The following is a 144,179-nucleotide window of genomic DNA, read 5'->3' as shown; positions in this document are numbered from 1 at the left end:
CACCCGCTGGCCCTCTCCACGCCTGCACCTAGCTCTTAAATGCTGGGAAACCACTGGCATCCCAATGCTGCCCTCTGATCCTGGCGTATTTACCCAGCTTTCTCTCCCATTGTCTACATTGATCATTATTCATTCTCCATTCTCTCAAACCTCTAAGCCCTTTATTTGTCCCCTTGTTTCCAGCAAATGGCTAAGCCACACTACAGAGAAAAGGGAAGCCAGCGAACAAGAACTCCGAATTCCTCCCAGCACGAATCCCTTCTGCATTTCAGAATGGAAGAGGAAACCCTCGCCCTGTCTAAGGCCACCCCCTTCCAGCTGTCTTCCAGATCTCAATTTCTCCTGCCTTTCTCATAGTCAGTTATCTATTTCCTGCACTTCACTTTTTCCTTCTCTATTGGCACAAATGATCATCACTTACATATGTTCAAGACTCTGCAACCTTAAAGGAAAAATTCATTACTCTGTGCTGGGTATCATGCTAAGTACCAATTACAGCAGGACAATAAAACGTTTCTCTACTCGGCCTCCATTTCCTCACCTCCAGTTCTCTTTGCAGCTGCCCAACAACTGGGAGTCCATCCTTAATGCTCCACTGAAAAATCCCGAGGTCTTAACTAACTTCCAAGGTGCAAAACTAAAGGATCTTCAAGTCAACTGCTAATTCCCTCCTTCTTCAATTGCTTTCTTCTCTTGGCTGTCAGACAACTTTGTTTCTTCCTTACCTACTGGTTTGTTCAGATTTTCTATTTCTTGTTTTCTTTTGTCACTTATTTCACTTTGATTTTCCAACTTATTAGAACATATTAATGCATTATTTGCCCTAATTATTGTTTTATTATTTACTGTTTTCCAGTAACTTTCATATTGGTTACTATAGTTCTTTCCTTTATTGTTTCAATTTCAGGGTTTCCTCAGTTTCTGTTAAAGGAGGTGTTTTCTTTTAAATTAAGTGGTTTCTATATTTTTATAAATGAAAAAAGCAAATGCAGAAGAGTGAATCTAGTATGCTACTGTTTGTATTCAAAAAGGAGAAAAGACATTTGCTTCTTCACATTTGCTTTTATATGCATGAAATAACTCTAGGAGACCCCAAAATTGATAATGTTAGCTGCTTTGGAGGAGGCGAACTGTACAGCTGCGGGACATGGGTAAAAAGGAAACTTTTTATTGTACACCCTTTAGTATGTTTTGAATTTTGAATCATTTGAATGCATTACCTATTAACAATAAATTTAATTTTTGAAAATTAATTTGCTTTTCATTTTAAAGAGTCCTAGTGAGAAAAATATAAACATTTTGCTTCATACTACGTGACCCCTCACTTCAGAGCAACAAAACGCTGTCAAAAACAAAAGGTTCCCTACCATGTTTCAGATGTCACTCTGCACACTTTTTGTTTAGAAACAAGAGCAGTTTATATAAGAAAAGCAAGTTAAGCAGTGACTTCTAATTATAAAACATTATTTTATAAACCACATTGAAAACATACTTTGAAATACAAAGTATGGTGGATACATTTATGACAGAATTGAAATTGTAGGATGTAAGCATTAATAATACACCCCCCTTTATAGGTAAGTCAGGGAGGGTAGAGAACTTGCCCAAAGTTAAAGAGCTCTCTAGTAATGGAGCCCCAATGAGACTTCAGGACTTGTTTACTCATTTCACAAATTTAGTTTCCTTTCTGGCCATATTCAAAAAATCTGAACTCTAAGTTTGCTGAATTAACGACAGAATATACAACAGAACCCCCCAAACACAAGTCTGAAAGCGGCTGGTAAGGATTTTAAGACAGCACGTGAGCTGACAGTACATTTATTCGGGTCTCTCCTAAAGCACCGGGCCTTTCCGTTGGGCCTCTCACTCCTGCAGATTTTAGAAACGAGTTGAGAAGGGTATACATAAAGAGCACTTCTCCTTTTAAAGACAGAACCTAATTCCTGTGTGGTGCTTTGTACATGTTATTCTTGGACTTTGTCCAAGCTGTACTGTCTGGATTATAAACCTGAGATTCATGGGTCTAAAGAGTACAAGTCTTTCTACCACATCACCGGAAACGTCGGCCCACACCAATGAGGGAGAGTCAAAATTTTAAAACCACAGGCAACATGATTGTCACCATTTCATTAATTAGAATCGACATTACTTCAATCAGATGAAGGTTTTCAGTGTTTATATAAATGAAACACGAGTTCTACAAAAAGACACTGGAGAGCTAACAAATACACAGCCTGGACATCCAAAGCAGAGCAATATGTGTGAGATCACGAACCACACGGCAGGGTCAGTTTCTGGCTGAAGAATGAAAGTAAGCCTTCAAGACTCTGAGGGGGGGCTTCCCTGGTGGCGCAGTGGTTGAGAATCTGCCTGCCGATGCAGGGGACACGGGTTCGAGCCCTGGTCTGGGAGGATCCCACATGCCGCGGAGCAACTAGGCCCGTGCGCCACAACTACTGAGCCTGCGCGTCTGGAGCCTGCGCTCCGCAGCAGAAGAGGCCGCGATAGTGAGAGGCCCGCGCACCGCGATGAAGAGCGGCCCCCGCACCTCTATGAAGAGCAGCCCCCGCTTGCCACAACTAGAGAAAGCCCTCGCACAGAAGCGAAGACCCAACACAGCCATAAATAAGTAAATTTTTTTAAAAAATAAATAAAAATTAAAAAACTTTTTAAAAAAGAGTCTGAGGTAAGAAACCTAATGGCTGGGCACTCAAACACAATGTAAAGAGACGCAATGATTTTCAAAGTGAAAGAACTGTCAACTGTCAAGGGATCCTGTTAGCTAGGCAGTATGTTCTCTCAATGACGCCATCCAAAACAGAAAACTATGCCAAAATCTACCCTGCACAGGTGAATTCTATGTATTTCATAGTATATATATTTACATCATTACATATAAATTTATGTAAAAATGTATGCAAGAAATAACACCAATCTTACAAAGTCTTTCAGAAAATAAAGTTAAACAGACACTTACTGTATGCTCCAACCACTCCACTCCTAGGCATTCACCCAAGAGAATGAAAGTGTATGTCCACACAGAAACCTGCACACCAATGCTCACTGCAGCTTTATCACAATAGCCAAAAAAATGGAAATCATCTGAATGCCCATCGACAGGCTAAGGAATAAACAAACTGAGGTTTATCCATACAACGGTGGAGTACTGCTCCGTAACAAACATAATGAAGTCTTGATACAGAAAAATGCATAAATGAATCTCAAAATTATTAGGCTGATTGAAAGAAGGCGCTGATTGAAAGAAGGCAGATAACAGAGGAACATACTGAAAAATTCTGTTTACATAAAACTCTACAAAATGCAAACTGATGTAAAGTAACAGAAGGCAGACCGGAGGTAGCCTGTGGACAGGGTGGGTAGGGCACAGGTGGGGCAGGAAAGCAGGACCACAAAGGGGCACAAGGAAACTCTGGGGTGAGATGAACACATCCACTCCCTTCATGGTGGTGACAGCGTCCAGGTGTAAACATGGCAAAACTCACCAAGTGTACACTTTAAATATGTGCCGTTTGCTGGGGGTCAATTATACCTCAATAAAGTGGCTTAAAAAATAAACAGCACACTATGGAAGCAACCAGAGTATCCGTCAACAAATGAACAGATAAAGAAGATGTGGCACATATACACAATGAAATACTACTCAGCCATAAAAAGGAATAAAATTTTGCCATCTGCAGCAACATGGATGGACTTGGAGGGCATTTGCTAAGCGAAACAGACAGAGAAAGACAACTACTGTATGATATCACTCATATGTGGAATCTAAAAAGTACAACAAACTAGTGAATATTTTTAAAAAAACAGACTCACAGATACAATAGAGAACAAACTAGTGGTTACCAGTGGAGAGAGGAGAAGGGGGAGGGCAATATAGTGAGAGGGGAGTAAGAGATACAAATTATTAGGTATAAAATAAGCTACAAGGATGTACTGTACAACACAGGGAATAGAGCCATTACTTTACAATAACTATAAATGCAATACAGCCTTTAAAAATTGTGAATCACTGTATCGTATACCTGTAACTTATATAATATTGTACAGCAACTATACTTCAATAAAAATAAGATTAGATTAAACACAGGGGTAGCATTTACACTGCCTGACATTACAGCTCACCAGAATGCGACAGCAACCAAGTGAGCGTGGCACGGACATAAGGATCAACAAACAGGTTAGGACAAGGGAGCAGAGCAGCCAGAACGGAGCCACAGTGAAACTACTACTGATTTTTGATGATGCCAAAAGCAACCAAAGGGAAAAGAAAAATATTTTCAATAAATGGTGCTGAACAAATGGATAATCACATGGAAAACAATAAACCACACCCCTACCTCCCATCATACAAAGAAACTGATTCAAAAAAAACTTTTAACTGTTTTTTATAAAAGATGAAACCATAAAGCTTTTAGCTCTTATAATAAGACTATCTTGGGCTTCTCTGGTCGTGCAGTTGTTAAGAATCCTCCTACCAATGCAGGAGACATGGGTTCGATCCCTGGTCCAGGAAGATCTCACGTACCACGGAGCAACTAAGCCCGTGCGCCACAACTACTGAGCCTGCACTCTAGAGCTCATGAGCCACAACTACTGAAGCCCACGTGCCACAACTACTGAAGCCCGCACACCTAGAGCCCACGCTCCGCAACGAGAAGCCACCACTATGAGAGGCCCAAGCACCGCAACAAAGAGTAGCCCCCGCTCACCACAACTAGAGAAAAGCCTGCGCGCAGCAACGAAGACCCAATGCAGCCAAGAATTAATTAATTAATTTTTTTTTAAAAAAAGAATATCTTACTCTCCTGAGTAAATGTCTAGGAGTGGAACAGCTCGATAACGTAGCAGGCCTATGTTTTCTTTTTAAGACGTGACCAAACTGTTTTCCAACAGGTTATACTATTTTATATTTCTAGATAGGATACGGTCAACAATCACCATGAAAAATTGGTAAGTCGGCTTATTACATACACCAGAATGGCTGAAATTAAAGACCGACAACACGAACTGTTGACACAATGTAAAGATCTGAACGCTTTTACTTTGCTAGTGGAGGTGTGACACGGTCCAACCACTTTGGAAATGGTCTGGTGGATTTCTATAAAACTAAAAGCATAACGTGCACCATGACATAGCAATTCCACTCCCTAGCATTTTCCTAAGAGAGATGTAACCATGAGACTTGCACAAGAGGGTCCGCAGCAGATTTATTCATAATTGCTAAATCCTGGAGACAGCCCAGCTGCCCATTATCAGAAGAACAGATTAACAAATTGGGTCTATCTGTATAGCGGAATGCTTCTCGGCGATAAAAGGAGGAAACAACTGATACATGCGGCAACATGAATAAAATCCAAAACATTATTCTGATTAAACAAAGTGGGTCATATAAGAGGACACAGCATGATCCCATTTATGTGAAGTTATAGGGCTGGCAAAACCAAGGGACAGTGGAAAGAAATCAGCACAGCAGTTTCTTTGGGGGGGAGGGGCTGACTGGAAGGTGGAATGAGGGTAATATTCTGTATCCTGATAGAGACTGGGATACACAGGCATATGCATTTGTCAAAATTCACTGAATGGTAGGTACACTTATGATTTGTGTATTTCTTCACACATAAAATTTTGCTGACATACCAAAAAAAGTATAAACAAACACTAACACTAGTCAATGATATACATGCCAAATTATATGTTGGCAACTATGTTACATTACATTTTAGGGGTAAAGTGTATTAATGTCTGTAAATTAATCTGAAATGCATAAAAGTCAGTACATTGCCCTCATGACCCTGTGTCTGCAGCTAGAAAACACCTGTCTATGGATTTGCTGTTCCAGAAGAGCCACCTCACCTTTGGCCATTTCAAGTGGTTTCCCAGCCTTTTACGGTTCATCTGTGATAGGCGAAATAGTAATGACTTCGCTTGTGGAGAAGCAGCCTTCTACTATCCTAAAATGTTCTGCCTGTCTTACTATTCTGAGGTAAAAGTAGTTTCTGCATTGCTAGATGGACTGATGAATGGATATACAATGATGGAGAGATGGAAAGTTACATGATAAAACAAAAATATATTAAAATATTAATCGCAGGTTTAATTGCAATATCTAGATGGTAGGCGTATGGGTGTTCACTGTACAATTCTTTTGAGTTTTCGGTACATTTAGAACTTTTCACAGTGAAATGCTGAGGAAAATAAATCTTCTTTGCAGATGTCAAAACATGGTATCAACATGACAAACTCGCTAGCACACTGTTTTCTGACTATACCAAAAAAACCATGAAAGGCTCCTAAATGACCACTAAAGAAAGAGGCACTGGAGAGGATTACAGAAGACCATGCAAGCAAAGTGAGGAACAAGTGTGATGAAAGGCAAGTTCAAAGACCTGAATAAATGAAACAGGTTTAGAACTGGAACTGCTGATTGGTGATAGGGATAAATGGGCACAGAGATTTTCACCAGCCCAGAAATGACTGGTTCTTGACCTTTTTGTCAAAGATCCCTTTATTTTTTTAAAATAAATTTATGTATTTATTTTTGGCTGTGTTGGGTCTGTTGCTGCACACGGGCTTCTCTCTAGTTGCAGCGAGAGGGGGCTACTCATCATTGCGGTGCACAGGCTTCTCATTGCAGAGGCTTGTCTTGTTGCGGAGCACGGGCTCCAGACACGTGGGCTTCAGTAGTTGTGGCACGCGGGCTCAGTAGTTGTGGTGCGCAGGCTCTAGAGCACAGGCTCAGTAGCTGCAGCACACGGGCTTAGTTGCTCCGCGGCATGTGGGATCTTCCCGGACCAGGGCTCCAACCCATGTCCCCTTCATTGGCAGGCGGATTCTTAACCACTGTGCCACCAGGGAAGCCCCAAATATCCCTTTAATAATATCATCAACAGGAGGAGGGGAAGAGGGGTCACATGTATACATACATGCTAATTTTTTTATATTTCAAGGAACTGATGGATACTCTGAAGTCCATCCAAAGGCTCCACTTAAGAACCCCTGTTACAGGTAGCAACTGAAATCTAGAGGTGAATATGAAATTAATATAAGAGAATTTTCAGTGTGAAGAGAAAGAAGCATAGGCCTGAACTTTAAGGAAAACCAACATTTAAGGGATAAAAACTAAACAATAAAAAGGCAAAAAAAGAAGCCTGTAAAGGAGATCAGGAATAAGCAGCCTGAGAAGAAGGGAAAACAGGACACTGTGGGGTAAGAGATGTCAAGGGAAGACTGAAGAAAGTGGACCAGCCAAGTGCAAATGCTGCTGAGGTTAAGAAAGCATGGAGGTCACTGCGGCCCCTGATTAGGATGGATTCAGTGCACCTGTCAGGGCAGAAATCAGGTTAAGGAGTGAGTACGAAATAATAAGAAGCTTGGCTGTAAAGAAAAAGGACGGCTGTGTTTAAAAAAAAAAAAAAAAAAAAGATGGGAGAGATGTGTATGTTTCAGTGCTGCTGGAGATGAGCCAGTAGAGACTGAAGACACAGAAAGAAAGGAGACAAGTGCCATTCAGATTCTGATGATGCTACGAAAGATGAGAGCTGGGCTCCAACATCAAAGCGGAAGGTTTGACCCAACATACAGCCAATACCTCATCCACTTTAACAGGGGAAAGGTGAGGAATTTCTTGCCTGATGGCTTCTCTTTTCTCTGTAAGACTGAAAGCAGGTTCCTTAAAGAAAAGGATCAAGCATTTCTTTAAAAAATCCTCTGTGGCACACAGTGTAGTATCTTGAATATAGGAAATATTCAAAAAATACTGGAGAAAAAAACAAAGCTAAAATTCTACACAAAGTCCATGCTCAAAACTGCAACTAATAAAACTGCTAATTAAGCCCCGCTGAGCCTGCAGGAGCCTGGCTTTCCACATAAATAAGGCTTTGCAGTTAAATGAAGACTCACCAATACCGGGCTCCAAAGCACTGGCATTCTAGCAATACAGACACCACATTTACCTCCAAGTAGTTACACCAGGTAGAGCATTTAGCACAGGTGACAGGAGGCTGCTTTAGGAGCTCCTCCAGTTTTAACAAAGGGGCTCTCACAAGCTAAGTGTTTACTATCCAACTCTCAGACTAACAGTAAAAAGCTGGGACACCATGCTATCTACAGGATGGATCAACAACAAGGCCCTACCGTAGAGCACAGGGAACTACATTCAACACCCTGTGATAAACCATAATGAAAAAGAATATACATGTATAACGGAATCACTTTGCTGTAGAAATCACAGCAGAAATTAAACACTACATTGCAAATCAACTATAGTTCAATAAAGCTTAAAAAAAAAAAAAAAAAAAAAAAAAAAAGCTGGAACATCACTCAAAATGGCCAAAGAGGAGGCAGCACTTCTGGAAAAACAATACAACAGAAACAGGCGTTTCCCAGACACAGAAAGGGTAATGAAAAGGATTCACTGACCCCCAACCAGAATTGTTTTTAAAAATGAAACAGGATGGATTAAAACAGTGAAACATACGACAGAATCACGTGTAGTTAAGACAAGAAACGTTGCATGAAACATTTTTCATACGTATCTGATGAAAATACAGATTTATTTCTTACTGTGGCTAGGGCAGTGGAAAAAAGTTTGGAAGTTACTGACAGACACTATGATACAGAAAGATAAAGGATATAAAGCAAATGATTCTGTGTAAAATTATACAGCTGCAAAGCAAATGACTGTCTCCCCAGGCCTAAAAAAGAAAAGTTGTCCAGTTACACGAGCGGCCCTGTTATGCAGGAGCACTCACCCGCGAGGTGGGGACCTGAGATCCACCCGGCCCCGCCACAGGGCTAAGAGAAAATGATGCAACCCTCGTGGGCACGATGAAGTCTCGGCCTCATCATCCATGGAAAGCGCATCCTAACTGCCCTATGCACCAAGCAGAGCTGTTGTAAAGCTCAAATGAGAAAGCGTACTAGGGTGCTTTTCACATATATTAATTTAATTTTAAGTAATTTAATTCTTAGATCAACCCTATCAAAACTAGTTCTATGTTCACAGGGTGGAGATAAATAAACAGCCTGTCTGTAGTGGTGAAGAGAGCAAGCTTTAGAGTGGGAGAGATGGATTCAAATTCAGGCTCTACCTCTTGCTAGCTGTGCGATTCTGTAAATCAATCTAACTTCTTTTAGCTTCAATTTCCTCATCTATAAATGGGAGTAGCAGTAATTTTATGGGACTGCTGTACAAATTATATGAGGTATGAGATATGAAGCATCCTGCATAATGCTTTGCAAATTACTATTAATATTACCAGAACTATGACTTTCAGTATTTTAATCCCCACTTCATGTATTTCCTTTGCTGGTATTAATTGGGAAATCAATCTTACCCTCTGGGCAGGGTTATCTGAGCAATTAAATCAACTATCAAATTACAAGATGAAAGCCATCCCAGAAAAACAGTTTATATGTGATGATAAATTAAGAACAGTTATGTAGAATCAGTGTTTCTGTAATTGATCATTTTTAAAGGCTGGTCTATTTCCATGACAAAGAACCTAATTATGCAAACAGCACTGTAAGCCCTGAGAGTGAGCTGAGCTTTTCTTGATTCAATTTTCCCTCTAAAGCACTTTAAATTTCAACACCTGGCTCTAATACCCACTATGCATTTCAACATCTAAATTAGCTCTTTCAAATACTCCGAAACCACTCATCAAAAGGAAACGGCCCCTGAGTTACGGATGAAAATATCAAGTTACAACTATGGACAAGCTCTCTCCCCGCTCCCCGCGCATTTGCTAGATAACCTTCTATTTAATTAGCTCCACTTTGTTAATTGTTTTTAAAGTTTCAATGATCATGAAAGCTGCCATCTGCCAAGCTAACAATCCCAACTTACCTGCACTACATCATAAACATCAACCATACACTACATCCAAAGCCCTAAGTCAGACTGTTCTCAAAGTCTGGTCCACAAGACCTCTGGAGTCCTTGAGACTCTTTGAGAGGGTCCGTGAGGTCAGAACTATTTTCAGTACTAAGGTATTATCTGCCTGTTCACTCTGTTCCCATTTATACGAAGGGTGAAAAGCAATGATAAGTTCTCCTGAAGGCTTCACAAGAATCAAGACAATGGCACTAAACTACCAGCTGTCACTGATTCTTCAATGCTTAGCACTAATGGAGGAGTGGGGGCAGTTTCACTTAACTATCTCCCTGATGAAGTAGTAAAATTATTAAGTTTATTAAGTCTTGGTCCTGGACCTCATCTTTGTAATATCCTGTGTGACAAAACAGGAAATGTATATATAAAGCACAAACCCTTCCTAAAACGACAGAAGTGGACGGCCAGAAAAACTGGGGCACGTCCGACGAATACGGGCAGATGGGGACGGGGATGGGGACAGGTGGGGCGGCAGGTAGGAGAAATCGCCAAAATCTCGGGTTTTCCTGCAATTCCTACACCTCCATCCCAAAGGCTCCCAAGTGACTGCCAAGGGCACAGCGGTCTAGAGGGAACCGCTCCAGGGTAGCGGCGGAGCTCTGGCTAAACCCCACCCGGCAAGGACCCTTTCAGTACCGTTCCCCTCCCCCAGACTCCCCTCCCCCACGCAAACGCTCAACTCCTCCGTCGCCAACGCCCCACGACGCCAAGGGGCCTCACCACCAACAGGTTCCTGTCCTCCACCAGCTGCCGCTTCCGGAGGATCTCCGATTTCAGAACGTCCATCTCGCTGCCCGGGTTGAAGCTCGAGTTTTCTTCTTCTCTCTCCGGCTCCCCGGACCAAGCCTTTTCATCCAGCCAGCCGCCGCGAACCCACTACACATAGCGAGCCCAAAAACAGAACGGCAACAACTGACAGAGCCGCTTCCGGCGGAAGCTGAGGTGAGCGAGAGGAAAGAGCGCTCCCGGGCGCCTGTTGTTGACGAAGCCTCTGAGGGTTAGCGCCCCTGGCGGCGCCCTCCGGCAGCGCACTTGTAGTTTTCCACCCATGGATTCATGAACAAACGTGGGCTGAAACACGAGTCTTCTAAATCGATGCTGCATTGTTTAATAAGTTATATACCTATGTCAACTGTACTTCAATTTTAAAAGGAGAAAAAAGTTATTATACCTGCTTGTACCTGCTAGGTCAGGTGCAAAATCTTCTTAGCAAAACACCTCAATTATTTCATTAACGCCAGATCTTTACTTATTATACGAGAAGTTCACGTCGGAGTTCCTGAAGTTACCTGCTTGCCAAAATCAATGTGCTGGAGTGAGAAAACCCTGGACAATAATACTAGCTCAAAAGTATAGTGTTCATGGCTAGCCTGTGAAATTTCCCATAAACTTAGGCAATTACATCCATTTAAGTCATTTCAGAAGCAGAGTTGTCTCTCCTCCCTGAGTTCTAGATTGCTTACATGTCTTGGTGATAATTGAACATTTACCCCAGGAAACTGAGATAATCTCTTTGGTCACGGGTTCAGAAATCAAGATTTTCAGTGAGATGATTGGAGATGTAATCAGAGATTTTCATTTTTTAAGTCCAACCCAATAAGAAAAATTAAATTGGTGAAAAAATTATATCAGAGATTTTAATTTTTAAAAGACCTAAAAACTGGGGCTTCCCTGGTGGCGCAGAGGTTAAGAATCCGCCTGCCAGTGCAGGGGACACCAGTTCAAGCCCTGGCCCAGGAAGATCACACATGCTGCGGAGCAACAAACCCTGTGCGCCACAACTACTGAGCCTGTGCTCTAGAGACCATGAGGCACAACTACTGAAGCCCATGGGCCTAGAGCCTGTGCCCCGCAACGAGAAGCCACTGCAATGAGAAGCCCGCGCACCGCAATGCAGAGTAGCTCCCACTAGCCGCAGCTAGAGAAAGCCCGCGCGCAGCAGCTAAGACAACGCAGCCCAAAATAAATATATAAATTTATTTTTTAAAAAGATCTAAAAACTGTTTACAATGCATTTATTTTTGGTTCTATGCCATTGAAGCTGTTTTTAAATTTCGAGTTCAGTCATTACTGAACAATATTTGACACATTACTTTTCCCCACCCAAAAAGGAAAGAAATATTATTCAGTTCAGTCGGTTCATAATGGGTGACATGGTTTTAGCAAAATAAAAGAGAATTGTTTGTTTCGATTTACAAAGTATTTTTATTGTATACGTGTGTGTTGGGTTATATTTCATCTGAAAGATATCTGACTTTTGCCAGAAATAAATTAATGTAGGAAGTTAATTCATTCTTTGAGCTAAGAAGCTTTGCTAATTTTTAGGGCTTTTAAAAGCTTTTACCAAAAAAAAAAAAAAAAAAAAAACCATTCAACTAATAAACATGGTAACATTCTTACATGGATTTCTGTTTCCTGAGTCACCTATAATTCAATAAGCAAATAATAATTTATTAGCTTTTTCCTGATTTAGGGTTTAGAAATTATGACACAAAAACCTGAAGAGTTGATGCAGGTGATTGTAACAGTAATGGAAGTTTACAGAGAAGAAGGAACAGCTGGCCAGATGGGAGATAATTCCTGTAAACCAGGGAAGATAGTCACTTCTGTAAAAAGGCTCCTTTTAAATTTCAGACGTTCATTGATTTTGATGTTTGTGTAAACATGCGCATTAAATCCTGATAAGGGCCTGAAATGGAAGAATAGGAGAGATGTGTGCTTGAACAAGCAAACTGATAAGGAAGCTTTTCAGTATAAAAGGGGAAAAAAGATGACCAGGTGAGCTTAGAAACACTCAATCCAGATTCTAAGGACTTGTATTTGTTTTTCAAATACACAACCCCTTCCATCACAACAGTTATGTAAAAAGGGATATGCTGGAAACAATCCAAATGTCGTAAATGGGGGAATGGTTAGATAAGTCATAGTTCAGACGTACAATTGAATAATATGTTCCAAAAAAATTCAGTGATATGAGAATGCTCATGATATAATGTTTAATTAAAAAGTAGGATAACGAAACTAGAAAAAGAGCATATAGTCTCCATTTGGTAAGAAAAGCATATAAACCTAGAAAAATAATTGGAAGGAAACATATCCAAATATCAGATTGTTACATGTCAATGGAACCCCTGGTGATTCTTCTTCTTTATACTATAATTGTACAAATTCCATAATTTGGAAAAATAAATCCAGAGAGCAGTCATTTTCTGTTTTATTTAATTATTATTGAAATTCTTTATAAAATTTCAGCACTACTAATTTAGAAATCATGTATGATAAATTTTAAATAACGCCAGTAAAAGAAAACAAAGGATCAGATCAAAAAAAGAGAATTTTTTTTTAACCTTCATACTTATTCAATCAATATTTAAATGTCTTCTATGAGCTCTGTAGTATATTAAGTTCTGTGGCTTAAACCAAATACGATACATAATCCCTACCCTTGAGGATGTTACCAGATAAAAGTTAAATTATAAAAGATAAATACAATTTAGTAGCATGTATGGGGCTATTTAAAGTATTCACAGGAATTAAAAGAAGAAATAGTAAAAATCAATATATATATGATTGATGAGATTATTCTTCTGTTGAAGTAACCCATCCTAAGAGAGTATCTGTCATTTCTGGAGAATGGAGGAAATACCAAATTTACTCAGGACCATCTGGGTTTGTTTTGTTGCTGTCCTAAAGGATAGAATGTAACTCCTTTTTTGAAAGCTATACAATCTCATATAGGGAGTGCCCTGGTAGTCCAGTGGTTAGGACTCGGCACTTTCACTGCCAGGGCCAGGGTTCAACCCCTGGTCATGGAACTAAGATCCTGCAAGCCAAGCGGTGTGGCCAGAAACAAATGAAAAAAAAAAAATTTTTTTTAAATCTCATACAGTAACCCTCCATCTTCAACATGTCTCCAAATAACCCAGAGGAGTTTTTGAAACCCGGTCTAGGTGTCTCCATCCCCCAGAAAAGGTCTGTGGAGGAGCCCAAGAATTTGCTTTTTGAACAAGTTCCCAAGTGAGCCGTTTGCTGTGGATCCAGGGACCACACTTTGAGAACCACTGATCTAATACATTATTTTGGAATCTCGGGGGGCAGATGAGTCAGAACATCAGTTTGCACGAAGTCCTGATAAACAGGACCGGGGAGGAAGCTGTGTCAGTGTCTGCAGCACTGTTATGGGGCCTTGCAGGGCGCCTGCCCACTCACAGTGGTGCTTCTACAAATTTCCTAAATAGAAGATGCAGGCTCCGTTTGGGTCCAGCCATATTCACAGGCCTGCTTTTGTGTGGTCACACCGTGGGCTGGTAGCTGACCTCATCTGGGCCAGAGTCTGTGCCCTAGAAAATTGACATTGGAACTGAGTCAGTCTTTGCAAGTGCAAAAGCTGTGACCTGGAGAGTGGTGGAAACCGTTCCACTGGCATGTTTGAGCCAGACCAGTCCATTCTGACCACTGCTCTATTTTTAAGAATTTTGGAGTCAGCTGTTAAGCATAGCCATGCTTAAAAGTTAAATGTGGGCTTCCCTGGTGGTGCAGTGGTGGAGAGGCCGCCTGCCGATGCAGGGGACGTGGGTTCGTGCCCCGGTCCGGGGAGATCCCACGTGCCGCGGAGTGGCTGGGCCCGTGAGCCGTGGCCGCTGCGCCTGCGCGTCCGGAGCCTGTGCTCCGCAGCGGGAGAGGCCACAGCAGTGAGAGGCCCGCGTACCGCAAAAAAAAAAAAAGAGTATAGTATCATTCATTACTGCCTATAAATAGTCCTCCATATCCTTTATATCAGTAAAAATTATACGAGTATCTGTGCACACTTCTTTTCCTTCAGGGGCCAGTTTTTAAACATTTACCAGCACAGCACTGGCCATTACCCACTTCCCCTGTGGGCTTTGCTAAACTATTCAGCAGAGAAAGTTTGAATATCAAGGAAAAACAGTAAAACAGGTTTGCAAGAAGAATCATGACTGACAGACAATGGAGAGGCTTCGGGCCTGGGATTTCCAATTGTCTACTTTGGTCTTCCAGGAGTCTAGCTTCCACCTCCATACCAAAAACACGATTGAATTTACCTTTTTAAGGTACACTTTTTTTCACATTTTACTGTCTCTGAATTCGGGATGCATTTCACAACAAACGTGTTTGTAGTGAGTGCTGTGGGACTCTGCACAGACACTCTCTGCTCAGGGCCAAGGCACCCATCCCCCATCCGCCAGGAGCTGGGGACACACAGCTGCCTCCCTCACGGGTACAGACCCAGGGTGCAGGGGCCTGCCTCAGCCAAGGTTACAGCCCCTTCCAGGAGGGTACCCATCCCCAGTGCCCGACGGGAGATTTCAAGGCCCAGCCCCATTGCCTCAACTTAGGGCAACTCTAAAGGGTCATTTTAGCTCCCAGCTCCCTGGGGACCACAGCAGATCTCAGCTGACACTTCCTTGCAGTCCAGCTTCTCCTTCTGCGAAATCCTGCCTTCCTCACCTCCTTACAAATGCATCTCCAAGAGCAGTCTCTAGGAAACCACAAACGCGCCTGCAAAGGGAAGAAATGCTTTGACTGGTAGACACAGGTACTGTGGTTCAGTGGTTAGGAGACTATTAAATTGGCAGGCTAGTTGTTACATCAGTCATTTCTGTGAGTAACGTTAGCCAGTTACCCCAGAGCTGGTGACATTAGCGAAACCGAATTTAAGGATGCTCAAAGTTGGGAAGCAGAGCTTGGATCCTGGTAGGTTTGTAAACAGCAGTGACCCTGGTTGAGAGGCCAGCGGACAGTCCCCAGTGACATCTCTTTCTCTTGGACTTTCCCAGTGATGAGAGGGACAGACCATATACCACACCAGTCCCCTTTCCTTCTTCCTTGTCATTTCTTGTCTACTCTGGTCATCCCTTTTATTCTCTTTGTCCCAAAGCTTTCATACAGTTTTATTAGTGGGGTATGTAAAATGAATGAAACAAAGAGTGAGTCCAGTGCCATTTGCAACAGCATGGATGGACATAAAGGGTATTGTGCTTAATGAAATAAGACAGAGAAAGACAAACACTGTATGTTTTCACTTATATGTGGAATCTGAAAAATAAAACAAACAAATGAATATAACAAAACAGGAACAGACTCACAGACACAGAGAACAAACCAGTGGAGAGAGGGAAAGGGGGAGGGGCAAGATGGGGAAGGAGATTAAGAGGTACAAACTAAAGGGTATAAAATAGAAAAGTTACAAGGATATATTGTACAGCATAGGGAATAGAGCTGATATTTTATAATAACTTTAAATGGAGTACAATCTATAAAAATATTGAATCACTATGTTGGATGCCTGAAACTAACATATTATTGTAAACCAATTATACTTCAATTTTTTTAAATAAATAATACATTGATTAAAATTTTTAAAATAATTAATTAATTAAAAGAGTGAGTCAGGAGAAAAAAAATCAAGGTTAGGAATAAGAATGGAAAAATAACCAAGGATACAAAAAGCATTTAAGGAAATGTGAGAAATCCTACCTGCAACTCAATGGAAATAAATTTGAAAACCCAAAACATATGAATGATTTCCTAACAAAAATTTAAGCTACCAAAATTGTTCAACAAAAGGTAGAAAACTGAAATAAGCAATAACAGCAGCAAGAAAGAAAAGGTGATTGTAGATCTCCCATTTTAAAAGGCACCAGATTCAGATGTTTTCACTGCTGAGATCCACATAATCTTTAAAGAACAGATAACCCAAACTTTCTGTGCTCAGAACCTCTTTCTATTCATAAAAATTCTTAGAGATTTCAGAAAGGCTTTGTTTATGTGAATTATAACCATCAATATTTGTCATACTAAAAATTAAAACAAAATATCTTAAAATATTAATTCATTTTAAAATAACAACAGCAAACACATTACAACTTAATAGAAATAAAATATTTTTGTGGAGGGCTTCCCTGGTGGCGCAGTGGTTGAGAATCCGCCTGCCAATGCAGGGGACACGGGTTCGTGCCCTGGTCCGGGAAGATCCCACATGCTGCGGAGCGGCTGGGCCCGTGAGCCGTGGCCGCTGAGCCTGCGCGTCCGGAGCCTGTGCTTCGCAACGGGAGAGGCCACAACAGTGAGAGGCCCACATATCACAAAAAAAAAAAAAAAAAATTTTTTGTGGAAACATGACCTTTTCAAAAAATTTAGAGAGAAGAGTGGTATTCATTTACATTATTAAAAATCTATTTAATGTCTAGCCTAAATAAAAGAAATCCAGATTCTAACATCTGCTTCTGCATTCAGTCTGCTGTAGTATGTTATTTTGTTTAAAGTATGTGAAAAAGGGAATTCCCTGGCGGTCCAGTGGTTAGGATTCTGCACTTCTACTGCAGGGGGCACGGGTTCAAACCCTAGTCGGGGAACTAAGATCCCACAAGCCTCATGGCACGGCAAAAAAAAAAAAAAAAGTTTGAAGTATGTGAAAATATCTAGCTTCACACAGCTATGTAGCTGGAAAAGAGGAGTATCTTAATCAGATAATTGTGGGCTTTCTTCTTTGATACTATACCCAAACATGACAAATGGTAGTTTGGTAAAAGTTAGTTGCAGTGTGGAATCTGAAATCATATCAATAAACTTTTCCTACTCTGTTACATTAAAATCCATCAGTCTATCTTGAACTTTATTTATTATTTTAAAAAAATCTTTATTGGAGTATAGTTGACTTACAATGTTGTGTTAATTTCAGGTGTATCTGGAACTTTAAATGTACCTTTTACTTGTGCATGATTTTGTAACATCATGCATTGGTCATTCAGAAAATATTAGTTCATTGATTTATGAAGGTCTTCTAAACATTGACATACTATATTACATAATATTTATTAATATCACCCCTTCCATCTCCTTAGAAAAGCCTTTTATTGTTGGTGGGAATGTAAATTGGTGCAGTCACTATGGAACAGAATGGAGGTTCCTCAAAAAAATAAAAATAGAGTTGCCATATGATCCAGCAATCCCACTCCTGGGCATATATCCAGACAAAACTATAATTCAAAAAGATACATGCACCCCAGTGTTCATAGCAGCACTATTCACAAGAGCCAAGACATAGAGAAAACCTAAATTTCCATCGACAGATGAATGGATAAAGAAGATGTGGTATAGATATAGACATAGACATAGATTGATACACACACACACACACACACACACACACACAATGGAATACTACTTAGCCATTAAAAAGAATGAAATAATGCCATTTGCAGCACCATGGATGGACCTAGATAATCTAGAGATTATCATACTAAATGAGGTAAGTCAGTAAAAGAAAGACAAATACAATATGATATCACTTATATGTGGAATCTAAAATACGACACAGATGAATGTATCCATGAAACAGAAACAGACTCACAGCCATAGAAAACAGACTTGTGATTGCCGAGGGCTGGGGGAGGGAAGGGTTGGGAGTTTGGGATTAGTAGATGCAAACTATTATATGTAGGATGGATAAACAACAAGGTCCTACTGTATAGCACAGGGAACACTATTCAATATCCTGTGATAAACCGTAATGGAAAAGAATATGAAAAAGAATACATATATGTATAACTGAGTCACTTTGCTGTAACAGCAAAAATTAACACAACATTGTAAATCAACTATACTTTAATAAAAAAATTTTGAAAGCCTTTTAATTATAGGGGAGATATTAAGCTCATGGTGTCAGATACAATTTGCTAATTGTAAAATGCTAGTTTTTACTGAAATCTCATATTTTATCACTTGCAACAAATATTGTCAGTTGTTTCCTTTAAGTGGCAGGCTCACTTTGTTCTTTTGCAAGAAAATGTCTCCCAATACCCAAGTCTGAATAACCATATTCTGTCTATTGGTTATTCTTTTAAGTAAAAGTAATATCCCACAAAAAAGAAGAAGAAGAAGAAGAAGCTAGTTCAGCTTGCAGTTCAAACATCACACATGCTTTTCCTAAAGCTGACCATCAGATTTTGGGAAACCAATGAGGTGAGCCCGAGCCCTGGACTACCGCCTGGAGGTAGTTTCCAGGATACAGCACAAAGGCCAGCAGAACCCAGCTGTCTCACGGACTTGAGGAAAAGAGTTCTGGGAGTCTAAGGAAGCTACATTTGTGGGGCAGAATCCCAGGGAGAAGAAAAGCATTGAGGGGGAGATCTCAAGAGCTCTGCAGAGGGGGGGGCCCTTCAAATCATTGGCTGAATCCTGATCTGCATATGTTTAGATGAAACTCCCAAGGCTGCTGAAGAACCACCATAAAGCAGAGGCCACACTATGTGCAGAACTCACACAGGGATAGGCATACACATGGCATAGAGTCTTCAGAAGGGACTTACCTATGTAGTGATGATCTAAATGATCTTAGATTTCAGGCTGCTCTGACTCACCCTATAAAGCAGAAAAACCAGCCTCAAAAGGGTCAATCTGATTCCAACTAACTGAACTGTGTGTTAGGTCAAAGGCCAATGTTTCTGAAGGAGTACAACAAAATCCAGCCCCTAACAATGTAAAAATCCAGTGTCCTGAAATGCAAACAAAATTTTCAGGCATGCAGTAGATATAATCCACGAGCAAGAGGAAAATCCATCAATAGAAATAAACCTAGAAATGACAGAGATGAAATAGGAAAGCTTCTAAACCAGCTATTATAAATATGCCTCAGATGCTCAAAAATGTAGAGGAAAACAAACATAATGGAGAGAGAAATGGAAGAAAAGTCATTATATAAAGAGGAGCAAAGAAAAGATTGACTACAGACTTCCTATTAGAAATGATGCAAGCCAGGAGACTTTTTTTAAGTACTGAAAGAAAAAACCATCAATCTAGAATTCTACACTCAATAAATTGATATATTAAAAATGAAGGTTGGGCTTCCCTGGTGGCGCAGTGGTTGAGAGTCCACCTGTTGATGCAGGAGTCACGGGTTCGTGCCCGGGTCCGGGAGGATCCCACATGCCGCGGAGCGGCTGGGCCCGTGAGCCACGGCCGCTGAGCCTGCGCGTCCGGAGCCTGTGTCCCGCAATGGGAGAGGCCGCAGCAGTGAGAGGCCCGTGCAACGCAAATAAATAAATAAAAATTTTTTAAAAAGAGAAGGTTAACTAAAGATTTTTTTCATGCAAATAAAATTGAGAGGGTAAATCAGCAAACTGCACTATAAGAAATGTTAAAGAAAGTTCTTCAGATGGAAGAAAAATGATACAAAAAGAAAAAGAAGAGTGTAGAAATGCTAAACATGTATACAATATATAAAAGATTTTTTCTACTTTTTAGTCTCTTAAAAGAAAAGTAATTAACTATGTTTTTAAGAAAGGTAATTTACTATTTAATTAATAATTGCATTAAATGTAAATTGCCTAAATAGCACAATTGAAAAGCAGAGATTATCAGACTAGATTTTTTTTTTTTTTTTTTGGTGGTACACGGGCCTCTCACTGCCGTGTCCTCTCCCTTTGCGGAGCACAGACTCCGGACGCGCAGGCGCAGCGGCCATGGCTCACGGGCCCAGCCACTCCGCGGCATGTGGGATCTTCCCGGACAGGGACACGAACCCGTGTCCCCTGCATCCGCAGGCGGATTCTCAACCACTGCACCACCAGGGAAGCCCCCAGACTAGATTTTTTTAAAAACTGTATATGTCCACAAGAATCCCACTTTAAATTTAAAAAACACAAATAAGTTAAAAGTAAAAGGATGGGAAATGATATATGCATGCAGCCATTCATAAAAAGAAATTGGGAGCAGCTCTATTAATATCAAAGAAAGTAAATTTCAGAATAAGGAATATTACAAGGGAAAAAGAGGCATATTTCAAAATGATAAAGTTGTCAATGTATCAAGAGACATAACTGTCCTAAATGTGTATGGACCTAATAACACAGCATCAAAATATATGAAGCAAAAACTGTTAGAACTGAAAGGAGAAGTAAACAAGTCACAATTATAGGTAGAGATTTCCACACACCACTGTCAGTAAATTGATGGAATAAGTAGACAGAAAATCAATAAGGATAGATCACTCTCATCTAACCTGACTTAATTAAAATTTATATAACACTCCACCCAAACTTCAGAATGCACACACGCTGTTTTAAAGTGCATTTGGAACATGCACTAAGACAGATCACATTCTGGGACATTAAACAAGTCCCAATAAATTTAAAAGAATTAAAACCATACAATGTATATTCTCCGAAAACAAATAAACTGAACTACAAATCCATAACAGAAAAATATCTAGAAAAATCCTCAAATATTGGAAACTAAACAACACACTTAAAAATAACCCATAGGATCAAAGAATAAATCACAAGGGAAATTAGAAAGTATTTTGAACTGAATGAAAATGAAAACGCAGGGTATAAAAATTTGTGGGATTGGGCTTCCCTGGTGGCACAGTGGTTGAGAGTCCGCCTGCCGATGCAGGGGACAGGGGTTCGTGCCCCGGTCCGGGAAGATCCCACATGCCGCGGAGATGCTGGGCCCGTGAGCCATGGCCACTGAGCCTGCGCGTCCGGAGCCTGTGCTCCGCAACGGGAGAGGCCACAGCGGTGAGAGGCCCACGTACAAAAAAAAAAAAAAAAATTTGTGGGATGGAAACAGAACTGTCCAGGCCCTGATAGAGTCATTGAAGAAATTACCAAATATTTAAAGTAGCATTAACACATCTTTTGGACAATTTCTTCCAGAAAATGGAAAAGGAGGGAATACCTCCCAACTTATTTTATGAGGCCAGCGTTCCCCTGATACCAAAACCAGACAAAGACAATACAGAAAAAGAAAACTACTAACCAATACCTCTTATGAACTTAGACACAAAATTCCTTAATATTTAGCAAATTGAATCCAGCAATCTATAAAAAGAACTATATACCGTAATAAAGTGGAATGCAAGGATCCTTCAACATCTAAAAATCAATGAATGCAATCTACCATATTAATAGGCTAAAGAAGAAAAAGCGTATGGCTATCTTCATTGACAGAGAAAAAACATTTGACAAAATCCAACACCCACAGCAAGACAACAAACTAGGAAAAAGCATTTACAGAAGACCTACAGCTAATATCATATTGAACGTTTCCCCATTGGCTTGGATAAACAACCCAAATGTATATCAACTAATAAATGAATAAACAAATTGTGGTATAATCTTTTCAAAGGAATAATAACTATTCTGCAATAAAAAAGAATGAACAGCTGAGACATGCAACAACATGAAAAAGTCTCAAAACATTGTGCTAAGTGAAATATTCCAAACACAAAATACAATATACTGCATGATTCCATTTTTATGAATTCTTTAAAAATTAAAACTATAGTGATCGAAGGCAGATTAGTGATTGCCCGAAGTAGAGGTTGGGCTGGCAATTGACTCCAAAGGGGCAGGAAGGAGCTTTTGTGAGGGGGCAGGGAATGGAACTATTTCTATATTACGAAGTGGTTCAATATATCATGAAGTGGTTACAAAAAAAAAGACACTTCTAGACACTCCCTAAACTTCCTATCGTCTCATATATTCCATGTTCCTTATCACCCTTACCAGTCTCTTCTTCATGCTAACCACCACACCCAACATATACACACTCCATTAGTTTCAGGGGGAGGGCACCATTTCTGACTGCAGCTGCTACAGTTCATAGCACCCAAAAGGAGGGACAAAACATTGCAAGTTGGCAGTAGCAATGATCATGAGAAAGCTGGCTATGAACAGCCCCCAAGTGTTAGAAAAATCTATCAAAACACTATTATATGCTCTATTTCATCCATCTTGAGATGCTCTTTTTTTTCCACATTTTAACTTCTCTGAAACAGGGATGCATCTTCAGTTGATGACATCATACAATTGTAATTGGCTATGTTTCTTTTCCTTAGCGATACATGGTGCACCTTAGAACTGACGGCATCCCCGGAGTCAATAAACTGCAGGATGGCTGGACAGAGGATACACAGGCTATTGCTGGGGCTTTCAAGGGTAAGACAGCAGAGATGGGAGCAAAGTCTGAATCCAGAGGAATGGAACCCATGCTCTGGGCCAGAGTCTCCCTGTTATGTTTGAAATTAACAGCCCTGTGCCCACCTATTCCTGTCCCTTGTTAAAGCTGAGGAGGTACCCTGGCAAGTGGTGCCAACAGACTCTGGAACAAGAAGTCACTAAGAGGAATTGCTGGAAGAGATAGTGCCAGGGAAAGGTAACATGAACAGGCTCCATCTCCAGCAGATGGCGCCACAGAGGAGACAAATAGATGGGTTTGGGCCTGGCTGGCTAGAGTTAGAGCATGGCTGACCAACTGTACTATGAAATTAGGTAACTAAGGAACGGGCCACGGTGCTACCGGTGGACTAGAGGACAGGACCTCTCCACTATAATGACTTATCTTTCTGAACGTCAGTTTCTTTAACTGTAAAATAATGGGGTAATAATAGTACCAACCTAATAGAATGAGTACATTGATTAAAAAGACATATAAAGGGACTTCCCTGGTGGCGCAGTAGTTAAGAATCCGCCTGCCAATGCAGGGGACACGGGTTCGAGCCCTGGTCAGGGAAGATCCCACATGCCACAGAGTAACTAAGCCCGTGCGCCACAACTACTGAGCCTGTGCTCCAGAGCCTGCAGGCCACAACTACTGAGCCCACGTGCCACAACTACTGAGCCTGTGCTCCAGAGCCTGCAGGCCACAACTACTGAGCCCACGTGCCACAACTACTGAGCCTGTGCTCCAGAGCCTGCAGGCCACAACTACTGAGCCCACGTGCCACAACTACTGAAGCCCCGGCACCTAGAGCCCGTGCTCTGCAACGAGAAGCCACCGCAATGAGAAGCCCACGCACCGCAATGAAGGGTAGCCCCCGCTCACCGCAACTAGAGAAAACCCACACGCAGCAACAAAGACCCAAAGCAGCCAAAAATTAATTAATTAATTAACTAATTTTGAAAAAAGACATATAAAAAACATATGTGAGGACTAAAAACAGTGCCTGCCATATGGTAAGTATTCAATAATTTTATGTATCATCATAGTCATTTCCATAAATATTTTAAAATACATCCATTCATTCATTTACTCATTCTTTCAACAAACATACTTAGCAATTATGATGCTAGGAGCTGAACAGTTTACTGTATGTTGTTACTGTTCTTTACGTCTTTTTAATCTGCTTAGAAATAGCCAGTAGCAAATGCCAATTCCTCATAAGTCTTACTTACCCTCCTCAATATATTTTATTTCTGTTCCATCATCCTGCCAGTTAAGCAATTAGTTGAAAATACAGCCAGAGGTTTTACTCTTTATATTAAAACCAATACTATTGACTCATCACAGGATGTCCCAGCTGTTAGCATGCCAACAATGATATAGAAAAACACAGAAGGCTGAAAAAAAGAGAAATAGAAAGTGGCTTTGTCACTTAAGGAGCCGTGATCGTAAGATAGTCATTTGCAAACTAAAGATACTACTACACTGGCACAGATTTTTGAGAGAAACAAATGAAATTTTGGACTTCCCTGGTGGTGCAGTGGTTAAGAATCTGCCTGCCAATGCAGGGGACACGGGTTTGATCCCTGGTCCAGGAAGATCCCACATTCCGCAGAGCAACTAAGCCCATGTGCCACAATTACTGAGCCTGTGCTCTAGAGCTGGCGTGCCGCAACTACTGAACCCACGTGCTGCAACTACCGAAGCCCGTGCACCTAGAGCCCGTGCTCCACAACAAGAGAAGCCCCTGCAATGACAAGCCCGTGCATGGCAAGGAAGGGTAGCCCCCGCTCTCCACAGCTAGAGAAAGTCCACACGCAGCAACGAAGACCCAATGCAGCCAAAAATATATATATATATATATATATAATATATATAAAGTTTCTGGACTTACAATAAATTGTTTTAAATCTGCTTTAAAAAAAAGAAACAAATGAAATTTTATATGTGAAAATGCATAAATTTATTATTATGAGTAGACCCTAATCATGATAGGTTTTGTTATCAAAAATAACATACTACTCCAAAGCTAATATATGTCAATTACACCTCAATTTTTTAAAATTAAAAAGTATTTTCTTTTGATTGATAAATATTTTTAGCAATAAATATATTTATATAGTAATTTCCTACTGAAGAATTCATGAATTTAGGTCTCAGAATTCCTAAGAGAGCTAAGAGACAGAAAGTAATATGTTACTCTGAGTTTATATACCATTTTTTATTGTATTGAAAAAAGGAAATTATCCAAGATTTATTAATGGGCACTAGTGCCAGATCTATAATTTGTACTTCCTACTTCCCAAATTTGCATTTCTCCCCTTGATTCTAAGCCCCTTAGCCTTTCAAAAGGAAAAACATACTTTTAGACCAGAGGTTTCTCAACCCTGGCTGCTCAGTAGAATCATCTGGGAGCTTTTGAAAAATACTAATGCCCAGGCCTTATCCCAGACCAATTACATCAGAATCTCTGAGTGCGGAGTCTGGACATTTGTCATTCTAAAAGCTTCCCAGGTGATTCTAATGTGAGCCAATGTTGAGAATCACTAGTAGTGAATTAAGTATCAGTTCTGCAATTTAAAAATCACACACATGCAACAATACACCATCTGATGTCAACTTCTCACCTGACATGTTTTTTTTTTTTTTTTTTCCGGTACGCGGGCCTCTCACCATTGTGGCCTCTCCCGTTGCGGAGCACAGGCTCCGGACGCGCAGGCTCAGCGGCCACGGCTCACGGGCCCAGCCGCTCCGCGGCACGTGGGATCCTCCCGGACCGGGGCACGAACCCACGCCCCCTGCATCGGCAGGCGGACTCTCAACCACTGCGCCACCAGGGAAGCCCCTGACATGGTTTTGTTAATCACGACCTGCACACAAGGCACAGCACTGAGTGTTGACTGTCATGGCTTCCCCATCACCCTTTTTGTGTATCCCCATCACCCTTGACTTATACTTTTCTTGTTGTGGTTAATAGTCCACCTTATTGTATAGATATTCGTGTACGTATTTAAGCCAACTTTTAGAATATATCTTTCTTGAAGACAAGAACTATGGCAGTGCCCTTTAATGGCAGAACTTCACTAATCGTTTTAGTTGCCCACCTTATAATTTCTCTGTAGAATGGCCCTGTAGCCCATCTCCCCAGCTTTCACTCCCACCTTGCACCTCCCCTCTGACTAATACACCTATTTTCTTTTCCTGTTTTCAGCTTTCACACCCACACCCTTAATTTTGTTTTCATAGAATTCCATTCACCATTCATACTCATTCTTGCAAACATTTCCCCCCACCCCGAAATCCCCAGAATGGCTTTACAGTTCCTCCTCTCCCTCCATGGTTCTTCCCTTACAGTTTCACCCTTTTCCACTTCCTGCTAACTCTTTGCCTCATTCCGGCTCCCTATCACCTAACCGCCTTTCTTCTAAGTTCCCCACAAGGGGTATCAGCCCTATTCGAAAGGATTAGTTGCCTGAGGGACAGAGCTGGGGTGTCCGGGGGCATCACTTCTGGCCAGCGTTGGCGAGGTTCTCCATGAGAGCTAGACCTTGAAACAAAAGAAAGGGTAGCAGTGGGGAAGCCCAGATCACCCATATTCGTGCATACTGGATACACAAGCTGGGGGACAAGCAGTGGGCGAGGGCATGGGCCGCTGTTGAAACGCCAAGTGGAAGAGGTAAGCCAAGAAGAATAGCCAGCAAGTTCCTGGATCCAGCCAAGAGGAGACAGGTTAGAGTCAGGGACAGATAGGGAGGAAACATAGGTAACCAAGTGCAGAGATCAGAGTCCATGAGCCAGTTAATGAATGGACTATTTACAGCTTCGAGTTTGAACAGCACGCCACACCTCTTTTTGCTGTACCCTGTCGGTCTTACAGCACTTAGATGCTTTCTCACCCCGCTCCTTATAGACCTTTCTCCTGAGTTACCACATTGGGACTTGGCGGCATAAGAGGTGAAAATTGCTATGAAGCTATAGTCCTTAGACGGTAGACAGAAAAATTATTCTTATATGTGGTTCCTATTAACAGGGGGGATAAGGAGGTAATGTCAGGAATTATGGGGGCTGGGCTGGACCAGGCAGAAGTGCTGACCCGGAGAGGTGGAAGCAGAGGTAATCTTAGGGGTAAATGCAAGTTACCGGTGTGAAGAGAAATCCAAAGTCCATGCTGAAAGGACGGCGTCAAGCATGAGATTGGAGGGACAAGTATAAAGCCGTAAATAGGAGGGCACGTGAGGGATCAAGAGACAAAGGGATCAGAAATATTTTCATGAAGCAGAGTGCAACCCTGAAATAAACATTAATCGCCCAGCCTGTGCACAGTGTATCAGAGCAGCCATTCATGAGGCCTGGACTCCTGTACCAGGGGTAGCTGGCCACTTTAAGGACACAGGGTCAGATGAATTTCCTCCCATAGGTCCATCCTATCAGGCAGGATAGGCCCAGAGTTGCCCATCTGGGTTTTCTTTTTGTTTGTTTGTTTTTTCGCGGTACGCGGGCCTCTCACCGCTGTGGCCTCTCCCGTTGCGGAGCACGGGCTCCGGACGCGTAGGCGCAGCGGCCACAGCTCACGGGCCCAGCCGCTCCGCGGCACGTGGGATCCTCCCGGACCGGGGCTCGAACCCGCGTCCCCCGCATCCGCAGGCGGACTCTCAACCACTGCGCCACCAGGGAAGCCCGCATCTGGGTTTTCTTGATGGAGGATGGAGCCGCTCTCGGGTGTGTACGAGTAGCCCGTGGCCATCCTTCAGCGTGCCCCTCCCACCGGACCAGCGTTGGAACAGGTCTTGAAGGCTGTGGCTACATCAGCCTCACTAATCATTCATCTGGGCCTCATGTAAGGTTGCTGGGGTGAGTCTTCAGAGTGTGTAATAGAGGACAGGTGCTAAAATATGTGGAAAAGCATGTACTGGGGGAACTGAAAATGGAAGGCAATCAGAGCTATGAACTCTGTAATTCCAAACTTTGTAACAGACTCCCTGGCAAGTACAGATGGGGAGGGTGGTGGAAGGAGAGCCAGGAGATCGCCCATCTGAATCATTCCCCTTGCTATCTGGTGCTTATTGACCATGGCCTTGGATTGTAATGTCCCTTGTAATGCTGAGGGAGTCCTACTGGCGTTTCTGAGCAGCCTTAGCTCCTGTACAGAATCGACCAGGAGCTGGGCTCACAGAGGTTCTGGATGATACCAGGAAGGGGTGGTAGTAAAACCATAAATACCACAAAAGGGAGTATTCAGGGGACATGAGTTCAGAGAGCCGTTGTTGCTGGGACTACTCGCTTATCTTGTTCATCTTTGCCATCATTAAGGCACACAAAGGGTGCCACTTCCCAAGCCTGCTCTGAAAATTGTTGTCCACGATAAATTCTGTAGCTGCATAAGACTATCTGGGTGCCGATGATGGTGAGTTCCAAACTGTCCCGGGAGAGTCATTAATGCAGACGATGTTTCCGACTAAATCACAAGACGTAGGGTCCTTGAGCACAGTCCTGCCCTGACCTCCCCCAAATGGGGGGGTAGAGGATCCACTTGGGGGTCCTCTACCCTCAGCATAACTTGGTCACAGTAAGTGACAGCTCTATTAGTAGCTCTTCCTTGGCCTTGTTACAACCATCCTCCAATCCCATAAGGTGAATGACATCACCACCTGGACAGAGACACGGCATGATCATGTGACTTGCTCAGTCACATGGCTCTGAGCAGAGGACCCAGAACGTGAACCCAGGTTGGCCTTGTTTCAAAGTCCATGATCTTACAAACTAAGTTAGCACTGCCTCAAGGTAGAGGACAGTACTGGGGGACAAAAAAGCACAGCTGAAGGCCACGGCAGTCAGATGACGGCCAGGGCTTGTTGATTTCAACATTAGCTCCCATCACAGCCAAAAGGGAAGGGAAAGTGGGTACAAATTATGGGCACCTGGTGTTCTGGAAAGGCACTGGAGCCCAGCTATGCTAGAAGCCAACTACATCCAATGTGGAGGTTTTCAGTGAGTCTTTGCTGGGCTGCCTAGAAAAAGATGTTTTTGCTGTTGCTGCTTGTTCGTTTTTATTTCTTTTTATCAAGGGCCAAACCTGCTTCAGATGGTTAAATTATGACTTTCTCAAAATGGCTATGTTTATACTCACTCAAGGCTCATTCTAGGACCTAGGAAACATCGGGACAGCAATAAATTAATCAAAAGAATCATTTAAATCAAAGAAAGAGTCTAAATAGGAAGTAAGAAGTACAGTATCTTTAAAACAAATACAACCATATTATAGAAATTTGGAAAAATAGAGAAAATAAAATCACCTGTAATTCCAACTCTATTACACAATCACTGTTACCATGTGATACAATTCATATACATATTTTATATGCATATTTATAGACTTGTAATAATTCTGTGCATATTATTTCATATCTTTTAAAAACAATATTATATCATATGCACTTTTCCACCTAGAGTAATAATCTTCATAAGTTTATCTAGTTATATAATATTTCATTAAGTGGGCTGTAACTAAAATTAATTTAAATCATTCCTCTGCTGTTGGATATTTAGGTCATTGCAAGCTTTTGCTATTATAAATTATTCTGCAGTGAACATCTTTATGCAAATGGCATTTTATTTGCATAAAATATTTTAGATTCATTACTTCTTATATTTACTACCACTCTAGGCCAGATCTTAAGCACCACACAGCTCCATTAATGAATTCACGTGCTAGTCACTGTCCCCAGCTTCCGATCTACCCTGCATAACACTAAGAGATTAATCATCCTAAAATGCCACTTTCATCATGTCACTTTCTTACTTAAGATATCCTTCTCTGCCTGCCTTCCACCACGTGGTCTAATTTGACTCTTCTATTATAACCTTTATAGACCAAATTGGAGGTATATTGGGGCCCCAGAGGCTAATCAGCAGGACCCAGGAAATAAACTGGAGCCAGTGGGACTAGATTTAGAATACACCAAGCCAGGAACAGTGCTGGGTCACAAGATGCATGTCACAGTGTCTCTGGAGCAAGAAATTCTTGGGTCCAGTTCAAGTTGGATCCACCCAGGAGGGCTCATCCGGTAAGGAAGGGCCCAGCCTTAATGCTTACTGAGCAGTGGTAATGCACACGGTCAGGATGAACCGGAAATCAGAGTCCACGGGACGTTGATCCAGGTTGAATGAGACTTAGAGTGGATGGAGCAGTGTCACACACACTGGGCACAGAAGCCAGCAAAAGCTAGACAGGGGATCAGAGCCCAGCGGGTCTAGGTTTGTACCATGGCTCCAGAACTACCAATTACTAGAGTGCAAACAAGGAACAGGACAGAAGCCCAGCAGCGTAACCTAGGATTTCGTGGGGAGCAACAGGAAGGGCTGTACCTACAAGCAGCAGGCAGCCTTGTAAGCAATCAGGTTTTCAGGGAGTCACTACGTTAGATGTGTGGTTGACAGCAGCAGACTCCACCTGGAACTAGTGGACCCCGGTTCTTAATCTATTACCCATAGACAGAGAAATTCTATGACTCAGAGACTGTGAAGACTTAGCCTGGGGATGTGAGCACCCACTATCTGTAGGTGGCAGAGACTGACATCCAGAAAGATCCTCCACCAAAGACAAAATAAGGAAAACACACATCTGTGTGTGTATAATAAAATGCACGTCTGCAGCAGCCCACCAGCCTCTCAGCACTCCTTTTCCTTTTTGGTTAGAAGACATTATTTGGTTAAAAAGATATCTAATGCCCTATCAATTTCACATAAACAACACTCTAGTGTAAATTATCTATTTCTCCACAAAGTAAGAATTAGCCGAAAGCTGATTTAGGTTGAGGGCAGAAAGAAGGCAAGAGAAATTCAGAGCAGGTAGCGCACGATTAGCCATTGTATTAGTCAGGGTTCTCCAGAGAAACAGAACCAACAAGCCATATATGGAGGGAGAGAGAGAGAGAGAGAGAGAGAGAGAGAGAAATTTATTTTAAGGAATTGGCGCATACATTTGTGGGAGCCGGCACTCCAAAGTCTGCAGGTGGGCTAGCAGGCTGGACCCAGGGAAGAGGTGATGCTGCAGTCTTGTGTCCCAAGAAATCCTGGAGAGAGAATTCCTCCCTCTTTGGGGAACCTCAGTCATTTTCTCTTAAGGCCTTCATCTGATTGGATGACCCCCCTCAAACCCCATTATGGAGGGTAATCCGCATTACTCAAAGTCTACTGATTTAAATGTTGGTCATATTGAAAAAGCAACACCTAAACTGGTTTTTGACCAAACAACTGGGTACCGCAGCCTAGCCAAGTTGACACACAAAAATAACCATCACAGCCATGAAACAAACCGAGGTCGCTGAACGCCTGAGCTTGGGAGAGAGATAAAGACAAAATGTATCTTCTCCCAACTCTTCCTCGATGGTGTGAGCAAACCCAGATTTCTCATTCTTATGTTTAAGGACTTAGTCCTCGCGGCGCCTGAACACAAGCCTTCACTCGAGTCAGGCCAGCTCTGCCTCTTTCCCATTCACTAGCGTTCACTCGTGGCCACCCCTGATGCTGTGACTCTCAAACCTCTCTGCCTGTCCAGTCCTCCCAACTCCCTCAAGAACAAGCTCCCAACAATGCTTCTCTACCGAGATCTCTCTCGCATGTGGGCTCACACCTGCGGTGGCACTTTCCTTCTGACCAGCTCTCTTAAAGGAAAGATACAACGCGGCATCAAAAAAAGCCACCGTTAGGGCTTCCCTGGCGGCGCAGTGGTTGAGAGTCCGCCTGCCGATGCGGGGGACGCGGGTTCGTGCCCTGGTCCGGGAAGATCCCACGTGCCGCGGAGCGGCTGGGCCCGTGAGCCGTGGCCGCTGCGCCTGCGCGTCCGGAGCCTGTGCTCCGCAACGGGAGAGGCCGCAGCAGTGAGAGGCCCGCGTACCGCGAAAAAAAAAAAAAAAAAAAAAAAAAGCCACCATTAGAGAAATGAAACCTGGAACTAGGATTCTTCCCTCTGCATCGTAGTCAACCTGAAAGACCAGCCGTACAAAGGAACGCGTTTGAGAGCCCTTCTCCACCTACTCATGAAGCTCAAGAACACGGCGGGGACCCTTCAAGGTCAGCAACACTTTTTCATAGCTGAGTCCTGGTTCCTTTCAACTTTCCTGTATTGCATCATGTATTTGGTTGACTGTAGCCAAATTAAGCACAGATGATAATACAGAGTTGATTTTTTATTTTTGAGATAAAATTTACATGCAGTTAAATGTATAGATTTTAAGTGTACAATTAAATGAGATTTGATTAAAGTGTACACGTGTGTAAACTCCACCCTGGTCAAGATGAAGACATTTCACTACAATGCTTTCCTCATGGAACTGACTTTTAACATTTCTCCTATTTTTCTTTAGTTTTTAAATTAATAGAATTTATTCTTTAAGAGCGGTTTTAGGTTACAGAAAAATGAGCAGACAGTGCAGAGTTCCCATGTACCCCCTCCATCCTCCCACCAAGTTTTCCTTACCAACAGCATCTTGCATTAGTGTGGCACGTATGTTACAATCCATGAGCCTATATTGATCCATTATGATTAACTAAAGTTAACCTTCTGGGGAGCTCTTTGTGTTGTACATTCTGTGGGTTTTGACAAATGTATAACGACGTGTATACACAATTACAGTATCATACAAAATAATTTCACTGCCCTAAAAATCCCTTGGACTTCACCGATTCATCCTTCTCTCCCTCCCCTAACCCCTGGAAACCACTGATCTTATTATTGTTTCCATAATTTTGCCTTTTCCAGAATGTCATACTGTTGAAATCATACAGGGCGCAGTTTTCTGATTGGCTTCTTTCACTTAGCAATATGAAGTTTCCTCTATGCTTTTTCATTGGCTTAATAGCTCATTTCTTTTCATCACTGAATAATATTCCGTACTATGAATGTAGCACAGCCTGTTTATCCATTCACTGACCGAAGAGCTTCCAGGTTTTGACAATTATGAATAAAGCTGCTGGAAACATTTGTGGGCAGGTTTTCATGAGGACGTTAAGTTTTCAACTCATTTGGGTAAATACCAAGGAGCATGACTGCTGGATCATATGGTAAGATTATGTTTGGTTTTATAAAAACAAACAGGGCTTCCCTGGCGGCGCAGTGGTTGAGAGTCCGCCTGCCGATGCGGGGGACGCGGGTTCGTGCCCCGGTCCGGGAAGATCCCACGTGCCGCGGAGCGGCTGGGCCCGTGAGCCGTGACCGCTGAGCCTGCGCGTCCGGAGCCTGTGCTCCGCAACTGGAGAGGCCTGCGTACCGCAAAAAAAAAAAAAAAAAAAAACCCAAAACAAATAAAAACCACTACTAAAGTGTCTTCCAAAGTGGCTGCGTTCTCTTGCATTCTCACCAACAGTGAATTCGTTCCTTTTGCGCCACACCCTCACTAGCATCTGGTGTGTCAGTGTTTGGGATTTTAGCCATTCTAATAGGTACGTAGTGATATTTTATTGTTGTTTTAATCTGCGATTCCTTAATAACATATGATGTTGAGCACCTTTTCATATAATTATTTGCCACTTGTATATCTTCTCTGGTGAGGTGTCTGTTCAGATCTTTTTCCCATTAAAACAAATTGAATTGTTTTCTCATGGTTGAGTTTTAAAAGTTCTTTGTATCTTGTGACTATCAGTCCTTTAACAGATATGTGTTTTGCAAAGATGTTCTCCAATTTGTGGCCATTTCTTTCTCTGAACAGTGTCCCCTGCAGAAGTTTTTAAAATTTTAATGAAGTCCAACTTATCAATTTTTTTCTTTCATGGATCACGTTTCAGTGTTTTTTTTTTTTTGGCCACACCACGTGGCATGAGGGATTTTAGTTCCCTGTTCATCTGTCGATGGACACTTAGGTTGCTTGCATGACCTGGCTATCGTAAATAGAGCTGCAATGAACACTGGGGTGCATGTGTCTTTTTGAATTATGGTTTTCTCAGGGTATATGCCCAATAGTTGGATTGCTGGGTCATTTGGTTAAATATCTTACTTTTATTTTTATTTATTTATTTATTTATTTAGCAGTACGCAGGCCTCTCACTGTTGTGGCCTCTCCCGTTGCGGAGCCCAGGCTCCGGACGCGCAGGCGCAGCGGCCACGGCTCACGGGCCCAGCCGCTCCGCGGCACGTGGGATCCTCCCGGACCGGGGCATGACCCCGCGTCCCCTGCATCGGCAGGCGGACTCGCAACCACTGCGCCACCAGGGAAGCCCCCTTACTTTTAAATGCAAAAGGACAGCCCATGATCACGAGGCAATTGAGGAACACCTCCAGTGTTGTTCTTTTTGAAGATTGCTTTGGATATTTTAGGTCTTTTGCCCTTCTACATAACTGTTCTGATTTTTTCCGCCATAGATTTGTTTTGTCTGTTCCAAAACCTCATATAAATGGAATCAAATCATGTATTCCAGCTTCGTTCACTCAGCATAAGGCCTGTGCAATTCACCCATAATGCCGCATGTACAAATAGTACATTCCTTTTGATCACTGAGCAGTATTACACTGTATGAGTATAGCACAATTTTTAACACATTTTCCTACAGATAGATATTTTTTCTCCAGATTTGTACTATTATGAAGAGAGCTGCCACAAATATTCACGTGCAGGTCTGTGAGTGGATATACAGTTTCGTTTCTCTTGGGTATATGCGTAAGAGAGAAATTCTCAAACCTTTTCCAAAGTGATTTTATAATTTTACATTTTACTCTCAGCAGTTTCTGAGAGCTCTGGTTGCTTCACACCCTCCTCTCAACACTTTCCGTCATCAATTTTTTAAAATATATTTTAGCCATTAGAATGGTATCTCACAGGTTTTGTTTTCAGAAGTGGGTATTTATTTATTTTGGAAACAATCTCAAACTTAAGAAAAGTTGCAGGTAAAGTACAAAGTACATTCCCCTGCTTGAAGTTGTTGCCAATATCATGTTCTTTGCTCCCAGACAGTATTCTCTACAGAAAAGGATATCCTCCTGCATAATCACAGCACCTTCGTCAAAATCAGCAAGTTCGCATTATTACGTTACTACTATTTAACCCTTTTACCCCATTTAATTTTTACCAATTGTCCCAATAACATCCTTTAGAGCAAAAGGAGCCAGTCCAGAATCACATACGTACAGTGCATTTGTTTGTCACATCGCTTTAGTGTCCTTCGGTCTAGAACAGTTCCTCAGTCTTTCCTTGATTTTCATGACCTTGACGATTCTGAAGATTACAGAATAGTTATTTTGCAGAACGTCCCTCGGTTGGATTCAGCTAATGAATCCTTGACAGGAGGGCTGCAGAAGTGCTGTTGTGTGTGTTTTTCTCATTGCATCCCGCCAGGTGGCTTTGACTTCCATTTGTCCCATCATTAGTCATGCTATCTCTGCTCATCTGATTAAGATGATGTCTGCCACGCTTCTCCACTGTAAAGTTACTTTTCCCCTTTGTAATTAATAAGTGTTTTATGAGTAGGTAATTTCAGACTATGTAAATATCTGTTCCTCATGTAACTTTCAACTCATTCACATATTTATGTATTTCAAATGTGGATTTATGGATTCTTGTTTTATTCAACGGCTTCTAATTCATTACTATTATTTATTTTGGTGTCATACTGTCCTGTCCCAGATTTTGCCGGTGGGAGACTATCCAAGCTGAATTCTCTGTCCTTTGATGGGTCCCCACCATTCTTTGGAGATTTACTTATTTTCTGGCACAAAATGTTCCAGGCTCATTTTGTACATTCCCTACCCAAGTCCTCAGATCATTCATGTATTCAAAAAGCCTTGATTCTTTGGGTTGAGAATCATTTTCAGAAGTCAAGATTAGGCCTTTATATGTGCTCCTTGCCATCAGGATGTTGATGTTTTTGAGCCTTGTCTGTGATCAGAGCTAGAAATTATATGGGTGCGTGTGTCTATGGATATATATATCCACACATACACGTGTATTCATGGACATATTTACATGTATATATGTACATACATACACATATTATATTTATGTGTTTACTTCTGTATATTGAAAGCCATCGATTCACATGAATTCCAGTGCTACTGGTTCATTCTAGTTTCCTGCTTTCATATTTGTAAACTCCCTCTTCTGACCAGGAGAAACATAATACCCACTATCATTAATACACTTTCTGCTATTTGTTTTCTATTTGTCATATTGTTCCTCTGTGCCTCTTTTCCTGCCTTCTTTTGGGTTATTTGAACATTTTATAGTATTCTACTTTGATTTCTCTGATGGCTTTTTAGCTATATAGCTTACATTATTTCTAGTACTTGCTCTGAAGTTTTCAGTACATGTCTTCAACTTGTCACAATCTACTTAGGGTTTATATTGTACTACTTTACGTAAATTATAGCAACCTTCTTTTACTATAATTTTATTTACTACTCCCCCAAACCTTGTAACATTTTTCTCATATTTATTACACCTACTTACATTATACACCCAACAACACAGTTATAATTTGCAGTATGCAGTCATATGACTTTTCAAGTAGTTAAGAAAACAAAAGAAAATATGCACATACCCTTATGTTTACCCCAATACTTACCATTTCCTGTGCTCTTTATTGCATCCACTGAATCCAAGTTACCATCTGGTGTCATTCCCCTTCCACTTGAAAAATTCCCTTTAGTACTTCTATAAGAAATACTAAATATATACGTCTGCTGGTGATACATAGTCTCAACTTTTATCGGAAAATATCTTTTTATTGGCTGCGTCGCGCGGCACGTGGGATCTTAGTTCCCCAACCAGGGATCGAACCCACTCCCCCTGCATTAGAAGTTCAGAGTCTTAATGACTGGACCGCCAGGGAAGTCCCAATCTGAAAATATCCTTATTTGCCTTCATTTTTTGAAAGATAACTTTGCTACATACAAAATTCTGGGTTAACAGTTTTATTTATTTCAGTACTTAAGGACATTATTCAATTGCTGTCAAGCGTTGGGCTCCCTGGGAGACAGACTCTGAAATGGAGTTTATCCAGCAGTTTGTTTACTAAGGAGTTTCCTTGGTATCAAAAGCTTGGAAAGGGGAAGGAAGCAAGAGTAGCGAAAAGGAAAAGTTGGGCTGTGATGCACTCCCTAGAACAGCCTCAGCTGACTCTCTGTGGGAGACCTGGAGCAGGGACGGCTCTTTGGATTGTCTTGTATTGTGCCAAGACGGTCAGTTCTTTATACTCCTGCGTTGATCAGTCACTGGCTGTAGGCATTCCAGGAAGGGACATGACCTTGAGCGAGGCAGCTCTCTAACAGCTGAGGCAAAGCCTGAAAGAGGCTGACAACTGAAGGCTGTCTGCTAACAGCGCTCCGGGCAGCTGGGGCAACAAGTTTTTCACTGAGGGAATCTGGGTGTGCATCACATTCTTCTGGCCTCCATCGTTTCAGATGAGAAGTCTGCCATCATCTGTGTTATGGTTGCTCTGTATGTAATGTATAGATTTTATTTTCTCCTGGCTCCTTCCTTTTCAGATTTCAGCAGTGTGTCGTGGGCCTAGTGTAGTTTTGTTTGTATTTCTTCTGCTTGTGGTTCACTGATCTCCTTGGATCCATAAATTAGTGTTTCTAATAAAGTCGGAGGTTTTCAGCCATTATTTCTTTCAATATTTTTTCTTCCCTCTTCTCTCTCTTTACTCCACCTGGCACTCTAGTTACATGGAGTAGACTGCTTGGTATTGTCCTACAGCTCTCTGAGGATCTATTTATTTTTCTTCTATATTTCTTCTCCTTTTTCTTGAATTTGGACAATTAGTCTTCAGAGAGTTCATTTTTAATATTTTTCACCCAGATTTTATCATTGTCACCTGTGGGAAGGTTAGTGCAACCAAGCTAATCCACCACTACCAGGAGCTGAATTTCCCAGTACTACTATTTGGCTCCATGCTGGAATCACAGGCCCTTCCCCATTCCGGTTTTCTTTGTTAGTAGAATAGGAATTTTATTAAAATGTCCACCCTCCTCCCATGTATCTCTGGGGGTAAATCCTGATTTGTCTATGTCAGTGTAATTCATTTCCCCTGCTTCAATGATTTGTTTAGGAAGGGTCATGTCTCAGTCAGGAAACTAGGAGCTACTCTTTTTTTGTTTGTTCGTTTGTTTTTTGTGTGGTACGCGGGCCTCTCACTGCTGCGGCCTCTCCCGTTGCGGAGCACAGGCTCCGGACGCGCAGGCTCAGCGGCCACGGTTCACGGGCCCAGCCGCTCCGCGGCATGTGGGATCCTCCCGGACCGGGGCACGAACCCGCGTCCCCTGCGTCGGCAGGCGGACTCGCAACCACTGCGCCACCAGGGAAGCCCGAAGCTACTCTTTGCAGGCGAGATATAAAGGGTTCTAATAAGGGAACTGGTGGTTTACCCCGAAAAAAGGCCTAAGGGGGCAGTGGTCAGATAAATCACACCTTCTCAACTTGAAGCACAAAAGCAGAGCGCTCTCAAAACTCACCTTGAAGTTCCTCTGAGTATCACATCCACTCACAGTTCTGGCTAAAACAGACGGAGAATAACGGCCTCTCCATCACTCTGACTCAAGGGCGCCTCCTGTCCACATGCTCTAGTCTGGAACCGTACGCTAAAGGGGATTCTAGCAAATGTAGCTCCTGCCTTCTCCTCTTCAGAGCAAAGGAGACCTGAGAAGGGTGGTGACAAGGCCAAGTCAACAACGGGTAATCCAGCACGTGTGCCAAATCAGCCGAAGGAGCGGGAGGTGAAGGGAGCTGGAGAGCTTTCGATAAAGATTCATTTGCTGATAAACTAAAGAAAACAAAAACTCACAGTAAGAACAGTCTCTCGGGCTTCCCTGGTGGCGCAGTGGTTGGGAGTCCGCCTGCCGATGCAGGGGACACGGGTTCGTGCCCCGGTCCGGGAGGATCCCGCGTGCCGCGGAGCGGCTGGGCCCGTGAGCCGTGTCCGGAGCCTGTGCTCCGCAACGGGAGAGGCCACGGCAGTGAGAGGCCCGCGTACCACAAAAAAAAAAAAAGAACAGTCTCTCTTCGTTTTCCACTGGATTTTTTTTTTCCATGTGACTCTTGGAACCAACGACTTGATCTTATGATCGTGAGAGGAGCCAGTTGAGATGTAGGCAGACAGCATCTGTGTGAAGCTTGTCCAATCTGAATTTCTTGTTATGTGAGAATAAATGTTATTATTTAAGTCATTTTCAATTGTTTTTTTTTTTTCTGTTACTTGTAATGGATGTAACACATTACTTAGATCATGGAGGTAAATCCCAGAAGAAACCGTTTACAGGAGTGAACATGCGAGCTAGATGGAACAAGACCAGGGGTAATGGATGGGGTACAGAGCACATTGGTTTTTATTCTATGCCTTAAGCTATTTCACATCACAAAGAAGATATATGCACTACTTGGACACAAAACTGAATTAGAAAAGGGACAGTCTGACATCTCACGTCCATCTCCACATTGTGCTTTTCTCGATTTACTCTGATCAGTAGAACAAAAAGAAACGGCAGCTAAATGCAACAGTTCGTCCTTGCTCTGATTTCAGGCGATCATCAATTCCAGCTGCCTGCTGAAGAGCTTCCTAAGTGAATTCCATTCTCATCCCCCTTGATCTACTCTATCTGTCACCAAAATAATCATTCCTCAGGGCAAATATGATCACATCCCTCTTCTGCTTAAAATCCTTAATCGAGGGACTTCCTTGGTGGTCCAGTGGGTAAGACTCTGCGCTCCCAATGCAGGGGGCGGGGGTTCGATCCCTGGTCAGGGAACTAGATCCCGCATGCACGCCACAACTAAGAGTCTGCATGCCACAACTAAGAGCCCGCATGCCGCAACTAAGAAGTCTGCATGCCACAACAAAGACCCGGTGCAGCCTAAATAAATAAATTAAGAATAAATAAATATTTTTAAAAATCCTGCTCTCGCTAAGGTTGTCGTGAGTGGCTCTAGGAAGGCCAGTTTGGGGGGCGTCTTGCGCTCGCTGGGGGGGCACCTCGGGAACGATGGCGGAAGGAGATAATCACAGCACCAACCTGCTGGGGCCCCAGGGACTGCAGGTCTGGAAGAGCAGCTGCAAGGATGGGGAGAAGTGACGCTGATGGCAGATGAAGTCCTCCGATGGGAAAGAGCCTGGTTTCCACCTGCCATCACGGGTGTGGTTTCTTTGGAGTTTCTGACTATCTACTCTCTAGATCCATCCGTTCTGTCAGATGTTTCCTGTTTTGTTATGTCTCTGTGCTTGGCTGACCACCTCCTTCTCATTCTAGCGCCTAGAATTTTTGGCTCCGATACACGGACCACTGAGCAGCAGCAGAGATTCCACGAAATTTGCAGCGATCTAGTAAAAACGCGACGCAGAGCTGTGGGCTGGTGGAAACGCCTCTTTACGCTAAAGGAAGAAAAGCCTAAAATGGACTTCATGACCTTGATCATTTCTCTTGCTGCGGTTGCTTGGGTGGGGCAGCAAGTCCACAACCTCCTTCTCTCCTGCCTGACAGTGACTTTCTTACTCTCGCTTCCTGGGCTGAACCAACATGGAATCATTTTGAAGTACATTGGAACGGCCAAAAGAGAGATAAACAAGCTTCTCAGGCAAAAAGAAAAGAAAAATGAATAATGCATCTGCTTTATTCAGTGTGATTAACGGCGTATACGCTGTCCTTGGGGACAGTGTCTGTTACGCTGTCTGGATACTAAAACGTTACAGAAGTAGCTCTTGGCTGTCCCTCTTTCTGCCCTTAGTTAGTAGAAATTCTGACTTGCCAAGTAAGGCTTTATGCCCAGTGTCTGCATGGGTGTGTTCTCATCAGCTGGCCTTATTTGGACAACTCATTCATCGTTACCACCTGTCTTGGTTTTTCTCACCCAGGGTTAATTGAACTCTTACTTTTAAAATAATATAGTGGTGAACTTCATCCGTTGGTACAGTTAACGGTGGCTTGGATAACTGTTCAAGTTGATCTTTGCTTTAGCTGGATACAAGTCAGTGGTCTGTGATACAGGAAGCTGGTTCTACTGTCTGCGTCCACACTCTGCTTAAACAACTGTCTGGCTTCATGAATATACAAACCAAGTTTACCACTTCTGATGAAAAGACCAATTAAGATTCATTCCTCATTCTGTCTTGATACTGTGGGAGAAGAATCCTCGTGGAAGAAAATGAAACGAATTCCATGGCCTAGTATGTGTTGGCTTCTCCCTTGTGCAGAATTTAGCAATTTGTTGGAAACGTTGATCCTTCCTCCTAAATGGGGAATCTGACAGGCTTAGAACTCTTGTTCCCTTGTACTTAAACTTGAACTTAGTATATCCTTAAAGGCTTTTTAGTAGCAGGCTTACGCAAGACGGTATTTAGGATTTTTAGCATACTTTTAATTTCAGATTTTCAGCTAACTGCAACTAAAGTACATAATAAGTTAAGAGTCATGTCTATGGCCTTCACTCCAAGAGCAGCCAATAAAGAACAAAACTCATCCTGTGTTTAGTAAGATTCATTTCAGTAGAAAATCCTACTAGTTTTTCAAGACCAGAATAAGCCTTTAAAGTAAGCCTCAAGATTCTCATTTTACGGTAACACTGGCTGCTTTTTGTCCCCATAGATGGAGTGGTGGAAATCTGTAAGGACCTTGTGGTATATCTGTTCCTAAATAAGTGTTTTTTCTCCCCTTCAATATTGCTGTAAACAGTGGCACCCATGGAGCATATGTCTGACTTTTCTTTTTTAATGTTCCGTATACAAACTACCATAATTTACACGTGTTTCCTCATTGTAAATAAGCTTGTCTTCCTATGTGGATTTTTGTGTGTATGTGTGCTCTACCAATTAACTACTTTTACAGTTTTAATCCTGTATTATTTTTTCTACTTTGTTTTGTGTAAAAGGAGAAAAATAAAAAAGCTGGAATCCCCCCACCCCCCAAAAAAAATCCTTAATCGGGATAACCAGCAAGGACCTACTGTGCAGCACAGGGGACTCTGCTCAATGTCATGTGGCAGCCTGGATGGGAGGGGAGTCTGGGAGAGAACGGATACATGTATACGTCTGGCTGAGTCGCTTTGCTGCGCACCTGAAACTATCACAACATTGTTAATCGGCTATACTCCAATATAAAGTTAAAAGTTACAAAAACTCCTTAATCGGATTCACATTGTCTCTACCAGATAAAATCCAAATTCTGTAATATGGCATCCAAGACTCTTCATGATTTGGCCCCTAACGCTCTCGTGTACATATTTCAGCTATTCTGAAAATTTTACTTTTCTTCAGACACGCCACGTTCTCTCAGACTTCCATTCCTTTGCATACACTGGTTCTCTAGTTTGGAAGGTCCTTCCTAAATAACTCCTTTTACAGCTACCTCTTCTGTGAAGATTTCTTACCACTGCCCTCCCCCCAGTCCTTCTGCAATCTTTTCTTCCCAGTGTGTCATGAATACCTATAGCCTCCATCAGCACAAATTAGATTACAGATCAAAAGTCACTTACTGGGAAGTCTGAAATCCAGAAAAATCTATGAAAATGAAAACATTTTTTGGTAACTCATTGGATGGCAAAAACTGAACTATTTGTGTTTATAACCTCAATTGATTCTGCTTTGTGTGAATATTCACTAATTTTGTTGCAGAAATATTATTAATGAGTTTCATTAGAGTGAAGCCTCAGACCCTACCGGTGTTCTTATGTAACATGTAGCATATGCACCTGAGGCCCATTCCAAAAATGGCTACTGCAATATTTCTCATCCCACAAGTTCTAGAACTTCCACTGAGCATTAAGAGGTGAGGTCTATTTCCTCTCCCCTTGAAAATGAGAGTAATAGGGCTTCCCTGGCGGCACAGTGGTTGAGAGTCCGCCTGCCGACGCAGGGGATACGGGTTCGTGCCCCGGTCCGGGAGGATCCCACGTGCCGCAGAGCGGCTGGGCCCGTGAGCCATGGCCGCTGGGCCTGCGCGTCCGGAGCCTGTGCTCCGCAACAGGAGAGGCCACAACAGTGCGAGGCCCACGTACTGCTGCAACAACAACAACACAAAGAGTAATATTAATATGGCCTTGATGAGTAAAAGCAGTGAATGACACCCATTGACTTCCAAGGCAAAGTCATAAAAGGTGATATGCCTTTGCCAGTTCTCCTCTCTCTCAGAATCCCTTGGAACCCAGCCGCCATATTGTGAGGAAGCCCAGCCACATGGTAAGACCACTTGTGGGTGTTCTTGCCCACAACCCCAGCTAAGGTCTCAACCACCAGCCAGCATCAACCTCCAGATATGTGAGTGAGTGATGCCTTCAGATGTTGCCTGCCCTTGGCATTCAGGTGCCCCAACTGTTGGCCGAATGGAACAAAGACAAGGTGGTGCCACCACGCCCTGCACAAGATGCAGACATATGAGAAAAATAAACATTTTTGTTGCTTTAGGGCACTAAGTTTTGGGGTAATTGTTCCACAGCCATAGTAACTGAAATCCCATCTTTGCAAAAGTGTGAAATATTCTGAATTCCAAAACCCATCAAAGGTTTCAGATATGTATACTCTAATTGTGCATTTATATATCAATTTTCCAATGGAATTAGAAGTTTCTAAGAACAAGAACTAGTCTTTTCATCTTGGTATTCTCAAAACCAATATCTAACATTGAGTAGGTCCACGAGGCATGTTTATTGAACGAATTTTGAATGCATGGGTCAATAAACAAATGAATAAACACAGTTCCAAACAAACGGCTATTTTTAAATAGTTTTGTGGGGGAATATACTTTCATTTAACTCCACCCATTGCTCAAAAATAATTTAGAATGACTTATTTTTATAATTATTTTCAGTTGAGGAGCTATACAAAAAGCGTCATTAATTTTGCTACTTTGTTTTTATCCAAAAGTGTTACTTGGTATGATTATATACTTTACCCATCAAAGTATGTTCCAAATTGTCTTTGGCTGTTTCCAAAAGTCAAATGCATCTTTAAGGATGAAGATTTTCCATTACTGAGAACAATCAAAACAATTTGACCTGGACTTCCCTGGTGGCACAGTGGTTAAGAGTCTGCCTGCCAATGCAGGGGACATGAGTTCGAGCCCTGGTCCGGGAAGATCCCACGTGCCGCGGAGCAACTAAGCCCGTGCGCCACAGCTACTGAGCCTGTGCTCTAGAGCCCGCGAGCCACAGCTACTGAGCCTGTGAACCACAGCTACTGTAGCCAACACGCCTAGAGCCGGTGCCGCACAACAAGAGAAGCCACTGCAATGAGAAGGCCGCACACCACAACGAAGAGTTGTTCCCACTCGCTGCAACTAGAGAAAGCCCACGTGTAACAAAGACCCAACACAGCCAAAAATAAATAATAAATAAATAAATTTTAAAAACAACAACAATTTGACTTAAACTCTGAAGGTTAATTCCAAAACAGAGATCCCAGTGTTTTTGAACAAGGCAATTTTCAAATGCAATGCAATGCAATAATGCATAAATGCAAAGATTTCAACATCCACGTCGTTGACAACTGCGGGGGGGAAAAAATTCCATTCATTTGGAGTGTAAGTTCTACTTTGCATGACAAAAATATGTTTGTCTCATGGTCACACATCATGTCACACACATATTTATCTATATGAGGGGAAAGGGAGGAAAGGAGGTAAAGAGGAAATCCACAGTGTCATGAAGACATGAAAAGATGATGTCCATTTATTTTTTGATGTTCCTGTTGAGAATAACTGTTTTAGTGCTCCCAGGGAATCTTATAAAGATGGAATAAACGAGGCACTAGTTTTAGTTTTGCTGCCCAACATTTGTTTGATCAGAATTTGGTGGATCCTTTAATGCCCTGCTTTTCTCCCTCTTCACTTTGTATGAGTAGCATAAGCTAGGCTGTACGTAGGTGTACCCTAGGATAATTCACATCCCAAGGAAACATCACTGTGACGGCAAAAGGTCATTAGGTAAATATAAATATTAACCACAGTGTCTCAGAAAATGCCAAAAGGGGGACAGATCTTACCGACCCCAGCAAAACTTCTTGAAAATCCTCTCTTTCTTTCTCCTCTCTGAAATCTTCACAGGAACAGTGCCTCCAGACTCCCTTCTTTCTCTACATTTCCCCTCCAAACTCCCCTCTCCCCCTCTGTCTCATATCCCCCCCTTCCACACACACACACACATCGCCTTCTTCCTTTTCTACCTTACCGCTCTCATCTTCTGAACCTGTTCCCTTCTCCTCTGGTCACTTTCTGAGATCAGTGGAACTGTCCTCAGCTGCCGTTAATTTCCTCCCTCTCCCATTAACCTGGTGCAGGGCAACCTGGGACCAGAGACACAGTGCCGGTGAAGACAGGATTCTGCTTGCTGAGGTGAGAAGCCGGCGAGGCTGTGAATCCTTAAGTATTTTTTTCTCTTGTCATACCGACAACTTACAGGCGGAGTTACGTTTCACTGCACAGCATGATGGGTAACCTTAACCAGATATACTGTTAGGACGTCATCAGGTACAACACGGCCTGGCCACAGCGCCCAGGGGGACGGTTCAGGGAACAGACTCACGGATAAATATTGCTGCAGCCCTGCTGGAAGCTGGCTAAATTGGTTTTGATTTCAGTGGATGGGTAAGCAGTCCTAGGAGGAGCTATCTCACGTCTGGGGCTACCTCATTCCTGAAGCCCTCTTCCTTCTACCGCATATCTGAGCACCACTTTTCTAGGCCTAAGATGGTGTTTAAAACTCCAGAAAGTGCCAAGAACCCTCCTACATCCCCATCCCCTCCCCTTCTCTCTGGCCTCTGAACCCTGGGTGAAGTTCTGGAGATTGAAGGGTAGGGAAGCTGCCAGAACGGAAATTCCTGTTAATGATAGGGTTGCCAAATAAAATATAGGCCACCCAGTTAAATTTGGACTTCACGTAAAGAATGAATGATTTTTTAAATAAACTATAAGTATATCCGGTCAATATTGGGGACATACTAAGAAATTATTCATTCTTTATGTGAAATTCAAATGTAACTGGGTGCTTCTGTTTGATTGTTTGCCGCTACCTAGATCTGGTAACCCTAATTTATGATAATCAACCAAGAGTGAAAACCTTAGGCTTAAAAGTGGGAATTCCTAGGTATATACTGCCTCTTGAGCTGCCCACAAGAAAATATACCTGAAGCATCAAAATATCAAAAAAGCAGTCTCTGAAAATGTCAAGATCAGACAGAGGGAGTCTGCGGCATTAAGATGCTTAAGTAGCTGGGAATGTTTTATTGGTGTCCTACAGACAGAGACCAAGTCAGCTTGTCCTCAGAATATATGGTGTGGTAGCCACATGAAAATGTACTTGTCAGCAAGCATAGATGAGCTCAAAGTCTCTTGTCAGTTCCAGGAAAGGGAGCTGGGAATTTCAAAGCAAAGAGCTTATAGGAATGTTTAAAAATCGGAAGGAAATCTACATTGCCAGACTGACAGATGATGCACATCAAAGATACTACAATGAAATATAACTGCACTGACCCGGAAGACCTACGAGGGGTGAGGGTGGTCATCAGCCAGGGTTCAAAAAACCCATGATTTTTTTTTTCCTTGAAAAGCACTAATACAATTGAGTAGAAAAATGAACATTTGGAGTGATAAATACAGTCTAATCTAATGCTCACTTTCTTATCTTCAATCCTGATCATTCTCATAAAAGAAGGAAAAAAAAAGAAATTTCACCCTAATTCTTCAGAAAATGAAACTATTGCAGTGTCACTTCATAGGGCTAAATCATTATTTTAGAAGCACATACGGAATATATTTTTACATAGTTATACACTATTTCAGTTAAATTAGTAAAAGTTATTAGAATTGTATAGATGTATCTATATAGATTTTTGATGACTAATAATCAAATTATAAAACCAGAAGAATCACCAAATTACCCAAGTTTCATAGCAGATATACAATGTATTTGTTTTGCTTTGCTGTTTTAAAAACCACTGCTACATTACCTCCACTAGATACAGATCTCATCAAAGCATTCTTGAGCAAAGGTTTTAACTACAAAGGATTTCACAGGTGAAATGAGCCCGTTTGGTCCCCCAGCAAAGGATGGAACAGAGTCCGTACAAGTCTAGGGGCAGCAGTAGCTATGGAAAGTAATGAGTACGAAGCAGCTTCCTGCGCGTACAACTATCCCCTGTTGCCTGAGTAGGATGGGGGCTCCCAGGTGAGTTTGAGTCAATGATAAGATTCAGGCCGAGCAAAAGCAGAGCTTCTCTGAGAACAGATCAGGGAAATAGGAAGAGGCATTCGGAGCATGTTAAGAGGAGCGGAACAGGGAAGCGGCTTCGGAGTGAAGGCACAGGCAGTAACAGATGACAGTGCTGTTTATGTCTCCTCCGAAGAAGTCCAAAAACGACTTCGCACGTTCAGCGCTCCGTTTGAAAGGATGCTATTCTGCTGAAATATGACTTCAGAGTCATGATGGTTAATTTTATGCGTCAACTTGACTAGGCCATCGGGTCCCCAGATTGAACGTTATTTCTGGGTACATCTGTGGGGGTGTTTCTGGATGAGATTAGCAGCTGAATCAGTGGACTCAGTAAAGTAGATCCCCCTCCCCAATGTGGCTGAGCATCATCCAGTCCATTGAGGGCTTCAATAGAACCTTGAATAGAAAAAGGCAGAGGAGGGAGAAATTTGCCCCTTTTGCTTCCTACCTGCCTTCTTGAGATGGGACACTGACCTTCTCCTGGCCTTGGACTGGGATTTGCACCATCAGTTCCTTTGGCTCTCAGGCCTTCAGACTCAGACTGGAATTACACTACCAATTTTCCCGGGTCTCCAGTTTGCAGATGCATTTCGTGGGACTTCTCAGCCTTTGTTAATCACACGTGCCAATTCCTCATATAAATCTCTTTATCTGTATGTCTACTGTTAACCTAAAACAATAAAGCAGCCAATTATTTTACCAGGAAAATGGGTTTATACTGGAGCATCAGAGAATTGGCATTCAGGGTACACAACAACGGTGAACCACCAGCAAGTCTGGTAAAATAAAGGAGAGGAAACTTTTTATAGCGGAGAAGGGAGCGTTGGGAGGGGCTGTTACAAGCAAAGAGTCCATTGGAGGAAACTGGGAGTTGGAAGTATAGTGGCTTTTCATTGGCTGAGTTGTAACAGTCTCTGATTGGCTGAGCTGTTGCCAGACAGAGAGAAAATTTTTCTTCCTCCTACTGGCCGTATTAAAGTAGTGTCACTTCGTGCTGGAGAAACAAAGTAGGTCTCTTACTGTTGACATCTGTATTGACCTCAAGCGGTATGTGTGTGATCACTGTTCCGCCTCCCAACTCCATTTCAGTGAAGTTCCCTTCATTAATCTTCACAGTACGTATATGTATTCTATATGTATATGTACATATATAGCTATATATCTATAGCGCTTCTATTGGCTCTGTTTCTCCAGAGAAGCCTATAACAAGTCCATTAAGCATCATAGAGGGAAATGTACCCATACTCACCAACCTGGAGGCCTCCTCCGGCACTTCCTCTCTCCCCGCCCCCAATCACTCACCATCTGAATTCCATTTCCTATGTCTCATTCAGCGTTTTAGAAGTGACAGCCCTGTAAAAACAGCAGCTCTTTCTCATTTTAGCAGCTAACCAAACTGTAAACTCACCGAAGGCAGGAGAAGTCTCTCAGATCTGTATTTCCTGGGGGCCTAAAACCTAGAAGCAAGTGCTTTGTGCATAGATAGGGGTTTCAGCGAATTAATGAGTGTAATCTCCAAATTGCTAACATTTACAAACAGTAATTAGCATTGTATTATTTAATCTCCAAAATCAAACAAGACTGAGTCACAGAGACCATTCTGCCTTCACAGTTCTCACCCAGACTCCTTCAGAAAAAGACCGAAGCACTCTTGTCAGGGGAGTGGAGAACAGACTGCAGACTGCAGAGGTATGGCTGTGGCTTTACCAAACTTTGACCAGCCAACAGAACATGAATGAAAGTCCCGTCAGCATGTTACACACATTGGGGAAAAGAATATAAGAAATCGGATTAACAAAAGACGCCTCTCTTTCTACGGAATTTGTTCATTTGATCTTTATCCCAAACCTTCTTTGACATGATTAAATAAAGACTGAAAACCAAAGATGTGAAACTCACAAAAGCCCATTAGATTACATAGCCCACGTTATTGGGCCCCATGTACAATTAAGTGTTCTTTGTAGAAATATTTTCTAGAACTTTGTCTAATCCATTTCCAGTAGACTTGCTCTAAATGTTTCAAAGTCTTCTTCTGAAGGACTTATTCCAGTTAGGCACATCTTTGATACCTGACAGTTATTCTGAGATTTCTATTTCAATCTGTCTTATTTCAATTGTGCCCCATTACTCCTCCTTAGACCCTTTCCCCGTCACCATATTGTAGATCGTTTTCATCTTCCCTTTTAGGCATAATTTAACCATGCTTCACACATTAACTTGAGTAGACAGTATATGGTATAAATTACAGAGAACAGCGATGTGTGAAGACATTCTGTGAATAAATTAAAGCATTAATTTCAGACATATCAAACTAACACTTTTCAAATTTGTGGTTCCTATAATTTTCAGACCTGTTTCTGAGGTCTCCGGAATGGGGGAATTGAATGGAAAATTAGTCTAAAACTTCTACTTTTATTTCATAGGATGGAGACCGGCCATTCCCATGAATATTTAATAGAGGAAGAATTTTAAAAGGTGAATTTAACACAGAGGACCTACTCAGATGTAAGGAGATGTTGACATTCAGACATACAGGTGAGAAAGATTGTGTTTAGCGACTCACCAGACGTAATCACCACCAACCTAGCAGTGAAGAGAATTAAGGCTATTGCCAATCAGGAGAGGACTTTATGGCCCTCTGAATATCTGTGCAACGTGGTACAATGAGTCTGAGTTGACTGAAGAAGCGAACGTGTTTATAATATGAAGGGAAGATTTAAAAATGAGAACTTAACTCAAATTTAACCGAAATCTCTAGACACACACACACACACACACACACTTACTTCTTTTTAGGTAGTGAGGCTTGAGAAAAAGAGGACAGAAATTTTGTTTTCTTTTGTCTTGTTCACTTCTGTGTCCCTGGGGCCCAGACACTGCCTGACACATAGTAGAAGTTAATAAATATTGGTTGAACAAATTCATTTATTTGGCACTGACTTCTCTAGTTAAGGAATCACATAGAAAGATACCATGCGTACTTCTCTGCTAAAAAGAGCTAACCCTCCCCTGCAAACCAATATAGAATGGGAAAAAGTTCTTTAATTTCCTAAAGGTAGGCTTTGAGATAGTATTAGTCCTCAAAATATAACTGGGAAGCATCTAACATCTGACCATCTAATGAAGGTCCTAAAGATGACCCTCATGAAGGCAAAGGCAGTGTCCCATTTTTCTCTTGATATCAGCTCATGACATGGTCCTGGGATGAGGTAATAAATAAGAGCCAGTTGGAACAGCTGACCTAGACTGTGTTAGCCCCCTATCTGAGCGCTTACATGCTTTTTTTTTTTTTTTTTTGGCTGCACTGGGTCTTAGTTGCGGCATGCAGGATCTTCACTGTGGCATGCGGGATTTTTAGTTGCGGCATGTGGATTCTTAGTTGCAGCATGCGGACTCTTAGTTGCGGCATGCATGCGGGATCTAGTTCCCCGACGAGGGATCAAACCCAGGCCCCCTGCATTGGGAGCACGGATTCTTACCCACTGGACCACTAGGGAAGTGCCCGTGAGCACTTACATGCTTTAATTCGTTTACTTTTTACAATAATTCTGTGTGTGGGGTGTAGCTCTTACCCTTAGTTTCCAGTTCTTACCATAAGGCATTCTAAGAGGATCAGTATCAATCAGCGACTGTCAGTCTCTCAGCTCCAAACCCACCCTTCTGTGAGCGGGAGGCTGGCGGAAGGTGAGGCTGTCAACAGAGGGCGCCAGAGAGACACTGCAAGGCCACAGCCCCAGGAAGACCCTCCATGGCAGGTATTCAGGTGGGAGCCCAGTGGCTAGCTTGGAGGAGTCCAGCTGCACTTCGGGCCACGGTGTCCTCACTGGGAGCTGTTTCCGCAGACCAGCTCTGGTCCCACCTTTGGGAACGTCTCTCCCCACTAGCAGGCTACATGTTCACGAGGTAGCCACAGCTTCTCGGAAGGGGAGTGCCTCCCAGCCTTGGGGGTGGGGGTGGGTTAGGGGGATGGAGGTGGAGGTGGTGCCCCTCCCTTCATCCTAAGTCCCTTTATTGTCCCCTCTCCTTCAGCCAAGAGGCAGTGGCTGCAACCTCTGTACACCCCTTGGATGCTTTTTACCCCGTTTAGGAGCTAAGCTCCTTCTACTAGTTCGGAGTTCTTCGCATTAAGTTGTCCTGATATGGTGCTGGGAGGATGCTATATCACATCAGACCCCGAACTGGCCAAGGTGGTGCCACTAGGAAGCAGTCAAGCTGGGCTCCAAAGCCACGAGGTCCGATGCCAGAGGACACACTCCAAACTTCAGTGCTCTGTTGTCCCAAACATTTGGGAGAAAAATCTAGGTTAACTTGCCCTATGGCCTGGGCGCCACTAATGCCACAGGAAGAATTTACTTACCTAGTAATTTCATTCAATGGCAACGATGAGAACTGTGATACAGAAGTAAGGTACTCAATTGCACCTCAAGTATGGCGCAGACTAAAACCATGACCACAGATTTTAATATTTTAAATCACTTTCACATGCAGGATTTTACCCAAACAACTTTGTAGAGGGAATAAGCCATGTGTTATTATTCCTGTAGATATAGAAACTGAGGCCTGGAGACATTAAAAATTTACACGGGTAGTTGTACTAAGGTCTCCCAACTGCCAGCCAGAACTCTGTCTATAATACCACCGTCTTGTCTTGAAGTTTAGTTGCTCTGGCGTCAGTCTAACAAGGAGACCAAAAAGACCCATGTCCTAATTCTTGGAGCCTGTGCGTATGACCTTATACGGACAAAGGGTCTTTGCAGTTGTGGTTAAGTTGAGGATCCTGAGGCACAGAGACTATCCTGGAGAATCAGGGCGGCTCTAAATGCCATCATAAGAGTCCTTATAAGAGACAGGCAGAGGGCTTCCCTGGTGGCGCAGCGGCTGAGAGTCCGCCTGCCGATGCAGGGGACACGGGTTCGAGCCCTGGTCCGGGAAGATCGCACGTGCCGTGGAGCAACTAAGCCCGTGCGCCACAGCTACTGAGCCTGCGCTCCAGAGCCCGCGAGCCACGACTACTGAGCCCATGTGCCGCAACTACTGAAGCCCACGCGCCTAGATCCCGTGCTCTGCACCAAGAGAAGCCACTGCAATGAGAAGCCAGCGCACCACAACGAAGAGTAGCCCCCCAATCGCCACAACTAGAGAAAGCCCATGTGCAGCAACGAAGACCCAATGCCGCCAAAAATAAAATAAAGTAATAAATTAATTTTTTTAAAAAAGAGAGAGACAGGCAGGGTGAGACTTCACACAGAGAAGGTGTCACGAAGACAGAGGCAGAGACTGCAGGGATGCGGCCACAAGTGAAGGAATGCCTGCAGCCTCCAGAAGCTAGGGAGGCAGAGCCCAGAAAGAGGCCAAGAAAAGTTCCCCTCCAGAGCCTCTGGAGGGAGCACCGCCCTGCTGCCACCTGAATTTGGGCCCAGTGGGATGGATTTCTGACTCGTGGCCCCCAGAACTGTGAGAGCACAAATTACCACAATTTTAAGCCACCAAGTTTGTGGTAATTTGTTACAGAAGCCTCAGGAAACTAATACATTGACAAATTCAAGTTTAAAAGAAAAGCATGCATATAAAAAATAATTTCTTTTTCTTTTTTTTTTTTGGCCGTGCCACGCAGCTTGCAGGATCTTAGTTCCCCAACCTGGGATCGAACCCACACCCTCAGCAGTGAAAGTACGCAGTCCTTACCACTGGACCACCGGGGAATTCCCTAGAAAATAATTTCTTAATGTGATATAAAAAGATCTATACAGTTGATCCTTGAGCAACACTGATTTTAACAGCACGGCTCCACTTATACTGTACTTGGATTTTTTCCAGTAGTAGGTGTTACCGTACTGCATGGCCCACAGTTGGTTAAAGACTCGGTTGCAGAACCTCTGATGTAGAGGAACCACAGATAAGGAGGAACTGCATATACAGAAAGCGGACTATAAATTACATTCAGATTTTTGGCTGCGCCGAGGGTCAGCGCCCCTAACCCCTGAGTTGTTCAAGGGTCAACTGTAAACCCACTTTCATTAAATTTCAGAATGTTAAGAACATTCAGAATGAAAATACAAGCTACAGATTAGAAGACATTTGTAATATAAATATTCACAAAGGATTTATATCCAGAATATAGAAAGAACTCCTTCAGATTAATGAAAAAGACCAACAACTCAAAATGTTTTAAATGGCCAAAAGTCTTGAACAGGCCCATCACAGAGGAGGATGTCCAAATGACCGAAAAGCACGTGAAAATGTGCTAAATGTCACTGCAAGTTAAAATCCCAATGAGACAATAGTATACCACTACACCCTGATAATTCCAAGTGTTGGTGAAGATAAGAGACAGCTAAGCACTCTCATACACTGCTGGTGAGAGTGCAAATTGGTACAACTACGTAGGAAAACTATTTTATAGCACCTACTAAAGCCAAACATATACATATATATATATATATATATATATACTATAATTCAGAAATTCCACTCATGAACATATACACAAGATAACATGTGCTTATGTCCACCAAAAGACACAAACTGAAATGTACAAGAATATCCGTCAAGAGTAGAATGGATAAAGATTTGCGGTATGTTTATATAATGAACTAATATAGAGCAAAGAAAAAGAATGAACTCCTACTGCACCCAACAACAGAAATGAACCTCACAGACCTAATGTTGAACAAAAGAAGCCTGACACAAAATGGTACACACTGTACGGTGCCATTTTTATGAAGTTCAAGAACACGTGAAACCAAGCTATAGTGGTAGAGGTTAGACTTGTGGCGTCCTTGTAAGGGTTATCTGCTGGGAGGGGAGCAGCTCCCACAGGGGAGCTGACTGGTGTGCTGGAAGTGTTCTAGATCTTAACCTGGAGGGAGGGTGGTTATACGGATGTAGATGGAAGCAAAAGAAATTGATTGAGGTGTACACTTAAGAGGCATGTTCTTTACTGTATATAAGTTAGATCTTAATAAAAAAAGAACATTAAATTTTTCTCTTAAAGAAATGGCAGAAAGGTAGTAAGGTTAACGTATCACATTTAAGAGTCAGGAAACCGGTACGGCATTTGAGTTTCACTAAAAATTGGTCTTATGAAAACTGATTTTCCTCATTTGCAAAATTGGAATATTAATATCTACCAACCTCTTATAGCAATTAAGAGCATTAGATAATGTGTAAGTATTCTTGAGTTCCTATAAGAGAAGCCTCATATAAATATAAGGTAACATTTTGGGTGACACATTCCAAGATCTCATTTTCACTTCAGTAATCTCTTACAAGATACTACCTCCTGTCTTTTAAGTTACAGTCGCTAAACCCATAAAGTAAATGAAAGTGGAAACTTGAGTTATGCCAGCAACAAATTGATAAACTGAGGCTCAAGGAGGGCCGCCTCTTATCCTTTCTATGACCCTTCTGAAGGGCGATCATCATAAAATGAAAAGTTAATGCTTATTAAATCTTCCTGAAGGATTCAGAATCGACCTACATGATTTTCCACTCCAGAGACTCCAATCAAAGATTTATAAACAGCCTCAAGCCCTAATACCATCCTGCTTATCTGCTTCTTTTGGAGGGCTAAACAATAACCAGGTGTAGTCATCTCTATGTACACAGCATGGTTGAAATCATATAATTCCTCTAAATCTGAGCCGCCTAATGTGGTACCACTGGCCGTATGTAGCTATTAAATACTTGAATTTGGCCAATCTGAATTGGTTTGTCCTCTAAGTGTAAAATACACAACATTTTCAAGACAGTGCACACAGAAAAAGAATGTGAACTATCTCATGCATATTTTTATATTGATTATATGTCAAAATGATATTATGTCTAATATACTGGCTTAAATAAAATATTATTCAAATAAATTTAACCTGTTTACTTTTTAAAAATGTGGCTACTACAAAACTTTAAATTCCATTTATGGCTTGCATTATATTGCTATTGGACAGCAGGGCTGTAAATAAAGATGGAGATCTTCATAATGCTATTCCTCTCAGGACAGAGTTTTCAGAAATGGAGTTTTAAAAATTAGGGTTAAGATTGCTTAAATGTTCTCTGGCCAAATTACCTGTCTTATGTCAGAGATTAAAACCTACATTTAATCTTTATAATCAACTGAGTTTTAGAATGGTCATATGGTAAGATATTTGGCCTACGTGAAGTCATGGAATATTTGACCAGTTTTCCCTGAGCTTTAATAATATGTAAACCTGCAGTTCTAAAACCTCTGGGGAAACTTGGACTATTGAAACAGAGACATGACCTTAGTACATCTCCTACAGGACTATCCAGAACACCTCAACACAAAAAGTATATTCAATTAACCAAAAACAATACTGCTACAAACTGAACTGTGTCCCCTGTCCCCGAACTCTTATGTTGAAGCCCTAGCCCCCAAATGTGATGGTATAGAGTGGTGGGGCCTTTGGGAGGTCATTAGATTTAGATGAGGTCATGAGGGTGGGGCACTGATGATGGGATTACTGTTCTTAAAAGGAAAGGAAGAGATGAGTGCTGTCTTTCTCTCCACCGTGTGAGGTCACTGCAAGAAGGCGGCCATCTCCACGCCAGGAAGAGAGCCCTCACTAGGAACTGACCCTGCCAGACCTCCTTGATCTGGGACTTCTAGCCTTCAGAACTAGGAGAAAGTAAATTTCAATTCTTGAAACCACCCCATCTATTGTATTTTGTTATGGCAGCCCAAGCAACTATCACCTACCACTTGAAGCAATCTCTTTCTAGTTAAACGTTGTAATTGATCTTTACTTAATGCTAATTATGAATATATACCTTTTTTTAATATAAAGGCATGGTGGAGAATAAACAAATATTTGTTGATTTTCTCTACATGTTAATAGGACAGGCCTGACCTATGGCCTCTGGAGACCAACTTGCTCACAGACCATTTTTGTTGAGCCAGGAAAAAAGGTCAAGGAGAATGATCATTATTTTAAAACATTATCACAATGAAACACTTTTTCCTAGCTGTATCAAAATTATTTTCTTAAGCAAATGGAATTCATATTCCCACTTGAACTGAAAATGCTAAGTCGTTAATATCCCCCTTCCTGGCATGTCACCTTCAATGATTTTATCATAGCTTAAGCATAATGAAAATCTCATTGTATGCTCCAAGGCATGAACGATCCTAAATGTTCCTCAATCAGTAGAGTGCTCAGCCTTGTGGTTTCTGGAATAACATTTTTGTTTGTTTGTTTGTTTTTATTTTATTTGTTTATCTTTGGCTGCGTTGGGTCTTTGTTGCCGCGCGCGGGCTTTCCCTAGTTGCAGCGAGAGGCGGCTACTCCTCGTTGCTGCGCGTGGGCTTCTCATTGCAGTGGCTTCTCTTGTTGCGGAGCACGAGCTCTAGGCATGTGGGCTTCAGTAGTTGTGTCATGTGGGCTCAGTAGTTGTGGCTCGCGGGCTCTAGAGCGCAGGCTCTGTAGCTGTGGCGCACGGGCTTAGTTGCTCCGTGGCATGTGGGATCTTCCCAGACCGGGGCTCGAACCCGTGTCCCCTGCCTTGGCAGGTGGATTATTAACCAGGGAATTCCTGGAATAACATTTTTAAAGGCATTACAAAGAAAGAAAGGGCCCCAGCCCAGGGAGCAGCCTCATAGGCTTTGTTTCTTTAGAAATCTTCAAAACCTCTTTAGGTGTTTGGTTTTAAAGAAAGAGGGGGAAAAAAATCGTAGAGAACCAAATAGGCTAGTTGATCAACCCTTGTTATCACGTTAATCCCTTCTGCCACCTTTTAGAACTCCAAAAAAAATCTATACAAAATTTTGTCCTGCACATATTTTCTTGGAAAAGGCCCTGAGCTCTGAACATCATCTCCAAGGAGACAGTGATCACAAAAGTAAAGAACCTCTTGTTTAAGGGTTTGCTTTAGCGAACTCAGTGAACGGTCCTCTTTCTCGCCTCCAAGCCAGGTATAACCAGCCTCCCCACTTGCCACATACAGGCCACCTAACATAAGACCTCAGAAGGCATACCAGGCTCTGCTTCCACTCGTTGCTGGGTTACCTTGTTCCTTGATTTAATTTCCTGGTGTGTATATGTTTACTCAGGTTGCTGTCTCCTCATTTGAGCGAGACTCGCAGTGGAACCTGTTACCGCACTTATCAACATACCCTTTCCCCTTATTCCTCTCTCTCTTTTGAGGCCGCCTGAGCTTGTCCCGGTGCTGGATGGGTTGTCCGTATCTCTACTCTCTTTGTGTTCTGGTCTAGAGATGATCAGTTTGGTGGCGGTACTTTTAAGCTTGTCAGATCACATTTCTGTCCCGCCAGTCCCAGGTGGTATAGAATTCTCTTCCATTCCCACGATAAAGTTGTTGTGAGAAAGCAATGGTGTGCTCTTAGCTCCCTAGAAAAGAATATTGTATAAAACTAATACAAGCTTTCGGTTTCCGCCAATTATTCTGGCATTGTCACATCAAAAGGCAGAGCTCCCTGCACCTGCCTTGGCCATTTCTTCCCTAAGGGTCAGCAGAGCGCTCGGGCACCCCCTGACGTCGCACCGCTCACCCCTTCCACCCTCCCCAAAGCCCCCATTTCAACTTCTCTCCTTGAACATAACTCCCGATCTTCCTACATCCCTCCTCGTATTGGGGCGAAGAACTGAAGCTCACCCTTTTCCATACTCGGCTCATCAGTCAATTCTAAAATCTCTCTTCCTTGCAGAGCGCAGATGGGTAAGTTTTTGGGTTTCGGTTGATTTTTTTTTTTTTTTTTTCCCCTAAAACTTGCCTGAAACCAGTGAGTCCGGCCCTCGCACACCCGGAATCCCAAGGCGAGGAGTGGGCTGGTCAGGAGGGTCCCCGACACCCAGGGCTGTTGAAAACGAGATCGGCCCCGGGGAGCGGCGAGGAGACGCAGGCGAGCTCGGGGGGGCCCCGGAGCCTGGCCCCCCGGGCAGCCGCGCCCCGACTCGCCGACCCCCGCGGCGCCGGCGTCCGGACCCCCGCGCCGGGCAGGGTCCTCGGTCCTGGGGGGACGGGAGGGCCGGCCGGCCGGGCCGAAAGCGCCGCGCCGCGGCCTCCGGCTCCTCCTCGAGGCCAGGCCGGTGGGTGGCGGCGGCCCGGGTCCCCAGGGATGGCGGCAGCCGCGCTCCGCCAGCAGGTGGCCCTGGGGTCCCGGCGGCGCCGCCTCCTCCCGGCGCCCCTCCTCCCGCGGGGGCGGTCAGCGCCCCGACCCGGCTGGCACCCCGCCGCCGCCGCCACCGCCCTCGGCCCGCCCGCCGCGTCCCCGGGGCCGCGCTCGCCGCCGCCGCCGCCGCCGCCGCCGCCGCCGCCGCGTCCTGAGCTGCGCCCAGGCCGGCCCGCGGCGAGCGCCCAGGGCGCCGGCAGCCCCGGCCCGCCCTCCCCGCCCCCAGCTACTCGCTCCCCAACGGAAAGTTCGGCTCCGGCGGCGTCTCGCCCGGCAGCCGGGGATGAGCCGGGGTCGGGGGGCGCGCTGAGCGGCGGCCAGGAGGGGGCAACTTCTCCCGGGAGAGCGCCTCCCACCGGGCCCCGCCGGCCGCAGCCCCCGGCGGGTTCGAGTGGTTTTTCCCGTGCCTGTGCCTCCCCCCTGCGGATCCAAGAGACGGACCTAGGTCTCCGCGCTCCCGCTGCCGGGTGACAGGAGCCAGCGCCGCCGCCGCCGCCTCGGCCGCCGCTCCCTCCGTCCCTCCGCCCGGCCGGCCGGCCGCTCCCGGCCGCAGCCCCTGCCCTGCCCGCCCGCCTGCGCGCCGCACCATGGAGTTCTCGGAGAGGAAGCGGAGCAGGAAATCCCAGAGCTTCAAACTGGTGAGCCGAGGTAAGCGGCGGGCCGGGCCGGGCCGGGCGGGGGGCGTGCGGGCGGCGGAGCGAGGATCTCGGCGCCGCGTAAACCGCCCCCGGCCCCTTGCCCGTCGCCCGGGCCGTGCAGCCAACCCCCCGGGAGCCGGGGCTCCCGGGACCCCCCGGCCCCCTCCCGAGGGGGGGGGGGCTGCGGCCGCCCACTCCGGGCGGCGAGGAAAGTTGTGCGGGGGGGAGGCAGGATGTGATTCCGCGTAAACAAGTCGGAGGGCACATCAGGAAATTAGCAAACAATGACACTTGGGGCGCGGAGAGCCTTCTTTGGTATTCCACTCCTGTGGCTCGGCGGCGGGGTGGGGGAGGACGCTTCTCCATAAGGCCGTGCGGACACCAACCCGGACCAGGGCTTGGGGTGGGTTGGGGGTCGGTGTGTTTTCCAACCCCCAAAGAGGAGGAAGAAAGGTGCTGGTGGCGTTTGGAAGATGGAGAAAAACGCTCATTAGGTGTCCAAGCCCAAATAAGAATTGTTGACATTCAGCATCTTTTCTGGCTACGTTATTTGGCCTGGAAAGGTGTTTTCGAATAGATCACTTACCCGTCAGGTAAGTATCATTAAAAAAAAAAAAAAAAAAATCCAGCCGACCCCTGACGATTTAACAGGTGTGCACCGCAGTCTCTGGGCTTGGGTTTATTTCATCAGGCGAGGCGAGAGTTGAATAATCCTGCCTGTGGTCAGTGACTTGTTAAAGAGTCCCTGTTTTTCCTGATGTGACTTCGAAAAACGATGAGAACTTCCGGGCAGACGTAAAAATGTGTCTATCCAAATGCATCGTGTCACCTTAAATTAGAGGCAGGTGACTTTTTTCTCCCCATCATGTCACAAGTCCCGATACTGACTTTAGAATGATCCTGTTTAAGTATCGCTTTTGAATCAGCTTGAAGTCAGAACCAAACCAGAGAACCTCTCCACTTTGGTCCTCTGTTGTTTTATCTAGCATGGGCATCAGAGCAGAGAGCGAAGCGATTTGTGTTAACCTGGAGAAGTCCCATGTAAGCTGGTGAAAAACTGGAGGGCGATTGCAATTTCCAGCTAAGCTGAGCTAACTATGATGCAGATTCAGTAAAGCCTGCTTTGGGTCACTCTGAAAATGGTTTGATTATAGACATTTTGGAGATCTACTCCTGTTTCCTCCTGTTGAGCTCGGATACTGTTTAATGAAAAAAGCCTGAAGTAGTTTTACGTATTCAAAATATTTGGCTTTTCCTTGTCTCTACGTACATTTTTTTCCCCTAGCAGTGTTGATTGCTCAGTCATTTGTACTTTAAAAGTCCCTCCATATTTGACTGGCCTCTTGGTCTATCTGATTCATTCTGGAATGTAGGCTGCTTTCTTATTTATGACCGCAGGGAACCTACTACTTTATCTTAGAAGTGAGAGGAGTTTTGTAGACCTTGTCCTGGGAGGTCTAAGGCCCCAGAAAGGGCATCGCTGTTAACAAGGGACCCAGTCTAGTTTCTCACCTAAGCGATCCTACTTTTTGGAAACAGACAACTGCCAAAGCACAGTAGCCTCTATAGAGAAGCTTGTAAAATACTGTGTCTTAAAGTTTGACTGACATAGCGAGTTTGTTTTTTTCCTTTTTTTAAAAAAATGATGGGTCTGATTTTTCTCTCTGCTCTGCAGGTGCATTTTTAGAACATAAACGGTTGCATATTAAAGTGCAGTAGCTGAATGCAAGACTCACTTTCTTATCCAAATTATACTATACTCGAAATAACAAATCAGTATTTTCCATGTACAGTGCTTGCCTGTAATCTGCTCAAAGGCTGGGGTTTTTCTGGGTAAGCGGAGAGTACCAGGTAACTCTAAAGCATACTATTCATCTACTCATGAAAATGGGTTGTAGAGAGAAATTTGGCATCTTCCCCTGGCCTGTGATTGGGCAAGGTTCTTTCTATTCCTTGTAAACATACTTGTCATTTGGAAGAAAAGAAGCCTCGTATGTCACGGGCATCTGTGGGCCAAATTTCCTGCGAAAACCGTGTGATCAAGCAGAGCCGTTTTCTAAAGTCAAAGTCATAATTTCAAGTCTGTGTACTTCTCCGGAGCCAGCAAAGCTGTATGGATGGCCGGGGACTACAAATTCTGTGATTAACTGAGTTCTCGAAAATTATATTTACAAATTAAAGTATAGCTTATACCTACTCTATACAACGAGATGCTAGCCTTTCTTGCTTATTCATATCTTGAAGGTCATTAGAATTCTAATTTTTCGTTGTTTTCTTACCCCAGATTATCACCAGGAGGTCTATAAAATCTCAGAATTCAGCACCGATGTTAATGGGGAGGCCAAAGAGACACAACCCATTTTTTTAGGTAGGTTCTTATGTCAGTTAATTTCTCAGCAAAACAGCATGGCCATTTGCAATTAGAGAGAAGGAAAAAAAAAAAGATTGTGCCAGAATGGGAAACGTCTGCCATTGCTTAATGTATGACATTCTTTTCAAGACCTTTTATTTTACAGATTGCCAATATATCCCTTATTAACATTGCTAAAAGTTGTAATTTCAGACATAAATGTTTATTAGTGTCTACGCACAGTGCTAATTATCACTCACACCCGGAGCCAGATGCTGACCGTGCAGTCGTGTGGCTCTGCATTCACCCCATTTACATTGCGTATCCACTGGCACGCTCCACTGGCAAGTTTGCGTAATTGGGGTATTGCATCTTTGACATCTGGGTAACAGAAATTCAATTTCCAAGAAGCTGCTATTTGTTTGGTTTTGCCTCTGCCTTGGGTGGGATAGAGGATTAATATGCTGTCTGATGATAATGTCCCTTCACCTCTGTGGCCCGGTTGCTAATCCTGCCATGACAAAATTAAATTAACTCTCCAGCCAAAAAGCGGAAGGAAAAGAAAAGTGTGATTGTCCGGCCGAACCACCTCTTGATAGGACTCGCGGTCACGGAGCCACTCCTCATCTGTCTGGCTTTGTGTTCGTTTCACACCAGCATCAGGGGTCGGAGAGAAGAGCCAGGCTTTGCTCTCCCACCCTCCTTCCCAGCTCGCCCCGGGGCCAAGCAGAGCAAAGCAGCATCTTGGAGGCCATGTGACAGGCGTAGCTGCGTGATGGATGAGTAGGTCCCCCAAGATGATGCCCCGCTTTCCAAGGGTGGGTTTTGGTGCACATCCTGTGCCTGAGGGGCCCTGCCTGTGCAGTTTGTTATTTGCAGACCATGAGCCAAAAGTTAAACGACTTAGGATTTTGCCACGAAGAATGAAGTACCCGTGAGGTTGGAAGGGAGGGTACATCATGGCGCTTGGCCTTCACCTGGCCCGTCCCCGATACCTCCTCGAGCCCCAGGGGCAGGGTGAGAACTGGGTGCCGCACACGAGGAGACAGAACACGGGAGACGGTCCTGGCAAGAGCCACTGAGAGCAAGGGCCAGGACGGCCGTATCTCTGGGGAGAGTTGATGGGTCTTAAGGAAGCAGGATGTGTGCTCAGATCCAGTGTACTGCCAACTAGAACAACGAGGAAGCCAGGCAGTGGGGGGTTCTCACTCTTTTGCTTCGTGGAAGAGAAAGGGTGGGTTGCAAAGGACCAAGAAGTCAAACAGAGAATGAGTAGAGGTAAGAGAGGAGAGAAATAATGGCATTTCTTCCACAAGTGAGCACCAAAGGCACGTGAATCCTTCCATCCAGGCAGAGAGCATGACTGAGGCCAGCACTGTTCCTAGCACCTGTTTACTGTTCAGAGGTCTAGAACCCAAAACGTTCACAGTCAAGCGAAACGCTAAGACCCAGCAGAAGGATATTCCTGGATAGTACTCTCCTTAGTTCCTTCAACTTACTCAGAATCCTGTATTTTCAGTTCCCTAAACTTGATCGGTTGGAATTCTATATATCAAAGCACCACTCGATCTAACCATTTGAAATGAAGAACTCGCCTAGTAGTAGAAAAACGTACATGTATCATGAAAAAGAACATCACATCCTTGGTTTCGTTCATCTCCAACAAATCAGGCTTTCCCCCCCCTTTCTGCTCCCTGCTTGGAAAAGGGTGAGGGCGCTATACAGGAGGTGGATTCTGGGTACGAGAGTGAAGGACGCAGAGCGGGAAGATGCTAGCGCTCGGAATTCGGTCAAAGGTAAACTCAACACTGGGCAGGCCTGGCTTTGTGTTTCCTAGCTCGAGTCCAGTAAGATAAGAGAACATCAGTGAAAGGCCAGGCTTGGGATAAGTTTCTCAGTTGTTGGTCAGGGAGGCCTTTGACATCAAGAGACGAAAGATGGACCAGCATGAAAATGCCTGGGTTATTCTCAGTCTTCCGCTCATTCTGGGAAAAGTGTGATATGGTTCCCAAAGAACATTTCTCTTTTGTGATCTTCAGGTCAATTTGGGAAAAAAAAAAAAAAAAAGTGGAAGAGCAAATGATGATGCAAACCTGATTTCTAGAGTAATTGAGAATAGTTACTGATCGCATATGAGAATCAGAATTCTGTTGTTGACAGTGTAATAAAGTGGACTTTTATTTAGCTAATAGTTCTTATTCACAAATGTAAATCACCTTTGTGTCGTAAATGGCTTGAGGCTACTCATAATGTTACTCATTATGGCGTAGAATTCTGCCTGAGGTCTGTGACGTCCAAAGGAGTTTGTTAGCAAAATAGCAGAACTGTTTCACCTGGAACGCATTCCTCAAACATGGCCCTCGGGATGCTGTATGGGATTTTCTGTGTTCAAACGTACATATGTGTCATCTTTGATACTATCTGCGCCTATAAGATTACAGCTCATGTCTCAGGGAAAGAGAACGCTCCAGAATCTGGCAGAGGTTCCCACCTCAAATCAATTTCCTCGGACTATTTTCAGGCTGTTGATTCATGCAGCATATCCAGCGAGGTAGGATAGCTCAATGGTGTGAATGGCTTGGCTGAGCGCTTTGGGCGTTCCTCGCACTTTTTTTTTTTTTTTTTTTTTTTTTTTGCGGTACGCGGGCCTCTCGCCGTTGTGGCCTCTCCCGTTGCGGAGCACAGGCTCCGGACGCGCAGGCTCAGCGGCCATGGCTCACGGGCCCAGCCGCTCCGCGGCACGTGGGATCTTCCTGGACCGGGGCTCGAACCCGCGTCCCCTGCGTCGGCAGGCGGACTCTCAACCACTGCGCCACCAGGGAAGCCCCCTCACACGTTTGTAACTTGATAACAGGATCCGAAGAGGTTACTTTACCCTGTGGACATTGGCTTTGTCAAGTTGGCCGTGATGGGCCACTATAAAGATTGGGTCACTATTTTGGAGAAAAACAACTTAATTCGTTTTGATCAATTCAACAGTTTTTTTGAGAATAGGTGGCGAACTCAGCACTTTCCTAGAGTGGCAGTGGGGTCCGGGGAAAGATAGGACAGGGACCCTGCTCTCAAGAATTGAAATCCAGCTGGGGTGATCGGGCACATTCAGGACCCTGGGAAGGAGCAGAGTTCAGTCAGCCGTAAGGGCTGCGGCGCTCTGTGCCCGGCATTGAGTCGCGTACTTGACGTGAAGGGTCTCAGTTACTCCTCGGAGCAAATCTGCGAGGCTTATCATCATCCCTGTTTTGTAGATGAGACTTAGAGGTGTCAGGTGGGCTGCCACAGGTCTCCCAAGGGACAAGCGCCGTAGCCGGGACCCCACGCAGGTCCACCTGAGCTGGAAACACCCCATAGCATGCACAGCGTGCGTGCGTGATACATCACAAATGTGAACCTTCAGGGCAATGAGCAGAAGCAGAGCTGGGAGGGAAGGATCACGTTCCGGGTCGGGTGGAAAGTTCTGGAAGGGGGAGATCTTGACCTAGGGGAGGGTTGGGGGTGGGCAGAGGGGAGTCGGAGAAGATCCAGGGGGGAGGGGTGATGTGGGTCTCGGCAGAGGGCGGAGCATCACTGTCATTGGACTTTAAGTGCCAGCCGCACTTGGTAGTTTGGACGGCGCTGGCGCATCTGTCATCCCGTGACTTTCACAGCGGACCCGTGCGGTAGCCTGGGCGGTGTTGTTATACCCATTCCCCAGAGGAAGAAACTGAAGCTCAAGAGTTGAGTGACTTGCTCGTAAGTAGCAGAACGTGGAGGAAACCCAGGTCTCCCGTCCAAAGATCTTTTGCCTCCGCCTGGTTTAGCCAGGCAAATCCCAAGGATCATTGGAGAGACCTCAGCTGGCAGCAGGGCACTTGTAGGAAAAATTTTAATGAGACGGTGAACTTACTATTCATAACTATAATACAAACGTTCCATAAAATCTTTTATATTTGGCTTTTGTTCTAGATTTACTGTTATAATAGATAAATATGAAACACGTCTATTTTTCAGGTGTCTGGTCCATTTATTCATTCAGATATTTATTGCACTCCAATTATGTGTCGGGCCCTGGTCTAGCTAGTTGTTCTTTTTAATATTCAGTCTGTGGCACAACTTTCAGAAGGTGAGGCTCAGGGTGCGGTAGCCAAGCCAAGTGGGCAGGGTCTAGATCGCTGATATTTTGAATCTCCTGTCAATGGCTTTCTTGATGACAGCGGCCTCTACCAGGGTCCCCAGAGCCTCGAAATTCTCTTTGGGTTAGCAATGCAGCCAACAAGAGTAGGTGTCATTCATCGAGTTTGCTGCGTGGCAGGTACCACGCTAAGAACTTTGTTTTTTGGGTTTCTTTGGCCGCACTGCACGGCTTGCGGGATCTTAGCTCCCTGGTCAGGGACTGAACCCGGGGCCAGGCGGCAGTGAAAGCACCGAGTCCTAACCACTGGACCTCCCCGGGAGTCCCCACGCTAAGAACTTTGTTATCCCAGGATAACAAAGTTGTTCTAACCAGGATACAAACCAGGGTCTGTCTGTCTCCAAAACCATGCCCTTAACCACAGGTAAAGGCTCGTTCAAATGAACTCCTGGCTGGGACTCCAATATGTACAGAAGTGGAAGCGGAGTGGGGCAGCCAGGAGCAGGCAGGAGAAGCCCAGAGCACCTTGCCCCACGTCCCACCCTCCTCTGCCGGCCTCTGCAGAACTGTCAGGGTGCCCTCATCACCGTGTAAAAGCCTCTTGTCCAGATGGTTTCCGAGAATTCCTGCGGCACTGAAAGTATACCTGGTTCTACCGTGGGTCCAAAAATGGCTTCAAAAACCAGAGCAAGCAATGTCAAATTTGAGAGCCTCTTGAGGAGACCTAAACACTGAGGGCTTCTTTCTTTTTTTTTTTTTTTTTTTTTGCGGTACGCGGGCCTCTCACTGTTGTGTCCTCTCCCGTAGCGGAGCACAGGCTCTGGACGCGCAGGCTCAGCGGCCATGGCTCACGGGCCGGCTTCTTTCAATATAAGTGCACATAAGTACATGTGCTGCTGTAGCCGTGGGTGCAGACTTCGTTGTCCTTGGAGAGCACTTACTTTAGTGCCTGAAGTTCTGGAGCTTTTGCTGCTATAGGCCTGTCTCATCCTTGCATCAATCACCGAGTTAATATCATAACCACGCCATGAGGTAGGTGTTGGTGTCCCTTAGACAAATGGGAAGCTGAGCTCAGAGATGCCAGTGACTTGCCCGAGGTCACACAGGAATTAGTAGCTGGCCCCGCTTCAAATCGGGTGCTTTGACATCTAGTTCTGTCCTCTTTTCCTTAAGCCAGAGCGGCCTGTCCTCCCCGTCCCCTCCGTCCCCTCCTGCCCACACGAGCTGATGATCTTAGTATGTAATTCACTATTCTCGCCCCTGCTCAGAGACTTAACTGCCCTCTCATGGATTGTAGGGCCAAGGTGAAATCCCTTAACTGAGTCTTGAGTATCCACAGTCTGCCCCTAATCTGCATCACCATCTTCGACTTTGATGGAACTTACCTCCCTGGAACTCAATTGCCACCACCACCCCCCCAGCAAAGCAGGACTTCCAGGTGAGAAAGGGGGCCCCACCACAGGTAGAAGGAAAGGGGGCAGCCAGAGGCTTGGGCCCAGGGAAGCCTGGGACCCATTTAGGAAGAAAGGAACTAAGGTTTGTTTAACATCCACCAAGGTCGGAAAACCCCAGCTTGAATCTCGGGTTAACAGTTCAGCACACCTCGGACAAGACTCTTGAGGGTGGCCTTTAGCTTCCGTAACGCGGCGCTCGTGGTGGTCCTGAGCCCCTCATCATATGCCCCGACAGCACGCAGGACGTCCTATACGGTGAAACACTTTTTCAAACTAGAAAATGCTGTATTCTTATTTTTATCCCCTTCTCCCTTCTCCTCTGACTTAGAGGTTATGCTTTCTTCTTGGACACCTCAGCACTAAATAGGAACACCGCTCTCCTATGGCACTTACGTGGACTGCCTAGTGGTTCCTCATTTTTGTATGTGCCTCTGCTGTGCTCCAGGTCACCCCAAACACTTCCCACGCTGAACTGTGGTCGTTTTTGCCCCATCTCTCCTCATATACAATGGAGGATCACAGAGCAAGTGGGACCTGGATTCTGTCTTGAATCCTTTAGACCACTTAGCACAGCATTTTGTTTGATCACAGTAGGTACCCATATTATCGGTACTCAAAGCTGCGTTATCTCATTGCATGAGTATACTGGATACGGTTGCGTAGGACTCTGAAGGTTTGCTTTAAAATATACTACCGTCTTGAGATTTTAGACAGTTAGCGAGCCAAAGATATGCCTCATTTAACCGAAGAAGCTTTGGTCATGTACTAAACTAGCGTAGAAGTTGGGGATTTCTGATGTTGATGGGTGAGAGACAGCTCGAAATACAGTTTTCTTTTCAAATCTAGAAAAGACCAAAAAGGAGAGGAGCTCGCATATGAAAGCAGCGACATGTTGCAAACCCAAACTGAAAAAGAACCTATGTTCTGCTGGCTCCGTACTCCGCTGTGATCTTGGCACACCTTTACAAAAGGGGCTGAAGACTGTCCTGTCCTGTTTGTAAGCCCATGTTTAGAACTGACTGTCTGGTTCTCGGGTTCCACCTGCAGCAAGTTTTCCTACCTGGATTTAAGAAAATCCATGCATTAGGCAGCAGCAGACTTTGGTGAATGGCCCCTTTGGGTACCCTGCCCCGACCCCATCGCACAACTGCACGCACCTGTCTTTCTGTTTGTCGTAAGAGCTCGGTGTGGTTCAGCAACCGCAGTATAAGTGAAACGTGTGATGGGTTGTGAGAGTTGGCTTTTCCAGTAACGATCACGACCGCATCACTAAAACAAAGAAGTCTTCATGAGGGACAGAATCTAAGAAGATGTCTTAACAATTTAGCCTCCCTGGTTCCCACAGGAATATGGATGTTTCCTGTTGGAGGAAAAGAGCCCGGCCATCCATAAGGTGAAAGAAAGACTCCGGAACAGTGTGTCTTGCATCTCAAAGTTGAAAATAGATCTAGGACGTTTATGCAACAAGTCTATTATTCTTGAAAGTAACAGATTATTGGAGAGAACACTCCCTGGGAAGGAATGTTAGCGCAATAGCAGGATGCATGCTGGGACCTACGGTGACTGAGGCGGGGGGCGCGTGGAAGGCCCCTGGAGAATCAGCTTAGGACCCAGATGACAGACAAGACCCTGCACGAACCGCCACCTGCCTGCCTCAAGCTTATTCCTGACACTGCCCTTCGCACCAAACCACTGCCCATTCCTGCAGCAGCTTCACTTCCCCTCTTTACCTCTTCGCCTTGGCGGCTGCACGGACCACCTCCTCTGCTGGCACAGCCCCGCACCTGCATCATGCCCCCTTTGCTTGGCTTGGCTCTCTCATCCCTAAAGGCTCCACGTTGACCTCCTCCAGGCAGTCTTCTCTGATTCCCCCTCCCCTCTCCTTCCACAGCATCTCTACCAAAGCGAAGGCACTGTCAGTCTACTTCTGTCTCGCCGCCCGCCCCTCCCCCCCCCAGTTGGAAACTCCCTCACGGTCATCTCTGCGTCCCCACCGCCCAGCACCACGCTGGTCACATCACAAACATCCAAGGATGCTTGGCGAATGTGCTAGGAGCCCGATTTCAAATTAAAAATAAAGTAGCGAGATCAGCCATCTTGAAGCTCTGTCATTCACCTCTTTTACCTCCCAGCTCCCGTCCTGGCTGCACCAGGTGAAAATCCACACATCCTCCTCAGTAGCGACCTGGACCTCACACGGCAGGAGTAACATACACTAACACTGACAATGGAACAGTTACTTTGCATTACACATTTTTTTCCCTGTCTTACTAGGTTAACAGCAGGCCCCCTTTTATTTCTTTCTTTATTTTTGGCCGAGCCACACGACTAGCGGGATCTTAGTTCCCGGACCGGGGATCGAACCTGCGCCCCCTGCAGTGAAAGCGCGGAGTCTTAAGCACTGGACCGCCAGGGAAGCCCCCAGGCCCCCTTTTAAAGTTTAACTTGGGAATAGGACGCCCTTGTGTGTATCCCCGCCCCCGCCCCCAGGGGCCTCGCAGGCTTAAGCTGCGTGGTGTGAAGGTGCCCCTGGAATATTGCAATGCCGTGGGCTTGGCATCTGCTCTGCTGGTCACCTGCCTACAATCACTTCTACTAACTGCCTTGCCCGTGAGATCCTCTGTTGGCCGCTTGAGTCTCAGCTTGAATTCCTGCAGGGCGAGACTTCAAGCTTCCTGTGTTCCCAGTGCACAATACCTGGCACCAAGTAGCCTCTCGATCGCTCATTTTGGATAAATGAATGGGGACCACGTTAAGACATGTTAAAATGTAGTTTGCCGCCAGTTATTAGCTGATCCGAGTGGGACAGTTTGTTGAGCCGAGACGGTTTTCTTGGGCAGGACTGTCCTGTGCGTGGAAGGAGGTCTAGATCTCACCCTCTGAATGTCGGGAGCATAAATACACACTCAGGTCGGGAGGATGGCACCCAGTCAGTGTGACGATCAGAACTGCCCCCAGCACACGGGAGCCAGAGCGCGGTCCTTAGCAGCCCAGGCACGTGGGGCCCTTCAGCTTTGAGTGGAGAGAAACTATCGCATCGCCGTAGACTGGGTGCCCTTCCCTCGCCGTTCTCTCTCAGATGCCCCTGTGAAGGGGCATAACACGTGACAGAGGCTGTGATGGACCAATTCAGCTGCAGCACCGTCCCGAGAAGAGCAAGATCAAGGGGCACATTCCATTCAAGGTCAGCTTACTGTGCCTCCTTTCCGCACAGAGGACAGCTTATTGCCTGCATATTTGATCATATATTTTAAAACCATTAAGAAGTTGAGACTGATTTTCTTTCGAGATTCCAGACAATCAGTATCCTTGTAAATAAGAATCCATAAAATTGTTTTCTTAGGATTGCATTTTTTTCCCCAGCACGTACAAATAGATACTGTGTTATTTGAATTCCAAGGGTTTTACAATGTGTTTTTTTTTTTTTTAAACTTGGAAATCAAATTTTATATCTGAAAGGTTAATGGAGAAAACTCATTATGCTATCTGGTAACCAAATGTGTGATGAGACGTTTGTCTCTGTAATTAACAGCAAGGAACTTTTATAGTTTCATAAAATTGAATGCTACATAGAGTATTCTGTGAGCATTTGTTTGGACGAAGTGTCCAAAACAGAGATGTTTATGGATGATATAAAGTTGAACTGAAATGTAATGCAGGTGTCTGCTGTGCATCTCCCAGAATCTCTCATTGTTGAAATGGAAGCCAGAAGATTAATAACTTGACTTTGTCATGATAAAATAAGGAATGCGTTCTTGGAACAGTGGTATGGCACATAAGTTACTCAGTAATTCCAAGAATTTATTCTGTTCCAGGAATAATATCCTGAACAATTTATTTTTACAGAAAAAGTTGATGCAGCATAATAGCCTACGAAGTTGCTTGTATGGCTAAAGGAATCGTATCTCAAACGTGACTTTACACCCACACGTAAAGTGTAAAGAACCCCACGGAAACGCGAGGTTAAGGCACATCTTAGGAAGGACGAAATCAGGAGGTGCAAAAATAAAGGTTCTTCTGTGAACATTAACTCGTTCTCCTCCCACATGTATAATTTGTTCCGTTGCTAGCAAGACTTTAGTGGGCACCTTAATAAGCATCGTGTGAAATATGGTGGGGCAGCAGCTGCTGCAGGAGTGGAAGCTCTAGCCGTCCCTGTGAGCTGTTTAACTCCGCCCCGAAGGAGGGGCCAGTGCAGCCCGGAGGAGCCCAGGCCTGATCCGTCTCCCTCTGGTTCCCTCTGGTCGTTTTGCGCAACTCAGGCTTATCCTTTGTGAGATGGGGGAAGCGGTGCCCTGTCTGTCGTCTCCGATGAACTCGGAAGGCGCTGAGGACGAGACGCGTTCCCTTGGGAGAGCTTGCGTAAAAGACGCGATTGACTCTAGGCACCGAGTGGCCTCATATGTTGCAAACCCCACGCCCCACGGAAGCCGGGAGAACTTCCGTCACACGTGCCACAGGTGCTGGTCTACGCCTTGTACATCAGTAGTGTTTTGGGGGTTTCTTTCTCCCCAGCTTTCCTCAACAGTAGCGTCCCAGCCCAGCATACCTGATACTAGAATTAACCCATTCCTGTATCCAATGGTAGGTCTTCATTGAGCAACCCCTGGTGCCAGGCTAGGAGATTTGACAGCCCACTAGGGTGTGACAGGAACACAGAACCAGGGGCCCTCCCCTGGGGAGTTAAGGGATGTGACCCTTGAGAAGAGGACATTTAAGCAGAGAAAGACCTGAACAGTAAGCGTGGGGATGGGGCCGAGGCTGTGAGCCGGCCAGGAAGTGACAGGGCCCCAAGAGCCGAAGACCTTCCTTAGAGCTGATGCAGGGATCCCTCTGGCAGCCCAGGACAGTCGCTAATGGGACTCGGATTTAACTGTGCTGCAGTGAGGCCTGGGCGCTGGCATTTTGTCACAGTTGTCCAGGTGATTCTCTGTGTGTCAGACCCCAGAGCCGCCCTCTAGGACAAGGCGAGACGTGGCCGGAGCCGAGGCTGGAGGAGCGCCCGGCGCAAGCGCTGGCCCCCATCCCCAGGCGGCCGGCGCCCCACCGAGGCAGCCCACGACGTGGTGCGGTTTGCATCTCTGGGAGATCACCCTGGCCTCGGCATGGACGTGGCTGGGCGGGGAGCAGCGCCGAAGGCTCTGGCCGCAGCCCCATCAGGTGGTGATGGGAGAAGGGTGGAGGGACTGAAGAGCAATCTAGAAGTCATAATAAGCGGGACTCGGTGATTAATTGGCTGTGAGACGGGAGGGATGGGAAATGAGGCCCAGGTTTCTGGCTTGGACGGCGGGTTGGTGCTATTTATTAAGACTCGGGGACAGTCATCGTAAAATACATTTTTGGATGTGATTTTAAGGTGGCTCTTGAAATGTGCAAGTGGAGCCGTCCAGCGGGCAATTGGACACGTGGGCCTGGAGCCCGGAAGTGGGGTCGGGGCTCCCACAGACAGATGGTTGCTGGAACCAGAGAGAGGCTGGGGGATCCGGGAAGTGTGCGGAGAGCCCCGGGGAAACTTGGCACTTAGGGCCATGGCCGTGACCTGTAAGTGCGTGGTGAAGTCAACTTAGCGGATTGTCACCAACAGGAACAAGAAGAGGAAGAAGAGGAAGAAGAGAAATAGAAAATATCAGAGTGTCTTGCATGCAGGAAGGATAAATTCGTGAAACTTTGGTTTTCTTGCTGTGAATCACAATCAAAGAAGTTTGGGAGCCTCTGATTTAAGCTGTGGTTGCCTCACCCCTGGAGATTTCCCCTTGGCCTCACTCGGGGAAGGTGACCGCCGCCAACCTCCAAGGTGCCTTTGGGCCCCAAGTCTTCAGAGTCTCTTGAGATTCTTTTTTTTTTTTTTTTTTTTTTTAATTTTTGTGGTACGTGGGCCTCTCACTGTTGTGGCCTCTCCCGTTGCAGAGCACAGGCTCCGGACGCGCAGGCTCAGCGGCCATGGCTCACGGGCCCAGCCGCTGCGCGGCATGTGGGATCTTCCCGGACCGGGGCACGAACCCGTGTCCCCTGCATCAGCAGGCGGACTCTCAACCACTGCGCCACCAGGGAAGCCCTCTTGAGATTCTTGGAAGAGAAAAGGTGCTGTGAATGTGATCCGCTTTCATCATCATTCACCTGATTTACATTGAAGATGAAACTGTACGACAGCATGTATATTTAAGTTGGAATATTTTTTAAAATTTAAATGACTGAAGAAATATAATACCGCCAGTCCTTAATCCTGTTCATCCTTAACTGACCCACGGTGTAAATTAACATCTCAGTCGGGGGCGGGGGGGTGTTACTTCTGTACTAGCATTCTTTTTGAGTTTTCTGTGCAGTAGAGCAGAGGGTCAAGATTTCAGATTATATTGAAAAGGACTGTCTCTTCCCAGACAGTAAATTATGAACATTTTCTCTCAGATTGAATGAAGGCAAGGTTTTGGTCATGCTACTCTAGGAAAATGGAAGCAGCCCTTGATCTACAATCTTGTTATATTTTTCCTGTGTGTCCTGTCAGCCTTCGAAGACTTTGGCTTTATGTTTCACAGAACCATGAACACACAAAAATTCTTACTCTGCTTTTTCCAAGTTAAAATATTTGGCTTTTGTAGAACCAACAGGACTCCCGTGAACCATGTTTTGAATTTATAGGACACGTCTGAGCCTTCGTCTTTTACTTTGAAACAGTACAACTAAGTTGGACTCCATAAACATAGCTTGGTCCAAAGGTTTCATTGTTTCCACCATGTGTATTAAGATACGTAGGGGGTTAAGGTGCTGACCAGCTCAAACAGCGCCCAGCGCAGGTCACGACAGCTTCCTGGATGCCACGCAGAGGGACTGTTTTGTGGGTGCAGCCCTTCCTGCCATGCAGCCGGTTAGTTTCCCGAGCGTCTTAGTAGAGCAGTGAGGCTCATGGACCCTGGAGTGTGGTGGGTCTCTTAATTTCTAAACTCAAAGCCTCTGTTTTCTCCTGGGTAAGATGTATTCATAACATCTGAACCTCTTAGCTTGTGATCAGGATTAAGTGCAGGCAGCATGCTCGCCAGAGGGCCTGGTTCATAGTAAGTGCTCCATAAATGGTAGCTTTAACACTTTTCCCCCTAAGTACGTCCAAATTCCTTTGAAAAATACGTGGCTTGTAATGAGCTTGAAAAGAAAGTCATCTTAGGCCTGTATCCCAGGGGCTGCAAAATGGGCCCCCCCCCAGACCCCTCCTGCCTGGACTTTCTTTTGCTGCCGTCCGTCTCTGGCCACCTACTTCCCCTTCCTGTCCAGCTTCATCTTTCCTGGGTGACTTAGAGAAGATTTCTTACGTCCAAAGCTGCCTCCCCCAGTTGCCTTATACCCAGCTTTACATTCCCACAGGGAGAAGACGGTACATAATTCTTCCAGATTATTTTTTTCTTACAAAAAAGTAATACATATTCATTCCAAAACCACTTTGAAAGTTTTAACGTATAAAGTTGAAAACAAGGTACAAAGTAAAAAAATCCTGTCCCAGTTGTACTCTCCAGCGATAACCACTGTTCGGTGTTTGTTTGTTTGTTTGTTTGCACCAGGTCTTAGTTGCAGCAGTAGGCGGGCTCCTTAGTTGCGGCTCGCCAGCTCCTTAGTTGTGGCATGCGGGCTTCTTAGTTGTGGCCTGTGAACTCTTAGTTGCGGCATGCGGGTGGGATTTAGTTCCCTGACCAGGGATCAAACCCTGCATTGGGAGCGCAGAGTGCTATCCACTGCGCCACCAGGGAAGTCCCGATAACCACTGTTAATAACAGCGTGTGTGTAAAAAGTACACGTGTGTGTGTTATAAAAAGGAAAATTGAATCATCCTGTATAACGTTTTGTAACTTTGTTTTTTTTTTTTTTTTTTACTTAACCGAATCTCCGTCTGTTCCACACAGGTTGAGTGTCTAGTTTGAGCCAAGTAGTTAGACCCTGATTATCCAGCGGTGAAGGAAGTAATCATGGTCTCAGACGTTGTGGAGTTTCTAGTTTATCCTTCACTTACTTCCAAACGACTATGAAAGGTCCACTTCATTCTTTACAGACATGTAAAGATATACCGTAATCTCATTGTACTGATATGCCATAATTCACTTATCTAATGCTCCCTGATCGATGTCTGGGTGGTTCCCAGTGTCTCCCTAGCAAAATGATGCTGCCGTGAATGTCCTTGTACTTGTGTCATGGGTACTTGTCTGAACGTTTCTGTAGGATAAATGCCTGTGGATGGAATTGCCGAATTCCCTCCAAAAAGATCCCCCAACCACAGCCTATGAGAGGGGACCGTAACCCTACACCTTCACCCAAAATGGGCTTTATGAATCTATAGTTTTTGCCAAATTAATAGATAAAGAATTTCACATTATTTAATTTTCATTACATTAATAATTAGGGACACTAAGAGATTTGAACTACTTATTTCTCGCGTGAATTGCATGTTCACATCCTGTGCCCATTTTCCATTGTTAGTACGTGTCTTTTTTTCCATTGGCTTATAAGACCTCTCCCGCGTACTGGGGATTTCAGCTCTTTGGCTTGATTATTCCTGAACATTACTTGAAGTGGTGGCTTCTGACCTACCCACTCTATGCGGCTGGAACTACAGTCCATGCCTGATGAAGGAACGTTGTATTGGGAGGCCATGTTGTATTTATTGTAAAATCAAAGTTTTCCATGTTACAAGAACACCTGGGGGAGAGGAAAGTAGATAAAACGCTCTGAACTGGTTGGGTAGCCCTAGTGGTATCATAGCGCTCTCTTCTTCTCATGGAAGTTGATTCTCCTCTGCAGATGTCCTCTGAGGGACACGTTTGAGAAGCAGTGCGTCAGCCCATTCTGATTCATCGCCTGGCATTTCTCTGCTGCCCTGGCCCTTCTTACCTGTCTCAAGCCCTTCTTGCCCTTTCTGCTTTGAGGGCCCGTTTTCCAGCCTGGACCCGCGGCATTCTGTCTTGCCACCTGTCCCGGCATCCCCTCCTCAGCCTTGATCCAAAAGAGCTCCGGCCTCCCGCCCTGGCTGTGGGGAGCCCTTGCTGGGTGCGCCTGCCCACAGGTTAGGAGAGGCCCTGGGTCCTTAGACTCAGTGTGCACCCAGCTGGGTCCCATGCTAGGCTGTAAACTCCTGCAGGGGAGAGACCGTATCTTGTATTTCCTTTCTTTTTCTTTCTTTGCTGCCGCAGTATCTCATATTTAGTAGTAGTACAGTAAATGTTTGTTGAATGGATGAATGAAGCCGGTATGATCTAAATAGATTGGAAAGGAACCTCGTTGCCCTTTCAGTGAAAACGCCATGTGCGAGTTGAGCTGCTTAATTATTTTCCACCTAAAACTTCAGCCGAACGGGAGGGCCCTCCAGCACGTGGCGGCACGCATGCGGGTTAACGCCTCCTGTTCAAAGCCTCTCTCGGTGGCGTTTAGACCCCGCTGTGTCCTTGAATGGACTCCAAGGGCTGTTTCAGGACTGCGGGTTCTGGCACGTTCTCTTCAGTAGAGCTCGGTTCCTCTTTATCTTGGGGGGGGGGGGGTTCCACTTCAGATTGCTGGGGAGGGAAGGGCTCATTTGGCCACCACCGCTCTGTCCTGTAGGGCTTTGCAGACCGTTCTTGCTGAGTTAGAACCCCGGGCTGGCGTGTCGCTGGTAGACATGGCTGTGGTCCCCGGGGACGGCCAGCTGCGACCCCGAGAGCATCTGCGAGCCAACACGGGTTTTGCGTGAGGATGCCAGGCCCGCTTTGCTCAGAGTGCAGAGCGCGCCCCAGACGCCTGGCTCTTTGGCCCACCCGTCAAGCCAGGTGGTGAGGAGAGCCGTGGCCCGGGCCTCCTTTTTCCTGCTCTTTCTCTCCCTGCTGTCGTTTGACAAGTTGTGGTCCAGCCTTTTCTGCAACATGGCTCCATGCCAACTTCGACTCGTGTTTGAGGAGTAATTTGCAGCGTTCATCTTAGCATTTCTCACTGGTAAACTCAGCTCTTTTCTATTTAACATGTCATTACCTGGACAACGCAAGGAGTTTTAAAGCTTTTTTTTTTTTGGTTTTTAAACGTATATTCACAGTGACACGCAGCCATCACCCCTGTTTGCAGAACTTCTTCAACATCCCAGACAGAAAGCGTTCTCACTGTCACCGCTCCTGCACACCTTCTCAGATGTCCCTCCTCGGCTTCTAGAACCGGAAGCGCAGCTCTTTAGACCATAATGTGGCCTAGCCTCCTCCCTGGAAGCTACACTTTGAGTCTGCGTCTTCCTCGTGGATAAAGAACAATGTCAGCAATAACTCGTAGTGTATCTGAAGATGATTAAGTCACTCAGTAGCCATTTCTCTCTCAGAGAAATGACCCGACTTCTTTAACCTTTCCTTGTTCCTTTCATCTTTTTTGTTGACTTTTGCCTGCTCTCCTCAAGTTTCTCAACAGGCTCTTTAAAAGAGCGCAAAACCTGGACGTGGTGAGAGCTCCCCGGTGGCCTAGTGGTTAGGTTTCCAGGCTTTCACTGCCGCGGCCCGGATTCAGCCCCTGGTCAGGGAACTGAGATCCCACAAGCCCCGAGGCCGCAAAAAACCAACCAACCAACCAACCAACCAAGCAACCCCAAACTGGACATGATACCATAGTAAGAGTCGACCCATACTGGATGCAGTGGTGGCTGTCCCTCCGGGCTTTGAGTGTCTGTCGGTGCTTTGGTAGAGGTGAGTCACCGAGTGGCGCCCTGGGGGTGGACTTGACGGCGGGTCAGGGCACGTGACGAGCTGGAGACGACGCGGTTCTGACCGCCGTGACTGCCGCCTGCCACGGGGACGGGGAGTCCGGGAGGAATAGGTGGACTCCCTTCCCCAGCTTGGGCTCAAGTGAGGCGACGGCTCTTTTAACGTCGAAATGAGGGTGCTGAGCTCTCTACGCTGTTAGATTACTAGGAAACCTGGTATCTCCGGATACGATGACCTTCCACGCCCTGAGCTGTTGGTGAGCCCCAGGGGCTGGCTCGGTCCAGAAGGCCAGCTACCACCGGTGGTAACAGTAGCTACGGCTACTACGGGAATAGTTCAGGAGCATTGCTTCCTCGTCAGCTTTATGTACATTTCCAACTGCCTGCCGATTATCTAAGTTGCCTTTGTCGAAACTAGCCTCATTGTATCGCCACTTCCCTGCACCCTCCTAATTCTGACTGGTGTTAGCCTCCATCCGGCCCCCCAAACTAGAAACCTTGGAGTTGCACCTTTAATTGATTCTCCTTCACATCCCACCCCCATCCCCACATCCAGTGAATCACCAAGTCTCTCTGGTGAACCCTCTTAAATGTCTCCCTTTCCGTCTTCTCTCTCCAGTCCCATCGGCCAGTACTGGTACAGACTGGCACGGCCACTCACATAGCCTTTAGCAGCAACCCGCTGGCCGGTTTCCTCTGCCCTCACCACCTTCGCCGTCGTCGTTTTGCCAGATTTGTTTTTCTAAAGGAAAGGTCTGACTATTTACCATCCTTATGTTAAAAGAGATAATGAATGTCAAAGTACCCAGAGCACTAACCCAGTTATCTCCAGCGCCAAATTCTTCTTCCTTAACGTGGTACCTTAACTGGGATGACCTCACTGTACATTTCCACTTCATCACCTGCCACTTCTCTTTATGAGCCTTAAACTCCCGGCACACGGACTGCTGTTCGGGAAGAAGGGTGGGAGGTGATGCAGCTGTGGCATCAACTCAAACAACAGTGAGCTTCTGCCTGGGGCCAGAAGAGTGAAGTTTGCAGGGGCCGAGGGAATGGGAGGTGAATAATTTTCATGAGGGGCTGCAGGGAGGCGGGGTCCTCAGAGAAGAGCTGGTTTTTTATCTCTAGCAAGGAAGCAGAGGCATCTACAGATGGTGGGGCGATCTGCTACCTGGAGTTCCGGGGGGCACGGAGTTAAAAGAGGTGTAGGGCCAACGGGATGGGGAGAATCAGGACCATTTCTTAGAACAACACGCCAGTATAAAGGGATTTGGGTAGAAGGTGTTGAGAGATTTGGAGGGGGAGTACCTTTCCATTTGAACAAGCTGACTTTTGTATCTCTGGGGCCCAGGAGATGCTTGATAAATGTTTACTGAATGATTTATTTCTGGTACTTTTTCAGTCCATCCTATTAATATATTGTTTGTTTATAACCTTAGGATCACATTTAATTCTACTGGACTTCACTCTGCTTTTGATAGGACATTTCTTTCATTTACTTAAGAAAGGTATATGGAATGCCTACTGCATGTCAACACCAGTTAATTTTTAGGGCAAAGATATGGTGACTGTTCTTTGTGAAAAGAAGGCATATGGAAACGGACATCCAGTGTTTATGTACGTCATCTCACTCTGTTGGGGCATTACCGTCTTTTTTCTTTTATTACCCCAAACCATGAATAATCGTGCTCTGCGTAGTATATCTTTCTCTCCTGGCCACGTTAAAGGAGATCCTGTGTGGTGACTTGTGTGTCACAAGACTCTGTATGTATTATATAAATTCTCTACGTAAAGGAAAGTGATCTAGTAGAGTCTTGAGGTTTAGCAAAGGGTAGAATCCAGCCTATTATCTTCTGTAGGCCTTGTCCAAAGGAGTCTAGTCAGTAAACGCTCAAAACATTTTTCATTTAAGGCCGTTTTACCTATAAGGCACCCCCATAGCATGGTTCCATGTTAGTAAGATTTCTTACTGTTTTGTCTTTTCTAAAAAGATCCAGCCCCTTGTGGTTAAACATAAGTAAAGGCATAGTTAGGTTTGGAAAGGAGTCAGGAAAGCGCACAGGTTTCCTTAGGGAATCATGCTTCTTTAGAGCTTCCTTTTCCTGACATTTATACGTGGAGAAGACATTGCCTTAAAACTGGAAAGACAGAGAGGTCAACGAGTGAGTGCTTCGAATCTCAATCTCTTAATACTTCCTGCCCTTTTTTGTTTTTTTGTTTTTTGAATCAGAGAACTTGGCTTCACTGTGACAGTCAGAATAAGCCCACTTTTTCTGAGAAGGACTTTTAGAGGCATTCGGTGCCCTGTAAACATCTTGGTAACATTTGTTACCAATCTCTCAACATCTTCTGCCCAAATCCCTTTATACTGGTTTGTTGTTCTAAGAAATGGTCCTGATTCTCCCCATCCTGTTGGCCCTACACCTCTTTTAACTCCGTGCCCCCCGGAACTCCAGGTAGCAGATCGCCCCCACCATCTGTAGATGCCTCTGCTTCCTTGCTAGAGATAAAAAACCAGCTCTTCTCTGAGGACCCCGCCTCCCTGCAGCCCCTCATGAAAATTATTCTAGACTGCCCTGTGCCCCGCTAGGCTATATGCCCAGCAAGGTCTGGCTCAGAATTCATTTTACGGTTCAGAAAGCTGAAGTCAGAGAACGACAGGCGGCTTGTCTCGTATCAAGTAGCAAGTCAGCACAGTTGGGAAGCGACTGACAGGTCTGGGGAGCGCCAGCCCCGGCCTGTCCCCTGACCCCCACACCCGCATCCGTGGTCTGAGCCTCTGCGGTGCCCCTGCTTGCCCGCGATCCGCGCCCACTCCCTCCCAGTGCGTGCAGGCTGCTCAGCTTTCTCTGTCGTCCCCACTTTTAGTCTTCAAGTCCCCCCCGCCGCCCCGCCCCGCCCCGGCCCTCTGCTCCATCCCTCCCAAATGTGCTTGTGCGAGGACGCTCTCCCCCTCTCTGCAGAGCGCTTCCTCGCCGGCCCGCCAGCCAGCCAGCCAGCCAGCGTGCGATCCGGTTCCAGCAGCTCTTCCCCCAGGCGGTATGGTCTGGGCAGCTCCCGCCTGCTCTGGCTAAAGGAAGGACAATTCCGTTACCCATTGTCCCCTGGGGACGCCCAGCGTGTGTCCTCTAAGAAGCTCCCGCAACCAGCCCGTTTCCAGCCTTCCCCGCGTCTCTCAACTTCCCTCTCCTTGACCTGGGCGCTGGTTGCACTTTGCTGCGTTCCATCCTTTCAGATGTCCCGAAGCCAGACGACTGTGAGCTCTCTTCTCAGGAAGTCGGCCGGCCCTGCTGCCCTCCTTCACAGACCCCTGTTTGCTTCCTCCTCGGGCCCAGGTCCTGATCTGTTGTTGCGTTTGGTTTTTGTTTTGATTTTAGAAGCAATGTTTCTAAACGTCAGCCCACAGCCAGGAGCCCCCTCGATGCTCGCGCCTTCTTTCCTCTACCGAGGAGCCTGGACTTCCACACGAAAACACCAAGTATGCAGGATTCACACTGTAGTTTCAGTCTTGTACTTTTCAGAGCGACAACTTCTAGGGCTGTGAAACTAAGGTCATGACAAAGCAGATTTGCTCTTAGAAAGTTCCAGGATCCTCATGACTTCTTTCCCCGCCCAAGACAGCATCTTACCATAGAATTCAGTCCCCGGAGCAGAGGTGGAGCCTTTGAAAAGAGAATATCCCTTTTGCCGTGATGCGTCAGGGTTCACGTGGAGCTGGCACTGGCCCAAGAGCCAGGCATGGTGTCTGCCTTCACCTGGCTTGGCTGGTGCAGCTCTCGCCAGGGAGCCAGGAGGGAGGGCGGCGCAGCCACCAGCAGCGTGCCGCGGGTGGGTGTGTGGGCAGCGTCCTTGATCTAGAAGATCAAGAATGAAACCCCTGCAGGAAAGAAGCTCCTTCTTGCCGAAACTGTGCTGCTAATCCAGCCAGGAAGGCTTAGGTTTGGATGCTGAAACTAACACCAACCACCTTGGCATATGGATGCATCTTTCAGAATTCCTCTGGGACCTCTTCCAGACACGCCCTGTTCCCCAGACATCTTTAGAAACTTGTAAATTTTGCTGACCCTTCACTACTTAAATTGTGCTTGGTCATTCATTCTCATAAAATCTGGAACATGATTTACGGTTTCTATATTGTCATTGTCACAGGTGTTTGAAGTCAAAAGAGTTTTATTACAAATGAAAATATTTCTCCCCTCAAGCATATGCCCACACAGAGCAGAACTGTAAATTTGGAAATCTGTGTTATTTCTGTGTTCGCTCATGTTCGATGTTAGGCAGTTAATATTTTTATTATTTTAAAAATTGAAGATACTTATTTGAAAACAGTATATAAAAGTTCCCTTATATTCAGTAATGTATTCATATATTAATTAGCTGAATATCTAACTAGACAACACAAAATACCCACATTCATTGCGCAGTTAGTGCTACAGAGAAATCTGGCTAATATGATGCTGACTGCATTAAAACATGATTGTATTAAATGTGCTAGATTTATCTGCAAGAGCTGTGTTTTTCCTAATAGATACTTCCTGTGGGCCTTTTCCTTTTCTTGTCGTTGAAATTGCAGGCATCTAGTAGAGTGACTGGATGAGTGTGTATACATGCCCTGGCATTAGACTTTTATTTTAACACCCGGATTAGAGAAAACAAACTCCTTCTCTTAATCTTTGTAAAGATACTGGCTGATGACAATTTAATAAGATAGATCTAGGCATCCTCTAATGTCAGTATTTATAGAAAATATTCTATAGCTGTATAATCTGGGTCATGTTGAACTAATATTTATTAAGTACCCTCAGTGCAATACAGATACCTTGGTTCAAAGAAGAAAAGAAAATCCTCTGAGGAAAGAAGATTCTTAAAAGAGAGGCTTGTGTCTGGAGTCAGTAATCATTCCCATTTCCAAAGAAGGAAGAAGGGGTGGCCTTTTTTGTCTGTTTGTTTGTTTGTCTGGTGGTGGATTATTTTTTCTTTCACTAATTTACAGTGATATCTCTGGCCCCATTTCCATTAGGAGATGAAAGCATGGAAATTAAAAAACAAATTACAGGAATGAGAAGATTACTTAATGACAGTGCTGGGAGGGTCTACCAGCGTGTGGGCAAGGACGGGGAGAAACTGAAAGAAGAACCCCAGGATTTGGATTCCATCTGGCCTCAGCGTTCGAACTCTGTGGAGGCCCCACCGAGCCTCCACCCGTCTTCCCGTGGTGCGTGGAGTGAGTTACCAGCCCAGAGTGGGCAGTTCTCAGGGCAGTATGGCACCCGCTCCAGAACCTTCCAGAGCCAGTCCCACCCCGCCGGGAGCGCCAATGGTATGGCTGTCATCAGACGCTCACAACGCTTTCGGGGCTGCTGCCCCAATATGCTTTCTGTCTCGATAGTCAGTATGTTCTTTGAGTTCAACATATTAAGCCCTCCCTTAATCACCCACCCGCCTTAGCTGAGTTATTTCAAAAGACCGGGAAGACATAAAGGAAAAAGTTGAAGCGCATCAAAACCCAGAATTGAGACGCAGGAAAACCTGGGGGTTCTCCATTAGAAGGGATAGTTGCTTGGTAGAGATTTCAGCCCTTAAAAAAGAAGTTTAAAGCCATCATTTGCAGAGAGAATGATACTATTGTCACAGAAGACTGAACAGTTAGGACAGAAAGAGCCCCGCTCTGTCATTAAGAGAAGCCTCCTGGTCACGCGGTGTGTTAATACATCCCCTTGCCTAGGCTTGCCCTTTCTTCATTAGCGGAAGAGTCAGTTAAAGGCAGCACTGGGGCTTCCCTGGTGGCGCAGTGGTTGAGAATCCGCCTGCCGATGCAGGGGACACGGGTTCGTGCCCCGGTCCGGGAAGATCCCACATGCCGCGGAGCGGCTAAGCCCGTGAGCCATGGCCGCCGGGCCTGCGCGTCCGGAGCCTGTGCTCCGCAACGGGAGAGGCCACGGCGGTGAGAGGCCCGCATACCGCAAAAAAAAAAATAATAAATAAATAAATAAAGGCAGGACTGATGACCCCGCCCCCAGGTGACACCTTCACTTTAACCTCACGTTCAAGCTACTTACTGAACCTGATGACCCATATTGTACAACCTGCTTCTTTCAGGTTGAAAATCATTCCTTTAAAGTAAAATTTCCTTAATTTAAATTCCTAATTTTTTTTAGTAATTTTTATTGGAGTACAGTTGATCTACAATGTGGTGTTAGTTTCAGGTGTGCAGCAAAGCGAATCAGCTGTACACATACATGTATCCCCTCTGTTTCAGTTTCTTTTCCCATATAGGTCACCACAGAGGACTGAGTTCCCTGTGCTCTACAGCAGGTTCTCATTAGTTATCTATTCTAAATTCCTAATTGTTAAGAAAAAAAAAATCAAATGGCAAATTTTTTTTCAAGGCGTAAGGGAAAACTTGATGATTTCTCCATTCACGTTCATTTTCCCTCCAGTGACATGGGACGTTGCTCGTTCTATAAATTATGAACAGATGTGCAGAACTGTAGTTTTCACAAAGAGAACAAGAAGAAAGGAAGAATGCGTTTTCAGTTTCCTTGAAAAGTTAGGTTTTTTTCCCCCATACACCATCCTTCAAGAAAAAGAGAACTACTGTGATTTTCTTTTTCTTTTATTATTATTATTTTTTTTTTGCGGTACGCGGGCCTCTCACTGTTGTGGCCTCTCCCGTTGCGGAGCACAGGCTCCGGACGCGCAGGCGCAGCGGCCACGGCTCACGGGCCCAGCCGCTCCGCGGCACGTGGGATCTTCCCGGACCGGGGCACGAACCCGCGTCCCCTGCATCGGCAGGCGGACTCTCAACCACTGCGCCACCAGGGAAGCCCCTTTATTTTTTTTTTAAACACAATTTGCAAGAACCAGTTCAGAGGTAGGAAGAGCCGTCTTGAGCCACTGCTGATGAGACAGGGAGGGACCCCAAGAGATGTATGGGTGTCTTCTCTCTCCCTTAATTTTACATAAGCCAATATCAGATTCACACGCTGGCATGCTTCCAGGTTAGAAGGAGATGGCTCTTTAAAGACTCCTCCATAAAAATAAAAGGGCAGTTCTCTTTAAAATTAGAAAATGATTTATAACAAGCTGAAAAGGGTTGGTTTTGTCCTCTAAAAATGATAAAGATAGACTTGGGAGAGCGACTGGGAATCTTCTGCAACGTCCTCCTAACTCTGCTGCCATGGGAGAAATGACTAGAGAAATAAAATAGCCTTAGGTATGTCCGAAGTTAGTAAGCCCCACATCAATAAGTGTTGGGTGAACAGTGTTCTGTTTGCCAGGATGCAACAAGGATAGTGGACTTACTTTGGAAAATATTAGTAATGGTAAAAGTTGAAAACCCGAATTCCCCCATATTCGTTTAAAAATCGATCTTTTTGTGTTGATTGCTTGCATATTTTCGAGAGGAATGCATTTGGTGTCTCATTGGAATTATCTGCAGTTTTAAAGTTGTTAACATCTCAATTCGCTACAACTTTGAATGTAAATATAATTACGCTGCTCCAAACATTAAGTATATCCACAAATAATGCCTATTGCAGGATGTAAATTATATTTAATGTATACTAAAAGATATCACTGGGCCAAAACCTTAGAATTTCCCTCTTACACCGGTGAAAAAACCGAAGTGATAGCAGTCTCTTATCCTGATCCACTTAAAGGTAGCAGGGCTGGATACTGAGACTTGGGAGAACGGCACTGAAAGCGTGTTTTCCCAAATGTCCCGTTTTATTACAGGGATAACAGGAAGATGTTTGTTTGCATGTAAGGGAAACAGAATAGGATAGTTTTATGAAGGAAAAGACACTAAATTTAAACAGTGGAAAAGAGACTAAAGTGAAATTAAAGAAATGGGAATGGAAAAAAGATGTAGAAGGATCTCCTTTATGAAGCTGGAGAACATCCAACACCCCGGCACCCTCGAAACCCTCAAGTTCAAATAGCTCCTCCCAGACCCTCCTGCCCCCGCTTTCTCCATCTCAGACATACCACCCCCCCCCCGAGTGAAAGTTTAATGTGTTGACTGTTCTTAATTTTTGAAATAACATGATTAATGATAAAACTATTTTTTAAACAGACACATTTAATTCTTAATATGAACCTTCAGGACATATCCAGCGACCAGGTTTTTTGCTTTTTTTCTTTTTTTTTGGTAACACTGCTCTCAGAGCTAGTTTTTTGTGCAATAGCGTGAGTGTGTCTCTAGTGAATTTTTCTGTAACTGTTACCTGAGATGAACTGGGGTGACAGTAGGGGAGGCCTGCTGTGACAGTGAATCGTGTGTGTCCGTTCACGCAGCCTCTGCCACCCCGAGACACAGCACAGACCTGACAATAGAGAAGCCTGGCTACCTAGGTGACGTCAGACCCCCAAGTTTAGGTTGTGTCCAAATTACTGGGTACATTTTCCTCAGGCACGATTTCATACGGTACCTTCCTTTTTTTTTTTTTTTTTTTTTTTTTTTTGGCTCTTTATAATCTTGCTGCTGCTTGGCGGCCGTCATTCTTTTCTTTCGTGCTCAGGAGAACTTCCAGTGGTGAATCCGTCGTCAGCTGGATCAAACTGCTGTACCTGTAACTGCCAGTCAACGTTGCAGGCCATCCTCCAAGAACTCAAGACCATGCGGAAATTGATGCAGATTCAGGCAGGTACGAAGGTCGGGCCTCGGGTGGAGGCCTCGGGTTTTGAATGCATATGTGACATCTCCACAGGATGTTCATGGTGCTTTGATTACTCTCTGCTTCCCTCCTTGCTATCTTTTTTTTAGTTTTTTTTTTTAAAAATTTTTTACTGGAGTATTCTGGATGACATGCTTCTTCCATTAGCCATTTTCTCCACTTTTTCTACAACCCATCTTCCCATTAGCAACTCTAACAAACGCCTTATGGCTGGTACATGTGCCCCGGATACTTCACCCCGACTTCACCCCGACTCCCCACACACTTCACAAATGTCAGCTAATTAAACTTTGAAACAATGATACCCGAAAGGGGGCAGAGCTCTCCGGCTCATATTCCTAATGAGAATCAACAAGGAGGTTTGCGTCAGGGAAGGAGGTGAGAACGGCTCATCTTCCCGCCTGAGGGGCTCGGTTTGGGGGCTGCGTGCATCTCACACACTCCCACTCCTGCACAAGATCCCCCCCGCCCCCCCCCCCACACGTGCACATACACACGTACACCCCGCGCTGGGCTCCGTGTGACAGGTGGGGAGCCACGCATTTTTGTGCACACGCAGGAGCCCTTGGGAAGCATGGGCTCCGCTGCTGAAGATTCCAGAGCATCAGCTGACAAGAAACGTTGGCCCTCGGGGCCCTGCTTGTGGCTTTTCTCCTTAACATTCAGGTCAGAGAAGCTCAGAGACACCTCCTGTTTTGTCTGTTTATTTACACGACGCTTCTTTTGTTCTCCCCCCTGTTGGACAAGTTGAAGAACAGAAGAGCAGTGAACTTGCAGCTTGGGGTCAGAGTCCCAGTTTCTCCTGTCCTAGCTTGTTTAACTTCTTTGAACCTCAGATTTCTCATCTGTAACTGGAGTATTAATATCTAACTCACAGGGTTGTTGTGAAAATGGAATGAGATAGTGAATGGAAGTGGACTCTGTAAAGCATGGTCCGAGCCTCAGCTATTTCGTTAGCATTGTTATGAAGACCTGCAGCATCTCACAGACGTCTACAAGTCTAGGTCCTTATTATAGTGGATGTGTTTTCTAGGCTCCACAATTAGGGGAGAAAAAAAGGACATTTTTGTGACAGGTACAGAAAGTAACAAATCATTTTATTAAGCCCTCCCCCTCGTCAGGGAAAGCTGCTCCTTGAGCAGGAAAATAGCACCCGTCTTTTATGACTATCATCGCTACCCCCCTTCTCTCTGTAAAGGTCAGAAAGGTCACTATTCAGAAATCGTACTTGGTGCCGCTTAGTGAATTCTAGTTAAATTTTAATAGTCAATGATGTGGTTTGATGTAAAAAGCTTCATACTAAAACATATCAGTCACCCAAGATCACGTGAAAGTAAAACGGGCAAAAAGGCTTTCCGAGAAGCCACATCTGATTTTCTGGGCTGGATGTGGTCTTATCCCAAAGGGAAAAAAAAAAATAAGCGTTTTGGTCAGGCCAGTAAGCATTTAACTCACCTTGTTCCACCAGGATAATCTGTGTTCTTATTAACCTGGTGAAGGTTAACATCTGCTAAATAAGGAGCTCAGAAAGAAAGGTTACTTCATTCGGTACAGATTCTTTCCTCAGTGGAAGAATTTGTTAGCACTTGAGAAAATGTGCATATGAAATTGTAATGATTTATTTTGTTACTTAAGCTCCTTACTCCTGAAATGGCAAACTAAAAAGTGCACCCATTTAAATCCTTGACTGAAGCCTTTTTAGGATCTGTTAAGTAAATGCCGCTATGTCACCCTGTTGTTTTTTTTTTTTCTGAACCTCTGCAGACTAGGGCGGTAAATGACTCCAAAGCTGTAGGAGAACCCAAAGGATGAGCTGAATAAATGACTCTCCTTTTCTTAAACTTAAGAATCTGTGTTGAATGCGTAGATTTACTTAAGGTTTATTGCCTATACAATGTAGATTTAAACTCTATTTAGAAAGTTTCACCTTTGCTTCAGGGAGAAAGCCAGGACGAAGATCAAGCGATAAGATCTGGATACAAAAGACTACTGCTCACTGTATCCAGACTTGCGGAAGGAGAAAAACTTAGACAGTACCTGTGTTCTTTAAACTTAAATCATTTTGCTTTTAATTTTAGAAAGTGAGGCTGGAGTCCTAGACCGTAGATAATTGCTTGGATTGTCCATCTGACTTTCGGGATGGAGACCCAGCCGCCTCGGGTGAAAATTTGGACCAAACAGAGAGACGTTCCTGTCTGGCTTGCATATTAGGATCACTTGAGGAGCTTTAAAAAAATCCTGATGCCCAGGCATCACCCCTGGAAATTCCAATTCAAATTAATCTGGGGCGAGGCTGAGGCACTGGCTTTTTTTTTTTTTTTTTTTTAAAGCTCCAGGGTGATTCTAATGTGTAGCCGAGGTCGAGAACCGGTGAGCTAGACTAATTACTGCTTGGGCGGTCAAAAAACTTCTCTGCTTATTTTGTAGTGCAAGTAGTTTGTTTCTAATACTTTATTTATAAATTTCTGTCCAGCCTAGAGATGCATATATCAAGTTCAGAGTACAAATATTCTTTATTTGCAACCTGATAGGAAATGATCCATATTACGTGCATGTAAAGATCTTTAGATTTTCATTTGGCTTATTTTTAGAGGTGTACTTCTGTAAAAAAAAAAAAAAAAAAAAAAAAGCAGCTATGTCCAGTGGTTGTATTTATCAAACCATATTAACACATGAAGATTTAAGTAATAATGCCGTATTTTCCTACGAAACTTTGCATCAGAGTATTTTTATTTATTTATTTATTTCATTTATGTATTTGGCTGCGGTGGGTCTTCGTTGCTGCACGCAAGCTTTCTCTAATTGCGGCGAGCGGGGGCTTCTCTTCGTTGTGGTGCGTGTGCTTCTCATTGTGGTGGCTTCTCTTGTTGCGGAGCACAGGCTCTAGGCGCGCGGGCTTCAGCAGTTGCGGCACGCAGGCCCTGGAGCTCGAGGCCTTCAGTAGTTGCGGCACGTGGGCTTCAGCAGTTGTGGCTCGCGGGCTGTAGAGCGCAGGCTCAGTAGTTGTGGCGCACGGGCTTACTTGCTCCGTGGCATGGGGGATCCTCCCGGACCAGGGCGCGGACCTGTGTCCCCTGCACTGGCAGGCGGATTCCTGTCCACTGTGCCACCAGGGAAGTCCCCAGAGTATTTTTAAACGGTTAATAAACGTCACTTCTCAAAGGGCACCTATGAGAACTGTAATTAGCATCCTTGGTTCCCTTAAGTACATACCTAGGCAGCATCAGCACCCAGCTCTTGACGGGTGCTTTTTGTCTTTGGAACTCAAACTGCTTCTGGGTCTTACTGATTTGCTCTCCTTGTACAGAATTATAGCCTTCCTCTTTCTCAGCTACATGAAACCGAGGCACAGAGAAGCAGCCTGGTCAGAACCCAGCAGAGTAGTGTGTGGAGACAGTCGACGTGTGGAACAGCAGTGGTTTGTGAGACCGGAGTAGCTGGGCCCGAAACTGACCGGCGGGCCTGGCCCACATGCTTACTGGTCATTCCTGAATGACGCTTTTGCTCAGCTTTGCCCCAGTGACCGTCCTTGCTCGGCCTTTGTCAATTTTGGCACCTGTAGGTTGCTGGCTACTAATCAGTTTAACCTCAAGTGACAGCCGGACTATTCCTGAGGCGGGCTTGCCAGAAAGCACGGGCATCCACACCGCAATTTAATTTCCGGAGTTCTCAGTCATACACGAGTGTGATGGGATGCGTAAAGCCACGCCTCCGTGTTTTTTCATAGCCCATCATCCTTGCCTCCTGTTGATTTTACCCACCAGCATCTGGGGCCCAGTTTTCTCTTGGGTTTTCCTGCCTGTAGACCTTGGAGGCTGCATTTGGGTATGTTCAGGTCCAGCGTGAGGTTGATTTCAGCGTGCCTTGCCCTTGAGTGAACCCACCTCCGCCTCAGTTTATGAAGCCAGTACGTACTCCTGAGTTGGAGACAAGTGCCTGTACCATATTTTTGTCTGTCGTCCACAGTCGGAACCCAGAACAGACAACAACCCCCAATCTCCCTCATCTGCTCCCAGCGCACTGCCGTCTCGCGCAAGAGAAATAAAAAGAAAAAAGTGCCCCTGAAGACTGCGGAACCTCTCACTGTGAAACAGAAGCCCAGCGCGTTAGAAGCCGAGAAGAAGGAGGTGGCGGCCCCCGAGAGTCCCAGCCTCCCCTCGGCCGAGCACACCTCCCCCAGGGAGAACCACGTCCTAGGATTCGGCATCGTACTCGGATCACCAGCCTCTGATGTAAGTTGATGTTTTCTGGCTGCTGACGCTAATGTGTAACTTCGCCCTTAACTAGTTCTGCCCGAGAAAACCAGGGAAACTTGCAGAATACACGTGGGAAAGAGGGAAGGAAAACTCTTAATAATTTCCTTGCCCAGGACTTTCTCTTCTGAAATAATCCTGGGCCTTATTTCCATGAACATGTTTGCATTCTCTCCGAAAGAAGAAGGATGATGGAGTTCTGCTCGCTGGTTTCGTTAACATTTTTAATTTCGAAGCAGCCGTTTTCAATGTCCTCAGCGTAGTGAGCTAAAAGAACATAATTAAAGCCTTGGTAGACGGGCATAAATGAACAGAACACTACAGATAAGGTCACACCTTTCTAGAAACACAAACTAATAATCAAAAAGAGAGCGGTGGTGCTACTTCTATTTTATAGATGCAAGCCACACGGCTAATTAAGTTGCAGCGCCGTGTCACTGAGTCTGTGTAATGACAGGTGAACAGCCTGCAAAGGTTTTTCCGTTTAAATATCATCGCTAGAAGGTCGTCGCAGCCCAAGGTGCTGAGTGACGTCTAAGGCGTTCGTCTGACTGACCATTTTACAGTCACACGGCCACAAACGAACTTCTTCAGTAATGTGCGCTGTTGTCCGCGGCGTGCTCTCCTTGCAGTGCCTTGATCTGAGTACACCGATGCCGCGAACCCCAGCTCATGGGGGGGGTTCCTAAAATAAACAAGGATGGCTGAGCTATTATTACCAGATGGCATAGGATGAGAATCCCGCTGAGAACTGCCACAGGCCTATATAGGAGGCGAGTTTGGCCCTACCTCTTCAACTTTAAATTTTTTTTTTTTTTTTTGGTGGTACGCGGGCCTCTCACTGCTGTGGCCTCTCCCGTTGCAGAGCACAGGCTCCGGACGCGCAGGCTCAGCGGCCACGGCTCACGGGCCCAGCCGCTCCACGGCACGTGGGATCTTCCCGGACCCGGGCACGAACCCGCGTCCCCTGCATCCGCAGGCGGATTCTCAACCACTGCGCCACCAGGGAAGCCCTCAATTGCTATTTTAAATAAGTTGTTCCTTTCAAGTTGCAGCAAGACGGTCTGCTAGCACGGGTCTTTAAAAAAGGGAGGCAACAGAAAGAATCATCTCGTGACTTGGTTAGACTAGAAAATCATTTGACCTTTGATCCAGTCCTTGGCGTGAGGGGTTCCCGTTGACTTGTTTCTTTACCCACGAACACACACACGATTGTTAAGAAGTTCTTCTAGACTAAAAACTTAGTTTTAAAAAATCATTAACGACCACAGCATTCTGCCCTGGACCAGCTGGCTCATTTGATCCTACCCCACTGTTATTGCAGCTGAGGCCCTGGTTTCAAAGCCCACATGGATCACACATTTGGAAGCAGAGGGAAATGATTCCACAACACAAAGTACCTTCAGTCTGAAGCAGTTTTCATAATACTTTTCCATTTTTCTTGAATGTTTTAGGCCTTCTTTTCTGTGATAGGCATTAAGGTGTCAGGAGCAGTCTTGTGCAAATCATCTCCTGCATGAGTCAATCTAATGCTAATAACTGAACTTGCCCCTCTTTAAAAAATTTATAAGGTCTAAATGTACTTCAGAGATAAGTTGAGAAAGATCTGTTAAAGGCTTCATGTACATTAGTGAAATAGAATAGGATTTTTATCTGTACCAATATCAGTACTGTAATTTAAATACCAGAAAAATAATCTGCTTTTTATTTATGATGATTTTTGCTAACAAGAGGTATTACATTTAATAAAGCACGTTCAGAATTGTCCACGTAAACTCAGTGAGGTGCTGACTGTCTTTGACCGAAGAATAACACGCTTCTAAAGGAAAGCAAAAGCATACATAGATATTATCTTTATACATTATCCAACTGATATGCCCTTTGATTCTTCTGTTCCACGGAAATTGTCACTGCACCTAGAGGACCACGCAGTGAGTCCCGTCATTAGAACTTTTGTCCCCGGATAGTCTTGCTGGCGTGAATGAGGCTGGCCCTTTAGGTGATGAGACCATCAGTGCTAAGGCATCTAAATTTAGGTGCCCTTCTAGCCTTTTATTATTTCGTAGCCGTGAGCCTTTTAAACTTCGGTGGAAGTCCAGAGGAGAAAGCGGAAAATCGATCATAATCTTGTGGGAATTACTCTATAAAATCAATCGGAGAAAAGGTAATATAACTGGATTATATATAAGAAGACGGGCATTGTGTATCTGAAGATGGGCTCTGAAAAGTACCCAGTGTTGGGACGATTAAGTCTAAAGTTACAGGATTGGGCGTGTGGTCCTTTGTAGTTAGAGCAGCTGCGTGGCCTGCACTGATAGCAGATGATGATATAAACATGGGATCGAGGCAGACAGTGAAAGCCCTGACGTGTCCTGCCGAGGCCCTTGGGCCTTTTTTTATCTTGTGGGCACTAGGGAGCCATTGCAGATTTCAAGTAGAGGAATAATCATACCTGTGTTTAGAATGGAACCTGGAACAGCACTGTGGATGATTGATAAATATAGAAGAGAGACCAGAGGCAGAGAGACCGGGAGGAGGATAATTCCAGGCAGCCAGGCAAGAGACGGGGAGGGTCTGTACGTGAGCAGTGAGCCTGCAGGGACAGAGAAATGAGAGGCACCCGGGGGTACCCACACAGAGGACTTGGTGACTCAGGAGAAGGAAGCCCCACATTTCTATCCTGGAAAACAAGGCTGGTTCCTAGATGGTACTGATTTCCTTAACTGAGACAGGGGGCACAGAGCAGAAGCAGAGGCCTTCAGTGCCGGATGGGAAGTAAAAAGAAGCCGAGTGTCCTCAAAAGGTCATTAGAAGCTTCCCTGGTGACGCAGTGGTTGAGAATCCGCCTGCCGATGCAGGGGACGCGGGTTCGTGCCCCGGTCCGGGAAGATCCCACGTGCCGCGGAGCGGCTGGGCCCGGGAGCCGTGGCCGCTGCGCCTGCGCGTCCGGAGCCCGTGCTCCGCAACGGGAGAGGCCGCGACAGTGAGAGGCCCGCGTACCGCAAAAAAAAAAAAAGGTCATTAGATGTTTGGAGCACAGGAGAAAGATTAGAGTGGGAAGCAATGAAAAAAGGACACATAAAACCTGTGCTTTACTGCTTTTTAAATGTAAAAAAAAAAAAATTACTGTAAATTATTTAAAGTTCACAATGCATTATCTTTTCTTATGCTGTGACTTTGAGAGTCACCCAAATACAAATTTGTGTATCCAGGCACAAGCACGACCTGAGGGGCTGTAGATCACTGCAGGTGGGCCGCCGACCCCCAGAGCCCTGACGGGTATCCCTGCTCAGTGCAGAGAAACAGGGAGCCCTAATCAAAACCAACCACAGTCCAGCACCTCGGGGTGCTGTGGGCACTAAATGGCCTAGAGCACGTGGGGAAACCCTCCTGCGGTGCCTGGCACGTCAAGGGCACTCAGCAGACGGCTCAACATCTCCATCTGTGTTGAGCGCAGTATATGCCAAACCACCTTTTAAAACTTTGGGTCTAGGACTTGGCGTTAGTCGGAACCCTCCCCTCAGTTTAACTCCTATTTTCTCGTTCTTTCCCTGTTATTCCTCACTGCGCACACAGCCCCCCCTCCCAAAGCACCAAGATGGTGTCCACGATCCTTTACAGAACTTGCTATACCAGTCTGTAATTACTGACGTGATTTCCTCTCCTTCCCCCTTGGCTTCTCAAGGGCAGGGAATAAATTTTAAAAAATAATAATATTAATAGCATTAATAGTAGTAGTAGTCGTAGTAGTGTTTGTGTGCTATCCTTTGCCAAATAATTTTTCCAATCTCATCCTTACTCTTTGAGGTGTTATTATTATCCTCAATTTATAGATGAGGAGACGGTGGCATAAGGGGCTTAAGTAGCCTCTGCTCGAGCCCACAAAGCCAGGAAGGTGGAGCGGGTTCCCAGGCCAGGGCTGAGCGTGCCCTTACCCACCGGGCGCCAGACTTGGGCCCCTGCTCTAGCCCTGTTCTTGAACGTGACCACCGCTCACTAACTGTTCCTGAGAGTCGATGAGTTCACATTCAGTGAGTTCAGCGAGTCACATGATATGTTCAGAGAGACTTAGGGGAAAATCTTTTAGTCTACCAGGTGTCATGGGATCCCCCCCAGCCAAACTTGATCTTGACCCCAGCTACGTCTAAGCAAAGGGAGACCACAGTTGAAATGCAGAGAGAAACAGGATGGTTCTCGGACCCACAGGCCTGGGTCCGAGGACATTTTCAAGAGTCCTCATGACTACATGCAGTTTCTGCCTCCCGAACTGCGCTGGGTGTAAGATGTAACACCACTGGATAGGAAAATTCAACATTTGACGCGTAACTGTGCCAGGTGGCTGAGGTGCTGAAACTCGGCAAGACATGCATGGGAATCCAAATTTATAGTGAGAATTCAGACTCTTAACTCTTAAAATGGTGACTCCAGGTGTCGTAAATCCTGCCCCATACTTTGGATGTCATCATTTAAAGATCTTATTACTTCAGTAATCCATAGACTCTTTAAATTAGTGTATTTGCTGTCTGTCCTCACTCGAGTATCACGTAGTAATTCTGTCAAAGGAAGTGTAGCTTTCAAAATGATATTCATTTGGAATCGTGGTGGTTTCTATCATAGCCATGGTCAGTAAGCAGAGAGATCTCGCTTCGACTAGACGGTAAACAAAAAGAAGAGATTCAAGCATACAATTAAAGCGTTTTAACCTGTTTTTAAATATAAGTGCAAAGTTGTGGGTCATTACACGGCTGTAATCCACCTGTCACTATATTTCTAAAGTGGAAGAAATAAAAAGGTTTCAGAGTAAAAATTTGAGATTAATCAACCCTGTATCTTTTCTTCATGTCTCAGGACGTAAAGCTCCCCTCCTTTTTTTTTTTTTTTTCAAAGGAATTGGTTCGTTGGTTTGTGGCCCCTTAGTGCTTGCTGACAACCAGCTAAGAAACTTGCATGAAAGAAAGGATGCGAGGGGCAGGGAGGGGCAGAGACCAGTCACCTTGGCCGCTGCCGCTGGCCTCCACCTAACAAAACTGACTCCTTTGTAAGGGACGCATAACTGGGCCACCTCACGTTCCTTGATCTGGAAGGAGAGCTCCAAAATAACAAGGACCGTCTGGCAGCAGAAAGTAGAACACGAAGCATCGACAGCTTCTGGATCGGGGCGGGGTGGGGGGGGAAATCTCAGAAATCGAAATGCTACTCTGACCCCATAGGCAGTCTCTCGGCTCCACAGAAACCTCCGGAGACTTAGTTTTAGGGGTTGCAGCAGGTGCCAGCAACAGCAAGTGCATCTCTCTCCTAAATCCTACCACCAGGGCCCTGATATAATGCTATCCTGGCCCCCTAACCTAAACCCCTTCCCCCCCTCACCAGCCAAATGCTGCCTAATGGTCTGTACCCCTCTTGTAGCTCTTATCGTTCTCCACTTTGTACGCTGGGGGTTTACGAACGTGTCTCGTCTAGTGAGCCCGACCTTAAACTCCTTCCACACGGAGGGCGCTGAGTAAATACCGATGGATTGACCCAGGGCAGGGTTTGGTAGGTAGCCTGCTCCCTGAGCTAGCACGGGCCCTGCGGGGAGAACACTGGCCTGCTGGACCCGGGCAGGGCAGACTCCACACATGCTTCCTTTATGTGGGGATAAAAGACCTCGAAATCAAGACGAGTCATTCCGAATGAGTCCTTACATAGTGTTTTGTTGCTTCTGAGAAAAATCTATCAGGCGCTAGTTGGGTGTTTGGCGCTCTGGATGCAAAAGGCAGTGCACGTTCTGATGAGAAACGCAAACTCCCGACCGAATAAATGCAGTGTGAAGAGTGCAGAAACATAGTTCATAGAAAATACTCTGCATGTGTGAAGAAAGAAGTGGCTAGTTCTGCCTGGTGGCTAGTTTAGGTCAGAGTCTCTCAAATCAGGTCCAAGTCCTACAAGATGGCTGAATTTGAAACACCTGCTTGGTGGTACCAGAATCCAGCAGAGACACCTGAACGAGAGAAGACGGTACGGTACCTTTCCCTTTTCTCTCTTGCAGATTTAAGGGGCTACCGTACCCCCCAGCCCGGGTCCTCAAATAGCTGTGAGTTGCTGTTTCTATAAAGTAGACTGCGGTCCTTTTTTTTTGTTGCTGTTAATGGCATCCAAATGATACAGGAGCGCTTAGCAAAAATCTGTGGTCAGTTCATTTAGCATAAAAGGTCTGAAGTCAGCCATAGGATGTGCAAAATCAAATTCTGAGTATAAATCAAACCTCATCTTCGATTTTGGTGGTGGAATTCTCTCAATCCTAACATTGCTACATCGAATCGTTCAACCAACGTGCACTGAGTGCCGCGTGTACAGCTTCTGTCCCAGGAGTCGGGGGCCCAGAAGGTCAGCCTCTGCAGACCTTCACCAGCACTGAGGTGCAAAAGGCAGGAAACCGTCCGGCGGCGCTGTGTTCACAGCGATATTTACCAAGCATTCAGAGACCAAAAGCCAAATGGCCAAGTGGAGCGGAGAAGTGAGACGACTTTCTGGAAAATCCAGTTGCGAATTCCCTTTGGGAGCAACAGGGCCCCAAGTCGCCCCCACGTCATCTGATTCATTTAAGCCCTTCTCTGAGCCTTTACTCTGACCGCAGGACAAACAAAAATAATCCCTACCCTCCGGGAGAAAAACTAGTCCCAGATCCTCACATTTCTAATGTGACTCAGAAAATCTAAAGGAGTATCAGGTTTGCAAAGTTTTAAATATGGTATCTAAGAAAAAGCTTTTATGATACATCCTAAGTGACGTTTCCTTCTGACTTTTTTTCTAACGAAAGTTTACCAACTGCGTTTCTTCACCGTAAAGTCATTATTTTAAAGTCGTCCTGTTATAGTCAACAGTAAATGACTTAGTAGTTTAGATGACTAATGAACTTTTATCTATTTAACAAGAATTTACTGAGCGCCTCCAACGTGCCAGGCCCCAGAGATAACAAAGCCTGAGTTCCAGGCAGCAGGAAGGGCCGTGATCTAATCAATAATTATAATACGGTATAATAAGCACAGTCAGATAAGTATGTCAAATAAATAGCAGTGACAAAGCACGCATAGCTGCCTCCTCGGGAAAGAAACAGTTAGGAAAGGCTTTGAAAAGGAAATGGCGTGAGCTGGGCTGAAAGATGGAAAGGTGGGTTGTAAACGTCCATGGCGTGTACACAGAGAATGTATTATCAGTGTCTGAGCTTAGGTGGTAGAGTCCAAGTTGAAAGGGCCCTTATCAGCCTTCTGATCCAGTATGCCAGCCAGGAAACCCCCAGCAGGGAAGCACTGGGACCAGCACACTGGTTTTCCATTGGTGCTCTGGGATGGGGCTTCCGATCTTCCTCCCCAAAGCAGGGATCAGGGCACCTGCTCAGCACTTTTGTTTATTTTATGTATCAGTTGACATACGTTTTCACTGGAGGAATAAAAAACACAGCTCCACAGCTTAAAACCACGGGGCCAGCGCCAAGAGCATGGGACCTAGAGGGTAGCCTCTTGTTCGTGTCCTTAGGTAAATGAGGTCAAATTATTTAACGCAGGAGAAAGTGATCTGTAAACAGTAATGCACGGAGTGCGTCTACATTATTTTTAGGTCATTTTTGGTACGGTCTCTTCGGGCCTGTGTTCCTTCCTTTACAAAATGAAGACGCTTCACCCAGAAGTCTCAAGTCCCCTGGGTAGCTCTAGAATTAAATGCTTTGGTACTTATCCAGCTTTCTCTTAACTTTTTCTGAGGACGAGGATGCTTTTGCAGCGTACTCCTTTCTGCTGCTTTGGGCGAGACTTAACACTGGAATTAGAGCATCTCATTTGGTGAAACTGGTTTTGTAAATCGCAAACACTGGCACACAAAGCTGAGGCTGTGTGCTTTGCAGAGCCTATGGCCATTGCAAGAGCTAGTGATGTTTTTTTGTTGCACATATGCCCAAATTTGGTTGCTTCAAATCTTGCTTTTAATGACATATTTATGTTCTTTTGGTAGCCAGAAGTGCAACTTGCCGAAGGCTTTGATGTGTTTATGCCTAAATCTCAGCTGGACTCTATACTGTCAAACTACACTCGCTCAGGAAGCCTTCTGTTTAGAAAACTGGTGTGTGCATTTTTTGATGACAAGACTTTGGCTAACTCCTTACCCAATGGGAAGAGGAAAAGAGGACTCAATGACAACCGGAAAGGACTAGACCAAAATATTGTAGGTGCAATAAAAGGTTGGTCTGCGTCATTTCATTTTACGGGATCTTTGTTAAGCTTTGCCTTCATTCCATAAAGGTGCAGCTGAAAGTGTAGTAAATGAACCAGAGGCGAATTTAACTCTGCCGCTGGCCATCCGCCCACCGGCCTGGCTTCTGGGTGTGAGCTCCCTCACTCTCCGCCCCAAATACCACTAGACTTTGCTATTTCAAGGTGATGTTAATGTGTTAAAATCAGATCTGCTGCAGAACCGAAAAGTTGTTCCTTCACTAACTTTGAAAATGAAAGTCTTTTTTCCTTTCAGTCATTTCTAACTAAGAACTTCATCCAAACAGGATTTCTGCTTAGATTTTTAGTTGTAAGTAAGAATAAAGCTGTGATGCTCTTTTGAAAAGAAGGTAAAAGAGTTCTCTCCAAAGTTCAGAAGTTGCTTTACCAGGTCACTGCTTCTAAATATACTTTGAATGGAAGGGATCCCACTGTGAAGCCAGACCCTACTCTGCTCCTTCTGGTTTTGTGACATGGAATTGTGCCAGGTACATGCAGACCAGTCCCCGGGTCTCCCCGTTAACACCTGTGGAGGTGTGTCTGAATCCCACCGCGTTACGATAGCCACGCAGGCACACGTATGTGTGGATCCTCATTTGCACCCAGGTCCACATCCTAGATGTGCTGCACGTTTTAAATTTCATTTTCCTCCTTATTTATCTCTTACTTTTAAAATGTCCTTGGGACTTCCCTGGTGGTCCAGTTGGTAAGACTCCGCGCTCCCAACGCAGGGGGCCCAGGTTCGATCCCTGGTCGGGGAACTAGATCCCACATAACGCAACTAAAAAAAAAAAAAGATCCTGCATGCCGCAACTAAGACCTGGCACGCGGCAAAAATAAATAAATATTTTTAAAAAGAAATAAATAAAATAAAATGTCCTTACTTAGGACTCTGATAAACGTAATTTTAGGTAACAGAAGTACTGAGATGTGACTTTCAGAAAGAATGTCAATGAATTTGCAAATATAAACACAACTGCCACGGAAATGAAATTTCGGATTAGGCCCCAGTTACCCCAGAATCACTGCTTGCGAGGTCTCTCCCCGCCCGGGTTGCCGTGTTGTCTGGCTGTGGACTGGGACTGACACCCAGAGAGCGCTGCCCCCCAAACCCTGGCCCCCCCGCCGTGCAAAATGAGTAAATGAATTCAATAGCACTTAGCGGGGGCCTTGGAATCCCACCATTTACTTCGCAAAATAATACGATTTTTAAATGGAGTTAGCAAGTACCAGGCAGCCTTTGTTCACTGGCCAGAAGGACAGGAGCCTTCATTAACAGCAAACTTCTCATTCTCCAACAGAGTTTTTTCACTTAAAGTGACAGTTGAGTTGTATTAAGTAAGCTACAGAGATATCACAATCTGTGCCATTTCTGAAAAGAATGATTCAGCCTGAAGCGACACTTACAACAAGATTACAGAATCTGACAAATAGTCGGTGATGTAACTAGGACTTGCTGAAGTGCAGAAGGGTCCCATTTGGGTTTAATAGGGCTGGGCCTTCTGGAGACATGAAGGGCAAGGCTGCGGATGCTTTTCATGCTGGAGCTTTTAAACGTGCTGAAGTGTAGCCAGGGATTGTTTTAACTTTCTTTGTTTCCAGGGCAGTGTGTTAACAATATGGAAGTGTTTGGAAATTAGGGAATCATAAATGACTGTGTTCCATTATAATGACAGAAGAGTTACCCTAATCATAGATGGTAATGAAGTATATCATTACAAGTAGACTGATACGGCTTTTATGCTACCATTTTCAATCTGGACTGGACATCATACAATAGTTTGAGCAAGTATATTAGAAACAGAAATAGAAAACGTCCCTTAGCTAGAAATAAACATGGCAGTTGAGGGCCCTTCTACCCCTAAATGCATAATAAAGCAGATTATTCAAACCAAAGAACTTACACTTTCCATACTCTTCTTTTATTGTTGAATTAAACCTGGCATTAAAAAATTCTTCTAGAACAACAAAATAACTTTAAAACAGACAGAAGTCCACCCATAAGGCCCCAGCAGCCTAAGGCCACAGATATTGTATCTTCACTTGTTTGCTTGCCCTGTTGATTCATAGAAAAATTTCAATTTTGACTTTTTTTTTCCTCGATTACAAAAATAACACATGCTTGTAAAAAAAAATCCAAACCATAAAAAGGCATAGGCGGCGGCCAGGCCTCCCACTCTTCAGAGGGTACCGTGCACGTTCCTACAATCCTCATTCAAAGTATGAGTGTGGCGTCAGGTTTGTCTCTCTTACGAAAACGTCCCGTTTACAATGATCAGCCACCGTCCTTACCCACTTATTCTGACGACCTCTCACAAGCACCTTGAGAAGAAGCTTTGTCTTCCTTTTTTTTTTTTTATTACCTGTTGCACTTCGCTGAGGGCTCTACACACAGTCTGGTGTCCATAAATACACGTTGGGTGAGTGAATGGACATAGGTTTTTCTCTTTCATCTTGACTTTGCCCTTAGTCTATTGACATAATGGGCCTAGTACTCAACATCCATCCTCAGGTCTTCTCACACCTAGTTTGCAAGGATTGATGTCAAAATGTTGCTGTAAATTTCTACCACTTAATAAAGTGCCAATGAAACAAACAAACAAAAAAATGGAAACCAAAACTGAATATAAATTTGAATACAATTCTCTTAGTTCCCTAATATTTTTTTTCTTTTCATGCCGTACTTTGACTCGCTAAAAGTTTATGAACCCACATACTATACTATAAAGCGATTTTTGGAAGTAGCTGTTAATTGAAGGCCTTTTTTTTTTTTCTTTAACAAGAGAAAAATCACGCAAAATTTAATACCATGTATACGTGGGAGAGACCCGGGAAATCTGAGCAACTCCTAATTGACGGTCTTATTGAATAATTATACCCAGTTTTTCATGCTATCATTAGAGTTAACAAAAAGAAATGTATTTCCCTAAGCAAGTCTTTCGCGTCTGAGTGATCTGGCAAAGCGATAAAATGTCTTTCTACATAATAGTGGCAAGAAAACTGCTCATGTTACTGCTGCTGTCTACCACATATTTTGAAAATATTTTGCAAATACTAAATATTCAGTCTTTCTTCCTCCATCCTTTATGGGACAGTGCACCAATACTGTGTTAATTTGAAAAGTTCTACAACCTAGGAATATACATAGACTGGTTGATTTTATAAAACCTTCAGTGAAAACAACAGTGGAGGCTGGATTTTGTTTCAAACAAAATGATGAGGTTGGTTAAGACAAGAACGGGAAACAAGATAAGGAAAACCTGTAAAATGCTCATAAATAGGAACAGAAACGGACTGAAAAGGCAGAGTTTATCGTGGGATTGTTAACATAGCTCTTCATGGTTATAATTAATATTCCCCATAGTACAGTATCTTGAAAAATCTGTTTAAGCCTCTTGGTAGAGATCATGCTTTTCACAGTCTCATGTTTTATGGTAGGTGCCCCTTACTGGTAACTCACTAAAAATTCATTTATAGGGATGACCCAAGGTGTTGATGATGAAAGGATCCTCCTTAATTAGAAACATTCACCCGAGCGCTTTGAATTTAACTCTGCGAAGAAGCAACCTAGGATCTTATTAAGTGGAGTCTGAGGTTTTGGTGCTAAGGATAGTTTAGTATCCTAGATTTAATTTGGAAATGATTTTACAGCCAGGATGCAGAATGGAGGTCAGGACCCAGGTGTACTTCCCTCCCTTCATGCTTTACCTGCCAAAGACCACCTAGTTCTTGGTGTCCTATGCCCAGGAGACCACACGGGGTGACCTAGTGAGAGTTATCAGATATTGATATAATCATTGCACCTCTGAATGCTCTTCAGAGAGTGCAGCTGCAGTAAAGCCATTTTTAGACCTGGGTTATGCTTTTTAGTTCAGCTTCATAGTGAGTAGCTGAGAAAGTTTTATTACTATCAAACTACACCAGGTTTTTGAATCCTCTTGCATTCAAAGGAAATGACGTCTCCTTATCAAGGGCAAGGGCCATTCTACTGCCCTTGGTTCACGCCACGTGGCACAAACTGCACCGCGGCTCTCGGGGAGCATCAGTGCTGCTGACCGGCCGGGTGGCCCGCGGGGGTCAGAGCATCCCTGGGCTTGGGGGGTGGTGCTCCAGACATTCGACTATGCTTCTGACACTTCACGTGACCTCACCCTTTCATAGGCTCTGCCAGACGGACCACCAAAACCTCTCCTTTTATTCCAGCAACTCTAGAGACACGTAGGGTCTATATTTGCCATTTTGGAACTCCTTTATTTTCCATTTTTATTGTATATCGTCACTCATGTCCTTGGATTTATTCCCAAAAAGTGAATAGCTGTTTTCTATCTGATCTCAAATAGACTTCAATATGTTTGGGAGCGGAACCTACATCTGATTTCTTATTTGTTGATAGTAACTTCTGGGTGTTCTGAGAACTCCCTGTAAGAACAAGGCTGAAACATCAGCTTGGGTTCGAATACCCCTACGATGTGGATGATTTTAGTTCCATTTATGGGAGAGGAAAAACTGAGGCTATGAGAAGTTAAGTAAACTTAAAGGAAACAACTAGTAAGTGGGAGAGCCAAGATTTAACCCCAGGCCTCTCTCACTCCAGAGCCATTCCTTCATACCTTCTGTGAGGACCATATGAAAAGAAAGAAAGGGGTCTCCGCCTTAAACTTCTATCTTAAAATTTAGCACTTTGGATCCTTTATAAATTCCACTGGGAAGGTGGCCATACTCGTGATTTTAAATGACCGCTCAGTTGTTGTGTCGTATTCAGAATGAATTTCTAGGTAAGGCTTAGCTGTCCTTGAGTTTATTTACTAGCTTCAAGGGCAGGTCTTCCTTTGAAGACAGTGAGAAGCAGTCCCGTCATGGTAGAGAGAAAAAGAGAAGTGTGGTCCCTTCTCTAGGGAAAGAGACTCTTCCAGTGCACAGAACCACAGAGAAAGAGTGTGCAAGCTGACCTGTGTGGAAGTAGTCTGCCAGCGTTGTATGTAAATTCGATTCTAGCTGAAGTGTTTGGCCATTGGAACCGGTTGATAAATGCTTTCATTCAAGAATCCTTCCGGAAAACGAATATTCATTTGGGAACTAATCTGTTCAGATTTTTACACATCACATCAGCTTAAAACAGGATAGACCTGCATAAGATATGACAACGAAGTAACCTCTAAGGACTATTTAATGACATCAGATTCAGAGCTTGTCTGTGACTGTCACCTAGTTGCTGTCTGCATTCGCCCTCTCTTTATGGAGGCCCGGTGGCAGGTGGGCGATGGTGAACCGTGGTCCTTCCATACGCAGAGCCCCTTCCTTAGCTGCTCTCATGTCTCAACGTGCACCAGAGCTACCCGAGGTATCGGTTCAGAATTCCCAGATTTCTGGGTCCCATCCTCGGAGATTGACTCAAGAGGGGTAGGGCAGTCCCAGGAATCTGGATTTTGAACAAGCACCCGCAGGTGACTGGGGCAGGCTGCTTCCCGACCACCCCGGGAACAGCGGCGCCATCCCAGCCCCGATGCTGACCGCTGGCTCTGTCAGCCGCCATCTGCACTGGCCGCACTGCCCTCCTGCACACGTTCGTCCTCCTCCGCTGCTGAGGGCACCCCTTTTCTGTAGGCCGCCCGACGTCTCCCCTGGAGCGAATGAGAAGAAAGCGTGTGTCACTGGCTCTCATCCGCTGACTCCCCGGGGCTTAAACTGATTCTCCCCTGTTGCGCGCTACACAAGGGCCCTGGTTGCACACGAGCCTGCAGTGCCTCCCAGGACTCGAGCGTTTAACGGCCTCGCTTGCCAAAGCGGAAGAGGACCGTGGCCAGACTCCAGCAATAAACAAATGTGTGGTCTTCCGTGAAGCTGTACCATCACGACAGGAAAGGTCACCTCCGTTCTTGGCAAAGCACTCGGCCAGCCCCCCCGAGGGCGTATTTGAAGCACTGGGCCAGCCAACGTGCGCACCAGACAGCGCGAGACAGGAGACCCCCCCACCGGTCTTTGCTGCTTTTCCGATGCTGGATAAGTCACGAGAGCACCAAAACGCTGGCAGTATTTCCACTGACCTCGCCAACGTAGACGTCACCAGCGCTTATCAGGCACCCACCGTGAGGCGGGAACGGGTGACAAAGACTAGTGAGCTGTGGCCCCTGACCTTCGGGATCGTGCAGTCCGGCGGAGTGACAGACGTGTAACCGGTGAGCCAGGACCTAGAACCATCTCAAAGCCAGGACAGAATCAACGTCAAGTGCCCATCGTGCGTGGAGGGAGAAAGCACAGGGGGCTGAACTCCCAGTTAAGAGAAGGGCTCACGGAACGGGTGACATCAGAACCAGACCTTGAAGGATACGAGCGGTGTCCCGGATGCAAAGAGAATGGAAGAGGTTAAAAAGTACAGAATAATTTCAACGCAGCTTCAGTGAAGTAAGACATCGGGTGAAGGCCTTTCGCCTCCGGAACTGTTTCAAGTCTTTTCTGAGCGCGTTGGGCCTTGAGCTCTCAGCAACCCGTTCACCGTTAAGCGCTGAGCTTCCTGTGTATAAATGCCGTCGCAATGGACTCAAAGCCAGTTCGCCCCTTTCAACCGGGGCTGTGCTTCCTACAGCTGCCTCGGCCCCATCCCAGACTTAACGAACCAGAATCCTTCGGGTTGGGGCCAGAGACAGTGGCGGGACCAGGGCCGCTTTGGCACTAGTCTAACGTAAGCTCAGAAAAGGAACCCCCCCCCCCTTCCTCAGAATGACAACTCTATCCGCATAAGGAGCAAAGGGAAACGTGGAGACACTTGTTAAGAAGGAGTCTGTGGCTTCTGTTGATCTGTCTTCAGCCCAGCACCACAGCACAGGTGGCAACCCATTGCGGATTAACGCGCAGGGACTCGGTTCTAAGTCCGGGTTACTGAATTCTCACCCGGCCTGCATCGCATTCCATAAACGGCCTCCTGTCAAAAGAGATGAGTCTCTGTCGCACGAGCAGGGCCACTATAGCATGACTGTGTGTCTGGCGGTGTTGTGGGCACCGCTTCCCCTGGTGGACGGTGTCGGCTTGTTTATTTATCATGACAGTTTTCTGGCAGAGGCAAGTGCAATGGCCCAAGGAAGGGGCAACTTTCTCGTTTGCCTCATGGCACGACGTGGGCCAGCTGCAGCCCTGACCCCAGCAAACAGTGTTTTCTGTGTAGCCCATCGCTTTTTCCTTTCCATCCCTGCATTGTGTGGCTGATCTGAAACGCTCACCGGCATCTTCAGGTAATGCCCCATCTCTCCTATCTATTCTCCTTCCCGCTGCTGGGAAGCAGAATTGGATACTGAGTCCAGAATTGGTCAAACTGCATTCCTCGTCGCTTTTCTCCCGGACCTATCGTTGGTGCTAGGGATCTGGCAATTGCTTTAATTCATTTCCACGAAGGGTTATTGACTCTCTCATACAAGGTATGCATGCTGCAGAAATCTGAGAGACTCGGGAATGGACATTTGCTTGGCTCGCTGCCCTAGAGGGGTTTATGCAGCTGATCATAGAATAGCCGCCGTCAGTGTAGTACTAGGGACTGACGGTAAGCCCACAAAAAAAACCAAGTATCTATGTCAGCTTCCATTAAGAAAATGCCTCAAAATCCATAGACCTTTATTTAAAATTGAACTGAAAGCTGTCATCTATTGTGGCCGCCTTGAAGACATCTTTGTATAAGAGCAAGCCTGGCTGCATCTGTCTGGTTAAAAGCATCCTTTGAAGAGAGAGAGACGCTGCCTCTTGGAATTAGTCGGGTTTTCTCACTGACTGCTACTCAGGGTCAAGTCTTCTGTTACGCTGACTGTGTTTCCAGGTTCTTCTTTCTGGTGCTCCTGGCTCTTGGTTAGATTTTGACACTTCTCCATCATCAGCTCCTGGGATTTCTCTGAACCCTGGTGCCCCTGCATCCACCCTGTCCCTTTGATCACAGAGCACATCCAGTGTTGGTTATGTTATGTACATGTCTCCCCCAACCTCTTCATCTCCACCCGTGTGGAGGCAGCTTAGCCATCTACAACTAAGTGCGGGCAAACCCTAATTAGAAATGTGGACAGAAGCCAGGAGCAAGGGAGACAGTTGACAGCAGGGACCAAGGCACGCAGGACATCCAGCCTAACCACCGGGCATGGGGGCCTGTCCTGGCCTCTTTCTAGAGTCAGGGGTGGTCTTTCTTTCTTTTTTTTTTTTTTTTTTTTTTTGTGGTACGCGGGCCTCTCACTGCTGCGGCCTCTCCCGTTGCGGAGCACAGGCTCCGGACGCGCAGGCCCAGCGGCCACGGCTCACGGGCCCAGCCGCTCCGCGGCACGTGGGATCTTCCCGGATCGGGGCACGAACCCGCGTCCCCTGCATCGGCAGGCGGACCCTCAACCGCTGCGCCCCCAGGGAAGCCCTGGGTGGTCTTTCTTAACCACACGTGCATCACCTGAAAGGTGGCCTGGGGCTTCTAACACTAACACCCCCCAGCAGACACATTTTTTTATACAAGCTATTTATTCATTCATTCATTCATTTATTCATTAATTCCTTTACTGAGTGCCTCCGTTATATACGAGGCTCTGGGTAGGATCCACTCCCTGTCCTCAGTGAGCTGAAGGTGTTAGTATGGGGAGTAACCGGTACGAGTAGAGAACAGAGGTCGGGGCGGTGGATACGTAAGTAGGTTACTGAGGCAGCAGACACATTATTTTTGACAGAGGCGTCAACCTTCTCCTACTTTTCAACTTTGAAAGTTCAGAATCACCATCAATGCCTTTTCTGTGTCGTTCTGCTGCTAATCCCACTTCACGACCCGGCCCCGCCAGCCCTTCCTGTCCTTCCCCTCCCATCCACCGGCCTCTGGCTTCTCTGACACCGTCCTGGTCCAGCTGTCCCACACCTTGTCCCTGACGTTCGGCAAACACACTCTTTAAATATCCTCCCTGCCCCTCATTGCTTCTTCTGTAAGACAAGAGATCGTGACGTTCTTCCTACCGCTTCTTTGCCCGTGAAAGCAAGTGCAAACCCTGGCCTTTCCCGGGCTTCCCGTAACTCGATCTCCCTCTCCTTCCAACCACATCTCCCTGGGCTCCCACCTGGCGGCCCAGCCCAGCACTGACACTGTCCCCCAAGCACCACATACGCATTGTGGACTTTGAGCTGTGCTGTGTTCCCCGGGGCTACAATGCTCTTCCTCTCTTTGTAGACAAATCCAGCTCATTCTCCTCGGTCCGGCCCAAGTTTCATCATCTCTCCCATGAGACTCTGTCCTGATGCCCGAGCCTCCATTGATTTCTCCCTTCTCTAAATTCCGATGGCACATGTTACTTTTAGACCGCTTAGCAATACATCCTGACCCTGAGCTTTGCTACTCATGGTTTATGTGCAGGATGACTGTATCATTTATTGCCCAAACTGGGACTCTGTTGAGAGTGAAAATGACGCTGTTAATCATTTCACCAGGAAAACAGACATTTGGAACTATTCTGGGCAAATCAGGGTCTGTGGTCATCCTACTTGGGTTTAGACATCTTATCTTTCCAACAAGACTGTAAGTTCCTAGGGAGAAAATCTTACATGGGGAATGTTTGCTTAGCATGTTCCTTGGCATGTGAAACATAATTAATGATCAATAAATGCAGGAAGGAAAGAAAGAGGGATGGAGGGAATCAGGCAGTCAATTCATCCTCACTGTAAAAGGTGGTTTCTTAAAAATCAGAACACAACTCCAGGACTTCCCTGGTGGTGCAGTGGTTAAGAATCCGCCTGCCAATGCAGGGGACACGGGTTCGAGCCCTGGTCCGGGAAGATCCCACATGCCGCGGAGCAGCTAAGCCCGTGCGCCACAACTGCTGAGCCTGCGCCCTAGAGCCCGCGAGCCACAACTAGTGAGCCCGCACGCCTAGAGCCCGTGCTCCGCAACAAGAGAAGCCACCGCAGTGAGAAGCCCGCGCACCGCAAGGAAGAGCAGCTCCCGCTCGCCGCAACTAGAGAAAGCCCGCGTGTAGCAACGAAGACCCAACGCAGCCAAAAGAATAAATTACATAAATAAATAAATTTATTTTTTAAATCAACACAACTCCACCCCATTGGTTGTATGCAAGGCATGAATAACAGGATAAGCACACAACTTCTCCAGGACCAATTGGAAGAAGGCAGCTGAAATTCGAGAAGGCAGAATATAAGTTTGAAGACAGAAGAAAAACAGCAACAGACAAGTGGTGCAGAGCACTCAGGAAGGGTATAAATCGTGTCAATCAAAACCATCGAGGCGATCCTGAATATAAAACCTAATTTGTATTCCATGGCGGCTCTGAAAGCGTGGATTATTGTCAAAGGTCGAAGAGCAGCCTCCACAACGCGCAATATAGGAAGTGTAGTTTCTCGCACTTTCATTCACGCCAGAGAGTAACCATCTCCAAGAGGTAAAGTATAATGATTTTCTTGTGGGATTTTGATTTTAAATAAATCCCCAAATGGAATCCCTAAGCAGGCTAAATGTGCCATTTTCTGTCTTTACAAATCTCAAGACTTCTTGATATATCTGTATACTTATCCATCCCTGTGTTTTTTTAGCATCCATCCCGATGGCACCTTGGTGCCTCAAAGAGAGTATCAAGGAAAAGTGTGAGAACTTGTCTATTGTCCGCCTCAACATAAGCCCCAAGTTTCCTTCAAGCTGCTCTCAATTAGAAGGGAGTTGTCACCGTCCAGAAAGAACGGGAAACAAAATCCGAGGCATCAGCCCTGTCCTAGCGCCCAGCACCTTCAGCCCAACGTTCATCCTGTGACATCAGCCACAGGTAGATGCAGGCAGGGATGGGGCAGGTGTGTTGCTCTGACGACCTGATCCCCCCGGGCAAGGCCCGCGTCACCCCCACTGCTCTCCCAGCTCATCATTCTTATTCTTCCCACCTGGGCCGTCTCGGAATTTAGGTGGTTGTGAGGGATACGATGGTCCCTGAACTTCCCAAATGTGTCATAGCTCATTCTGGTCCTGTGGCTGTGACTGGCTAGTGGGCGAACCCAGGACCTCATGGAATGACTTCGAAAGTTCATGTGCCAAGAAACCCTAGCTTTAAGAACTCAGAGAAAAACTCAGCACTTTCTCCTCATTCATTTCTAGAAAGAACAGATGAACATAGAAGCGTTCTATGAGGCAGTGCTGGGGCACTTGGCGGACACGTGCTTTTGTGCCACTGACCAACTGTTTGAACTGATGCTTCTTGACCTTTTGAGTTTCGTTTCACTTGAGGCTCTCAGTTCCAGATCTACGAAATAAATGAGTTATACTATTTCCAAGATGCCTTCCAAGTAGAATTTCTATAAATCTATGATCTTGAAATATTTCTCTTTGCCAAAAAAAAGGGGTAAAGAGTAAAACACCATTTTATCAAAGTTGGTTATTAACCAGATCTTAATATTTAGCAGATATAATACATCCCCATAAAATACACCAAGCGCGTGAAACAAACGTGTTACGGCACTGCAAGCCGAAGGAAAGTGTTGCACTTCCGCCTAGTTGTGTTGCAGATTAGGTCTGCTGAGGGCTTTCTAAGTTAAAATTAACTTTGTTTAATGTAAGACACCCGCTAAAGGCACTTCCTCTTAGACAGAGACCCCATTGTAGCAAAAACGAAATAAAGGGAGACAGAGGATACTGTTCTCTTCCTCCAGGCTACTCTGGCCTCAAATCTTTGAGAATCACTGTGATTCCCCAAGATTGTTCAAAGCTCCAAGTCCCAGCGAGTCTGGGGACAGTGAAAGGAGCATCGTGGGATGTAGGTTTATTCCTAAGTCTGCCACATAAGGTCTTGAAACATCACCTTCTCTTGAAAAAAAAAAGAGTGTGGCTTGGCTAATTTTTCAAGTCTCTTCCAGTTCAGAAATACTATGGGGCCAGTGAATTCTGTCCAGATTCTCATAATTAAATAAATACGACTGGGAATCGTTTTTATGGATAACTAGATTGCTTTTCATTACAACAACCAACGGGAAGTTACACCGCCGTGCAAGGATCAGCCCTTAGGGGACGAAGTACTCGGTGGCGGTTATCGGTAGCTATCACCCTGCTGGACCAGCTGATGGCCCCGCGGTCTCCTGCATACGCAATTCAGTAGGATATCCCGATCTCATCAAGAAACACGTTACCGTTTGCCTGACTGTATTTCCGTACCTTTACTTCTAATCCGGAGACTTCATATTCAGGTGCATTCGTGGACGAACCACTGTAAGCCTTATTGTTAAATCAAACCTGAAATGAATTCCAGGACTCCGTGTATTTCAAGACCAATGGCCATTTACTGAAGAAACTCTTCCTTCGGTTCTTTCAAGCTAAGTCAAAGACCAGAGAAAAAGAGTTCCTCAGATTTATTCTTCCACAAACCATACGTTTACGCTGCCTCTTACGTGCCAGCCACGGACGAGAGAGCTGTGACCTCTGCCCTTGTTGAGTTTAGAGTCTAGACGGTCACTAGATGGTATTCTTTTAAAGCCACTGGTTAAGGAACTCAGGGAGGCCTTGCCTGAGAAGGTCGCATCTCAGCCGAGACCTGCAGGGGGATGCCTTCACCTGTTCCTCCCAGAAGGCCCATCGCCCAGTCTTCTGGTTCTTGTTTAAGGAAAGCTTTTGGTGCTTATCCTGAGAGGGTGTGTGGGAGGGTTGCATTGACACTAGTCAACGCTGGCATTTCCGTGGCCTCATCCTAGGAGGCGTTGTCTGGTTTCTTCACGGACGGATTGAAGAGCAGCATCTGTCCCCGTTAGCAGTAAGTAGCCTTGAGGTCAGAAGTGGAAATAATGGTATTCCTCTTCATCTTGAATGTGTGAAAGACATTTTCCATGATTCCTTTCCTCTCCGTCTTACCACTGAGATTGAAAACAGATGTTAGATTTACTTCATACCCTCCCCCCACCCCGCTCCTTTATTTTTTTTAAGAATCAACACGTTCCTCACCAGACCCTTTCTCCCTCCTGCTCCAGGCTAACGTGAAGTTGGTGTGAATCTTCCTTGTTCGTGCTGTGTTTACTCTACTGCTTAAGTGTGTATCCGTACCTCACATTTGCTACCGTTCTGCGAATCTGTGAGTCCGCGTGTTATACACGGCCTCATGATGTCCTTTTGCAAGCTTGTGTCTTTTTTTTTCCTCAAGTTTATCCATATCAGCACACTTACAAAGCTAGTGTATTCATTTTAATTGCTCGCCGCTGTACAAAGAAAGCACTTTCTTTCCCCAGCCTTCTGTGAAGAGACAGTTAAGGTGGCTGGTTCTCCTTGCTCACCATTTTCCGTGGCGGGCGGCGTGCCGTGGGCGGTGGAATTGAGTCTCGGGGTAGAAGCCTCGTCAGTGCCACGAAGTGTTGCCAGATGGCTCTGCAAAGCCAGCTGTATCACTGAGACGTCCACCAGCAATCGGATACGATATCCCATTTTTCCTCCTTCTTGCCAACATCTGGTGGGAGCCGATTTTACTCTTTGCCGGTCTGATTGGTCTCAAATGACACCTCAGCGGTCGGTTCCCTGATAATTAACGAGGTTGAGCGTCATTTCATATTTATTACCATTCGGTTATTTTGCTTCTTGTGAATTTCCATCCTTTTCCCATTAGGTTTTTGTTTCCTTATTGACTTCCACGAATTCTTTCCTCTGTTACAGGTATTAAAAATATTTGTTCTCACTTTCCGACTTGTAGAAACTTTGCCGGCGAAGTCCTTAATCATACCAAAGCTTAGATTTAACAGTCAGACAGATTACTTTTCGCTTTGTGCATTTCTTGTGCCCTTTTTAAGAAATTCTCCCTGCCCTGATTATGTAATGACACTCTCTCTCTCTTATTTTGTTTTCCAACAAAGTTTTAACGTTTTCTCTTTCATATTCAAGTCTTTTATCCACCTGGAATTTACTTTTGCCTAAAATGTCAGGGAGGGGTTGAATGTGTTTTCCTCTATGGGTCGTCAGTCATTTTAACACCATACTTCTTTTTTTTTTTTTTTTTTTTTTAACGTGAATTGTAATTCCACCTCTTTCATAGACTAAGCTCCCCTTTTCCATGTTTACGCTTGGTCTTTTATCTGCCTCTGAGCCAGTACTACACAGTTTTCATTAGTTTGACATTGCAGTAATTCTTAAAACCCTACAGGTCATGCCCTCCCTTTCTTCCCCTCCGCCCCCACCTTTCCTTCCACATTTGGTTTCTTCTTCCTCAGGTACCTACAGCCTTTAGCAATTCTTTGAATGCCGGTCTCTGTGACCTAGTCTCTCAATCTTTGTTCTGCAGATGTCCTTATTTCACCCTCACTATACACCCAAGCTACCGGAGTCCGTGTCCCTCTCCCTTCCATACCAAGGCCACCTGGGCCCCTTAATATGGGGGGACCACGATCTCACAGACCTGCCTGGGTCTCCCTCCCCGGTCGGCTGCCACGCCTCTGCTTTGTGTGGTTGAAAGTAGAGCAGCATTCACAGCTCTCACGTAGAAGCATTACCTTAGCTGTCAGCTGGCCTCTGTGGAGAATCCGGTCATTTACTCTTTTACAGAATCTGTGCGCGCATATACGACACGCTAAATTCAAAATTGATTAATTTATGTGGAAAATAATCCCTATTAGCCCTGCCATCTTGGGCCGGTTATTTAACCCGCCCGAACTTTGAGCTTGTCATCTGTCAGATAGGATCAGGATGCCTGTGCCACCGGGTTCTTGCCAAGATTAAATGAGATAGATAGATGGTACTTAGCACATGGGAGGTTTCAAATCATAGCTTGGAAAGAGTCGAGGGTAAGAGGGGAATGTGGGAGGGGCACTGGCTTTTCTCCTCGCTTGATGGGAGGAGGTGGGTACAGCCCGCAGGGCAACCTTGTCCGCTGGGTTCTCTTTCTTGACCCCGGGCCCGCACAGCCTCAGGCAGTTTGGCAGATCTAACGGGGACCCCGCTTTCAGTTCTGCTTGACGTACGTAAGTCTTGATTTCCGCTTGTCCGTCTGACCAGAAGTTAACACTGAGTCAACAAATTGGAAGCTGGGCTCTCACAGCTGGCCGGAGTTTTAACCCAGTTAGAGGATTTCACAGTGAAATCAAAGCTCCAGAAGTCTTCTCCTGCTTCTTAAATTGTCTGCGTGATCCAGTGGCTTTCTTTCAACATCCGTACCGTAGCCTGCTTTTCTCAGTGCAGAGAGCCAGAAAAACCCTCATGCAGAGTCCTCTAGGAACTGTCGTGTGAACAGACAGCTGTTTGGGGAACGCAGCCGATCCGCTCTGTTCCCAGCTTATCCCATTCAGACACGCTACACACCTCCGTGTTCACTGGTGATTATATTAGATGCCACGTTCCCAGGGAAGGATCCACTCAGCCACCACCAGCTTATTCATGATTGATATCCAGTTAAAGGGCACGGCTCGAATGCATGCAGGCATCTGAGAAAAGTCCTTATTCACGTACAGATCAAACGGAACATCTGTCATTTCCCTGGTGACTGACTGCACATACTCTGTGTGCCTTGGGACCTCAAAGTATGTTAAGCAGAGTAGCTGCTTCCACTCTTGTATTTAGTTTAATCGTTGGGCTTAATCCACTTGTTCAGATCGTTTGGATTGTTTAAAATGATCCCTTGCTTCCCCTTAATATATCAAAACAGGAGAAGAGGGAAATTTCTTTTTAGCACCTATTGCGTTCTAAGGATGAATGCAAATTGTTCTACTCTGATTCTTAATGACCCACTGTTAACATAGTAGGAAACCCAGCTCATAAATGCAAGACCTCTTTTCACATCACTACTCCTAATGGAACCATTACCAGGATAATAGCTTGACCTTTAGCTATAGATTCACATAGCAGAAAATATGTTCTGCTTACCCGATACCTCTATCCACAAAGCACATGGAGTGTCTTCAGATCAATACAATGACTGTCCTTTGGCCCTGTTCTCAGGACTCATCTGCGCACGTAACAGAAAGAATAGGATTTCGTCGTCTGTAGGTAGATTCTAGTTAAAAGTTTAAGTTTGAGTGTAAGCCATGAACTAGAATGTCAGTAATATGCCCGATGGAAATATTTGTTTGTAGAGGTATTTTTCGGAAAGCCCAATGCTTTGCAAGCAAAGGGAGACACAGGAGGCAGAGGTTTCCCCGGCTTCTTATGATTGAAACCAGATAACTTTTCACTGAAAGGAGAAAGCAATAACCAGAAATTGTCACCTTTTGAACAAGCAGCAGAACACTTGAGCTTAAAATGGTGAGAAAGATCCGCTGGGAAGCCCCCTACACGGTGGGAGACCTTCCCTCTGTTTCTCCTAAACTTAGTCGTTGACACACGTGGCTGCCGGGAATCGCTTTGATGTTGGTATAATCCAAGTCTGTTTTGTTAATTTCGAATCTCTGCTTCCTAATGTGGGCTAATTTGGATGCATGCATTTCCCAATCGAAGAAGAGAGGGGTTGCTATGGAAATTAATTACATAAGTAACATTGCAAGGAAGGAGGGAGATGTTTACCTGCTGAGAGGGTGTATTCACTCGTTTCTGTGGTATATACGCTTTCCTATCATCGAATAGGGTGCCAAATACAAATATTTTCTTTTGTTCGTTAAAACACGATTTCACGAACTTTAAGGCAGCCCTCTGATTAAGAAGTGTCGCTGTGGGCATCTGAACGTAATAAAACCTTGTTTCTTTACATATATGCTATTAAGACTTCCCACTAATTCAGATAGGCCTTTCTCCCCCCAGTTAGCCTAAATATCTGAGCTACTGTATTTACTTCCGTTAGAAACAAAAGTAGAAAATACGTTTATTCTTCAAATGTCTGTGGAGTTCTTAGTGCAGGGCACTGCAGTAGGTGCCTCTAGGGAGAGAAAATAAACCAAGACCCCCGAAGACCCCTGTCTATAATCTGGCGCAGGAGATTCAGAAGCACCCCTACCCCAGGGCTGCTGTCGCCTCTGCATCTCTCCCAGGTGCAGACTGCTTACTCGCATGCGCCGTGTATCATAGATTGGGCAGCCTGCTCGATATTCTCCCTGGACCTTAATTCTCCCTCCTCCTCGTCGGTCCTCCTCTTCTCAGCGGGCGCTAGGATGGAGCCTTTGCATCAGCACAGCTCTGCGCCTTCTTTCCTCTCGCTCGTAGGTCCTGCTGCCATCTTGGATGACTTCACCATCCCCATGAGAGATCACTGCGACCCCCTAGCTAGAGTGTCCAGACCTCGTCCACACTGGCTTTCCTCTCCACCACACTTCAGCCCCACGCCGTGGACCACACGTCCTACTCGCTGCCAACATTCGGCGCTCCACCATTACACCCGCAGTTGCCCCTTTTCCCCGGCAGCCCCTGGCCAACCCCACTGATAATATCCATTCCCCGCTCTCCATAGATCTGCCCAAGTCTAAAGCCATTTTCTGGCTTCACGCGCTTCCCTGATGTGGGTGGAAAGGAAGGGTGGGCGAAGAAAGCTGTGATTTCCTTCCAGGGGGCATCTTCGCCACCACCTTCAACGCTCTATATCGTGTCCGGCAAACTCCTAACCCTACGCGGGCCCTCCTGTCGGGTGTCTCCACCCCAGACGAGGAGCTGCCAGGTGCCCCGGAGGAAACACCCGCCCTGCGGCCGCTGCCGCCCCAAGCACGCAGCCCCGCTCCTGCCAGGCCTCGGGCGCCCTCGTCTGCTGCCTTCCTGTTCTCCCTGGGCAATTCCAGACGTCCCCACGCTCTCCACGCCCTGCACCGTCGAGTTCATTGAGGCGCCACGAGCGATGAGGACCCACCTCGACCCCTTCTAAGTCCACCCCTGTCTTCCCCTCCTCTGGGTTCAGAGGAGGAAGCTTTCCTCCTGGTCGCGGTCCAGGGTTACCCCCCCATCCCTCTCCCGGATGCCGACCCCCCCCCCCCCGGTTCCTCTGGTATATGGTTCCTTAGACTGTCCCCTCCTCCTCCCTGGATCCTCACTGGCCGCCTCCCCCATCCCCAGCCTTCCTCCCCCCAAGCCCACCGCCGGGCCTGGTGTTTGCAGAGTGTCATCCGTGGCCACCCTCCCTCCCCACGGCCCTGATGACGGCCTCCAGGGACGCTTTCCTCGCCTCCTTCCTGGCCCTCCGTCTGCACTCGGGACAGCGGGGCCCTCCTCTTGGCTACACTCGCACCCCTTCCGCCTGCACGAGGCCACGCTTCGGGTCCTTCGCGGACTCCTGTGCCTCGGCCTCCTTTCAGACCCGGGGGTTCTCTCTGCTCTGTGCTTGGCCAGTGCTCCGTTCACTCGACAACTTCTCCCTGGCCACTGTTTTTCCTCTGGTCGTTTTAATGACCACAGGTATGTTTTGAGCCCCTCGAACCCGCATCTTCCTCCAGGACCCCTTCCCCGGACCAGAGGCTTCTGTACTGAAATACCCGCCAGCTGTCCCCACGTGGGGACTCGGCAGACACCCCAAACTCAGCGTGTTCCAAACCACACCCGAGGCGTCTCGCAGCCCCCCTCACACACCTTCCTCCCGTTCTCGCCGGGTCTTGGGATTCTGCAGAAATGCCAGTTGCTGATCGGTTCCCGTCGCCCCTCCGTCTTCGCCAGCACGGGCCCCGATTCCCGTGACTGTATCGACTCCCCGAAAGGCATCCCCTAATCCCCACTCCCTCGCGTCTACCCGCCCCCTGCTGCCATGCGTCTCTTCCCGCACAACTGGGTTGTTGATGTTTGTACACCCGGCCCCTCGCATCCACAGGCTATGCACCTGAAGGTTCAACCAGCTGTCAATCAAAAGTATTGCAGAAAGAATTCCAGGAAGTTCCCCGAAGCGACGCTTAAATTTGCCAAGTGCAGGCACCTACGGACGTAGCATTTACATGGTATTAGGTACAATAAGTCATCCAGAAATGATTCAAAGTATACAGGAGGATGTGCATAGGTTGTATGCATATAATACACACTGTGTATACGGAACTTGAGCATCCGTGGATTTTGGTACCATGGGCTTCCTGGAACCCATGCCCCACAGAGGCCAGGCGACGACTGTTGACGACTTTTTCCCCCTTCTTTCATATTTACTATTTCCTTAGGATAAACTTCTAGGAATAGGATCACCAGTCCCAAGGAAGAACACTTTTATGTCTCATTATATAGAACCACCTTATTTCCCCAAAGGGTTTTTTTGCCAATTTACGCCAAGTCACGTTTGAATGTGCCAGACCCACAGAATTTTATCAATATTAAGTATTCGCTTAATTGTTTTTCTAATTTAGTAGCTATAAAGCGTTTTGCAACGTGGGGGCTTACATATTATTTGAACGTGTTTTGCTAAGTGTACTTTGTCCATTTATCGGTGGAGGCTCGAAGCTGCTCTTTCATTTGGGATGAGCTCTTCCTATCACGGTAGATTTAGTGCAGCCAGCTCTGCCCATTCAAATGAAATGTTTATTTTTTATTCAACAGAAATTTTACAGTTTTAGGTAGTTGAATCTGTCAACGTTTTCCTCTGTCCTCTCTTTTTAAAAGAAACCTTTAAAACGTTAAACGTATCAACGTTTTAAATACCAAGGAGGCGGTGTGACGGTGACCGCACAGCAGGCCTTGACCTTGAGGGGAGCAGGTGGAAAAGTGCTCAGGAACGATGTGTGAAGCAGAAATGCCCACCCCAGCGCTGCGGGCACCGTCACACGCCGTGCAGCTTTACTAAGCTAACTGTCGTGGCACGTGACTCCGGAGTCTTCTGTGTGCTTATCACGGAGCTCCTTCCTAGGAGCCGCTAGTACAAGACGCAAGAGTTTGACTCAAAGTAGCACGGGAACTTTCCCTAACACCCAACTGCACTGCCTCTATTTTGAGGGCCGATCGACTTAGCAGGACTCGCCACGAGAACGTCATCTTTCTGTGTAATTTTCCGTATGATCTCGGGTTAACAGAAAAGTGAAAGCCGTTGATTCACTTGCAGAATGCTGTCATGGGGCCAATGGACCCCTAGGAAGCATTTTCTCCTCTGCCCGTAAGACACATACACATGGACGTGGAACGATTAGAAAGAGTACTTTCCGTAGAACTACTTAATATCTCTGACGGGTTTCATTTGGAGGCACAGGACATGGTATGTAGGACGGGCCCTGCCAAGCTCCATCTTCACCAAAGGAATGCCATATGGATTTTGAGAATATCCACTGCAGAACTGACATCTTTTAGAAGTACACTCTTTTTTTGTTTTTTTTTCTTTTTTCCTTCTTGGGGTTATGTTCCTTTTTCAGATCTGCATATTTTCTTTGTTAAAATATTTAACAATATTCCACATTTTCTTTCAGTCTTCACAGAAAAATACTGCACTGCTAATCACGTGGATAAACTGCCCGGCCCAAGAGACTGGGTTCAGATTCTACAGGATCAAATCAAACTGGCCAGAAGAAGGTTAAAAAGAGGCTCAGGTATGAATAAGCTGCAAGAAAGTAATTGCAGAAGTGCCGTATCGAATTTTTAGATGATACAAAGTACAATTCTTTGCTCTCGGATACTTCATTGTCTTTTGTCTTTTAAGGGAGAAGCTCTACATAATGTGCTTTGGTTTTGTATCTTAAAATCTTAGCCAAATGATTTTGAAATTCACCTCAAGATGAAACAGTGAAAAATTATGTCAGGCCATTTACTTTAAATAGTACAAATGAAAAAGATTGCTAATCTCACTGGTGGTCTTATGTATGAGATGAGGTCTCTCTCTTTTGTGATTTGTTTCTATTGCCTATTGATTTTTATTTGTTTGGATCTGCATGACTTCATAAAAAGTACTCGTTGCTTAAGGTAAAAAAAAAGAAGATTCTGTGGAAATATATTTAATTGCATGGAAAGGTGTTCTTACTGTACTAAGTGAATAAAATAAACACACACACACACACACACACACACACACACACACACACACACACATTAATCATCTTACCAGAAACACCATGTAAAATAGAAAGGCACTTTTAAGTCAGATATTTACTTTTTTCTTTTTTTTCTTTCAATCTGGGCTTAGTGGTTCTGGGATCCTTCTTCCAGGAGAGGCGACCACCAGTTGAATTATGACTATTTAGAGTTGGTCATTTGAAATCTCGTTCTCCCAAAGTCACAGTGGGACAATGTATCAATGAAGAATCCTTTTGAGGTCAGTTTTCTGCCATTATGTAGGAATAACCATCCCTAGGGGGCCGCAAGCCTCTAGATATTATTTTTAAAAGCAAAACAAACAACAACCGATCAAACCTCAGGCCCCCTGGCCTGCTAAGGGCCTTCTGTGCTTCTGTGGCTGCGGTGTGAGAGTTTGGGAGACAGGTTTTAGATGCCTGAATGTCACACTTTGGGGCTCCATAGAACAGCAGTACAAACTCGTGAGACTGTCTGTAACACAGCCTCTTACTCGACCTTTGACTGTGAGTAGAAGTAACCGTGACCAAGCCTGCGCAAGAGCCCAGCCACCAGCCCCAGGGAGGAGAGCTCCGGGCTCAGGCTGGGAGCGCCCTTGACTCGACAAGACACAGGGCGCTGAGGGACCGAGTGGTTTTTCAGTGTGAAAAACCTTACAGTTCTAGCAAGTAGCTAGCAAGACGCTAAGCTATCCAGCTATAACTGGATGAGGTTTTTTTTTTCAATTAAAAATCTTCGGGCTTCCCTGGTGGCGCAGTGGTTGAGAATCCGCCTGCCGATGCAGGAGACACGGGTTCGTGCCCCGGTCCGGGAAGATCCCACGTGCCGCGGAGCAACTAAGCCCGTGAGCCGTGGCCGCTGGGCCTGCGCGTCCGGAGCCTGTGCTTCACGACGGGAGAGGCCACAACAGTGAGAGGCCCGCATACCGCAAAAAAAAAAAAAAAAAAAAAAAAATCTTCCCTCCCTCCTCTTTTAACCTTTTGACTTCTTTTACACTTAACTGATGCTCTTTTTAGAAAGAGCAATGGGCTACTAATATTTTTAATTGGTAACCAAATGGATGATTGCATTAGGTAACAAGTCACATCAGAGTCGGTAGATCTGGTTTGCAAGGCTCATGTCCGCTCTTCACCAGCTCTGGACCCTGGACAAGTCACTCGATACTTCTCGTCTCGGGTCCCCATCACGAAGTGGACACAGAGGCACAGCGCGCCCCAGAGCTGTCCTGAGGCTCCAGGCGCGGGCTGTACATGAACTTCTTTATCAGTGAAGCTAGCGTACCTCTCGGAAGGTGTCTTTGGGCGCAGCCATGCTTGGCGGCACGGAGCTCACTGAGGCGGCCGCACGCCGTGTCCTCGGTCGGGGGACCGGCCAGCCCGCGGTGCTGCGGCAGCCGCTTTGCTCCTGTTCTCCCGGCATGACTATCAGTGGCGCCCCTTTCACTCAGGCTTTCCGGCTCGGGCAGTAAATCATGCGCTTGCCCTCCTCCCCCCACCCGGGCCCCCGGTTTTCACCGTTGTCTTTTCCCAAATCATCGCAAATAAACACAGTGTGGTGCAGTGGAGAGAACAGGTCTGCTCTCCTGGCTCTGATCTGCCATTGACAATTTCCCGGGAACCTGGACTGATTTCTCAACGTCTCTGAGCCTCGGGTTCTCCACGTATATAACGAGGCTGATACCTACCTCCGGGTGTGCTCAGAGTTAAAATCAGATAATGTTAAGTATTGCCACCGAGAGAGAGCTGACGCGTAATAATGCTCAAAAAATGCCCACGGGGCTTCCCTCCCTGGAGGCGCAGTGGTTGCGAGTCCGCCTGCCGATGCGGGGGACGCGGGTTCGTGCCCCGGTCCGGGAAGATCCCACGTGCCGCGGAGCGGCTGGGCCCGTGAGCCGTGGACGCTGCGCCTGCGCGTCCGGAGCCTGTGCTCCGCAACGGGAGAGGCCGCAGCAGTGAGAGGCCCGCGTACCATAAAAATAATAATAATAATAATAATGCCCACGGCCTTATCCTCCTTCCCTTTGCTAACCAAAAACCAAACAAAGCAGTTCCTTTCTCCTCCCGACATTGTCGGTCAGATTTCTTGGAAAAGGGCCCGCATTCCCCGCGTCGGCCTCCCGACGCAGTTCACTTTAGAATCCAGGGCGTTTTGCCCCTGACCTCACTCCTCCGGGTGCGTGAACCTTTGCTGCGTTTGCGTCCGGATCACCAGATGTCACTCGTTTATATTAACGCTCAGACTTGACCTCCGTCGTGATTGTTACCCTCTCGAATCACATCCTCCGTGAGACTCCCTTCCTCCAGGCTCTGTGATTTCATCCTCTTGGTCTCTCCTCCAAGTTCCCTGTCCGGGCCTTGGGTCTCCTTCCCCACCTCTTTCTGCCCTGCCTGTCTCCTAAGCCCGGGGCCCGGTTTCCATCTTTGGCGCTGCTTCTTGTTCTCGCTGGGCGTCCTGCCACGTGGCTCGCCCGGTCCCATCATCGGGGGCCCCCCGGTGCGCAGCTCCAGGCTCGGCCGCATCCTGGGACCCGAGTCTCCGCTCCCCGAGCCCCTGCCAATGAGGTCTGGTCACGCCCCGCCCCAGATTAAATACTTGTGGCTTCCTGTCTGCCCAGATAAAAACCCTTCTACATACCCCGCAGCACGCGCGCGCCCCTGGGCCGCACCAGACCCCGGCCCGGCCCTGTCTGAGCTCGGCGGGCCTCCCACACCCAGGCTTCCCCTCCGCCTGGAGGCTCGCAGCATCTCAGAGGCGACTTTCTCCTGGAGGCTCGCAGCATCTCAGAGGCGACTTTCTCCTGGAGGCTTCACAGGCGGCGTCAGCACTTTGGTCTTCTGCCGCCCGAATGGGGACAGGAACACGCCTGTTTCCTCCACGAGATCCTCAGGAGCAGAGGCTGCATGTTTCTGTCCTAAGCGTTGAGAACGCCGTGTGACACAGTGTGGACGCGCCAGGGTATCTGCTGAATGGACCGGTGAATGGGGATTGAAGGGACCGCCGTCCACGGCAAAAAGGTCTTAGCTCATCGCGGTCACGTGAGGTCCTGGAGAATATTCCAGCAGTTCCTGACCGGAGGTTCAGAGGCGTCCTCATCCCCCACCCCCAGAACCCGCGGGGTGGCCGCGCGCCTGGCCATCCCTGGGTGCCCCATCCTTCGTCCTCAGGCCCTTTCTCTCGCTCCTCCGTCCCCATCTCCTGAGGCCTCTTACTGCACCCCTGATCGCCTCTTCTCGCAGCTCCCCCAAAGGTTCAGAGTCTCGGGTCAAGGCGCACCCAGACCTCCCTCTGGGCGGCTTCACTGAGAAACACCTGGGAAGATCGCCCTCCGGCTAGCGGCTCTCTTCTCTCTCCTTAGGCTAAAGGTCCCCTGCCTCTGCCCGGAGACACCTCACAAAGGCCTCTCTGTCACCCTGGCCCCCTTAGATCTCAGGCTCCAGGGAAAGCGCTTTTTGCGATGGACTGACGGGTGTTATAAAACACAGCACCCCCGCGGGTAACCCCTCATTAAGCAAGCACTGGTGCCCTGCTGGGTGCGTGTCTCCTCAGCTTTATTTTCAAGTATGAGCTGAGCGGTGTCCTTGCTAGTGAAGTATTAAGTGGGTCTTACGTTGCCTTAAGTTCTGCGGTAGCAATCCCGATGGTTTGGAGTATGTGAGAACTTGTACCTACCTGTTGCTTTTCAGAGCAAGTCGTCAAACCCCCAAAACAAAGACACTAAATACATATCAGAGAGATCTAAGATTTGCCGTAGTGAAGACACTGAGATGTAAGACTCAGTCCCAAGGAAAGGCAAAGGGTCGGAGTGGCCAGGATCCATCCACCAGCTGCCCCGTGGTCCCCGCGCCTTGGCCCCAGCTGTGCCACCAGCTTCTAGCAAATCTGCGCTCGCTTCCTCTACCCAGGACCTCTTCCTGCGCCACAGGGGGTGGTGGCAGGGCGTGGGAAACGCTCGGAGCTCCTTGGGAGCTTGAGGGAAAAGGACGGTAGAAATTCAGGATCCGGATGTTACTGACCGAGCGGCTTCAGAGATAACCCGGAGGACGCAGGAAGAGGGCTTGGTGTCCCCGAGCCCGTGCCTCTAGCCGAGGAGGGTGATTTAACAGTCTGTAAAGGAGCTGAAAAGTGTCCATTTGAAGGTGGAAGGCATACACGTGGGGAGTGGTGCGTTGGGCGTCTCCTGAGTATATACTCAGTATATACTTGACTCTCAAGTGTATACTCAGGAGAAGACCGTTCTCAGAGGCACAGGGGCAGCTCTGCCGCCCGAGGCCACGTGACTGGAAGAGCAAGTTCCGCTGCAGTGTCCTTCCCCTCCTGTATGTATTTTATACACAAACACACCTTTTTTTTTTCTTTTCTTTTCTGTTGTCAGATGCTGAGACCGGTTATTATCCTAAGTTCTGGTCTCCACTCCCTTCCCCACAGCACACACGTGCGCACACGGTGGGAACCTTCCTCCCGGTTCCTGTCTCCCTTTCCCCCCCGCACACACTGGCCGGGGCGCACGTTTCCGAACCATCTCAGGGTCTGGATCGGTAATTCGTGTGCCTGCTGGTGCAGAACGGGGTGCAGCCTCCCCCCGCCTCCCGGGGAGCGCCTCACCCGCCCACATGATGGGTCTACCCTGTTCTGGAGTCGCCGTCCTCTCCTTCAATTGAGGAGCCTTCCACTCTGACACTGGGTTGAGATGCTCTGCCTCGAGAGCTGTGGTTGGCACCCTGGCAAGCTTCCCCAGCCTGTCTAGCAGGTTCCATCAGCGTCTGAGAAGGGGAATGTCGCTGAAGGACAAAGCTGACCCCGACACCCAGACCCCACAAGAGCGAGAAGGCAGCGCGTCCACAGTGACCTGCCAACTAGGCTTTGTCTCCCGATGCTGTCAAACCCCGTCCCACCTCATTCTCCCCGAGCGCGGCACAGAGGTGGGATCCCAGCAAACTGGAACTGGAGCCGCGCGCGTTACTGTCGTCGTGCGGATGAGAACCGAGGGGCCAGGGTCAGTGCTGTTGCTTTTGCTCTTTGCTTGTCTCCTTTTCGGTCTACATGACAATACGGCGTCTCATGGATATTCCACAGCTTCAGTCTTGTCTATCATATCTGGCTCACTTCCTGGAATAAGGTACAGACCCTACCTGGGCAAGTAATCAGTTGGCTGCTGAAGGCAGCCCGCGAAGCCTCCAGAAAAAGCAAGCGCCCCTCACGTATTTGAAAGGCTGTTCTGCGAATCCAAATAGAAATTCATTTGGGGCTCTCATCCCATGTAATAATTGTTTTTTTTTCGATAACTGGAATGATTCCTTTTCTGGTGTGGATTTTTAGCATTTTCATTAGATTGTTTCCTCAGAGCAAAATTGGCAGTTTTGTTTTAAATTTGTGTTGGATCTAAGAGTAAAGCTGTCGCTGCTATTAAGTTTTTATTGGACTTGCTTAATCTTTCCCAAATTTCACAACTTGCCTGTCACCAGAGAAGAAAGATTGTGAGCTTGTTGTCACAGACAGATGTTATCATCAAATTTAACAGTCATGTTGTTCATCCACAACACTTGGCCCTGTTTGTGCAGCGGGCAGCTACTCATTTATACATAATCCTTTACAGATTTGGGGTTGTGTATGTTTGGTTCTTAGTCAAGCACATAATTGCACAGGCCTGTTTTTTTAAAGTGAGGAGAGCTGAATTACCAAGGGAAGATCAACTTACACCTAGAACTGAGTTTTGTCATCACTAGATGAAAAGCCGCTTTTCATGGAAGCTAGAGAAAGTTACTAAAGTGTCAAATGAACCAAAACTTGAAGTTTTACAACTGTAGCTTATAGTGATGCATGTGATTTATATTTGGACTATACACAGCGAAGAGGTCAAGCCCAGGCATGAACCTTAGTCGAACCCTTGGTACGTCTTAACGTCTGTTTGTCTCCGTTGCCTCATTTCTTTCTTTCTTTCTTTCTTTTTTTTTTTTTTTTTTGTGGTATGCGGGCCTCTCACTGCCGTGGCCTCTCCCATTGCGGAGCACAGGCTCCGGACGCGCAGGCTCAGCGGCCACGGCTCACGGGCCCAGCCGCTCCGCGGCACGTGGGATCTTCCCGGACCGGGGCACGAACCCGCGTCCCCTGCATCGGCAGGCGGATTCTCAACCACTGCGCCACCAGGGAAGCCCTGCCTCATTTCTTAAAATGGACATAAGATAGACCTGCCTTGTAGGGGTTGCCCGGGGTTAGCTGACACAATGCATATAGTAACTGCTCAGTAGGTGGTATTCAGTAAATGGTGATGCCTATCAGAGCTATTATTATTATTATTATTATTACTGAAGAATCTTTTAAATCTTCTGGTTCCTTTAGCCAAGATGCCTAGTCCAACTATTTTTTCTCCAATTAATCACATCCTGGGATTGGTGATAAATCCAGTATTGCAGGTCCTGTGCATAACTGTTCTAAGGAATCTTATTTTATGTACCATACGTCTCAGAATAGTGTACATTGCCATGTGCTGTAAAAAAGAAAAATCGTCGGAAATAATGCAGCCAGCTATCTAAGTGTTATACCAACTAAAACAATAAATAAACCTTGCACAGTGAAAATAAATGAATAAACCCCAGACAACGAAAGAACTACCGTGACCTTCATCTTCCTAGTCAAGTTCACTTAAGCCAATCAGAAGAGAATAATATCTTCTAAATATAAAAATGACATGTTTGTTATTTTTTAAATATACAAGAAAAATTTTAAAACTCAAAGGACAAAATTTTAAATACCCATAAGCTTTTCATCCAGAGAGAAACACTGTTAACCTTTTAGTATGTCCTGTGTTTTTTCCATAAACCTATTTATAGAATTCTAATCTTACCATTTATCCCATCGCTTGACTGGAATGTTTTATGCAGTATTAAACATGCATCTACGACATAATTTTTAGTGGTTGCTGCTCTTTTGTTTTGAATTTTTTTTTTTATATACAGCAGGTTCTAATTAGTTATCTATTTTATACATACTAGTGTATATGTGTCAATCCCAATCTCCCAATTCGTACCGTTTGTTCTCTACGTCTGTGTCTCTATTTCTGCCCTGCAAACCGGTTCATCTGTACTGTTTTTCCAGGTTCCACCTACATGCGTTAATGTACGATATTTGTTTCTCTCTTTCTGACTTACTTCACTCTGTATGACAGTCTCTAGATCCATCCACGTCTCTACAAATGACCCAATTTCATTTCTTTTTCTGGCTGAGTCATATTCCACTGTATATATGTGCCACATCTTCTTTATCCATTCGTCCGTCGACGGGCATTTAGGTGGCTTCCATGCCCTGGCTATTGTAGATAGTGCTGCAGTGAACACTGGGGTGCGTGTGTCTTTTGGATTGTGGTTTCCTCGGGGTGCATGCCCAGGAGTGGGATTGCTGGGTCGTGGCTGCTGCTGCCCTCCAGCCAAGACTGGTCTTGATTACTCTGTCTCGGCGTTTTTGTGGTGGATTTAGCAGGTGAGGGTCTTTCACCACGGCCAGCGTGTGGCGGTCTGAGGGCAGCATCGTGGAGGGGTGAACCAGGGGAAGTCTCTGAACGTCTCCACCCACCTCTGAACCCTGATTGTGTTTAAAGCCATGGCAGTCAAAACAAGAACATACCATTAGTTTGCTTCCCAGCAACTCAGCGTTACAACGTGTCACATGGGGCAGCCCTCACCCGACTGGCCTCACGGGCACACGTACAGGAAACGTCCAAGGGGGCCGCGGCCCCGGGACAGGGAGCAGGGCCAGAATTATCCCAGCAGCCGTGGAATGTTCTGGCCTGTCCACAGCACGCTGGGGAAACTGACAAGCCCAACACTTATCAGGAAACGTTACGGGCACCTTCCTTTTTGTACTGGCTGGAAGGTTTTCTGTGACGGAAGGATCTACCTTTGCAAAACTCTTCAGGAGATTGAAATATATCAGAGATGAGCAAAGTTTTGCATTTGAAAGCACAGAAGGGACAAATCATTTGAAGAAACACTTACTCCTTTGGATTTTATTCATGCCTAAATGAATGCCGATTTTAGATTGAATTTCCAGTCACCTCCAAAGAAAGGTTCGTTCCCAAGCTGTCCTAAGCCTGCCCCACTAGAATGGTTCCGAGGATGACAAGTAAAATTCTACCGTAGGAATTCAGTGACCTCCATGCCTTCGACGATCATATCGAAACAATTCACGCCAGATTCTGGGTGGATACTTAAGCCTATATAAATAAGCGAAAATGAGCTGAAATCATCAATGACTGATAGAAGAAGGTTCCTAAGATATAGAAAACTTTAATAGAGGAAAATGGATTTTATGTCACCATTTTAAAAATATTTAAATCATGGTACTAAAGTCTCTAACGCGAACTGGCTGAAGCTGAGAAGGGAAAAGAAAGGTGAAAACTATTATGTACGCTGGAGTTTTTAAATTGTATGGCCTTATTCGGCAGAGTGAATGAGCTCTCACTGAAACTAACGAGATTTGTGTTTCATGTTTGTAACCAGCAGAGGCAGCTGACGGTGATGAACGGCTGGACTGCGTCTCTCTACCCCCAACAGGTAAAACACATTTCCATTTTCATCACCGGCTGGAAAGTACAGCACGTGAGAATATTTGCATTGAAAATGTTTTTAACATCGGAGGTGCAGATGCAGCAGCAAACTGCTTCTGTAAGAGGCCCAACCCCTAGTAATCAGAGGAGCTCGGTGCCCTGCGCTCAGAGAGGCTTTGCGCGTTGAATATGAAAAGCCACAGTTTTCTCACTTTCTGTCTCATCTGCCTGATAACCTCAGAACAGCAAGTCCTAAGAACTTAGTGTCACAACGTTTTGCCTCCCCAAGCCCTGGGACGTTCAAAAATATATATTTTAACATGGAATGACATTTCTGTTTAGATCAGGGATCATCCATTTGATGATGAAATTCACACGCGTTCTGGCCTCACTCACCTCCCTGGCAAAAAGCTTTGAGAGGCAGCGTCATTGCTCTTCGTACAATGGGCACCCCATGAATACTGTGTTTTAAGCGAGGCATCTAGCCTGGGCGGCGCGCGATCACCTGAGTACACCATCTCACTGGCGCGCCTGCCCCAGGGCTAAGCCATAGACTTAGACTTAATTCCGACCTCTTGTTTGACTCTCAAGCGACCCTTCCGACCAGGGGCCCCTCCCTCTGCATGTTGGTTCCCACCCGAGAGCCTGCGGGACAGGTGTCTGATCAGTGAGCCATGTGACCAAGAGCTTATCCCCTCGGTCTCAAGACTCTATTCACTTCCCTCAAACTACCTGCAGGTTCTCTAACAACCAAACCCAGACACCCGCCCCCCCCCCCCCCCAAAAAAAACCCCTGTAAATGAAAAAGCTCAACTCAGTGTTTTCTCTCCGTTTGGGGTGGTAAGTTTTAAGTTAGATCCAGCAAGCATGAGAGGAGTCATTAGTCTGTGTAGGAACTCTGCGAGGCCCATGTTCACGGACAGCACTTACCCTGAGTTCACGGTATAGCAGAAATGTTCGTGAGTGAACTTCAGAGCAGCTAGAAAACTCGGACACGCCAATGATACGCTGCTTTCTCTGTCACTGAGTAGCTAAGCACCAGATCGATGGACAAACAATGAAATGACTGCAGAGGGCAGGAGCAACCTGCTTCTATCACGTTCTCACCGTATACAGTCATTACAGCAATTACAGAAAGGGGAGTTCTTGTTTGGCTATGTTTCCACACTTAGGAATCAAAAGAGCTCCTCCGAGTATCAGGACAACTCCTACTAGCCTTGTTCTGACCAGCTACTCCAGGTAAAGTCATGAAGCACTGCTACTAATGATGAAACTGTGCCCTTGCAGGAGGCCCTCTGGAGGAACACGTTGCTGTTCCAGTTGTACTTCCCAGGCTTCCTCCCCCATCAGCCCCCATGACCCCAGGACATTTGTACTGCCCGTCCTGGCCACCGTCTGACACAGCGGGCTTTTAAGAAGTATTATTATTGGAAACCCATTCCCCTTGCAATAATACCTTTGCGTTTTCCTGTCTGAAGATGGAGGCAGAGAGATGTTACAGATGAGAAAACTGAATACAGGGCTGGTAGAACCACCTCACGGAACTGAAAAGAATTTCAAGGAATCTGAGAAAGAAGGCATGGTAGAGATCATCTAGTCCCGTCCCTTCTTTTTACCCAGTCCTTTTATTTTACAGGTAAAAAAGCCTGAGGCCCAGAAACACTAGATGACTTTCTCAAGGTCTCACAGCTGGTCGGGTGGCCTGGCCGGAGCCCAGGCCTCTCAACTCCCAGCCAATCCACCGCGTAGCTTTCTTACACCTTCTCTGCATGTTCCCTAAAGATCCTAAGAGGTGATGGATGTACCAGTCCCTTTAGGGTTCTATCTCAGTGTCACCCCGTCTTCACAGTTAGAGTGTCTGTCGTAAGTCAGCCCGAAGTCCGCTGCAGCTTCAGCTCTCAGCTTCTTCCCAAGAAGACCCCACCCGAGGCTGTGAGGCCCTAAGGAGGACAATCGTAGGACACCTCCTGCAGGTTTTTTTCACTAGACTCCTGATAGATATTTGATACAAATCACTAAACAGCATGATGAATAGTAACCACTTATCACCTCGAAAAGGGGAAGAGAAGTCACGGATTGGTGCCCAAATTTCGCAGTAACGGAATGAAACAATCTTGATTAGACCGGCATGTCTCTGGAGTGCCTCTCACGTAAAATCCCAGTCTGGGGCTTCTCTGAACACAGCACCACGACTTAGTCCTCCCTCCTTACGTGTCTCCTTAGTGAGACCGTCCGAGGGATGAATTCCGCCTTTCTCGTCCATGCAGCTCCCTCCCTGGATTGGAGACTCACCGGCCAGACCTTCCTCATCTGGTCTGTCTGAGCTGGCAACAGTTGGTCCTTTGTAAAGGTTTAACAGTGCCTTTATTACCTTGTTAAGGTCTTTTTTCTCCTTCCAAATTTCACGTGTGTTGGGAAGCGGTGGCACGGGGGTATAAACCCCCACGTGTTTCTATGAACCAGAACCGACCAGGCCACTGTTACAGTCAGGCGTCAGAGGACATTTATCTCAGTCCGTCAACGCTTACGCAAACTTCTGCTTGTCTAGTTTTAACAAAAATGGATACAGATTTTTCTAGGGGAAAAACATATTTTCTTAATTTCTTTCCCCTCAACCCTGTCAGTAAGCGTTTTTGAGCGATGCCAGGAGCCAGCACTGAGTTAGGTTCTGGTGAACAAATCCCACCCTCAGACCGGAGGCAGAGGCTGCTACAGCCCAGGGGTGGAGACAGAGCTCTGAGAAAGGAGAAAACCACCATAAGGGAACAATTTGGGGGGGGGAAAGAGTACAGAGAATAAAATCCAAACAGTACTAAAATTTAAAGGAGGCTTCTGGATTTGAAATAGAGTAGTGCAGGGCGCACCTAGGCTTAGCATTTTTTGCTCATGAATTGGCATTCTTTTACACACTTTTTAGAAATTAATACAGGAAAGTGTAAGGAAGAAAATGTAAATTACTTTTACCACCCAGAGCCAACCATTATTGTGGGGTGTTTTTTCCCAGACTTCTGTCTATATTTTTACAATTTATATAATGGAGGTCAAATCCATCCAATTTTGTTTCCTAAAGTTTTGTCCTGTTTTGTTTTACCACCTAACAAGCGTTTCCCATTTTATTACAAATCTCCATACACCTTATTTTTTTTTTTTTTTTTTTTTTGCCATACGCGGGCCTCTCACTGCCGTGGCCTCTCCCGTTGCGGAGCACAGGCTCCGGACGCGCAGGCGCAGCGGCCACGGCTCACGGGCCCAGCCGCTCCGCGGCACGTGGGATCCTCCCGGACCGGGGCGCGAACCCGCGTCCCCTGCATCGGCAGGCGGACTCCCAACCACTGCGCCACCAGGGAAGCCCCCATACACCTTATTTTAATAGCTGCACTATATTCCGTCTTACAGGTCGTATCATATTTTATTTAGCCATTTTCTACTACTGGATGACAGGTACGGACATGCTCTAACAGTAACCCACATTCATGGGTTTTCCTGTAAAAATCATCCTTACAGATTTCTAATGGCTAAAATGACTCATCTGGCACACCTAAAGCCTTGGCTAAAAAATCCTGATATAGAGGTGAAACACAGACACCTCACCAATGAGGTCCTGCGTCTGGCCGTGTCACAGAAAAGCATACAACCCTTCCTTAGAGGAGTGGCCCCCGCTTCACTTTCTTGTCTCTGTTGTAGGTCATATATTTGACACCAGGAGAGAAAACACGGAAGACACAGAGACACCTTTCACTGCCTAGACTCTTCCTTTAGTGACACTGCTCCTTAACGCACCCATCTCCTCCATTGGAACTTCCTCAAAGATCCACTAGCGTTTCAGGTTACTGCAAAGTGTGGGCGTCCTGTGAAGCGGACCCGTCACGTTTGAACAGTTTTCATATTCTTTCATTGTAATGTGTGATCATCAAGCCTCCAATCTGGTCTAAGATTTTTAAAAATCATCTTTAGAGTTGAATTCTCAGCCTTGAAATGTCCAGCATATCACTGGGTTGGTTCAATGTCCATGAAAAAGAAGCAGTTTTATTTTCCCTGTTTTTTTTTTTTTTTTTTTTTTACTTTTTCAGTGTGACTATGATGTAGAGTTTTGAAGCGTATTTATTTTAATGTAAATTGCTTAGTTGCAGTACAGAGGAGAATGGCTCTTTCCGGACCAAGGAAGCAGTGTTGAAGGCCAAACTTAATTAGAATCTTCACCAGCTTAGAAGTTGGAGAAGTTGTTCTGGGAGACAGGACAGCTCTGAAATATGAGACGAAGTCATTTGTGGCATCATTTTCTCCCCAGAATAATCATTTGTCACCAATAAGTGCAAACGATACGTAAATTCTTAGGAGAGAAAAATCTTTCACGTAGGCTGTGTCGACACAGCGACAAAATAACTAATTAAAAGGTGAGACGCTTAAAGTAACCAGCTATCCACATGATACCTGACAGCTGTTTTAACAGATGGTTTTAGCTGAGTGGTCCTGGGTTGTGGCACCATGGCAACTGGCCACAAATGTACTTGATCTTATATACTTCACGTGGCTCTGGTACACCTGCCCCCCGACTTTATATAAAACCAACAAGTGAAAATGTGGATTCAGTTTAAAGAAATATTGTTGGCATGTGGGTCTTTGTTTCACAGAGATATCTGCCTCCAGATTCCTTTCTCTAGTAAGGTGGTGAATATTAAATACCTGTTTATTTGGAGGCATTGCATTTACACTTCATTTATTGTATCAGAAGCAAATCACCATGAATCTTTGGCACTTGACCCAAAGGCCAAAAGTTGGCTTGAAGGAAATGTGGACGGTCGAAACAGCACAGCCCCGCGGTGCGGGGAGGGGAAATGCCGCGCTACCATTTCACACGCGTCCCTAGCACTGATCTTGTCGGGTCGGAGAGTGCAAGAGCTCAGAGCTAGCGTCAGCCCCACTGCCTCGCTTGGTGGTGAGGCGGCTAAGGAGGAAGGAAGGTCACGGTTGCCCAGCGCCCGGCAACAAGCCGTCACTGGGCTGGCCGCGCCGGGAACCTCAGCTCCTTACTACCGCACCCCAGGTCCCTGTGCCATCACGTCGCTTGGGGCGGCTAACCCCGGGCTAGGAGAGGCGCTCTAGGGAGAGTCAGTACCCACTAAAGACCAGCTAATCAACCCGAGACCACAGGAGGCATTCCTGTGATGTGACAAAGCTGGTCCAGGCGTGGCCTGTGGAATCAGTCCACCTGCTAGACAGCTACACCTCATACACGTGTGTCTTTTCTCCTCTTTTCGGAGCCTCTGGGGAGGTTCCGATCAATGGTTTCCATCACACGTCTAGCTCGCCTTTTCGATTTCAGGCCAGTTAGTAACCCCTTCCCTGACACCAGCGTCTCTGTTCATCAAGGAGTCTAATGAAGTATTGTGAACCCAGGCTTTTGTTTTGCTGCAAGATATGTTTTAAAATTTGTCTTCTGCCTCTGCGAAGGAAGTCTTTCTCAAGGGAATTGAAAAGATTAATTAGTGACCTTTCAACCCTGTTACACAGTAAGAGGAATACATTGCAAATAAAAGTAGAAACATTTACCTTACAGCTGTGGAATCTGTTAAATATACACCGGGAACCTTCAAAGCACTTCCTGCCCAGACTGGGCGAGAGCTTGAGTTTCTCACTACCTGAGGGGTGGGTGGGGATTGTTCGGCTCTCGAATATGTGCAATGGATTCACAGATTGGAAATGCACAGCAGAAAACTGCAACCATAAAATCATATTTTATAAATTAAAACCGTGTTTACTTAACTGCGGCTACTGTTCAGACTTTATTCAGAAATCCTTTTTATAGGCTTTCTTAGCAAAAAAAAAAAAAAAAAAAAGAATTATTCCATACCTATGGATAAGGTCTCAATCTTCTGTATATATGTTTTATTAATATGTAAATATTTAGATTTTTTTAAGATTACTATGTTCTTTAAAAAACAATTCAACACAAGGCTAGTTGTGAAAATGGTGTATAACACGTGCTGTGATATCAATTCCCAAGATGCCCTTTATGTCTGTTCTGGAAGAATACAATAAATTACTTTAATTGAATGCGCCTGTCTCCTGCCTGTGTGCCTGCCCTCCTGCGTTTATGAAGAGGAGACAATGCTAGCCATTAATTAAAAGGTATTTAGTAGTACTCTGGTGATCTCATGCAGAAAGTTTTCTCTCCGTATGAAGTTAATTTTTAAAAATAAAAGAACGAACCAGATTGCCACCAGAAAGAGTGTCTTGGAGTGCATTAACCGCCTGGCAGTTAGATCAGTGGCGGGTCCCACGGTAACACTTGAGCAGTAAGTAGTGATATGCTTGAAGCCTAATTTTAACTGAATTAGGTAGCTTCATAAGCTTCACTTAAAAGGTTAAGCCCCGCTTCTATGGAAACAACACATCAGAAGGACAAATCAACCTTCTCGAACGCAAAGTGGCTGTTCCAAGCTAATTGCTTTGTTCTCCTCTCTGAACACAGGGGGGCGCTACCCCTCACGGGGACTTGCCCCCTCCTGCCTCCAAAGGCACCCCGGGCTGGCCTGCCAGCTCTGTCGGGGCGTTGGTTCGGCGTCTGGTTCTTGGGCCCTCCTTTTGGGGGGGCGTTGGCACTGAGCTAGTCTACAGCTGGGGAGAGGGCAGTAGTCGCGGGTAAGAAAGCAGCCGGATTGCAGGAGGGCAGGTGACGGGGTGAACTGCTTGCAAAGAGAGAAAATCTAAACTACTGCTAGAGTCTTCTGCGCACGCGCAGCCCTCGGAAGCTGGGGTCCTGGCACCAGCCTGCCCCTCCTGCTGTAATCCCCCCCCCCAGGGCTTGGTGCGGCGCTTTGTGCAGGGGGAAATGATTTGTATTATTGTATGATTGCCACATCGCATGATTTGGTGGGGCTAGGACGGACATTACCCTCTCCCTCTTCCACGTCTCGCAGCCTTAGATCACGTGGACCTCCTTTGTCCCTGCGTCAACACTCCTCAGAAACGTTGGCGGGACCGTGTCCATAAACCTGCCAGAGAGATACTGGGCGCGCATATTCCGCGAGGATCTGGTGACTCTGATGATTCAGAGAGCTTTGAAGTTACACAGACCAAGTCCTTTTGCATTTTGTGGCCTTCAAAGCACACTCCTGATCATTTCCCCTAAAATACATCTCTTATATATGTGTTTATTACTTCTTTCCATTTTGTTATCAGTGAACTTAAACAAATGTAAACAGTCATAATGGAAAAGCCAAAGAACAATCGAGAAATGGAGCCCATGTGGGATAATCCACAGCACACTGTGCTTTACACATACTGATGTTCCAGATAGACTTGATACTTAAGGGCCTTTTTTTTTTTTTTTTTTTTGTGATATGCGGACCTCTCACTGTCGTGGCCTCTCCCGTTGCGAAGCACAGGCTCCGGACGCGCAGGCTCAGCGGCCATGGCTCACGGGCCCAGCCGCTCCGCGGCATGTGGGATCCTCCCGGACCGGGGCACGAACCCGCGCCCCCTGCATCGGCAGGCGGACTCTCAACCACTGCGCCACCAGGGAAGCCCTCTTAAGGGCCTTTTTAATTGCGTTTTACTTTTTTGCCATTTTTATCTGTTAATGCTGAGAAATTGAAGGACATTTTAAACCTAAACTTTGAAACTACGCTACTTCAGCGAATCCCTTTAAAACGCCTTCCAAAAATGAAGCTGATTGTGAGTGTGTTAAAAAAGAAGAGCTGGGCTTCCCTGGTGGCACAGTGGTTGAGAGTCCGCCTGCCGATGCAGGGGACATGGGTTCGAGCCCCGGTCCGGGAAGATCCCACGTGCTGCGGAGCAGCGGGGCCCGTGAGCCACAACTACTGAGCCTGAGCGTCTGGGGCCTGTGCTCCGCGACAAGAGAGGCCGCGACGGTGAGAGGCCCGCGCACCGCGATGAAGAGCAGTCCCCGCTCGCCACAACTAGAGAAAGCCCTCGCACGGAAACGAAGACCCGACACAGCCAAAAATAAATAAATAATTTTTTTTTAAAAAAAAGAAGAGCTGATCAGAAACCAGCTCTCCTGAATTCCAGGCGTGCATACTCTCCACCGAGGTGCCACCCAGATTCCAAACGTGGAGGGCCCTGGATGTGAATACGGAGCAAAAACTCTATCTTACAAAGGAAATTTGAGCATCCTACATTGGTTCAATGGAGTGGTGGACCATCTGCACATTCCAGTAGAAGCACTGCTCTCTGCTGTCCTCTAGCAATGGACGGAGAAAGAATACATTATAATTAATAACACTTACTCTATACGTGACTGAATTAAGCATCCTCCAAAAGTGATGTATGTCTAACCACTGGATAGGGAAACATCAGACGCAGCTAACAATCTCCTCCCCCCTTGGGGTCAGTACTGTAGAACTGCACCGTCTTCAGGAGAAATATTTCACTGGTGCGAAGCAGTGCCACCTCCCTCCACTCCTACCTCATTGACACTGACACTCCCTGTAATACAGACCTATAGCTGTGGGCAGCTCTGACTCAGTAAGATTTTTGCTTGTTTCTGTGGTTTGTGTCATGGACTCTTCAAGCGTGTTTGCCCTACCCGCCTCCATAATGTCGGTGTTCCCTGGAAGCCATAACCACAGCTGGTCCTTCCCTTTGTCCCGGTGGATGGGCTCAACAGTCATGGTAGACAGGGTAGATTTTAAATGTCCACCTGACTCCCCGATGCTGGAGACAGCAGCCACAGAGACAGGAGCTGAAATGCACCTTGCTCATGCCTACGCTAGCATCTTAACATACAGCTTTAGAAAATGAGCAAAGTCTCAAAGACCAAGAAACGGCTTTTGATTGGAAAGTACCCAGTGACTGTGGAGGAGGTGGTGGAAGCTCACAAAATTAGTCTGAATTCATTTGAAAGCTTGAATGCAGGAGAAAAGTCAGGAAATCCTTTAAAAATTGCGCGAGACTTACTCCCCTCCCGTCCTTCCCCCATTTAAACATAAAACCACAGAAATTGAAGCTGTGGTTCTGATACAAGAATTGGGCTTCCCTGGAGGCGCAGTGGTTGAGAGTCCGCCTGCCGATGCAGGGGACACGGGTTCGGGAAGATTCCACGTGCCACAGAGCGGCTGGGCCCGTGAGCCATGGCCGCTGAGCCTGCACATCTGGAGCCTGCGCTCCGCAATGGGAGAGGCCACAACAGTGAGGGGCCCATGTACCGCAAAAAAAAAAAAAAAAAAAAAAAAAAAAAAGAATAGATCCATAAAACAGAATGGAGATTTAAGGAAAAACTTGTCTCTATACAGCATATTTTAATGGCATTGTAATAATCAGCATAACATATGTTCAGCTGCTGTAACAAAGAGGCCCCCCAAATGAAGTGGCTCAAATGCAATACAGACATTTTCCCCTCCAACTCATAACAGCCTAGAGGTGGGCGGGTGGTCCAGGGCGGTGGCAGGCAGCTCTGCTCCGTGTGGTCATCCGGAAACCCAGTTACACCCACCGTATGGTTCTGCCACCCCTGTGGAGATGTCCACGTCCACGTGGTCAAAGCTGGCTCGCCAGCACAGGTCTATATTTAAGACTATGCAACGAGGGAATAATGATGGAGGGGGAGAAATTTCCTTATGAAGACATGACCTTGGGACTGCATACATCACTTCTGGTTATATCCTATTGGCTAAAACGTAGTCAGATGGCTACACCTAGCCCCAAAGGAAACTAGGAAATAGTCTCTAGCTGGATGGCTGTGTGCCTGCGCCAAACTTTGCTTCTGTTACTCTCAGGAGGAGGAGGAGAATGAATACCAGTGATAAGCAGCTGTTGGAACCACTGGTGCCATCTTCACTGTTCAGAAAAGGATGAATTCTTCAGTAAAACGTGTGGAGGAAAACTAGCTAGGCATTTATAAAAAGTTTAGTCATACACAAAATTAGCTCAGAATGGATCATAGACCCAAATGTAAAAGCTATACAACTATAAAACTCTTAAAAGAAAACACAGGAGTAGATCTTCATGCTATTGGGTCAGGCAATGACTTCTTCGATTTGACACCAAACACAGGCGACGAGAGAAAAATGAACAAACTGGACATCATAGAAATTAAAAACTTTTGCCCTTCAAAGGACATGAAAAGAGTGAAAAGACAACTCACAGAAGTAGAGAAAAGATTTGCAAATCACGTATCTTGTATAAAGAACTGGTATCCAGCATAGACAGAAGAACTTTTACAACTCAAAAATAAAGACAACCCGACTTAAAAAGGGGCAAAAGAGTTCAACAGACTTTTCTCCATAGAATATACATAAATGGCCTGTAGGCCAATAAGCATATGAAAAGATGCTCAACATCATTAGTCATTAGGAAAACACAAATCAAAACCACAATAAGATCACTTTACACCTACAAAGCCGGTTATAATCAAAACGACAAACAAGAACAAGTATCGGTGAGAACGTAGAGAAATTGAAACCCTCAGTTGCTGGTGGGAATGTGAAACGGTTCAGGCTCTTTGGAAAAAGATCAGCAATTCCTCAAAACGTTAAACATGACCTCGCAATTACAGTCCTAGGTATATATGAGATACAGATTTTTTTTTCCTCCAACTCATAACAGCCTAGAGGTGGGCGGGTGGTCCAGGGCGGTAACAGGCAGCTCTACTCCGTGCGGTCATCCGGAAACCCAGTTACACCCACCTTATGGTTCTGCCACCCCTGGAGACACCCACGTCCACATGGTCAAAGCTGGCTCGCCAGCCTAAGTCTACAATGGAGACTATGGGAAGGGGGAGTAAGAGTGGAGGGAGGGCTTCCCTGGTGGCGCAGTGGTTGCGAGTCCGCCTGCCGATGCGGGGGACGCGGGTTCGTGCCCCGGTCCGGGAAGATCCCACGTGCCGCGGAGCGGCTGGGCCCGTGAGCCATGGCCGCTGCGCCTGCGCGTCCGGAGCCTGTGCTCCGCGACGGGAGAGGCCACAAAAAAAAAAAGAGTGGAGGGGAAGCTCAAGAGAACTGAAAACATCTGAGCACACAAAGACCTGTACACAAATGTTCAGAGCAGCATTATTCATAGTAGCCAAAAATTGGAAACTTGAGTGACCATCAACTGATGAATGGAGAAACAAAATGTGGTGTATCCATGCGATGGAATGTGATTCGGCAATTAAAGGAAATGAAGTACTGATACATGCTGACATGGATGAACCCTGAGAACATTACGCTCAGTGAAAGAAACTAGATACAAAGGCCACATATACTATGATTCCATTTATATGAAACGTCCAGATTAGGCAAGTCCATAGAGACAGGAAGTGATTAGCGGTTGCCTGGGGCCGGGATGGGAAGCAGTAATGGGAAGTGACTGCTAATGGGTGCAGGGCTTCCCTTTGGAAGGGTGACTGTGTTCTAAAATCAGACAGTGGTGATGGTTGTGCAACTCTGAATATATTAAAAACCGCAGACTTGTATAATTTAAAAGGGCAAATTTTATAGTATGTGAATTATAGCTCAATAAAGCTGTTAAAAAATTATAGTTAAGTTGGACCCTCTTACCCTACTCTCTGTGTGACAATTAATTCCAGATATTTCAAGGATTTAAATAATAAATAATAAAAATACTAGAAAATGATAAAATAATTATATAAATTGATGATATAAATTTTTATATTATATAATATATAAATGTTATATATTATATAAAAATACTAGAACATTTGTAATTAATATTTATATAAGCTTGAGGAGAGAAAGGATTTCTCAAACATGATGCCATAGGAAGAAATGATCAAGTAAAACTTAATTAAAAATTTTAAATCATACTTCAAAAGTTTTACAAAGATAAACAGCAAGTGACAAAATGAGAAACACATTTGCAGGATAAATCTTTTAAGAAAGAAGATACCTATCATATGTCCATCTCTTATAAATCAAATGTCCAATAAACATGAAAATGCTAAAATTAAACCAAGAAATGCAAATTAAAACAGTAGTAAGAAAATTTTGGTGATTCAGTTGGAAAATACTGAAAGAAAGGTAGCACCAGTGTTTTTTTATGATGAAGGGAACCGTTAGGTACTACTAATAGGCATGCTAACTGGTACAATATTTCTGAGGGCAGTTTGCCAATAAATATCAAATTTGTTTCAAACTTTTGACCCGGCAATTTTACGTGAAGGAATTTATCTGGAAGAAATAAAGATTTGCCCAAAGATCAAGCTACAGGGTGTCGTTCATCACCACATTGTTTAATATTTTTAAAAAATTAAAATGATTTACATGTCAACAATAGTTTAAACCATAATACATCCTTAAATCAGAATACTGTACAGCCATTTTCTGAATTAAAGACTTAAATAGAAGACACACCACCATAAAACTCCTAGAAGAGAACACGGGCAAAACATTCTCTGACATAAATCATACCAATGTTTTCTCAGGTCAGTCTCCCAAGGCGGTAGAAATAGAGGCGAAAATAAACAAATGGGACCTAATCAAACTTACAGGCTTTTGCACAGCAAAAGGAACCATAAACAAAATGAAAAGACAACCTACGAAATGGGTGAAAATATTTGCAAATGATGTGACAAACAAGGGCTTAATTTCCAAAGTACAACTCAACAACAAGAAAACCACCCAATTGAAAAATGGGCAGAAGACCTAAATAGACATTTCTCCAAAGACGTACAGTTGGCCAACACGCACATGAAAAGCTGCTCAACGTCACTAATTATTAGAGAAATGCAAGTCGAAACTACAATGAGGTGTCACCTTACACCGGTCAGAATGGCCATCATTTAAAAATCTACAAATAACAAATGCTGGAGAAGGTGTGGAGAAAAGGGAACCCTCCTATATGGTTGGTGGGAATGTAAACTGGTGCAGCCACTATGGGAGACAGTATGGAGGTTCCTCAAGAAACTAAAAATAGAGTTGCCATATGATCTAGCAATCCCACTCCTGGGCATATATCCAGACAACACTATAACTCAAAAAGACACACGCACCCCTATGTTCATAGCAGCACTATTCACAAGAGCCAACACACGGAAACAACCTAAATGTCCATCGGCAGATGAATGGGTAAAGAAGATGTGGTAATATATACAATGGAATACTACTCAGTCATGAAAAAGAATGAAATAATGCCATATGCAGCAACATGGATGGACCTCGAGATTATCATACCAAGTCAGTCAGAAAGAGAAAGGCAATACCATATGATATCATTTATATGTGGAATCTAAAATAGGATACAAATGAACTTATTTACAAATCAGAAACAGAATCATGGACATAGAGAACAGACTTGTGGTTGCCAAGGGGGAGAGAGGTGGGGGAGGGATGGATTGGGAGTTTGGGATTAGCAGATGCCAACTATTTTATGTAGAATGGATGAACAATAAGTCATACTGTATAGTACAAGGAACCATATTCAATATCCTGTGATAAACCATAATGGAAAGAATATGAAAAAGAATGCATATAGGGCTTCCCTGGTGGCGCAGCGGTTGAGAATCCGCCTGCCGATGCAGGAGACACGGGTTCGTGCCCTGGTCCGGGAAGATCCCACATGCCGCGGAGCAACTAAGCCCGTGAGCCATGGCCACTGGGCCTGCGCGTCCGGAGCCTGTGCTCCGCAATGGGAGAGGCCACAACAGTGAGAGGCCCGCATACCGCAAAAAAAAAAAAAAAAAAAAACAAAGAATGCATATGTATATATATGTGTGTATAACGGAATCACTTTGCTGTACAGCAGAAATGAACACAACAATACTTCAAGAAAAAAAAAAAATACCGTGCAGCCATTTTCACTTGTGTACACGGAGATCAACAGTCAATTGATTGAAAAAGGCAGGTCACAGAATAATAGATACTTTAGGATCTTTTGGGTTTTTTTAATAACTGAAGTCAAAAAAAAAGTCTAAGAGGACATGCACCCAACTATTGATAGCTACCTGTGAATGGTGAGATTATGGGTACTTTAAATTTTTCTTCCTGTTTTTTACCTCAATTAATTTTCCTGTAATGAACATGTGTTGCTTTTGCACTGAAAAGGGAAGTTATTTTTTAAACATTTTAGGAATGTAAAAAATGTTTATAGCATGGAGAAATGTTCACAATATATTTGCTATTAAATAGCATGTTCAGCCTGATCGTACTTTTTTAATTTCAGAAGCTCATTTATGTTTATAAAGTTAGTTTAATGGTCATTGTGTGTAACTGCAGACAAATTGCAGCGTGTCCAAAACTATACTGACATCAACAACCTCCTACACCTTTAAAAAGTTATAGACGATGTGTCACCCATTGGCCTGATCACATTTTGTAAAAGAAATATTTATACACATGCACAGAAAAAAAGGAATAGAAGTTGTTAATAGTTGTTAGCTCTGGGTGGTAGAATAATATGTGATTTAAAAAAATTATTTGTGTAAGTTTTCTAAAATGAACATTTATCATTTTCTAAAATGAAAAAAATAAAGGTAAAGGAAGAAAAGGCTCATTGGTCTTTGTATTTGTATGTCATACTCACTGCTTGGATACTGTTAGGAATACCTGGAATATCGATGTAAAGTCTTGTAATACAGGCTTCCAAAGTGTCATATAAGCTCCAAAAACTTCAGCTTGTTACTCTAATAATATGTACATTTGAACTGATTTACAAGGCTCTGGAAGTTAATGCTTCACTTTGAAGGGGGGAAAAATCATTCTGTAGCTTAACAGGAAAAGGATATCCTCTCTGCAGCTTGAAAGGAAACGAGAGCTGATGATTTATAAAAAATGTATCAGTTGCAAGATAAGAAACCCATCTGAGGTCTAAGTGCATTTGACCCATCAGTTCAAAAAACAATTCCGCCAGGGCCTTTGGGATTTGGGGAGAATGGCTACCTAAGAAAAAGAAAACGGGTGGGTTCCTATAACCAATGAAACCAAGACACAGGCAGCAAGGCTACGACAGTCTTCACTCACATGCTTATCCCTCTGTGCAAGGTGACAGGGACCTAACCGGAGACGTGCTTTGGAAAACAGATTGAAGGCTGTCAGGCCCACAGGTACTGCCCACTCTCTGTGGATACCAGCCAGCACGTATTGGACACAGAGTACAGGCCAGGCACTGTTCTAATGCTTTAAAGTCCAGTTTAACTCATATAGTCCACAAAGCCATCCTGTGAAGTAACTACCACGGTTATCCCCATTGAACAGATGAAAAAAGTGAGGCAGTTTGTTCCAGTTCACTAAGGAGTCGTTTTTTAGCCAAGACTTGAGTCCAGGGAGTGTGACTCCAGCCCTCATTCAGCTAGACATTCAGTAAAGTGTTCAGAATAACCCCGTTGAAAGGCCAGGCCTATCTGAGTTGCCTTTACCATGCCCTTTATACTTGAGTTTGCACAAAAGCATTGAACCAGAAATGATAACACCGTCCTAAGCATTTTACAGATAAGAATTCAGTTGATCTCCGTTCTAAGCCTGGAAGTACTACTATTATCCTCCCCATTTTACAGATGAGGAGACCGGGTTACCCAGAGCTTAACTAACTTGCCCAAAGAGCTAGTAAGTGGCAGAGCCAGGATTCAAACGCAGGCATTCTGATCTAGAGCCTATGCTTCTAATCTCTGTGCTACAGGATGTACTTCTGTGTACATGTCTTGGATGTTTGTTCTGTGTCAGGCCTTGTTTTAAGTGTTTTAATGGAATCATCTCGTTTGAAATATCCCCAACACGCCGTCAGAAAGAGCCGGGGAAAGTAGCTAGTGTCTTAACCTGACAACAGGTTCTTTGTTAAAAGGTTTCCAAAAGCACACGGCAAAGTGGTAACAGAGGGAGTTTTGTAATCAGAATGACCGCGGGTGAAATACTGGCTCTACCATTTACTGAGCTCGGCTATCTTTTCATCCCTAATTTCCTCCCCCTCTCCACCGTCCGTCCGTCCACCAAAAGAATTAGAGGAGACAGACTGAAAAGGAGGTCAGACTATCCCCAGCATGCTGAAAGCCACACTGAAAGCCCCTCACTTTGGTGGGGAGACATTTGCTGCAGGTGGCAAGGCTGGGGAAGCCGGAAGGGCGCGCGCGAGGCCCCAAATCGATTGTTCTCGGAGTGCGACTCCCCAGACCCGAGGCAACAGTATCAGCTGGGAACTTGTTAGACATGCCAAGGCTCCAGCCCCGCCCCCGACCTGCTGACCTAGCAGCTCCTGGGTGAGGCCCGGTGTGTCTGAACACAGCCTGCGGGTCAACCACATGCACACGGAA

The 144,179-nt window shown here is 45.5% G+C and overlaps 2 protein-coding genes and 1 pseudogene across 9 annotated transcripts in view; 2 read left to right on the top strand and 1 right to left on the bottom strand.

Moving 5' to 3' along the window:
• PRPF18 (pre-mRNA processing factor 18) overlaps nucleotides 1-10,864 on the bottom strand; it is a 70,859-nt gene extending 59,995 nt beyond the window's left edge. For 2 of the 4 annotated variants that reach the window (XR_010839903.1, XM_059059219.2), the window contains exon 1: nucleotides 10,631-10,864. Coding sequence is in view for 3 of the 4 variants with exons in the window: in XM_059059219.2 (XP_058915202.1) it covers nucleotides 10,631-10,696 (66 nt within the window). In the remaining variant the exon portion in view is untranslated. The remainder of the gene's footprint in view (nucleotides 1-10,630) is intronic. The other 2 variants (XM_059059220.2, XM_067030472.1) reach the window with 2 other exon arrangements.
• A 28,978-nt stretch (nucleotides 10,865-39,842) lies between these two features.
• LOC131753649 (ADP-ribosylation factor-like protein 6-interacting protein 1 pseudogene) lies at nucleotides 39,843-40,459 on the top strand (annotated as a pseudogene).
• A 17,972-nt stretch (nucleotides 40,460-58,431) lies between these two features.
• BEND7 (BEN domain containing 7) lies at nucleotides 58,432-134,032 on the top strand. 5 transcript variants are annotated; one of them, XM_059059196.2, is made up of 9 exons: nucleotides 58,432-58,849; nucleotides 61,124-61,207; nucleotides 82,459-82,653; nucleotides 85,961-86,086; nucleotides 90,083-90,348; nucleotides 98,356-98,581; nucleotides 118,842-118,961; nucleotides 127,932-127,985; nucleotides 131,663-134,032. In XM_059059196.2, the coding sequence occupies exons 1-9, from the start codon at nucleotides 58,789-58,791 to the stop codon at nucleotides 131,722-131,724; spliced, it is 1,194 nt and encodes a 397-aa protein (XP_058915179.2). In that variant the 5' UTR covers nucleotides 58,432-58,788; the 3' UTR covers nucleotides 131,725-134,032. The 5 variants fall into 5 exon arrangements, with proteins under 5 accessions (XP_058915179.2, XP_058915178.1, XP_066886550.1 ...); XM_059059195.2 differs by having other exon boundaries at nucleotides 82,459-82,758; XM_059059199.2 differs by having other exon boundaries at nucleotides 58,714-58,839; nucleotides 82,459-82,758.
• Nucleotides 134,033-144,179: the final 10,147 nt, after the last annotated feature.

This window comes from Kogia breviceps, chromosome 3 (assembly GCF_026419965.1).
Source record: "Kogia breviceps isolate mKogBre1 chromosome 3, mKogBre1 haplotype 1, whole genome shotgun sequence".
NCBI lineage: Eukaryota > Metazoa > Chordata > Mammalia > Artiodactyla > Physeteridae > Kogia > Kogia breviceps.
This window is presented reverse-complemented; position numbering and strand designations above follow the sequence as displayed.

Excerpts from the sequence above, each read along its gene's own strand:
- BEND7 (XM_059059191.2), top strand. The coding sequence starts at position 58,789 with ATGGAGTTCTCGGAGAGGAAGCGGAGCAGGAAATCCCAGAGCTTCAAA. Across the intron at positions 86,087-90,082 it reads ATTGATGCAGATTCAGGCAG|TCGGAACCCAGAACAGACAA; the intron begins GTACGAAGGTCG and ends TGTCGTCCACAG. Across the intron at positions 90,349-98,355 it reads TCGGATCACCAGCCTCTGAT|CCAGAAGTGCAACTTGCCGA; the intron begins GTAAGTTGATGT and ends TTCTTTTGGTAG.